The 141,260-nt window shown below is 36.4% G+C and overlaps 15 protein-coding genes, 2 long non-coding RNA genes and 1 other non-coding gene across 28 annotated transcripts in view; 5 read left to right on the plus strand and 13 right to left on the minus strand.

Annotated features, from left to right (window-relative positions):
• Positions 1–1,069, minus strand: part of LOC109046792 (lysophosphatidic acid receptor 6-like) — a 3,873-nt gene extending 2,804 nt beyond the window's left edge. Inside the window, exons 1-2 of the mRNA XM_042727482.1 lie at positions 912–1,069; positions 1–263 (exon numbers count right to left, since the gene is read on the minus strand). The exon at positions 1–263 is cut by the window's left edge and continues 2,804 nt beyond it. Coding sequence (XP_042583416.1) covers positions 1–221 — 221 coding nt within the window. The 5' untranslated portion in view covers positions 222–263; positions 912–1,069. The remainder of the gene's footprint in view (positions 264–911) is intronic.
• Positions 1,070–1,218: 149 nt separating this feature from the next.
• Positions 1,219–3,989, minus strand: tm4sf21b (transmembrane 4 L six family member 21b). The gene is made up of 5 exons (XM_042727484.1): positions 3,709–3,989; positions 2,855–2,920; positions 2,473–2,609; positions 2,036–2,222; positions 1,219–1,868 (listed from the first exon to the last, which is right to left on the minus strand). The coding sequence occupies exons 1-5, from the start codon at positions 3,898–3,900 to the stop codon at positions 1,860–1,862; spliced, it is 591 nt and encodes a 196-aa protein (XP_042583418.1). The 5' UTR covers positions 3,901–3,989; the 3' UTR covers positions 1,219–1,859.
• Positions 3,990–10,942: 6,953 nt separating this feature from the next.
• LOC109076134 lies at positions 10,943–21,790 on the minus strand. Its single transcript, XM_042727485.1, has 4 exons — positions 18,633–21,790; positions 12,685–12,740; positions 11,879–12,010; positions 10,943–11,357 (listed from the first exon to the last, which is right to left on the minus strand). Exon 1 carries the CDS (start codon positions 21,164–21,166, stop codon positions 18,989–18,991), a length of 2,178 nt encoding a protein of 725 aa, XP_042583419.1. The 5' UTR covers positions 21,167–21,790; the 3' UTR covers positions 10,943–11,357; positions 11,879–12,010; positions 12,685–12,740; positions 18,633–18,988.
• Positions 21,791–23,232: 1,442 nt separating this feature from the next.
• On the minus strand, positions 23,233–23,901 carry LOC122137823 (metallo-beta-lactamase domain-containing protein 1-like). Its single transcript, XM_042726822.1, has 3 exons — positions 23,887–23,901; positions 23,613–23,738; positions 23,233–23,576 (listed from the first exon to the last, which is right to left on the minus strand). The coding sequence occupies exons 1-3, from the start codon at positions 23,899–23,901 to the stop codon at positions 23,274–23,276; spliced, it is 444 nt and encodes a 147-aa protein (XP_042582756.1). The 3' UTR covers positions 23,233–23,273.
• Positions 23,902–23,924: 23 nt separating this feature from the next.
• mpdu1b (mannose-P-dolichol utilization defect 1b) lies at positions 23,925–28,862 on the plus strand. The gene is made up of 7 exons (XM_019075223.2): positions 23,925–24,081; positions 24,698–24,763; positions 24,855–24,987; positions 25,507–25,592; positions 25,689–25,807; positions 25,902–26,012; positions 27,465–28,862. Exons 1-7 carry the CDS (start codon positions 23,964–23,966, stop codon positions 27,585–27,587), a joined length of 756 nt encoding a protein of 251 aa, XP_018930768.1. The 5' UTR covers positions 23,925–23,963; the 3' UTR covers positions 27,588–28,862.
• Positions 28,863–29,164: 302 nt separating this feature from the next.
• Positions 29,165–37,065, minus strand: LOC109058007. The gene is made up of 3 exons (XR_006155168.1): positions 34,206–37,065; positions 33,867–33,894; positions 29,165–29,562 (listed from the first exon to the last, which is right to left on the minus strand). It is a non-coding gene; the product is annotated as an uncharacterized LOC109058007 (long non-coding RNA).
• A 44-nt stretch (positions 37,066–37,109) lies between these two features.
• sox19b (SRY-box transcription factor 19b) lies at positions 37,110–39,110 on the minus strand. The gene is made up of 2 exons (XM_019075221.2): positions 38,166–39,110; positions 37,110–37,533 (listed from the first exon to the last, which is right to left on the minus strand). Exons 1-2 carry the CDS (start codon positions 38,798–38,800, stop codon positions 37,287–37,289), a joined length of 882 nt encoding a protein of 293 aa, XP_018930766.2. The 5' UTR covers positions 38,801–39,110; the 3' UTR covers positions 37,110–37,286.
• Positions 39,111–42,617: 3,507 nt separating this feature from the next.
• Positions 42,618–49,522, minus strand: LOC109057979 (eukaryotic initiation factor 4A-I-like). Its single transcript, XM_042727487.1, has 11 exons — positions 49,414–49,522; positions 47,896–47,944; positions 47,334–47,466; positions 46,890–47,029; positions 46,344–46,514; positions 46,066–46,173; positions 45,561–45,704; positions 45,130–45,267; positions 44,958–45,047; positions 44,606–44,685; positions 42,618–44,522 (listed from the first exon to the last, which is right to left on the minus strand). The coding sequence occupies exons 1-11, from the start codon at positions 49,434–49,436 to the stop codon at positions 44,378–44,380; spliced, it is 1,221 nt and encodes a 406-aa protein (XP_042583421.1). The 5' UTR covers positions 49,437–49,522; the 3' UTR covers positions 42,618–44,377.
• On the minus strand, positions 45,335–45,470 carry LOC122138112. The gene has a single exon (XR_006155324.1). It is a non-coding gene; the product is annotated as a small nucleolar RNA SNORD10 (small nucleolar RNA).
• Positions 49,523–50,359: 837 nt separating the features above from the next.
• On the minus strand, positions 50,360–59,927 carry senp3b (SUMO specific peptidase 3b). Its single transcript, XM_042727486.1, has 11 exons — positions 59,728–59,927; positions 58,368–59,108; positions 54,414–54,566; positions 53,993–54,104; positions 53,740–53,887; positions 53,602–53,649; positions 53,259–53,336; positions 52,427–52,564; positions 51,213–51,296; positions 51,043–51,093; positions 50,360–50,818 (listed from the first exon to the last, which is right to left on the minus strand). Exons 2-11 carry the CDS (start codon positions 59,068–59,070, stop codon positions 50,708–50,710), a joined length of 1,626 nt encoding a protein of 541 aa, XP_042583420.1. The 5' UTR covers positions 59,071–59,108; positions 59,728–59,927; the 3' UTR covers positions 50,360–50,707.
• Positions 59,928–63,407: 3,480 nt separating this feature from the next.
• Positions 63,408–72,823, plus strand: LOC109057981 (activated CDC42 kinase 1-like). Its single transcript, XM_042727489.1, has 13 exons — positions 63,408–63,715; positions 66,224–66,406; positions 66,565–66,635; positions 66,717–66,905; positions 67,158–67,310; positions 68,142–68,419; positions 68,576–68,702; positions 68,798–68,944; positions 69,470–69,564; positions 70,178–70,387; positions 70,479–70,543; positions 70,947–71,344; positions 72,746–72,823. The coding sequence occupies exons 2-13, from the start codon at positions 66,247–66,249 to the stop codon at positions 72,806–72,808; spliced, it is 1,956 nt and encodes a 651-aa protein (XP_042583423.1). The 5' UTR covers positions 63,408–63,715; positions 66,224–66,246; the 3' UTR covers positions 72,809–72,823.
• LOC109066977 lies at positions 71,342–72,422 on the plus strand. The gene is made up of 3 exons (XR_006155169.1): positions 71,342–71,407; positions 71,661–71,756; positions 71,855–72,422. It is a non-coding gene; the product is annotated as an uncharacterized LOC109066977 (long non-coding RNA).
• Positions 72,824–75,575: 2,752 nt separating the features above from the next.
• LOC109086571 (phospholipid scramblase 2-like) lies at positions 75,576–84,316 on the minus strand. Of its 4 annotated transcripts, none has more exons than XM_042727491.1 (16): positions 83,931–84,316; positions 83,747–83,790; positions 82,594–82,773; positions 80,764–80,886; positions 80,611–80,619; positions 80,387–80,548; positions 79,650–79,829; positions 79,260–79,382; positions 78,963–79,136; positions 78,630–78,740; positions 78,301–78,365; positions 78,173–78,215; positions 77,803–78,002; positions 76,777–76,935; positions 76,510–76,671; positions 75,576–76,267 (listed from the first exon to the last, which is right to left on the minus strand). In XM_042727491.1, the coding sequence occupies exons 2-16, from the start codon at positions 83,757–83,759 to the stop codon at positions 76,208–76,210; spliced, it is 1,764 nt and encodes a 587-aa protein (XP_042583425.1). In that variant the 5' UTR covers positions 83,760–83,790; positions 83,931–84,316; the 3' UTR covers positions 75,576–76,207. The 4 variants fall into 4 exon arrangements, with proteins under 4 accessions (XP_042583425.1, XP_042583424.1, XP_042583427.1 ...); XM_042727490.1 differs by having other exon boundaries at positions 83,958–84,314; XM_042727493.1 differs by lacking the exons at positions 79,260–79,382; positions 79,650–79,829 and having other exon boundaries at positions 78,963–79,133; positions 83,958–84,314.
• A 1,627-nt stretch (positions 84,317–85,943) lies between these two features.
• plscr3b (phospholipid scramblase 3b) lies at positions 85,944–96,023 on the minus strand. 5 transcript variants are annotated; one of them, XM_042727497.1, is made up of 9 exons: positions 96,005–96,023; positions 93,268–93,376; positions 89,652–89,861; positions 89,349–89,413; positions 88,943–88,985; positions 88,518–88,738; positions 87,473–87,634; positions 87,149–87,313; positions 85,944–86,401 (listed from the first exon to the last, which is right to left on the minus strand). In XM_042727497.1, exons 2-9 carry the CDS (start codon positions 93,278–93,280, stop codon positions 86,342–86,344), a joined length of 939 nt encoding a protein of 312 aa, XP_042583431.1. In that variant the 5' UTR covers positions 93,281–93,376; positions 96,005–96,023; the 3' UTR covers positions 85,944–86,341. The 5 variants fall into 5 exon arrangements, with proteins under 5 accessions (XP_042583431.1, XP_042583428.1, XP_042583429.1 ...); XM_042727494.1 differs by lacking the exon at positions 96,005–96,023 and adding an exon at positions 93,490–93,646; XM_042727495.1 differs by lacking the exon at positions 96,005–96,023 and adding an exon at positions 93,495–93,637.
• Positions 96,024–102,262: 6,239 nt separating this feature from the next.
• Positions 102,263–109,379, minus strand: LOC109066979 (PHD finger protein 23B). Its single transcript, XM_042727500.1, has 5 exons — positions 108,877–109,379; positions 107,684–107,715; positions 107,507–107,599; positions 104,696–105,299; positions 102,263–103,905 (listed from the first exon to the last, which is right to left on the minus strand). The coding sequence occupies exons 1-5, from the start codon at positions 108,902–108,904 to the stop codon at positions 103,712–103,714; spliced, it is 951 nt and encodes a 316-aa protein (XP_042583434.1). The 5' UTR covers positions 108,905–109,379; the 3' UTR covers positions 102,263–103,711.
• Positions 109,380–110,871: 1,492 nt separating this feature from the next.
• LOC109066971 (heat shock factor-binding protein 1-like) lies at positions 110,872–112,506 on the plus strand. 2 transcript variants are annotated; one of them, XM_019083985.2, is made up of 4 exons: positions 110,872–111,056; positions 111,600–111,666; positions 111,855–112,005; positions 112,240–112,506. In XM_019083985.2, exons 1-3 carry the CDS (start codon positions 111,012–111,014, stop codon positions 111,974–111,976), a joined length of 234 nt encoding a protein of 77 aa, XP_018939530.1. In that variant the 5' UTR covers positions 110,872–111,011; the 3' UTR covers positions 111,977–112,005; positions 112,240–112,506. The 2 variants fall into 2 exon arrangements, with proteins under 2 accessions (XP_018939530.1, XP_018939529.1); XM_019083984.2 differs by having other exon boundaries at positions 110,875–111,056; positions 111,855–111,999.
• Positions 112,507–113,125: 619 nt separating this feature from the next.
• On the minus strand, positions 113,126–116,320 carry LOC109066972 (serine/threonine-protein kinase pim-2-like). Its single transcript, XM_042726873.1, has 10 exons — positions 115,978–116,320; positions 115,540–115,716; positions 115,233–115,349; positions 114,954–115,091; positions 114,757–114,851; positions 114,587–114,637; positions 114,089–114,464; positions 113,820–113,996; positions 113,607–113,695; positions 113,126–113,485 (listed from the first exon to the last, which is right to left on the minus strand). The coding sequence occupies exons 1-10, from the start codon at positions 116,279–116,281 to the stop codon at positions 113,474–113,476; spliced, it is 1,536 nt and encodes a 511-aa protein (XP_042582807.1). The 5' UTR covers positions 116,282–116,320; the 3' UTR covers positions 113,126–113,473.
• An 8,042-nt stretch (positions 116,321–124,362) lies between these two features.
• LOC109113481 (tumor protein p53-inducible protein 11-like) overlaps positions 124,363–141,260 on the plus strand; it is a 37,756-nt gene continuing 20,858 nt past the window's right edge. The window contains exons 1-2 of one of the 3 annotated variants that reach the window (XM_042727501.1): positions 124,363–124,486; positions 131,673–131,784. The gene's annotated coding sequence lies outside the window, so the exon portion shown is untranslated. Of the gene's footprint in view, positions 124,487–124,542; positions 124,695–131,672; positions 131,785–141,260 lie in introns of those variants that run through there. The other 2 variants (XM_042727502.1, XM_042727504.1) reach the window with 2 other exon arrangements.

Raw genomic sequence — 141,260 nt, forward strand, 5'->3', positions numbered from 1 at the left:
GGAAGTGTACAAACCAGAAGAAGATCAGCAAAGGCCAGGTGAGTCATGTACATGGTGGTGTGTGAACGGGATTTAGAGTTACGGAAAAAAACCACGAGTGCAGTCAGGTTAAGGGTTAGGCCAAATATGAAGACCACTGAATACACACCAACAAAAAGCGGGTTTTGTTCTAGATTTGTACAATTCATAGTCTGACATGTCATATTCACAGAATGTGACATTGCTGTTCTTAGGATTTATCTTCTTGACTAACCTTCAGTGGCCTGTAATGACAAAGAAACAAATGGTTGTGTAATGATTGTTAATGCAACAATATCATGCCTAACAATCTTTGCACCAAGAAGATATCTTGGTTATTGTTTTTTTTTTTTTTGCAGATGTTCGACAGAGTATTTTAAGAATGTGGTAGCTTGTGTACGGGGGAAATATGAAGGTGTCTGAGAATAAACCTTTCCTCCTACTCAGAGTATTTAGAAACCATTGTACTGTTAAAATGAGTATTTTTAAAGGTCAAGTGACATGAAAAGTATCATAAAGGGTACAATGTTCATCTCAGATCTTACCATCCTGGCACCCACACATTTGTGAGCTAAATAAAGGTGAAAAAAAACTTCTGTAGCCTATATTCTGAGGTAGTTTTTACTTCGTTGGCTTCATCATATAAATGATGCTTTTACTGTAGAACGGAAAATGAGATCACAATGCTGTCTAATTCAGTAGCACTCTTGCTTGGTTTATTTAAATGTATTTATAGCCTGTACATGCTGCTTGCACACTAAATGAAAACAATATCTTTATACTAACATGTATTACTATTATATACAGAAGTTTTTAAAAATCAGGACTGTCCAAAAACAAACCATATTAAATGTATTGATAAGCCATATGGTGGATGTTGTAATTGTACTCACCGCTTTTGTTTTGTAGAAGAGAGTTTCTTCGGCTGGTACTGATGCCAATGAACCAAAACGACACTTGTGTTGCAGTCTCATCTCTCCTCAACTTCACCTCAGGAAATGGGTTTGTGGTGAGAGCAGAAACAGTCCGCTGCATGTCATTTCTGGCCTCGTTTTAGGTCCCCTTTTATGCTGCTTAAAACACTAATGAATGAACATAAACATACATGCAGAACAAGTCCAAAAAACACATTGAACTCCTCAGTAATAAGTCAAAGAGATTATCACAAAAATGTAATAAAGAAGCCAAGACCAGTTAAAATAGTTTTATGAGTTTTATTTCAGCCACTACAACCATCTACAACAGCTAAATCCTTTTTTAAGAGTAAAATGCTTTACATATCTGGATACATTTAGATCACAGTCAAAAAAAGTTCTGCCTGACATAAAATTGGTTGAATGTGCTATTACTCTAGATACACATGCACAGATGTAATTAAGCAACAAAAGTAAACTTGAAACCTGTTGAAGATAATGTTTAAAGAACATAATTTTATTATATTTTGCAATGATAACATGAATACATTCATATTAACATAACATTAACATAACATCTGGATATTGCTAGATATTTCACAACATAATATAAGAAAAAAATGAAACTAACATAATTACATTTATACAAAAAATTGACCAATTTTATTCATTATTTTATTTATTTTTTATTTTGGGGGGGAAATTACCAGGAAGGTTGTCCTGACACATTTTTTCTGTTATTCAATCTGTAAATAATGTTTTAATAGACAACATATAGCCAGTGAAATACGTTTAAAGTACGGTCCTTTCTTGTTTATTACTGTACACTCCTACATTTGCTAAAGGTCACCAATCAGTAATGAAGACTGATAAACGTCTGGTAATAAATCTTGATCCTGTATTATCCGGTCTGTTGTCATTTTGAAGTTACGCCATCTAAAGGAACAAAGCATAATTTGGACCCACTATCAGAAAATTGTAAAAGACACTGTGCTGAAACCATAAATCAGTATTACTAGATATTGCAAAATTATTAGTAATAAATGCAGTAAATAATTGATTTGACCTTTGGAAATCGACATTTTTGTATGTAGAGTACATACCTCTTTGTGACTGCATGTACCACAGATGCAGCCAAAGAGGCCGTTAAGCACCTGGAATATACAGAGCAGCAGTTCTAAACAAGCAGCCACCAGCAGAGCAGAAAACAGGCCAATATTAAACTCCACAATATTTTCTGGTTCTTTGCAAATGTCCCAAAGGTCAGAGTCTCCCAAATAGCTTGTAGTGCTGCAAAATAGTAAATCAAAATAATAAATAACAAGAACAACAACAAAAAAAGTGTCACATTAAAAAAACATTAGCGTTCCACAAACACTGTTAATAGGACCACAGAGAGAGAGGGGGAGCCTCTATTTCTCTCTATATGTCATTTGCAATAAATGTTCTTTTCGGGCTGGAAAGGATGTTTTCAGTTCTGAAAAGAACCTCTTGACTCTCTTAGGCCCTTTGAAATGGGATGGACTATTAATTTTCATACCTGTTTAGGAATGGTCTGCTCCATGTACCGTCTTCAACACTGCAAACTGGTCCACGAATCAGTCCAACCACAGCTATAGTGCCACTGTACAGGGCACCAACCACACCAACTGCAGCGAAGATAATGGACAGGAACATCTAATGGACAAAGACAATACAACCGGAATAGGTTTATTAAAGGGTCACTAAATGGAAATTGTAGAAGAGCATATTTGTTCATGTTTGGAATGACGTGAGGGTGAGTAAATGATGATAGAATGTTTCTATCCCTTTAAAATGATGAATATTCCTTTTTTAAGTGAAGTGGTCACATCTGCTGTAATGCTTAGGCAGTATTTAAAGTAGAGTGTAGATCTCAAAAAAAAAAAACTAGAAGAACTCACCCCACAGCGGTTTGCACAACAGCCTTGTCTCCCAGTGCTATGAATGTGGATCGCAGGGATCAACACCTAAAAGGGAAAAACAGCTACACTGTAAAAAAAATTCTGTAAAATTTATGGTAAGAAAAAAAAGGCAGCTATGGTTGCCGTAACTCTACCGTAAAATATAGATTTTTTAAAATATCAGTTAATGAAATTATGGTTTTAACTTAAGTTTACAGTTAAATACCGTAATTTCATTAACTGACATAATGTTAATATACCAACCTTTGAAGTATGTTTTATACATTTGTAAAACACTGATAACCACCAAATGCAGGTGGTGATGAGAAAGTTACGTGATGAACCAAAGCCCATCACCAGCAGCTTTTAAATAATTAATTATATAGAAGGTGTACAGCACTAAACACCATCATGGTGAGACACATTAAACTGAAATATGCAATAAACATTCATTTAATAACATTTTATGTAGCATACAATCCTAATAAACATAAGAGATAAGAAAAAACTAAGAAGAAACAGTTATTTCAAAGAAAAAGCATCAAATTCAAACAAAATTTGAAATGCAACGCAGAGAATTCTGGGAATGTCAGTTTACGGTTTTTCCCTGTAAATTGTACAGAAACTTACCATTAATCATTTAACAGGTTTGTACTGTAGCATTTTCACAGTTTTTTACCGATAAAATCACGATAATTTTTTAAAGTGTATGTCAACAGAAGCTATATCAGATGTAGCCTACAATGAATGCTCTCTTTTTAGGATATTTAGGATATATCCAGTAAATAGTGCCAATAAACTGGTCTGACAACAGAAATGTCAAAGGAAAACTTCCATGAGGAAAATTTCCTCACCATGATGCCTCCTCCAACAACGCCTCCCATGTATTTGACCTCATCCGTAAGACGGTAGAGTCCCTCTGTTTCCTCCTTGGAATAAATGGTTTGAAAATCAGGGAAGAACAGAAAAATGTTGCAGATGATGGACAGCAGTGCCAGTGGATAAAGGCTGATGCCAATAAACTGGGAGCACTTTCCTGTGCACATGATGTAAATATTTTGTTAAATTAAAACTGAGAAATATTAAGCAGATTTTAAGCATGTAAGCCTTTCTTCTTGGATGCTAAAATGAGGAGAGGATGGATTATAAATACTGTATTTGACTAGACTAACACACCTATACTGATGTCACATTTTTATGATTTATTGGTTGCCATAAAAATTATGACTGTGCTTTGTATAACGAATGTCACTCTGTCAAAACATTATTTATTTATTTACTGAATGAAGAAACATACTGAATGGATGTTAGAAAAACAGTATTTTGAAGAAAGGAGAAATTGTTCTTATAAAGCTTCCATTATTGCTAACCAATCATACATATCCCTCACCAGGTGCAGTGGTTGCAATATAATCTGTTAATTGAAGTCATATGATAATTATTATATCCTGGCATCTAACTTTGAAGCTACATATCAGTCAGTGTTATCGGTTGTTAGAGGTGTACTCTGAACCTTTCATTGCACTTAAATTCAGATCCCACATGTACGGTGGCCAAGAAGTGCAAAATAGATTACAACTCTGAAAACAAAATAACAAATTACAAATGCAAATGCAAATCTAAAAAACAAAATAACAATTCAGAAAACACAATAACAAGTCAGAAAACAAAATTACAAATTCGAAAACAAAATAACAAGTCAGAAAACACAATAAATCAGACAAACCGGAAGAGGTAGGTATAGTTTGAGACAGCACCATTGGTTTGGGATTACTCACCGCTGACAGGACAAGACATCTGTCAATCAATATATACAGAAAGAACCAGTTTAAGAACACCAGAGTTGTGGTAGAAAGTTCGGAGATGGTCTTAAAGTAGCTCAGTTTAAATGTATTGTATGAATTGGGATTACTATGGAATAAAACATACGGAGTGTCTATTTACACTTTGTGCAAATAACCTGGCTAATTGGTAGTAACTCCACTCTCCAACATGTCAACACTTTAATAGCTGTTGAAATTAATCAGTCTCAGAGGCACAGATGGTTAAGTGTGTGCCCTTGCCTTTTTGACCCGATTGACCCGGGTTCGATCCCACCTTTTGCCGAACTTTTTTTTCTACCTTTTAAAATCTCGTATCACATCGTAAAGGCATTTATTTTCAATAAAAATTAAGGAAATAATCAAAAAGGTGAAAATAAAGTATAGGGTAGGGTTAGGGTAGGTGTAGGGAGGGCTGTATTGTACCAATAAGGTGGCATCCATTTAATAATTTGAATTAAAATGATACTAAATTATATTAAAATTATAATTTACACTCAATACGTTATTATTGCATACTGTTTTATAATGTATTACAATACAGAAGCTACGAAACATGTTACCTGTTTCTGATGCAGAAAAGCTAGTTCATGCATTCATGACCTCTTGACTGGACTATTGTAATGCACTGCTAAGTGGTTTTTCTGCATCTTCAATAAACAAACTACAGGTAGCCTAGTCCAAAATGCAGAGGCTAGAGTCCTTACCAGGTCAAGAAAATATGATCATATTACCCCAATTCTACAGTCTCTGCACTGGCTACCTATTAAGTTCCGTATCAGTTACAAATTATTCTTACTTACTTATAAGGCCCTTAATGGCTTAGCTCCTGCGTACCTAACTAGTCTTCTACCATGCTACAATCCATCATGCTCCCTAAGGTCACAAAACGCTGGACTTTTGGTAGTTCCTAGGATAGCAAAGTCCACTAAAGTAGGTAGTTTTTCACATTTGGCTCCCAAACTCTGGAATAGCCTTCCTGATAATGTTCAGGGTTCAGACACACTCTCTCTGTTTAAATCTAGATTAAAAACACACCTCTTTCGCCAAGCATTCAAATAATGCATCTCATATTTTGTGACTGCAGTTGTATCTAATCAAATGCACATTATTATTATTTAGCTTGGGTTAAACTAATTAATTTTACTTGGTTGGAACAGCAGCTACGCTAATTATGTCTCTATTTGTTTCTCTGTGTTTTGCCACTGGATTTACAGTGGTAACTAGGATTTACACAAGCTCCAGTCTGGATCCAGAACACCTGAGAGGAGATGATGCCAACCCCTCAGAGGACCTCAGATGATGCTAACCCTAAAACAGCATACAGAACTACCAAATATTGCTACAAGTGTGATTGCATCATATAATAATTGCTGTTAATAGTGTTCATCGTCTAGTTGACTACATCTTGTATTAATTTTTCCGAAAATTTCTGCCATATGCACATATGTCACTTTCACTTGTCACTTTCATAAGCTGACAGTCAACAGACAGATAAGCTACTACTAAATATTGTAGAAACTTAATTTTCTGTAAAGTTGCTTTGCAATGATTTGTATCGTAAAAAGTGCTATACAAATAAACATGAATTGAATTGAATTGAACTATTTGCAACAAGTAGTATACATCGCAGAAAATCCTGCTATTTTAACATAGTGTAAATAGGTATTTGCACTTAGTGTAAATAGCATATTGCTAAAAATACTGCTATTTTCACTTAGTGTAAATAGAATTCATTGCTAATACGAGATTTAAAATGGGGGGAAAAAATGTTCGGAAAAAGGTGGGATCACACCTGGGTCACACACTTAAACATCTGCTCCACTGATCACATGATACATAGGAGAATTACTGCCAATAAGGAAGGTTATTTGCACAAAGTGTAAATAGACACTCTGTATGTTTTATTCCATAGTAAGCGCAATTCATACAATACATTTAAACTGAGCTACTTTAAGACCATCTCCAAACTTTCTACAACGACTCTGCTGTTCTTAAACTGGTTCTTTCTGTATATGTTGATTGACAGATGTCTCGTCCAGTCAGCGTTGAGTAATCCCAAACCAATGGCGCTGTCTCAAACTATACATACCTCTTTCGGTTTGTCTGATTTGTTGTTGTGTTTTGTGACTTGTTTTGTTTTCGGATTTTTCGTTGTGTTTTCTGACTTGTTATAATTTTGCATATTTTATTCCATGTAATTACAGCATATGTCAAACTTATTAGGTAATGGATTAAGGTAAAGATATTTTGGGCCGTATGATTTTTCAGAAATGTGGACGTAATCGCACATATACCTAAAAGCCTAAACAGAAACTCAAAAGTTTATGAAACTTGGTGAAGACCATAGGTGGCTCTATAACAGTTAAAAAAGCCTCAAAAACACAATATTTCCATGGAAAATGACCTGAAATTGTAGAACATCATATATTCACATACACACTAGATCTTCATATCATATGATAGATCTCCTCATTCTGAACCACTTTACCTCTGGGACCAATGCTATCAATCAAACTGTTCATTAAATAGTTGAGATTATTATTTTTTTAAACTACTTGAACTAGTGAACTAGTCATGGTTTTTAAACTCAAATGTTTATTCTCTAGACTCTCTAGGTCAATAATTATCAAGAAAATGTTGAACATTTGCATTTGGACAACTATAAACCGGTCCTTTTATAATATGTACTTTACATTACCTAAAGGCCTAAAATCCTAAAAGAAATATATAGTAATATTTATTAAGAAGAGTCTGAAAAGTAAAATAAGGTTCACATTGGTTTACCAATACACTCAGTTACCTCATCAGCATAAGCTGGTAATAATGAAACTGTGCTGGAAAGTGCTGAGACTTCACTGAACGCATATTCTTTGGTTAACCACTGTGAACTTGAACCTGAACTCAACAAAAAGCATGATGTTGTACAAAATGTAACATGTTGTACAACAGTATATCAGCGAGTCACTGCATTCTATAACATTTAAAAGCAATTTATCATCCATTATTTTTGAAAGCACTCAAGTACAGAAAATGTACTGTGCTTAAATACCTGAATTAACTACCTGAATAAGTATTAATTTCTTAAGCTGATGCTGCAGGGCCTAAATAAGGATTTGGCTGAGGATGAGAACAAAAACATATGCAAACATGGTAAAATGCTGTAATTCATATTTATATTGACACAAAATAATCACAAAGCATTTATTTTGACAGGCTACAGCAAACAGCTTTAGTATGAAACAATGATTTAACAATTTTTATACAAAGGCTTAATTTTGTATGGACTCTAAATAAAAAAATTAAGATGGCACACATAAAATGTCCTTCCATATATTTATCAAAGTCCCATCCTTAACCTTTACTACTGAGTTACAACATCTGACGTCAATCATATCTTCCATAGCCTTTTGTAACATGAACTAAAAACAAGATAAAAATAACTCGAGAAAGTGTGTCACTGTCTTGAGCAATCAATACCGGTAAACTGAAAAACTAAGTTTGAAGTATAAAGTCACGGTAAACATTGATACATTATCTAATTTTACACCTACAGTAGGTGTAAAGTGGTTTGAGTCAGCACAAGGTCCTATTTTTAAACCCCCTGCGTCACAATGGTGATATAAATTATTGTGTTCTTTGTGGTCAAGGTTTTATAATTGCTCTGTAACTCCAGGATTACTCCATGACTACTTGTACATGGCACGAATAATGCGGTTGTTTCTAATAATCAGAGTAAGGACTTAATCGCTAATATGTTTACATGTCAAGAGCAAAGCTCTTTACTCCCGTTTACATGCAATTTCCATTATTCTTATTCTGAGTCTAATTTTAAATAATAAAATAAAAAAAAATGGATAGAATAGAAAAAGAATAGAGCAAGCTATAGTGTTAGAGGCCTTTTTTGCTTTTGTTAATTGTATAATGTTATTTTAATTTTATATAAAATTAATATACAAATGCGTCAACAGTGCACATTTGTAAACATTTTGTATACTGTTAATTTTGTTAATTGTATAATCTTCCATCTTTATTTGACCCTCTAACTATAACACTCTATTCTAATTCTATTCTTAAAAATTTGTCCCTTTTAGACTTGCACTCTATTCATTTGCTGCTTGTTTTCTTTAAAAAAAACTAACTAGCTTTCTAATCTTTTTGTATTCTATGTTTTCTTTTCATTTATTATACAAGTATATTATACAAAAGCAAAAAAGACCTCTAACACTATAGCTTGCTCTATTCTTTACTCTAATCTGTTTTCTTTTTATTTATGATATTATTTAAAAAGCCCTTCCTATGTGAACTGCGTTAAGCTAAGTGAGACTTGTTATAGCAATAGTATATCATGCTCTTTTGTTGATTTTGATTGCTTCCATTGTCCTCATTTGTAAGTCGCTTTGGATAAAAGCGTCTGCTAAGTGACTAAATGTAAATGTATAATATAAAATAAAATAAAACAAATAGAATACAAAAAGATTAGAAAAGCTAGTGTTTTTTAAAGAAATCAAGCAGTTAGTAAATGATCAATGAATATGAATGTAAACTTATTGATTTGTTTATTATGTGAGTTTTTAACATCCCAGGTTAACCATGGAAAACCAAATTGCATTGCATTAAACATAACATTACATAACAAAGCATCAATTAAACTACAAAGCTGTCACAGAAGCATGTATAATTTTTACAAATTAAATTTACTATGTCGTTAAAAGTCGTTTCTGCGACAACTCCAGCTATCCGACGCACGCGTGCACTGCAAGCTGAGAATCACAGCACACTCAAACAGTCTTTTGTGAAAGCACAATGAGCTCGTGCTGCTGGTTCAGGGTGTTTTTTGGGTAATTTTTTGGAAATTTAGTTTGTTAATCGGCAAAGCAGACTGTGGTACACCACTACCAACATGTGATGGGTGACTAGCAAAGCACAATGTTCCTTCCTGTTTTCCCAGCACGATACACTGTAAAAATTTGACCATAAATTCACAGTATATTACTGGCTACAAGTTACATTACTTTCACAGTAAGTTACTGTATCATTTTTACAGTAAATAATTGTGAAATAACAGCTGTATACTGTGACTCATTGGCGTAGCAAGAGACAAATCTGCTTCTTATGATGAGAGACAAATCTGCTTCATATGATGATAATGGTAGATATACAGTAGCTACATTATTTCATTTACTCCCTTAATATTGCTCTTGTGGCCCATAGGCTAGTGGAATTTAAAAAATAATAAAAAAATAAATAAAAAATAAAGAGAAAAGAAACATATTTCGTGTTAAACTTTTTTTTTCTTTTTAAAGGTGCTTGAAATAAAGCTTTTTTTATGATTGCAGTGTTAATAATTTTAATTATAAGCCTATAATTCATTGTATAGTAAACCTGTTTTTAAAAAGACATTTTCAATAAGGAGTATGATAGCCTAGTCTTTATTATCCTCACAGCACGTCAGTTATGCTGTGATGCACTATGAAATTATTGCGGGGCAAATTAATTGTAGTATTAATTTAATAATAAAAGTAACTTAATAATATGTATAGCCCTAATAATCAGAAGAATGTAACAGGCCTACATGTGATTTGGCAGTATTCTGCTGTAGAATTACAGTGTAAACTGAAATAGTAATGCAAATCAGTAACCAGTAATATGCTTTTAATTTACTTTTTACTTTTTAATTTGATCGGCGAGACACTGCAGGTAATTAGGGTAAAAAAATTAACTAATAGTTATCACCTTACTTACCAAGTTGATTGATTACACTGATAATTGCAAACATTTTTTGTATTACAAGTTTTCAAAAATTGTATGTTTAAATATGCAAATGAGGCATTACTTAATGAAATATGCGCTAATTTGCATAAATTTCTAGTACAAAAATAATAAAAAACAAGATATTTTCACAATTTTGGGGGGAATAAAATGTTGTATATAATTAAGAAAATTATATATGAACAAATCCCTCTGTAAAAACCTTCAGAATATAGACAGGAATAAATATGTAAAGTTTGGTGTGTGTAAGTGCTACTGAAGTGGAGATTTATGGCTCAGTGTTGGAGAAAAAACTCATTTTGAGAAATGGCCTTTAAAAATATGTATTGTAATTAAAATCTATTGACACAAATAGATAAAGTGCAATAAAAGAAACACTTAACAGTGTCTTTTGGATGTTTTCTTTCCATAAGTCTGAAAAAACACTTTATGAAAAGCCAAAAAGCCCAAAATCTAAAAATTGACAGGTGCTTGAAAAAACTGTGTTTTTGCCTGCAGTGTCTCCCCTTAACCCATCAATAACCTATAACACTGGAAATATATGTTCAATTCAAATAAACACAAAACAATCAACTGTTACACCATTTTTTTTTTTTTTTTTTTTTGCAGTTTAATAAATCCTGTATAAACTTTCCAGCAAAGAGGTTCAGATGATCATGCTTCTCTCCACTGAACCAGGACACACTATAGAACATATTCAGGGATCATCTTACTACATGACTACATCTAGCTTACTTAACACAAAGCCAAAGTTTGGTTTGTGAATTCTGGTGTTGGAACATTGCTTACACACTAGATTGACATCCATTCAAAGTCAGTGAGTTTCCTGATCAGTGTACAGACTTGCAGAGGCTGATATGTCCTCTCTGCCTCTCTGAGTTTGTGCCTTTCTCTGGATTGATGCCCAGTACCTATAAACAAAAAGGCAGAGAGGAAAGCTGTTAGTTTCTTTCAAGTGGGATGAAAAAGGTATCAGTTCCCAGTGACCTTCAGTGGGTCACTGCTGTTGCAGTACAGACCAAAAAGGTGACAGAACAAGGTGATATCAAACCTAACCATTTAAATAACAGCAGCTTAAAAAAACATTTCCATCATAAACACACCATGAAGAACAGTCCTGCAACAAAATAGAGGTGTGTGATTAATCCAGGAAGAGCATTTGCACACAACAGTGTTATTCATTTTACATGTACTGTTTGAAGAGGAAGGAGGATCAGGATCCTTTTAAAAACTGCTTTCTCTCTGGTCCCCAGCAAAGACACAAAAGTTGAGTCTGAAACACACCACTTGTAAAAGAGGTAAAGGCAGGGTCGTCATTGCTTGGCTGCTGTGGTCCTGCGCGGCTTGCAAAATCACAACACATCCAAACATTCCTTGTTTAACCCACCAAATAAAAAACAAGCCCTCAAGTACAATGTTATGTAGAAATTACCTTTGATGAATTCCAGAGTGCAAGAATCATCTTCAACATACTTCAAATTGAAATGGCAAAAATGGCAGCCAGTGATGAAATCAGCTTGTCCTTCCAATGTCAGCATCCATGCCCTCAACTTCATTGTGTCACCTGAAACAAAAACAGATATACTGTTACCTACTGCTCAGAAAAGATGTTTATTTAAGAAATTAGAGTGAAAAGAGTAGTGTGGGGGCGTACTCTAACTACTGAGTTTTAGATGACTACTTTTAAAATAAAATAATTGTAATCCACCTTATTTTTTAACGCAGACGTCAGCCGTTTTCTGTGAATGTGCAAGACAGCTGCTAAGATGTATAATTCACAATGTTACATAACTAATCACTTAACAGTTTTTATATTACAAATCTGTCATTCTCATAATAGACCATTCATTTTCTGTTTTAAAACCAAGACAGTTGCAAATATAGACCTTTTTTTAAACATTTTTCTCAAAGCCAAATGATTCACTTCTGAAGTGATAGAAGTTCTGAATCGTTTATGTTGACTACAGGTAGTGGGGCAACCTTTTTGTTTACGTTTAGATCCTTTAAATGAAATGAATTCATGATTAGTATCATAGTCAGAAAAATTCTCACTCTACAGTGTGTTTTTCCACAAACCATGACCCGGTTACTTAAGATAATCCACAGACTTTATTGTGAGCAGTTTCATGTAGAAACTATCTGTAGAAGGAAAACAGTTCCTTCATGAAACTGCTCACAACAAATCTGTGGACGACTTCACACTTGAAAATACAATAAAAATGAGAAGGACAACATTACCTTGAACAGTCAAGCAAGGGGTGCAATTGGTAGCTTCACAGTCTCAGTGGCTGTAGCTGTAGCACAAGGATGCAAAAATAATATATCAATACAACAGGAGTACAATAAGACTCTGTTAATAATTTGTACCTATGGTAGCACAGAGTCCCATAAATACAATATATTTATACATAATAAATTAGATAAAATAAAAAACCTTGCTTCATGTACTGCCTTGGGCAAACTGAGACTTGTCATAGCATTTGAATTTTATAGCTCTTTTGTTGGTTTTGGTTGCTTTTATTTTCATCATTTGCAAGTCGCTTTGCATAAAAGCAAATGACTAAATGTATATGTATTTAATAATTAATGATCTACTTAAAATTTCCACCATACCAAAACAAGTGGATAGCGTTATTTCAAAGGACATTTAAACCATCTCTGACTTTTTTATATCATGTTTTATTGTAGGCCTATACTGTTATTGTACATAACTATATGTTCCCTAAAAAAACGTGTTCTTTAGCCCCGGAATGAATACGCGGAAGTGAACGCATATTGTATACAATATTCTAATGCTCCAAATATAATTGTTTGGGCTCTACTTTAACACTGGGTTTTGCTATAGGCCTAAACCATAAATATTTGACTGAATCTTGTCTATTAATATATGTTTGCATGAACTTTAACTTTGACTTAACCTTCTACTTCTCAAACCTCATACTTTCTTTGGTATCGTGCTGGGAAAACAGTGAGGAACATTGTGCTTTGCGAGTTACTCATCGCTTGTTGGTAGTGGCGTACCACAGTCTGCTTTGCTGATTGCGAAACGTGATTGGTAAACAGTTTACCAGAATATACCCTGACCCTGCTGCTTCTGCACCGCAAACGGATCTTAACTTTAATTTCGTTCACTCTTTGCTAATATACTGGACTCAATTGCCAGACACTATATAGAGATTTGACAATCAGTTAAAGGGATACTCCACCCCAAAATGAAAATTTTGTCATTAATCGCTTACTCCCATGTCGTTATTTTGGATGAAAACCTGGAGGCTTGAGACTGTCCCATAGACTGCCAAGTGAATAGCAGTTTCAAGGTCCATAAAAGGTACGAATGGCATCATCAGAATACTCCATCTGCCATCAGATCTGCAATCTGGGTTATATGAAGCGATGGGAATACTTTTTGTAAGTGAAGAAAATGAAAATAACGACTTTATTCAATAATTCCTTTGTCATCGGTCTCCTCTGTGTCTCTCCATATCACCTTATGCTGTGTATGCTCTTCCGTGTCATCCATGCCACAAGGATGCGCTGTTTCTACATGTATTTAGCTTTAATTGGAAATAAAACACAGAAGAGCATACACAGCAGTTTATAGCCTGGTTCAAAAAGTGATTTTTGTCTATATAGCTAATTTTGCCCTTCATGACAACTGTGATGAGGGTGAATTTTTTTATAACTAATCCTTTTAAATTATATTAAGCCTTTTAACCTTGAATATTTAAGTTTATGGTGAATTGAGTGACAGGTAGATTGCCGCTGCTGACACTTCCATCGAGCTAGGTGGGCGTGGCTTCAGCAACCAGCTCCTGCCTCTTTGTCCATTTTCGATTATCCGGGAGTGACGTGCGGTGTAGTGCTGCCAAACCTTAAAATGACAGTTATCAAAAGAGCCCATGGACATGTTATTGCTGACAGGATAGCACATTCGGTAAGGGAAACGCATATCATGATATTATCTATTAGAAACGTTATCAACATTATCAGAAACAGTATAGCATTTAACACTAATACTCAGATCTGTAGAACAAGTAGGTTACAGAATGAAATGAAATACGCAAACACTAGCCATGAACAGGCCCAGTTTCAGAATCAAATCACTGAGGGTGTTTCTTAAATTAGTGAGGGTGCGCTAACTGTATATATATATATATATATATATATATACACACAAACCCGATTCCCAAAAAGTTGGGACACTGTACAAATTGTGAATAAAAACAGAATGCAATGATGTGGAAGTTTCAAATTTCAATATTTTATTCAGAATACAACATAACATTTGATGACATATCAAATGTTTAAACTGAGAAAATGTATCATTTTAAGGGAAAAAATAAGTTTATTGTAAATTTCATGGCATAAACACATCTCAAAAAAGTTGGGACAAGGCCATGTTTACCATTGTGTGGCATCCCCTCTTCTTTTTATAACAATCTGCAAACGTCTGGGGACTGAGGAGACAAGTTGCTCAAGTTTAGGAATAGGAATGTTGTCCCATTCTTGTCTAATACAGGCTTCTAGTTGCTCAACTGTCTTAGGTCTTCTTTGTCGCATCTTCCTCTTTATGATGGCAACGGCGAATGGTAAAAAAAAATCATGGTTTCCACTAAAATATTAAGCAGCATTCGTTTTTCAATGTTGTGATTTCTAAGGGCCCGAATAGTTCCAGATTCTCTGAATCTTTGGATGATATTATGCACTGTAGATGATGATAACTTCAAACTCTTTGCAGTTTTTCTCTGAGAAACTCCTTTCTGATATTGCTCCACTATTTTTCACCGCAGCATTGGGGGAATTGATGATCCTCTGCCCAGCTTGACTTCTGAGAGACACTGCCACTCTGAGAGGCTCTTTTTATACCTAATCATGTTGCCAATTGACTAATAAGTTGCAAATTGGTGCTCCAGCTGTTCCTTATATGTACATTTAACTTTTCCGGCCTCTTATTGCTACCTGTCCCAACTTTTTTGGAATGTGTAGCTCTCATGAAATCCAAAATGAGCCAATATTTGGCATGACATTTCATAATGTCTCACTTTGAACATTTGATATGTTATCTATATTGTATTGTGAATAAAATATAAGTTTATGAGATTTGTAAATTATTCCATTCCTTTTTTTTGGACAGTGTCCCAACTTTTTTGGAATCAGGTTTATATATATATATATATATATATATATATATATATATATATATATATATATATATATTATATATATATATGTAAGTGGCGTCAGTTGCTATGGTGCAAAGAGCGCTTCGTTCATAATCATTAACGTTAAAAAAGCTGTCACTCATCTTAGTTCATAGCGATCTCACAAAGATACGTTATTATCATTAAAGTTCTCTACACTGCACAACGAATCTCTGATTCCCTTTGAGTTAAATCTTTGTGTTTTAATTAGACTTGTTTGGTTTGGATATATTTTCAGAATTGAATTTGACAGAAATTGCATCAACACTTTGTATAATAATGAGAGAGGGGTGTAGCCATCTTTTCAGAAGTGAAGGGGACAGATATATATATATATATATATATATATATATATATATATATATATATATATAAATTACAATATAACATCTGTAATCTATATAACCTACTAGTCAACAGTTTTTGAACAGTAAGATTTTTAATGTTTTATAAAGTCCCTTCTGCTTATCAAGCCTGCATTTATTTGATCCAAAGTACAGTAATGATAAAGATATTTATAATGTTACAAAAGATTTATATTTCAGATAAATGCTGTTCTTTCTATTCATCAAAGAAACCTGAAAAATATCTACTAAGCTAACATAATAATAATTATAATAAGTATATAAAAAGTTTTTGTAGCAAAAAAAAAAAAAAGAATATCAGAATTATTTCTAATGGATCGTGTGACTGGAGTAATGATGCTAAAAATATAGTTTTTAAATCACAATAAATTGCATTTTAAAATATATTCACATAGAAAACGGTTATTTTAAATAGCCTAGTAAAAATATTTCACAATTTTAGTGTTTTGCTGTACTTTGGATCAAATAAATGCTGGCTTGGTGAACAGAAGAGACTTCTTTAAAAACATTAACAATTTTACTGTTCAAAAACTTTTGGTAGTGTATGGGCAACTTTAATTTTTCTCTAATTTCTAGCTTTCAACTGACTTAGAAATCTATAACTGTTGGACAATAACAAATAATAATGATTTGTTTATATACTACAAACCTTTTATCACATAATAAGGCAGAATAGTTTCTGTACTGTATAGATGCTATGTACATTAGCATTGCATTGTTCATATACTTTATTTATTACCTGCTGGAGATGATTTGAAAAACACAAATAAGCCATATATTGTCGAAATCGTATGTTCAATGTTTCCATGTTTCCAAAAGTTTCAGTTTTTCTGTGAAAACTGTTTTTATACAGCGATAGCTTTTGTCCATATTAGGAATTTCCTCGTATGACTTTCTGCACGAGAGCGCCCTCTGGCTTCGAGTATGAATAAAACACACACCACATGAGTGTTTAGCGCTCCGTGATGTTCATCTCGCCATAACCATAACGCACTGGATAGTTTGCCATATCTGCAATATAATGCCATTGATACAGCTTTAACTGAGGGTGCTTTTGATTTCGTTTGAACCGGGCCTGGCCATGAAGAAGTCTATGCTATATTATTCAGTAGTCGTTACATTTTCACAGAGTCATGCTAAAAACATCCATAAGAGCACTAGACAAAGTTATCATAGAGCAATTATTAGTAATGAAAACTATAACAGTAAAATGGACTGTTGCATGAATAATAAACAACTGATTAAATGAGCCACCCCTATTCTATAGTAAATATTAACAATGCAATAAATAGGCTATGGTATAATTTTACAGTGTTCATCCTTTCAAAACAGAAAACATCTTTCACAAACATCTACATCTCTGTCTTACCTCACTAATTTTTAAACCCTGGCTACAGCCATGATAGTAAGATTATGAATTGCAACAGAATGAGCATCCTCTGATGATTGGTCTCATATGTGCTAAGTAAACCAAACAGTTATCTCTTATTTCATGCAAAATTAATAAAGTCATTGACACAGACTTCTATGACTTTGAGCCATCCAGTAAAACGCAAATCTGCAAAGCAAGCCACATCACAGAACAAGGAAAGTTTGTAAATGAACTGCATTGCCATTAATTTTAGCCATTTGAGACAGAAAACATAATACTAAAGTAATGAATGTATGTATGTGTGTACAGTAAATAATTCAAATATGTGGTCAAAAATGTTCTATTAATTTAGTCTTGGGGGGCTGTTGGGGGTGGTACTACCTCCCTGAAATGAGTTTTTGCAGGGTGTGATGTCTGAAAATTACATCCAAAATTTTCTGAAGACAGTCGGTTTCTTTCAGAAATACAGTGATATAAAAACACCCGCACCGGTTTTCGATTTTAATATGTGCAGTGCTCATGTTTTTTTAACGAAGTCAAAGCCTTTTGGAAAATCTATTTGTGGCGGTCAGTTTTGATATTATGGCGGTTGCCACAAATAAATCAGTGTACGGGAAACACTGACTGAATTAAGACATTACTGAAGTGCAGAATAGACATGTAAACACCTTAATCATATTATTACTGTCGTGTAGGATTTTTCTCCGCATTTTGCGACAGGATACGCACACGGCAGTGCTCAACCGTTTGACGGCAAATAAAAGAGCTTCAACACCTGCCGTCGTCTATATGCACGTATAAATAAATAACTGCACTTGAATCTTTCATAAAATTAAATGAAGCATCAAAAACTGTATATGGCATCATAACAAAGACGAACTATATGTTTACATATAGTTATAGTCACATAATTAGGTATAAAGATTGTAAAGGATGAAGATAAATTTATCCCCTGTTATTGATAGGACGAAGAAAAAGTTAAATCAGTTTTTAAAAAAAAAAAAAAAAATCTCTGTATAGGTGAAGAGATGTTTTAATGACGTCATCGCTTTGGGAACACCTTCGGTGTGACGAATGTCTGAAGCCCTTATACCATCATGCCAATTCAATGGCTGAATAGCACTTAGCACCGCCCCAGCGCGGACGTAGGTGAGCTATATCAGTGAGCAGCGCACTATTTTATCAGATTTCCACTTGTTTACGAAGGAAGTGCTATTTGGGAACACTATACCATAACGCCTGATGTACCTTAGATAGCTGGAAGACCAAGGAAAGCGGATAAGACCCGGGAGCCAGGAGCCGACCTCACGTCGAAACTGTAGAACTTGATGAAGGTGATAGGGGAGGACCATCCTGCCACAGCACAAACATCTTCCAATGAGGACCCTTTGAAGAAGCCACTGCTCTTGTAGAATGAGCACGCACACCCCTAGAGGCAAAGTCCAGCCACGCGCCTCATAGGCCAGTGAGATAGCATCCAGTGTGACATGTGCTGTTTGGTGACTGCAGAACCTCTGCTCTTACCACCAAAACATACAAACAACTGGTCAGAGTCTGACTGACCGTCAGACCCACGCCACTGAGCTGTGCGGTTGACATAGATCCTAAGAGCCCTTACTAGACAGACTCAGCCTATCCGACCCTGCATTAGCAGGGGAGAAGGCCTCTAAGACCAACTGCTGGAAATGAAACGGATTCGAAGTGACATTCGGAACATAATCAGGCCTAGGTCGCAAAAAGACTTTAACCAGCCCTGGGGCAAAGTCCATACATGAAGGACTGATGGAGAGAGCCTGCAGATCAGCTACTCTCTTAAGGGAGGATAAAGCCACCAAAAGAACCATCTTGAGGGTCAAAAGTTTCTCTGACACAGACTCCAATGGTTTAAAAGAATGGCCTTTCAGGTCTTCCAAAACAATCGATAAGTCCCAAGAAGGAACTCGTGCTGGGAGGTTGAAAGGCCTAAGCCATCTTGAACCCTGCATAAAACAGGAGACTAAGGGGTGACGACCTACTGAAACACCTCCTACGAGAGCATGCTCCGCAGATATGGCCGCTACATACACCTTAAGAGTGGCGGGGGTAACTCCCTCAGAAAAACGACTTTGAAGAAATTCCAGCACTGAACCTATGGGACAATAGAATGGATCTAGAGAGCGTTGTCTACACCAAGAGGCAAAAAGTTTCCACTTGAAAGCATATAAGCATCTCGTGGAGGGAGCCCTAGAATTTATAATAGTGTTGGTGATCTCGGCCGAGAGACCTGAACACATTAGCGTACTCTGTTCGGGGGCCACACCCATAACCTCCATAATTCCGGTCGAGGATGCCAAATCATGCCCTGAGCCTGTGTGAATAGATCGTGTCTCTGAACGCTCCACTCTGTCTGATCGTACTCTGAACAGAATTACTGGGAGCAACCGGACAGGGGGAAAAGCATAAAGATTGGTCCTGGGCCATTCATGGGCCAGAGTATCTAGATCTAGAGGCGATGAGGGAGACAGGGAAAACCAGAGCGGGCAGTGCGTAGTCATGCTTGAAGCAAACAAGTCCACTTCCGCTCGGCCGAACTTTTGCCATATGAGATCCACCACCTGGGGGTGCAATCTCCATTCTCCCTCCTCCAGACTCTGTCTCGACAGCAAGTCTTTTCCTGAGTTCAGGCGACCTGACCACCCCCAACCCATAAGGGACGCGTCCGTAGTGATCGTCTTGCAAAGACACAACGTCCCCAGTTGGACTCCTTTTTGAAGGAACTGGGGTCTCACCCACGGGCTTAGAGCACGAAAGCCCTTGCGTGTCACTGTAATTCTGCAAAGCGGATGACAACACGGTGAAAGGTTTTGGCTCTTTGCCCACCACTGAAACGGTCGCATGTGGAGCAGGCCCAACTGAACTACAGGGGACACTGCTGCCATCAGACCCAACAGTCTGAGACATAAGCCTACGTGCACTAGATGCCCTGCCTTGAACTGACTTAGACAAGCCTGTATTGACTGTACACGTGCGGGAGACAGACGTGCCTGCATCATGCACAAATCCAAGTCCACCCCCAAAAAGGTTGTTTGCTGACACGGCAGCAGGACACTCTTTTGTAGGTTCGTCAGTAACCCAAGGCTCCTCAGATGATCGAGTAATAAATCTCGATGTGACAGTGCCTGATCCTGAGATTGAGCTAATATTAGCCAGTCATCCAGGTAGTTCAAAGTCACAAGGGGATCCAGAACTGCATCCATACATTTTGTAAACATTCGAGGAGCCAAAGCTAGTCCGAATGGAAGGGCACAAAATTGGTAAGCCTTGCCCTCGAAAGCAAACCTGAGGAACTTCCTGTGTCTCTTGACGATCTGAATGTGAAAGTATGCATCCTTTAGAACGATGGTTACAAACCAATCCTCAGATTGGATCTGAGTCAGAATGGACTTCACTGTTAGCATCTTGAACTTGCTCACTCTGAGCGCAAGATTTAGACAACGCAAGTCCAAAATCGGACATAAACCACCATCTTTTTTTGGGCACAACAACACAATCTGAGTGGGGGGTACCTCTTCTACAGCCCCTTTCTCTAGGAGTGACACAATCTCTTGACTTAAAATCGAGGCCTCCCCAGGACATACCGTCGTAGGAAGAACCTTGCTGAAAGGAGGTGGCCCTTTCCAAAATTGGATGGTGTAACCATGTCGAACGGTACGTAGTACCCACTGTGAGATGTCGGGCAAGCGTCTCCATGTGGCCCAATATTCCGCTAGGGGCTTTAGTCGTTCTACTTTTGACGTATTCATCTGATTTTCCTACATAGGGCCCCGAAGCACCTGAGTGGCGGGGAGTTCCATAACAGGAAGACGTCCAGATGTCCTGTCGGGGCGGCCCACCACCCCAAGAGTGGGGGCTTTGAAGGCCGTCATAAACGGGCCAAGCTCGCATGACCCTTGGTCTTTTCCTTGAACTCTGAAGACTGGAACACGCAGAGTATCTGAGGGAGTGCTCGTCGTAAGGACTCGACCTGAAACTGCCCGAGGCTCAGTATGTGGTGGGACCGTTAAGATCTGAGTCGGGAGGCCACAACAAGAGAGGCGAATACGCTTGTGCGGTTCGTCCCCACTCTCCAAAGGAGGGCCTGGCCTCTGAAGACGAGCAAAGGAATCAGGAACTGCTATTGGGAGCCTGAGAATGAGAGGCCTTAGCCGACTAACTCAGGGCTAGCCTTTTGCGTTGTCGTGGGCAAGCAGGTGGGCAAGACCTAGGGCCCCAGTCCTTGTGAGGGGATAATCTAGGCGATGGCTCATGGTGCTGAACCTCGTGAGGAACATAAGAGGAAAAGCCAGCAAACAACACGGAGACAACACAGCTATGGAGAGACGACTGCGCGGCTGGTTTTGTCCCTGGCCATAATCTATTACATTGTTTGTATACACCACAATATGCAAACAATACAATTCTATAATGAAGCGCGGATGCGGCTTGAAAACAATGTTCTAATGCACTGCAAGCGGCGAGCGGGCATCGCTCGTAACTTCAAGAGGAGGCGTGCATTAATCCACGAGCTGCCATGCTAAAGTGCAAACTGTCAACAAACACTTCCTCATCCCATAATGCACAGTGCAGCTGACTACGGCAGCTGGTTTAGTCCAAAAATGATCAGTACTTTTTGCAGTTGGGTCTGTTCGAGGTCGGATCATGTTCTCACCACAAACGAACCACTCCAGAGTTCGTTTGAAAGCGTACCGAGACCACGTCTTCAAGCAGGTCTCGGTACGCTTGTTTGGTCTGCCTTTGGTGCGCACCAGAGTGCGATTGCTGCTTTCACACCTGCCCAAACGAACCGCACCAAAGGGGGAAACGAACTCTGGTACGATTCAACCGAACTAAATGAGGCAGGTGTGAAAGCACCCTTAATGTATAAACATAATTTCTCACCTAACAGATATTTTATATGGAATAATAAGCATATTTTATATAAATCTAAAACACTGTATTTTGAAAATTGGTTCTCTAATGGTATCGTTTTAGTGAGCCAACTTTTCAACCAAGAAGGTCTTTTGTTAACTTATTCTGATTTTTTGTCTTAATTTAAAATCCCAATCACTCCTAAAGAATATGCTGTAGTTATGGATGCTGTCCCCTCTGGGTTAAAAATGCTTTGTAAAAATAAATTTCCCCAGTCTTCTCTGCAGTCCTTGGATCCTGTTGACACTGCTGTTGGTCGAGTTTGTTTTTCTCCATCTGTTAAACACAATAATTGACAGGTTTGGGCTCTTTTTCAAAGGGATGTTGTCTCTAGACCTCCTGTTGTAACTTTCTGGAATAGCTGTGTTGATGGTTTGATATGGCATAAAATCTGGAAATTACCTCATAAATATTTAATAAAAAAAAAAAAAAGTAAAATAAATTTATTTCAAAATCATTTATAAATATTACCCCAGTAACTATTTCCTTGTAAACAGATTTAACTGTGATATTGATACACTATGTACATTTTGTGGCCTACATATAGAAACATTTTTTCATTTATTTTGGAGTTGTCCTTACTCAGACAATTTTTGGGCAAATTTCTGCTCATTTGTAAGAAAATTTTATCATGCCCAGCTTTCAGCTTTGTTTTGAAAATGTTTTATTTGTTTTTTTCACTTATGACATTCCATAAGGAATACTATTTGATTAATTTATTACTTTTGCTGGCAAAGTTTAGTATTCATAAATAAAAGTACGGCAATTCTATAAAATTGTTTTTTTTTTTTTTGGAGATATATATAATATATTTTAAATATGTTATAAAAGAGAGATGTTTTGTGTGTTTTTGTGTGTGTAAATTTTTATATATTTTTGTGTTTTTTTTTTTTTGTCTCATTTTGATTTTGTATTTCTTTTTCTTTGTGTTCACCCCCACAGCTATTTTATTGAATCACATTTGAGTGATTCAATAAAATAAATAAAAATAAGGTAAATAATTAGATTACTGATGTCCATGTAAACACTCTGAATAATGGGCCCATGTCCAGGGATGTCCACATCAGCAATCTGCAGCGCCATCTGTCTGTTGGTCTCCTGTATTTTTGGATTCTCGTTCAGCTCCTTCCATGAATCTTCATCATGGCAACGTTCAAACAAGTCTCCAGCAACAAGGACTGTCCCCTCCGATGTTCCCTTCACCAGGGCTGCGTTGAGCCCCGACAAAACCGTGCAAAACGTTTTTTAAACGGAAACGGTGGTGCATTGACCACCCTGTTCTGTTGACGCAAGAGTTGCAACTATTTGAGCTTGAAATGCGACGAGAAAGTCTCGGTCCCACGGGCCCCCGGTGTCTACTAGGATAGTTTGTGGTCCGGTGACTAAAGAAATAGTACATCTGAACTTCTACTTTGACGGAACGTCCCTGAGGATAGACTAGTTTTTAACGAAGTGACACTTCATAGACATACTAGTAATCATAATACAACAATAATAATACTACATTATAACTAAGTAATATTTTGGCCCACCACTCTCTTTAATCATAAGTTACTAGAAGAGTTTCCATAAATAAAGGGGAAGAGTTAAAGTAGCGTACGACATCACGTGACTTGAATTGACGTTTGCATCATGGCGGAAGCAGTTGTAGAAACATCATTCATGGATCCTTTCAAAGATATTCTGGTTAATTATTTAATGCCAGAAAAATGTTACGACGAGTTCTTTTTACAGTTCAATCTTCTGCACGGTAGGTTCACATTTTATCCGTTTAGTAGTAACGTATAAATAGATAGATAAATGGACGTTATTATACAAGCTTATTTGCTTGTATAAGTTACTTAAATCGATTCAATGACAAAGTGGATTTTTCTCTTGTGCAAAACCTGTCATTTTGGCAGCTTTGGTAGTAACTGCATTATTCGCTTTGTGTCGACCTTAGGGGAGATATTATTTATTTCAAATTAGTCTTAAGTTATGATCATCTATCATACAAAATATGAAACATAGCTATTGAGCGGTCCTCTGAGCTGTAAATGTGTTTTATTATGTTATGTCTGTATTAAACCTCGTCAGCTTCACTGCCTCGCGCTTGTTAGAGGAGGCGGAACCATATACATGTCAGTTTCTTACTGGATAGCTTTTAGTATGTCCTCGGTAATTATCGGGGGTTTCCGTAAAAGCTTTTAAAACCTCCGATTCTTTTGGTTTTAATTAATGCATGTCAAGCGTAATAATAATAATGTCTGTTTTAAATGTTTGCTGTGTAACTTGCATTAAAAATATGTGCCTAAACTTTCACATGCAACCACTTACAAGTCACATCGAAGACTGACTCCCGAGTTCCTCTTTGTGATTCTGTTTAGTGGACTGTCTGAAGATTGTAATCAGCAAAGGCCTGGGCATTGGGATCATTCTTGGTTCTGTGTTAGGTATGAAAAGACTCCCTCTTCATCTTTACAACACACACAAACCCAAACTATTTTCTTCTAATACTGATATTTTGTTTATGTTTCTTCATAGTAAAACTACCTCAGATTCTGAAGCTGATTGGTGCCAGAAGTGCTGAGGGACTGAGTTTTAACTCTGTGCTACTGGAGCTCTTTGCTATCACAGGCACCATGGCCTACAGTATTGCCAACAGCTTTCCTTTCAGGTAAATCAATGGTGACACTTTTACATAATTGTGCTTTCATAAGTCTGGTACACATTTGTCTATACAAACACCATGCATTTATAAATATCAAACATCAAAGGGGAAACTGGTTACTAAACACATAAGTATATGTGACCCTGGACCACAAAACCAGTCTTAAGTCGCATGGTTATATTAGTAGCAATAGCCAACAATACATTGTATGGGTCAAAATTATTGATTTTTCTTTTATGCCAAAAATCATTAGGATATATTAAGTAAAGATTATGTTCCATGAAGATATTTAGTAAATTTCCTACTGTAAATATATCAAAACCTTATTTTTGATTAGGAATATGCATTAAGAACTTCATTTGGACAACTTTAAAGGTGATTTTCTCAATATTTAGATTTTTTTGCACCCTCAAAGTTGTATCTCTGCCTAATAATGTCCTATCCTATATAAAAAAAAGACCCTTATGACTGGTTTTGTGGTCCATGGTTACATATAACATGTTTTACTGTGATTATTTTTGACAGTTCCTGGGGTGAGGCACTTTTCCTCATGATTCAAACTGTGACCATTGGTTTCCTCATACAGCACTATGGAGGAAACACCATCAAAGGTATGTTTTAAAACAAACAAACAAAAACTGCTGCTTTCATTCATTTTAAATGTAAAAGTTTGATGTACCTTTTGACTGTGCTGTGATTATATGCAGGTTTGGGGTTTCTGGCAGTCTACTTTGGCCTGTTGGCAGTCATATTATCTCCTGTGACACCAATGTCTGTCGTTACTACCATGCAAGCCTCTAATATGCCAGCCATTATCTTTGGACGAGTAAGCTGGAGATAAAACACCAATGCTGTTCAACAACTGACCCAGCAGAAATATATATTTCATGTAATGTGTCCAATTTTCTCTGTGTCTTCAGTTAATTCAGGCTGGTACCAACTACAGAAATGGCCACACTGGACAACTGTCAGCTATTTCAGTGTTTCTGCTGTTTGCAGGCTCCTTAGCACGCATATTCACTACAGTGCAGGTAAAACCACTATAATGAGATATCATGCAATTAGGGCTGTCAAATGATTAATCACGATTAATCACATCCAAAATAAAAGTTTTGTTTACATAATATATGTATGTGTACAGGGTATATTTATTATGTATATATAAATACATACACATAAATTATATATTTAGAAAATATTTACATGTATATACATTTATATATTTATATTCTTATATTTTATATTATATATAAATATATTTAATATATAAACATAACATATTTTTATATATACATGCATGTGTTTGTATTTATATATACATAATAAATATACACAGTATACACATATTATGTAAACAAAACTTTTATTTTGGATGTGATTAATCGTGATTAATCATTTGACAGCCCTACATGCAATATTTTGGAGGACAGAAGTCTCTTATGCTCACTAAGACTCCATTTGCTTAAAAAAAAAAAACTTCAATATTGTGAAATATTATTATAAATTAAAATGTAAAGTTGTTTTCTTTTTTAGTAGCCATTACTTAAGTCTTTAGTGTCCCATGGTCCTTCACAAATCATTCTAATATGCTGATTTGATGCTCTAGTAACATTTCTTAATATTACCAAATTAGAAAACCGTTGTTCTGTCTTATATTTTTGTGGAAACCCGGTTAGATTTTTTAGAAGATTCTTTGATTAATAGAAATTTCAACAACAGCATTTACAGTGGGGAAAATATTTATTTGATCCCCTGCTTACAAAGAAATGAAGGGTCTGTTATTGTTATGATAGGTTTATTTTAATGGATAGAGACAGAATACAAACCAAAAAATCCAGAAAAAACACATTATATAAAGATTAGAAATTGATTTGCATTTCAGTGAGTGAAATAAGTATGTGATCCCCAAGCAAAACATGACTTGGTACTTGGTACAGAATCCCTTTTTTGGCAAGCACAGAGGTAAGAAGTTTTTTGTAGTGGGTCACCAGGTTTGCACACATCTCAGGAGGGATTTTGATCCACTCCTCTTTACAGATCCTCTCTAAATCCTTAAGGTTTCTTGGCTCTCATTTGGCAAATCGAAGTTTCAGCTCCCTTCACAGATTTTCTATAGGATTAAGGTCTGGAGACTGGCTCGGCCACTCCATGACCTGTGATCTTTTGGTTGGTATTCTGTCTCTATATGTTAAAATAAACCTACCAAAAAATTACAGACCCTTCATTTTTTTTCTAAGTGGAAAAACTATAAATATTGTCCCCACTGTATTTGAGATTTTTTGGAACAATATAAAAATCTTCTCTAACTAATTTGATTAATTTAATGTTTCCTTGCTGAATGAAATAATTTAAAAAAAATACTTAATATCTGATATTTAATGTTAGTGAAAACTATTTATGGTCCTCTTTGGATTTCGTGTTAATTTCAAAACGGTGACATAGTTCCATTAATAAATGCCCATTTTAATGTGTGCTCTGTACAGGAAACGGGAGATTCCCTCATGGCTGTCACCTACATCATCTCTTCTTTCTGTAATGGTGTGATCGCAGCTCAAGTCCTCTACTACTGGAATAGCAGCCCTGCCCTCAGGAAGAAGACTGAGTAGATCCTAACAACAGGCAAATTCAGAGACCACTCAGGTTGACAAAGTGCACCGGACAGCCGATTGGGGAATAAGATGTATTCTAATCAAAATGACGGTTCTTGTGAAATTAAGCTCTGTCCCTTGGTCACTTGTTAAAAGCATTTATTGTTAATATATCACATATACATAACATATAAAGGCAGGTACAAAACATTGTATAATGCACACATTGACGTATTCCAGGTGCCCGGAAGTGACTAAAAGCCAGTATGGTGAGGGGTCCTTCTATAATTATAATTTTTCCCCCTTATTATGGTAATGGGCTTTTTCATTCATTGGACCATTTTTTTTTTTAGCTCAGGGAAGGGAGTAGTGTCAATAGTATTCTGGAATTAATCCATATTAAAACCTTGTGTATTATTACTGACATACTGTCGTGCTGTTCACTTTACCCTGGCTCACTGAATATTCCCTAAAATCCATGTAGCCATTTTGAATTCAACAACAAATCTGTGAAAAAAAAGTCTGTCAAGATTTTTGTAAATATTAATTTCAGAATTGTAAAAATGACCAAAATACTTTAAAAGTGCACATATGAAAATGTTATCACATGCTGAAGGCAGCCCTAGTAGAACATGTTATCCCCACAAGGGATCATTCGTTTTTTGTTCTGCGTAGACAAATCCAACCATATGGACACTATTTTACAAAGTCTTCCAGAACCTAGAAATGCTAATGTTGCTAGAAAACACATTCTGTTGTATTTGGCAAAATGTTTTATCTTTAGGTAATGTATAGAGTCTAGTGAATCAATTACTGTCGTCTTTCTTAAATTGCAATGGTCATGCAATAGTACATGTAGCCACGCTGTTGAGTGTCATCGCAACTAATGGGAACTTGGCAAAATAAGAGAAATTCATGTCAAAGCACTTTTTTTTGTAGATGGTAGTATATTCACCCATCAAAAGTAAGTTTCAAGCTGTCTGCAGGTAAAAGGAAAATTTCATTTGAATGATGGAAATTGCATATTTGCACACATTACATTTGAGAATTGATTTTCCTTTTTTGCTTGTGAACATCTGTTGTTCATTGTTAGTTTATTTCATGAATGAAATATTACAAATGGCTGTGATTTAAAAAATTTTTTTTTTTTAATCTAAAGTTGCAGTGTACTTTTGACCATTGAGTAAAACATTTCCATCAGATGATTTGTAGTGTTTGTTGTGTGAAAGGCTTTAAAAAAAGACACAAACAGTTGCAGAAAATAAATTTAATAAATAAACTGTTTTATTCTTATTTGAAGTTGTGTTTTTGCATTTATCCATAATGGACAGTTCAAATTGATGAATTGTGATACATACTTGTACCACCAGAGAGCGGCAAAGAATCGATAAAAATAACGTTTGCTATCAGTTTTCTCCACTGGAATCCTTTACCCTACTAGCTATTTCATTAATAACTTGTGTCAGTCTTTAAAGTCTCCATCTGTCATCCCTTTTTAAAGAGAAGTAAAGTATGTCAAGTAGAAAGCTTGGGAAGATACTGGCAGTATTGGTTCTGTTTCAGAAACTATTCAGTTGCTATTTTACAAATCCAACTCAAGAAGTCTGAAATCAGGTAGCCTGAAATCCTAATAAAAAGAATGATTTAACTGACTACAAAGAGTTGGATGACTTCTTTCTTTTTTGCAAAAGCAAAAATGTGGTTAAATGTTGACGAATAAAGCCCGTCAAGCCAGATGTGACTTTAATTCTCCCAGGGCTGCTGATATTTAATTGTGCTGTTTTAAAAAGCACTGAATATCTGGATCAGTGCTCTGTTTTTTTGTATATAGTATAGTATCTGTCATTTTCAATGCTACTTAAAACACACAATCCCTCACTGCAGTTACTTGTACTACGTACCTCATGTTTCTTATGTGCTTAATTCTCTCTGCTCCATTGTAACTGTAGCAATGAGTCTCCTGTGGGTCTAGCAGAGTTGGTTGTTCTGTCTTCTAGATGTACAGAGGGAAGAAAATCAACAATGTCAGAGCAGGCAAACATAAATAGAATTTACAAAGTACTGCTAGAACAATGGTGCACTCAGACAGATCGGCTGAATGCAAATGGCAGAAAGATAAGCTAGGCATCTAATGAGAGTGTTTATCTAAATATCAAAAGCAGTTAAAACGGGAACAGCCAATAATTTCTCAAATATAAGCTCAAATTATAGAGTTCTATTTAAGACCACATTGTTTATGCAAAAATGGTTTATAAAATGACTTAGAATAAATATTACATCTAATTTAGTGTAAATACTGGCAATCTATTTACAAGCATACATTTAATTTCAAATGACATCTTTGATTAACTAACAGTAATGTAACTGATAATAGGTTTTTTGAGCCTTTATTTTACTGAGACTAAAATTAAACTAAGAATTGATGTGTGATGTAAAATGTGTATGAGAAAAATCAAAAAAACAATGAAACAATACAGTTATAAATCATAAAAAAAGAAAGAAATTATAGCCATTCATTCCCCAAAAGGCTTATCCTTTATAAATAGGTAGTGGAATCCACATAATTAATTATCACAAAAACAAATTCTAAATAACAACAGAGAGAGTTCAGTGTCATAAAGTTGGCTAGAAGAAGAAATATATTCTGTTTCTGTTAATTGTTCAATTTTTTAAGAGATTTCGAGATTTCATATATGTGAACCATAAAGTGAAGCATAATAGATTAGGTTCCTCTGTAAGTTCCTCTAAAGACATATTTTCTGCATGATTTCTTTGGTTGTGTTCATAATGTAGGCTTGCTCATGTTTCAGTAAATGCTTAAAATTTTGCCTGCACATTCTACTTAAACTTACAGAGTCAATTCAGTAACAGCATTCTGTTTGCTTTCATGTAGGAAGTGTTATTCCCGTAGACACTGCAAAAAGCAGAAGGTGTCTGATCTGATGGCTCTCTTCTCAACTCCACCCCCAACTGCAACAGGCTATTCTTGCCTAGCAGGGCTAGGCACAGTTCATGTCAACACACCTACTGTCAATGCTCATCAGATCCCTTTTCATCAAATAGAATGTTTAGACAGTGAATTAATTTTGTTTTTAAAAATTACAGTTAAAGATAGCAAGAGATGCCAATGAATAGCATTTAAGTGTAAATACCCTTATTTACCCAACCATTTAAAAGTTTGGGGTCAGAACATTTTTTATATTTTTTTTATGTTTTTTTTTTTTTAATTCGGCAAGGATGCATTAAAGTGATCAAAAGTGACATTTTATGGAACTTATAATATGACAAAACTAATTGAATTTGTATTGTGTAAATTTGAATTATTGGCAAGTGTCATTTAACAAAACTGTAATATTATGTGGCATTTAACAGTTCTAAATTAGATTTTTTTTAACTTGAATATTAAACATTTGAAATTTAACACAACTTAATATTTATATGGCAGAGTTTTATAAACATGTATTTTCAAACAGCCATTTTTTTTTCTTAGACTGCAAAAATCTAAATTTGTAAAAATACAGCTTCAAGTTTTCAAGATGAAGAGGAAATTCGGAAAATCTAATTCAATATTCTAAAATTCAATATGCAGAAATTAAGATTTTACAGAAAGTAGGTCAGAGGTAATCCACAGGGAAGAGTAGATGTTCTCCAAAAAGTCAAATGAAGCATTTTAGCCAGTTAGTAGTTTTCTAGCGTGAGCGTACGGTTCAAGATCTTCCTGATCATGAATCGCCCAGAGGTAGCCTCTTAAAAAATTTATGGTTTTATGGCAGCTCAACCAATTTCCATGTTGATAATAATAAGAAATGTTTTTGAGTATCAAATCAGCACATTTGAAAGATTTCTAAATTATCATGTCAAAAAAATTCAGCTTTGCCATGACAGGAATAAAAGACATTTTTAAATATATTAAAATAGAAAACAGTTATTTTTAATTGTAATAATATTTCACAATATTACCTTTTTGTAAATTAATAAATGCAGCAAGCATAATAAATGCAGTGAACATAAATACTTATTACAAAATCATTAAAAAATCATACTTTTATATAGTAGCGTATATAACTATATATATATATATATATATATATATATATAGTAGCATATATAACTGTCAGTAATATTCAGTGGAGTAAAGAAAGAGGGTTAGTTAGTTAGAGAGTGGTCAGTCTTTTTTTTTTTTCTTGACAGTTAAATGAATGTATCATTAAAATGTTGTGTAAATGTTGGATTACGCAGCTTTTTTTTCTCTCAGGTCTGTTGGGAAGCCCTCAAAGTTTGGCCCCTGGTCTTGTCTCACCTCACCTGAGGAGGAGACTGTTTCCCGTATCTATATCTTTTAATCAGCGTTACACACCACCACCTCCCCACCTGTGTGGGGTGCTTGACAAATGCCCCATCCAGCCTATAACGGCAGATTTCATGTGTCAGACCGGTTTGTCAGAGACTCTAAACATAAACATCTTTAGCTGTCAGCTTTTTATCAAAGTATAGACAATATAACATCATAGGTATGCCTACTAACATTGTATGTTAACTTTGCATGCACAATCACAGGTGATGGATTTATCTTTTTGGAAATAGTAATCCTGAGTATCTTGTTTCACTCTGCCTCTGTTTCACCCCACCTTGCTCTCCCTCGATTTGCTGCAAGACCAGTCTTGCCCGGGGTGTGGTGCACTCATTAGTGTTACCTGTCAATCACTCTTTCATTGCTGCGCAAATGCTTCCTCTATTAACCACATTAACCTGGCAGAAATGTACACGTGCTCCATCAACGCCTGTGACGGCTGCTCAGAACGGTGGGCTTTGACCTGGGGTCTCAACATTTTTTATTTTTATCAAATGCATTGATTTTTTTCCCCTTATACTGTTAAAAAAGTCCTGTAGTTTGTACAGAAAAAAACTGCCTGCAGATTTAACGGCATAAAATTTTAAATTTTTGTAAATTTTAAACTGGTAAATCCAACAGCTCTTTTCTGCTGAATTATCAAGGCCATGCTACTAATAAAACCAGTTTTGCACTATATACTGATAACCACTATAATAACAAAGTAGACTAAAACTAAAATGCAATAAACATTAACTGAACAATAGGATGTAACATAAAACCCTAATATACATAACTGATAACAAAACTATTGAGAAACACAATTATTTAAAACCCCAACAAATATGTTGAATTCTGGGATGTATAATTTTTTTCCCTTTAAATAATAAGATTGCTTTGGTACAGTTAACAGAACAGACCCATTACTGTTTTCCCGTATATAATAAGGGAACTTACTGTTAACCATTTTACTGCAGCATTTAGTCTTTTAAAGTTTCAATCACTTTACAGTGTTGTGTAAAACTGGCCCTATTAAAAGTTTGGGTTTGCTGAGACTAAGTTGAAGTAATAACTCATTATATTTAACTTCCTCTTCAGCTTTTTAAAATTCATTATGAAAAAAAAAAAAAAAAAAAAAAAAAAAAACCCTAATTAATAGGGGTATTTTAGTTGCCTTGTCCAAAAAAACTAATTTTGCTGTGGACACTGCCAACTATGAGCTAAGCAGACAGGTAGACTACTGCTTTGGCCTTATGCCAGTCTTTTGATGTATATGTTTTGTTGACAAGATGAAATCCATTTGTTTCATTTCCTTCTGAATGAATAAAGTGAAAGACTTATGAGGTATCTACACACCTACACCAACTTAGCATAGCATCCAAATCTTGATTTTAAAAGCTCAAGATACAGGATGTTGATAGATTTGGCAGAAACGTGCCGAGCCTATGCTGTGCAGATTTGTTGCTTTACCTTGTTGTGTTCTCTTGTCTTTTACTTTTTACAGGCTACTGTTTGTCTGTGCACACAACACAACATATGTTGTGTAAAGTGTACACAAACAGATTTTTCTGTTTAAACAGCTTTCATATTATTAGCCTATAAAATCACATTTGACGTGTGGCAGACACAACATTGACTGTTATCGCATGAGTCTGGCCACCCTCCTGTTATTGCGTGACAGGCAGTGCTCGTCTTAGCTGACTCACACGCATCCGTGTATCCAGCCCTGGTGGCATTTCAACCAACCGTAGCGGCTCGGTTAAAAAAAAGGAAGAAAAATTTACGCCCACTCAGTCACCTGTGCATACACAACGTCTGAGGTAAGACTGACAAGTCATCGTACAAGCGAGTGATGAAACATGTTCTGATATAGGCCTGTGGACTGATTGAAAATTAAATGTAAGCATAGAGCCTGCTTGAAGAAAATAGCTCACTCAAAAATGAAAATGATGACATTATCTACTCACCCTCATGTCAACCAAGCTGGTGTTTTTTCTGTGTAACAGAAATGAAAACAAAAACTGAAGAATAACACTGCTTAAGACATTTTAAGACAATCATAATGGCCATAAACCAAACACACAGACAACAAAACAGCATGAGTGTGAGAAAAATAGTGTTTTTTAACATTTAAACTGGCACTGGACAAAAATGAAACTGATATGAAACACACAGGCCTAGGCTATATACATTGCATTTCCTTTGCATAATTGAAATGAAATAAAATCTAATAACATTTTTACAGGAAATTTGTCAGGTCATACCCATAATCCCCAGGTTCTTCATATAATCAGTTTTTATTTCACCTGTTGGGGAGTGAAGGCTGTGCGTGTGTGCGTGCAGGAGGGGAGCGGCTTCCTCGGAATGCATGTAAATATTACGCACCCCCTAGTTTCCACAGCAACCATTAATCTCGTTTCCGGGTTTATGACGAAATAGCTGTCAACTGATTTAAAACTTTTTTTAAATGATAATGGTAATAATAAAAACGCGACTTAGCAAGTCAATCAGCTTAAAGCATACCACAGATATCGTGCTCATTCAGTCAGTTCCTTGACATCGAATTTTGGCTTTAGGCTTGCAAACTGGCAACCCAACAATTTACCATGGTAACAGTTTGTTGAAGCCTGAGTGCTCGTTGCTAAGTGATTCTGTGTTTCTCAGCAGAGCATCCAGCACCCCCACCCATCTAGACACCCACAGTCGCCCTCTTAACCCCCCAAACAACAAGCCGTCTGACGATACGCCAAACAACGTGGGCTTAATTTTCTTCCTTTAATTTTTTTTTTTATTATAATGGATAATGATTTACTTCATCTAACTTGGGAACACGCCTGAACTGTTATCAGGGTAAGTTAAATGTAAAGTACACGCTCTTCCCCTCCCTTCGTCCTCCGATTAGCCGCAGCGAGATCTTACATTTTCATGAGAATGACATTAGGGGTTGAGGGGGTTAAACCCGAGGAGAAAACGGGGAGAAACGACGGCAACGCTAATTTTCCGCACAGCGGGAAGCGAGAAAAGAGAACAAAGTGGTCCAAGGGAGCCTCTCCGGATTCAGTGGCTTACTACGTACACCTGCGAGCTCAAAAGCAACGGACAATGTGCCTCCGAAACGGCCAATTACGACCGAGACAACAACCAGTTTTCAATCTGGAGAGAGAGGGTTATTCTGAGGTGGACGGTGAAAGCGGATGATTTCGCACTTAAATCGTTGCTTTCTATCCGTTTTCTTTACATTTAACCCTCTCCACAAACATATAATTAAAAGTTTTTCTATGTAAAAGTAAAGGTAGTCTCAGTATTTTTTCCTCATTAGACTAAAAAGTCTTATTAGTCTAAACAAATGTTTAATAAAATGTTCAACAAAAGCATAAAAGAAACTCTTCAATCATATACAGACATGAAATTAGTAATAAACTTGTGAGGTAGGCAACAATAAGGATTTTTGATAATGCATTTTACATTTAAGTTGCAAATGAAATAATAGTTGTAATACCAATGGTCTTATTTTACATGAAGCAGGTCACCTCTCGGAGGACACCACGTTGACATCACAAATACTAAATTTAGTCATTTTAATCTTGGTAGTTATCATTGGAAAATTTCATTCACATTATATAGACCGGGGCTGACTGCAAACAGTATTCCTTTGTCCACCAATTGAACTGGTAACAAAACTATTGTCGCATGGTGAAGGTCCAAAAAGACTGCCTGCCACAATGGGTACATAGTTCCAGTATCATGCAGCTTTGAAATTACAAAAACACTTCAATTCATAAAGATTTCAAAATAATACAAACTTGAGACTAGATGTTGTATTGTCATTTATTCTGTAAAAATGGCCCTTATAAGAACCAGAAGAAAAAAAAAGAAATATACACTGTACAAAAGATATTTACAACCAAAAATTAAAACCATTTATAAAAAAAAAAAAAAAAAAAAAAAAAAAAAAAATAAAAATTAAAAAGCAAGTTGCAAACTCACTTCAATGGCAATGTAAACTTTTTTTCATTGTGCTTAAATCACCATTTAATTAACCAAAACATTAGTAACTAACTGACCGAGCTTTGTGGCAATGAATCAGAATGACTTACATATTTGACAATGCATACACACAGGTTATGAGTTCAAAACAAATCTCAAGACCTTGACATAACTTTGCATTTTGTTGATAAAGGACCAGGTCACTCTGGGGGAAAAAACAAAACAAACAAAAACAAACAGTGCCCAAAAAGAAAACCTCAGTTAAGTCCACTGAACTCACTGATCAACCATACTGTAATGGCAAAAGCAGACTTAATGCTGTGGTAGAATGAGAAAGACCAGGTGATGTCTATAACCTCCTAGTCTAACGAAGTGCATTGACTTATAGCGAAGATCAGTGCATTCGAGTTTGACCCATAAGAGGGAAATGCTGGAATGCTAGATGACACAAACATTTAGCAATCTGTAAATATGCCTAAAATTGACCATTTACAGGAGTGCAATTTCCTTGTAAGGACTACAACAACAACAAAAAAATAAAGTTAGTTCACAAACATACATGCACACTGGTATAGTGTGTAGGAATTTACAGCTATTATTTAAAGTAGGAAAGCAAAGCAGATAGTGACCAAATTACTTTTTCTCCTCCATTACAATTTGGGTAACAGTTTCAAGGACTTCTAATTAGATAAGGCAATGTTACAGCTGATCTATACTGTCATTTCTTACTATTCAGTTGAAGAAAGCCCTGAGATTGTCCAAAACACTTTACTATATCAATATCCAGATTTAAAGAGACACTTAGGTCAACTTCACCCATCACACAGTCATTCTGTGTGCTGAGCTAGTTTGGGCATACAAATTAAAATGTACTAAATTTACACTCCTCAAGGCCACATGGCATGTTCATCACTGGTCATGGCAGTCGCTATTGGCTGACCTGTTTTTTGGAGTTCCCAATATGCCGTCCAGTTTTGTACACCAATTAGATTTTGGATCATGATTGCCTACTGCTGCATGAACAATGCATGTTCTAAACATTGCACAGAGCACAAAATAACACTTTAAAAAAAATATCCATTTAGGAACAAAGAGGATGGCTGTGCTAGAATATGGAATGGAGAAATGAGCCGACTTAACCTTAACGAGAAGTTACACCTGGTCAAAATGTGATAGTTGTGAAGAATATTGGGAAACACTGGAAGCCACTTAAATTTAAATCAACTAGAGGCTGAAACGGCTAAATTTTCTATACAGGTTCAACACACAACTTCAGATCATTCAAATCAAGGGAGGTAGTAAACAATCAGAAGTGTTCAATAATCCATAAAGTCTATGTGTGGCACTACGGTCACAATAAGGGTCCAACTAATAGGAGCTCAGGGAGCATTCCCTAAACTTCAGATATGAGTGAGGGGAACGGTTCCACCAAGATAGTGCTGCTGGACTCCAGGGTAGGCCCTCTGGTTTGAGGTATCGCTGGTATCACCACCTGGAATGTACATGCTAATCATGTCCCTCATGTCCCCTTGGAAAGCCCCACGGTGGTGGTTTGGTACTCCAGTAGGCGAATGGGATAGGGGTTCTGGTTTAACCATAGACATCACTGGACTGGGCTGCTGAGGGCTCCCACTATATGACATTTGGCTGTGGACGAAAAAGGGCAAAATCATCAGGAGATCAAACAGACACCAGTAGCAAGGAGAATCTGTATCTTTCCACACATAAAACGCCTCTGCATTTGTTCCCAATATTGCTGACAAGCAAATAACAGGTCTATACAGGTTAAGCCAGCTTAGATGTTGTGACTTGGAGACAAAATATATAGGCAAATAGAAAATATATTTAAGGATGTGATTAAAGTTCGTATACAGGCAAATCATGAATAGACTAAATGTGCGTTTATAGCGATATAAAATCTATAGACAAGTGCTGAATAGGTGTGCGGTTTTGAGGATCAAATTAAGTGGCAAGTTAATTCAGAACAAAAACCTTAATTTTGAAAAAAAAATGCAAAGTTTCTTAAACTAAATAGAAGTACTTTTACAGACTAGAATTTCTATTTAATATTGTTTGATATAAACTTTTAATGAGAACCATGTAAAATTGTTTACAGTTTTTTTTTCCTCTCTCTTTTTTTCCCCAGCTCATTATCAAAGTTACGCATAATAAAATCCCAACCGGTTAACACGAATTTCTGTGCGCGTTTGCCCCACACAACTCCACAGTTTGTCAAGCCACACTAAACTTGAGAATAACTAAATGAAACGAAAACAAACCTGTAAGAGCTGGCCCCGTTCATGTATGTCTGTGCCGGCGGGTACTGGAGCGCTGACAGTTCGTATCGGTGCAGTTGCTGCGGGTATCCGAGTGCTTCACCCTGCATTCCCATATAAGCACCGGTGTGACCCCAGCCATAGCCGTCCATTCTCGGGCTCCCGCCTTGTCCCTGTGCCACGGCTGATGCCAACAGGTTACCGGGTGCGATAGGGTGTTTGACGAGAGGGTGTTTGTCGTTGTTGATGAGGGCTTTGGTCTTACGCCGAGGTTTGTATTTGTAGTCGGGGTATTCCTTCATGTGTACGGCCCGCAGCCGTTTGGCCTCATCGATGAACGGCCGCTTCTCGGTGTCCGTTAAAAGTTTCCATTCCGCACCGAGGCGTTTGCTTATCTCCGAGTTGTGCATTTTGGGGTTCTCCTGTGCCATCTTCCTCCGCTGACCCCGGGACCACACCATAAACGCATTCATGGGACGCTTCACTTTGTCCATGGGGTCCCCGCCGGGTGGACAAGAGGTTTTTGATCCGTGGTGCGCGTTTCCGACCCCGCTGACCGGAGGAGACATGCCTGGACTGTTGTGGTGGGGATGAGGTTGACCCGCGGTCTTCAGTTCATGCTCCATCATGCTGTACATCACGCCACTACACACTTTGAGTTTCAATCGCTCAGTGCGTAAAGCAGCCAATTAAAAGTGTCCAAGCGAATCTAATCAGGTCAAACAAATCCGGCGCAGGTGAAGTCTCTTTACAGCCGGGGTAGTCGGGCCAAATCAAACACAGCAGTAAAAAAAGAACTGCACGATGAATCAAAACATTTAGAACAAGATTTTCAGACAAAATAAAGTAAAAAAAAAGGGCGCGAAAGGTGTTTCAATCACAGCTGTTTGTCTGTCTGAACTCTGTTCAACTCTATCCACAAGCCACTTGTTGAGCCGCAATAGTTTGCAGTCCACGTTGAACCAATTGTATAATTCTATTCCACGTCTGACCAATCAGCGCTCAACGCAAGCCTTTGCTCATTTGCATAACAATTGTAGGGGTGTGGTATTTTACGCAGCAGATCATTTGTTGCAAGAGGTAAGCGGCACTCAAAGAGAGAAATCGGGGCTTATTTTGTTGTTTAAAGATACTAATTATCTCTTACTAGTAAGTATTACATATTTCAGAAAATGGGACATTTTATTACACGTTAAAATGAACTTTTAAAAGATGTTGTGTTATTTTGGACCAGCTTTCTTTGAGTAACTTTCTATGACTTAATTAGTTTCACTTTACACCTTTACACTTTCTGTGTCTTCTATTGTTAGTTCTTAACCCTGTCACCCTGGGGTCATGGGAAAAAGACTGACCTGAGAATTTTTTGGTGAAAACTAGCAGTGCAAAACAACATACTACTTAAACTATCATTAATAATACACTATTATAAAATAAAACAATAGTGTATTCTTGTCTTATTAGTTATTACATACAGTGTAAATTTGAGTGTTTTTAGTAATTTTGTTTAAATCTTGTGTGAGCTTTGTAAGTTTTCTGGGTAAATTTATGTTCCCTTTTTTTTGGTACACACATATAATTAGATAGGTTACTTGTTTTCAAGTCTTCATACAGCAATGTGCAATTACTGCTTTTTAATGACAATTTATGACAAATGACTTTCTATAGGTTTTCAGTGTTTGTAATTGCTTGAGAAAATGTGTGGGTGCAAACCTTTACGTTGTTTCTTTCTCTTTTTTGTAGACACAGGTGTGTGCTTGTGAGTTTGCAGGTGCTTTGTGAACCATGTGAGCGGCCTCTGTTCATGACTGACATTTACGCCTTTATGCCAATCAAACCACAAATTGTGGGGCTTCATTCTTATATAGACATATCCAAAAAAAAACATCTTGGACAAACAGAAAACCTCTTATGGAGGTTCTGCCATCCTTTCTTTGTCCCACTTGGTTTGTGACAGCTCACAGTTTCTCAGAAATGTTAAGTGTGGCCCTTACTCACAAACACAGGTCGTTCAAAGCCTTCATGTTTGCATGCACACGTGCTTCACATGCCTCTCCATGACCATTGTATTGCTTTTTAAAACCAGTGTTTTCATGGGTTTGAATATGTATGTCCAAAACAAGTTACAACACAGTTGTTTTTCCTAAGCGCACACAAAAGATAACCACCCATTCAGCTGGGCTCTAAGCTGCTCAAACACTGCTACCTGAATCAACCTGTAAGGGAGAATCAACATGAGTTCTCTGACTGAACTGAAGAAATACTGCGTCTAGACTGTTTTTGCTTATTTGTTCTTCTGTTGTGTTTGTGTGTGCAGTTCTTCCCTGAATTGTACATTCTAAAACGAAATAATCGTTCGTCTTCTAATGTACAAGCAACTTCTTTTAATAACTATAATTCTCATAGTGTTTGGATGCAGTGTTTAAAATACAAATTTAGTTTTATTTAATTAAAGTTAAGATATATTCAATCAATTATATGTCGTTTACATCAATTTTAACTTTAGCGTCATTATTTTGTAATAATTTCTGAAATAGAAATTATACATTCGATTTTAAACAATTAAATTGTATAATCTGTTATATTTAATAAATTCTATGTTAATTCTATAAATTATAACACCATTTTTGTTTAAGAATTTCTGAAATATAAATGATAAATTCCACAAAAAGCTGATGAACAGAATATTCCAAGAACGTTTATTTCATTAGAATAAGAAAGTAGTTTCATTCAGTCTTAATTAAATATTTGAACACTTTCTTGATTTGACAGTAACTGTACTGAGAAGTTTTGATTCTTTTTCTTTCTGTAAATAGTAAATTTAATCATCATCCCTTGCAACAAGAAGATTTGGATGGTTAATTTTTTTTTGCAAATAATAAAAGTCACAAAAATTTACAGAGGTATAGTTTTTGTTGTTGTTTTAACAATGTTTGGAAGCAAGCATGTATTAGTATGTATATAGTGTATTAATACCTTTTTAGAGTTGTTTTAATCTGTGAACAATGAAATTCTAAACGCTATGTAATTATTTGAGGCAAATATGACATTTTGATTTGAATTAGGAAACCCAATAGAGTAAAAGAACAAAAAATTAAGTGGCCTTAAAATGAAGAGACTGAGTTCACAATAAATTACAATGGCCTGAAGAAAGGAGGACGGATGAGGAAAAGCTTGAGGAGAAGGGAGAATGGCAAAGATAAAGAAGAAAAGAGAGACTGAGAGGGGAAGAGGGCAACTTGGAGAGAGTGCAGTTTGTCTCTGAGTCCTCTCTGACAGGCCGAGTGAATGGGGCCTCTATTCTCTCCCTTCTTATGTAAATGGAGGCTTCAGTCTCCTAGCCATCCGTCACTGCACAGAAAGACCCTGGCAGGCCCTTTACGAGCCTCCTGCTCGCATAATCCCTGAGCCCACAATCATGCGCCCAGCAGGGGTAGAGGGGGGAAGTGGTGGGTGGGGGTTACCATGCAGACAGTGAAAGTGTTCGGCAGGCCACCTACACTGAGCACACATAATCAAAACATTTCTCATAAGGTGTATAGCCCTCAGGCTCTGAGAGGTTGTTATGCCTCCGACGGAGGGCTGTGATTGGAGAAAGAATGTCAGAAAAGAAGACTGTGGGTATAAAAGGGCAGGAAAGAGAGGGGATTGGTACAAAGAATTGAATGAAGGGGACGTGGGACAGGGGTACACGATGTGGGAATTAACATAGTGTTTGTGTGATAGACAGGTGAATGAGGGCCCACGCATTATGTCGGGGGATGTTGGTGGAGCGATCTCGCTGAAGTGATCAAAAGTTGCAGCCGTGGAATTGTAATGACAGGCCTTCTCAGAGTTTGGATAACTATTGGCTCGCATATGTGTGAATAGTACATTTCCTAATACATCCTCATGTGCTGGAATGACAGGTCCAGTCTGATTGGTATGCGTCCTGGGTTTGGGGCACAGCTGAAAGCTGCTTTCTCTCCTGTGGATAAGATGGTGTACAGATCTGCCCTCCTGTGGACGCGCTCAGAACTGGCCATCTCTCGGCTCTTGGTTTGAGAAGTGCTTCTCTCAGGAGCTCTTCAAAGTAAACTGTGCATCTGATTTAGCATAATGATATAATGACTTAGCATTTACTTATTTAACAAAGTTCAAATACATCTGTTATTAAAACACAGCATCATAACACAAGGTGGTCATTCTGCCACTTACTGTGATCAGTTGGCACTTATTTCCAAGTGTCGTCCATGTATCCAAAAAAATCTTTTTATCTTTGAAACTACACAGAAAAGACAAATTAATTATGGCATAGTTTATTATTAAGTACTTGCATATGTTTGAATGTATTTACATAATCTTATTTTCAAATATATTTATACAAATTTCCTAGCCATCACCAAAAATCTTTTATTGTTCAAACGTGGCTGGCTGTGGAACAAGCAAGATCCAAATAGTAAATAAAATGTAATTGGATTGAACGATAAATATATGAACCTGTTTATTGTGTATTTGAAACATTCAGTTTATTAGTACTATGACAAATCATATGGTTTTGTTCATGACTGACAAACATGCATCACAAGTTTACGTTAGAACTATTTAAAGGCATAGCTGACCCCAATATGAAGGTTTTCTGAACATTTTATTCAACCTCAGTTTCTTCAACACATTTCACTTCACAAGACATTGGTTGTGGATTATTTGATGTTTTTAAATCAGCTGCTTTGACTCATTCTGAGGCTACTATTCACTGCAGAGGATCCACAGGTGAGCAAATGATGTCATTTTAATTTCCCATCATCCTTAACATTGAGAAGATTTGTTCAGCTGTAACTGAACATTTATCATGCCTACCATATAACCCACATCACATCAAACACCATTTGAATGATGAAAGTCGTGAGTGAGTGAAATGTTGCCGGGGGGTGGGGGGGGAGTAGAGCAAAAGATATTTAATATTCTGTGAAATAAAAAAAAACAAAGTTCAACCATGACGGGAACCACAAACACATGCTTGGAGATCTCATACTCGTATTGCAAGATGAAACCACTCTTGCAGTAAATTAAACCCAATGAACGAGTAAGAGTCAGCTTAGCATGTTAAAAATGGGAAATACCTTTATTTCAGACCATTAAAATAAATACTATACAGAGTCCAATGTAGAAAAGACTTAATACATGGCTTCTGTCTCAAAAAAGGTTAATAATTATCACATTTGTAATAAATTTGTTTAAAAAAATAGCACTGACCAATGTAAACCCCACATCCAAACCCACCCAACAAAACAGGCATTTTTTTTTAACAATATGAAGACAATGATCTCTATATACTCTACTACTGCAGTTTGGTCCTTTACATATTTAGACCCATCCAACACAGTTTGGTGAGGTAGGTTGTAGGAGCAACACTCCTCGATAGGACTTTGATGCAGAGAAAATCTGAGGCAATACAATGGTGGGTTGTTAACCAGCCATACCAATCATGCCAAATTCATTTTTAATGCCTTGAGCCACCCATCCCGCCAGAGTAAAGCCTATTTACAAAAATCAAAAGGCTACAACCACGCATACAGGACAACACAAGAGATGTAACCGAACAATCGGACCAGGAGAAAATGACCACCTTTTGCAACTTTACAATCTGGTTTGTGCTCACAATCCAGCCTCCTCTTTTTTTTTTTTCCCCTCAAGCAGAACTTACAGCACTAAGATGCTTCTGTAAGAGGAAGATAGCAGTGAAGATTTGGAATAAGAGTCCAAGTCCCCCATATTAAATGAATGAGTAATTCTGTATTTTACATCCTTTGCCCTGTGTTAACCCCCCCCCCCCCCCCCCCCCAAAAAAAAATTCAATGTAAAGTCGCATCTCAAAAATGGTTAAACCAACACGATCAAGAAAAGCAGGGCATGTCTTCAATCCATATGCCAGTCAGTGCATTAACATTTACACCTAACATGCAAATAAGCCCTGCAATGCCTCCTCGATCAGTAGATGGCACCACTCAAAAAGGGCAAGATTAAATGAGCCTTAGGAATAATGAGTATTCATTCTGAATAATTGAGTGATGTGGCAGACATACTGGATTTATGAAAAAGCACACCCTCAGAATAAACAGTACTTGATTTGTGAGGGAGTTGCGCGAAAAGGGATGTGGGTTGAAATAAGACTAAAGAGGAAAGGGAGGAGATATAGAGAGAGGAAGAAAAAAACAAACAAAAAAAGGGCTGTGGTCTTAGATAAGATCAGCAACGTTCATGGGCATTTCCTCCACGGTTGTATTGTAGAAGGTCTCGATGTCTCGGAGTGTACGCTTGTCATCTTCAGTGACCATGTTGATAGCAACGCCCTTTCTGCCAAAACGGCCACCACGTCCAATTCTATACAAATAAAGCACCGTTATTACACAACAGCCAGAATTGCACAAATCAGTCAAAAAGCACAGAAAGAGCTCTTGATTTACCGGTGGATGTAGTTTTCCCTGTTGGTTGGAAGGTCATAGTTGATAACCAGGGAAACCTGCTGAACATCAATGCCTCTTGCCTGAAAGTATTTAAGACACTTCAGTCCACTTACAGATTCAAGAACAAAAGCAGTCAACTAACAATCTAAAGATATTTAAAAGCACAGATTTTGCATGTGAATGTCAACTGCTTTATAGTCGTGTTAAGGGACTTGGCGGCCCAGGCACTGTGGAGAGCAGTTAGAATAGTCTCCCAAAGACCTTGATACCCATCACAGCACAGAATGCTGGTGGAAGAGGGATCCTTGGTGTGACATCTCAGAACTGTGGGTGAAGGTAAAAGGTAGCTTACCAGCAGGTCAGTAGTGATGAGGACTCGGCTGGAGCCAGAGCGGAACTCTTTCATGATGACATCCCTCTCCTTCTGCTCCATGTCACCATGCTACGAAAACAAACAGTGCATAGTTCATAAAACGTACACATGTATAATTACCAGAAAGTCACATCATGTGACTGTCACTCACCAGTGCAGAAACGGTAAAGTCTCTTGCATGCATTTTCTCAGTCAACCAGTCCACCTTTCGTCGGGTGTTGATGAAAATTACAGCCTGTGTGATGGTCAGGGTTTCGTAAAGATCACACAATGTGTCCAACTTCCACTCCTGAAAAACAGAGAGATCTTAGCCAAAAAAAAAAAAAGACACCTCAGCTCTGCCATTACGTGGTGCTGTTTTCAGACTAAAGTTAAGATCATGTTCCCAGAGTCCTACAGGCTCAAATGCACAGCTAAGCAAAACGCTTATCAGACACAGAGCACGGCAGGATGTCTGGGATCAGTTGACACGCATGGGGATCATCACAAAACAGCATTACCATTTCAGTAAAAAATGACTGCAACTTTGGACAACAACAAATTGGACTGCTTTGAGATACAAATATTCATTTCTCAACTCACCTCTTTTTCAACATTGATGTAGAACTGCCGGATACCCTCAAGGGTCAGCTCTTCCTTTTTAACTAGGATACGAATAGGATCTCTCATGAATTTTGTGGTCACCTCCAGCACCTCCTGAGGCATGGTGGCAGACAAAAGAATCACCTGGGAAAAGAAAAACCATGCATAAGTTATAGCTTACAAAATGAGTCAACACAAACCACAACTTGAAAATGACTATAACAGGAAAAAGGTAAGTTTACAGTCATGATCATCTTAGCTGACTGGAGTAGTTTTGACCAAGACAAACATCTTGAACGCACAGCAAATAAAACTATTTAGGATATAAAATGTAAGCTGCTTAATAGTCATGAAGAGGGACCCATGAGCCCAATCAAAGTGGAGAGCAGTTACATTACTCTACCAAAGATTATGATTCCCATCACAGCACACAAAGCTGGTAGGAGAGGGACTTTGGTGTGGGCTCCAAGAAAATCAAACCAAAAAAATAATCAAATTAGTTTACCTGAGTATCTGTGCCCAACTTCTGAAAGATCTCATAGATCTGGTCCTTGAAACCACGGCTTAACATTTCATCTGCCTCATCCAGCGCAAACATCTTTATATATTTTGGCTGAAAAAATTTATATATTTGGGAGCTGACATCAAAGTCATTTCCAAGCCATTAGCATAAAGAAGGTTATTAAACTTATAATTTAACAACAAGAGTACAGGTAGTTAAGAATTCTAGTACAAGTCTCAAATAAGACAGTCCACTGAAACAAGCGATTGTCATCCGCACTTACAAAGATATCTGCGGTTGAGCATGTCAAACACACGGCCAGGGGTTCCAACCACTATGTGGGGCACATCAGCCTGGAGCTTCTGAACATCATTACGGACATTGGTGCCACCAATGCAGGCATGGCAGCTTGCCCCCATGTAGTCTCCAAGAGCCAGTACAACCTTCTGAATCTGAGGAAGACAAAAACATTAGCAATAGCTAAAAGATCAACGCCATTTAACTTTAACTGGATCTGAAAAACCACCTGTGCTCAAGTCACTGCAAAATGACGCAAAATATCTTAAGAGATCTGACAAGTATCTGTGCCCATACCATGAAACAGTCTTTTCTCACTATGTTGAGCTGACTGGGATGAATATGGCCTTTATGTTCTCTGCCCCTAACAGATATAAGACTCTGTGTCATTGACAGACACAGCCTTGCCCAGTGATAGGGGACATGCTTAAGCTCTTGCCACACTTTGTCTTCTGTCTCTAAAACCTCCAACAAAAAGGCAGAACTAGTACAGAGTACTATAACAAACCTGAATGAGTAACGGTTCTCACCTGTTGGGCAAGCTCTCTGGTAGGAGCCAGCACCATAGCTTGTGTAGCCTTCATCTCCACATCAATATGCTGCAGGATGGAGATAGCAAAGGTGGCTGTCTTTCCTGTGCCAGACTGAGCCTGTGCGATGACATCATACCCTACAGAAAAAATAAAAATAAAAAAAAGCTGAATATTAACAAATGCCCATTCAATCACTTGGAGTTTCACAATTACATGCTACAGTACCAAGGCAGCTTGTGCCCATACCATGAAACAGTCTATGCCTCACTGAACTGAGTTGACTGGGATGAATATAGGCTTTATTTCATTTGCCCTTACTAGATATAGGTCAGTGTCACCGACAGACACCGCCTTGCCCAATTAATAAGGGTGTGAATTAACTGATCTTATATTACAGAATAGATGACTAAAACGCAGACAGACCAATTAAGTTTTACATACCCTTGATACAAGGGAGAATTGCCCTCTGCTGAATGGCGGAGGGTTTCTCAAAACCATAAGCATAGATTCCTCTGAGAAGAGCCTCTCGCAGGTTCATATCATCAAAACTATCAACAATCTCCTTCCAGTTGCTCTGTAAAAAAAAAAAAAAAAAAAAAAAAAACACACAAACTTATCAATATTATTTAAAGGGGGGGGATCTCCAAACATAGCAAGTGGACAAACATCTGTGCCCATATCAACAGTCTTTTCTCACTGTCTTGAGCTGACTGGGATGTATATGGCCCTGATTTGCTCTGCCACTAACAGATAAGACTTTGAGCCATTAACAGACACAGCCTTGCCCAATGATAGGGACATGCTTATAAAACTGAAGGGTTTGCCACACTTTTTTTTTTTTTTTTGAAAAAGTCTGCTATACTTAAGGAAAAGGAAAACTTTTCAAGTTACAACAAACCTGAATCAATTCTTACCGGTTTATAATAAAACTAAAGAATAAAAAAAAAAAAATCAAACTTGCTTATTTAAACTATAGGTGAAATGGCTTTTAAGAGTCACCAACCTCAATGACACCATCTGGCTCCATCCCCTCAGGGCCATTGTCTCTGGGTCTGAAATGAGAGGTTGTAATTAGTACAGTTTACTTAAAATTCATTCCACATTAAGTTGTGAGCAAAATAAAAAGACACCACCAAGGGGCACATTTTCACAAACGTAAGACTAAAAGTAGATTGAGTGGATTCTAAACCAGTATCGAGTTACCCAGTCCCTTGGAGTGTAGGGGGATTACCTACAGCCAGACAACCGATACATGTTTTAATCTATTGTTAAGATGTCTAAAACAACTTCTTTAAACGATAAATTTCAGGCAAAAACTAAACCTTAACTTACTCAAACACACGACTTTGTCTATGGAACACAAAAGGGGAATGACAGCCTCAGTCACCGTTCACTTTCATTGTAACGTTACCATTTCCCATAAAATGAAAGTAAACGGTGACCGAGGCGATCATTCTGTCCAACGTTTTCTTTTGGGTTGCAAGGGGGGTAAATTCACATCGTTTTCGATGACGATTTCAATTTTAATCATTCGCGATACTCATAAAATAGCGTTAGTTATTTAAGACACTGGTATCGTAACCTCGTAAAACGACCGAGAGGCAGCCATTTTCGCTCAGCGCCATTACCAACGTGGCTCCACTAAATCACATTCACGCGTCGGTAACAAATCAATCATTTAAAAGGAGGTTATTATAAAATGCGATATAAAATAAGATTGTGCGTCAACTCAATATTATACCAATAACGTTACATGACGACATTTGTTTCTAGAGCAAGGTTATACTAGTAATATTTTCACCAACGGCACGGATTCTCTTTTTCTTAAAAAAAAAAAATTTGTCTATCATTTCATGTTATATAGAAATTTTTAGTTTTAAAAGAGGCCTATCTGACGTTAGGCCTTGGGCCTACACTGCCAGACCACCCTTTTGTCTCGCCCAAGAAAGGCCATGTGCCCTACATAGTTTCTCATTTTTAGGCCTACATCTTCAAACAAAACACAGATTTAATATTACATAACACCAGACACTGAGTGTTCTCACGTAAAGCACATTACAATAAATATTAAAAATGCAGGTAATCGGTTTAAAGTGGGGAGAAGGGAGCGACCATGTGCCGCATGGACGCGCCGGTCACACGAGGAACTGAACGAGCGCGTGAGACACGTTGCGTCACAAGAACCGGCATTCTAACGGAACATCGAACAGACGTTACAAAACCATTTTAAAAGACCTTTCCACAAACTTCACGGATATAACAAAAACAAACCGACTTGTACTTAACACTAACGTTACCTGGTGAACACACGCTTTTCTAAACCATTTTAACGAGGCGGGAACAGACAGAGAACGAACGTGCCAAACCGGCTGATAATGCTAGCTTTTGAATCGCTGATGAAAGACAAATATCCAATATTCTCAAACAAATCATGTGAAATCAGTGATACTAACTGATTATTTAAAGTAAACGGGCTCTATTACCACAAATACGGAAAAAATCTTCGACCACGCTATCTTACCTATCTTCATGTTCAGACGACATTATTACAAAGGACTGTACACTGGCGGAAACACGCAACTACTTAAACCGTGACGACCGCCAGAGCTCATTGATTGGACATCGTCCCGATCAGTCAATTTATACACCCGCCCACCGTGACTTCCCATTGGTCCAGAAGCGATTGATACCGCCCTGGTTCATAAGTGCCTGTTTGAAGACGTCACGAAAATCCTAGCCGGAAGTTCAACCAGTTTTGCACTTTCTTTAAGAAATTTGACGTTTGGTTTTCAAGAATATACCTTTTAAAAATGACCAGTGTTCTAATTAGTAAAATAGCTAAATTCATAATTAATTTACAAAGTGTAAATATCTTTTTTTCAGCCCTGAAATTTGAGGTGAAAATATTTTCATATTTTAAAAAATGTGACTAAAGCAACAAGATAGGAGAACCAATTTGATAAAGGAATTTTAATCGACCATAAAGGTACTTTCATAATGTTCGTGTGTCTATATATATTTTTTTATATCATTTTGTGTTTCAGTTTGCCCTCTCAGTTTTTTTGTTTGCTTTTGAACTGTTGCTAACAGTATTTAAATAAAAAAAAATGTAAAAAAAAATATTACTATGTCAAACACTAATGTGTTCACGTCCAGAAAATACAGAGATGACCCTTCCCTCATTACACGAGACCTGTTTTCCTGTACATTAATGTTGCAAGGGAATCATTTATGATTCACAGCTGGTGTTACTAGTGGGTTATTTAATAGTCCATATAAATATGCTTTGAGGAAAAAACAGCTTACTGGTATTATTTCCAGTTTGAATAAGGGTGAACACAGCATAACTGGAGAATACGTCACTGACATGTTGATTCCGTAACCTTTCATGGCCTTTTCATGTCCTCATTAATTGCAACGTGACTAACAAAATAATAATTTAAGTGTTCTGATGAGTACACAGATCATTATTTTCTTAAGACGATTTATTAAGAACAAAACTGCAGACATGATTTGTCGCTTGCATTAGAGCACAGTTACTCTCATGCCAAGATTTCAGATCAGGAGTTTTGCAACATCTTTATACACAGAAAAAAAAGCAAAAACAGAGTGTTCCATTCTATCATTCTATCAGGCTGTCAATCCCCTCAGATCTCTCAGTCAAGATGTTGGGCTCCAGTACAAAAACAAACAAAAAGTTATTCAAAATGAAAACAAACGTGAGCGAGGATGAAATATCCTCGGTGTGAAGTCTCTCAGGCTTTTCGGACAAATGGATCTTTTTCTCCTCTGGCTGTGCAGTCTTTAGACAAATATCACAGTGACAGCTTGCAATGACACAGTTCTTTGTACATAAGTCTCCTCAGCTTGGGCATGTCCTGTTGAGTGAAGCTGAAGGGCTGACCCAGTGCGAGACACTTGCAATACTAAAATGGAGGTGGAGGGGAAAAAAAAGAGAGAGAAATAAGAGGCAAATCTTGTGTGTGTAACTGATCTCAAACAACATATGTTCTGACACATTTCTTGTGGTTTTTAATAGAGCTTAATGGATTCTCCTCAGGATAAACAGCTATAAATGTACTGTGTTAGCTCATCTGAATCTTATCAACCACTCATAAAACTTCAGAATGAAGATGGTGTATATAAATACCTGCAGGACAAATGCACCACAGTCACTGTCATTATTCTGTCTGCCAACGTTCTGTAACAAAAAAAAGAGAGGCTCTATCAATTGTCATTTAAACAACTGAACAGCATTAGACATTACAAAAAGGTCAAGTAGCAATTTATGGTATCAGTCACTGCAATGACTGGCCTCACCATTTTAAAAAAGCCTTTCCACCCTGTGAGAAAATCTCTCTTCTCTTTTATCATGGCTTCTGCCTGCAGGTATTTAAAAATATGCTGTGGAGAGAAAAAATGTCACTTAGCTGAGATAAATTGCAAACATAAAAACAAAGGTTAAGAATGTATTACTTATTATATACCTGTTTCTGATGCAGAAAAGCTAGTTCATGCATTCATGACCTCTAGACTGGACTATTGTAATGCGATGCTAGGTGGTTGTCTGCATCTTCAATAAACAAGCTACAGGTAGTCCAAAATGCAGCGGCTAGAGTCCTTACCAGGTCAAGAAAATATGATCATATTACCCCAATTCTACAGTCTCTGCACTGGCTACCTATTAAGTTCCGTATCAGTTACAAATTATTATTACTTACTTATAAGGCCCATAATGGCTTAGCTCCTGCGTACCTAACTAGTCTTCTACCATGCTACAATCCATCATGCTCCCTAAGGTCACAAAACGCAAGACTTTTGGGAGTTCCTAGGATAGCAAAGTCCACTAAAGTAGGTAGTTTTTCACATTTGGCTCCTAAACTCTGGAATAGCCTTCCTGATAATGTTCAGGGTTCAGACACTCTCTCTCTGTTTAAATCTAGATTAAAAACACACCTCTTTGGCCAAGCATTCAAATAATGCATCTCATAATTTTGGACCACAGTTATATCTGATCAAATGCACATTATTATTCTTTAGCTTGGGTTAAACTAATTAATTTTACTTGGCTGGAACAGCAGCTACGCTAATTATGTCTCTATTTGTTACTCTGTTTTGCCACGGGATCCAGAACACCTGAGAAGAGATGATGCCAACTCCTCAGAGGACCTCAGATGATGCTAACCCTAAAACAGCATACAGAACTACCACATTTTGCTATAAGTTTGATTGCAAAATTGCTGTTAATAGTGTTAATCATCTGTTTATTTACATCTTTAATAGATTTTTCCTAACTTTTCTGCCGTATGCACATAAACAGAGTCATCACTGATAAGCTACTACTAAATATTGTAGAAACTTAATTTTCTGTAAAGTTGCTTTGCAATGATTTGTATTGTAAAAAGCGCTATACAAATAAATAAATTTGAAACTTGTACTGTTTTAGACAATACACACAATTTCAAAGAAATTTCACTGTAGGTGGACAAGCTTTTGACTGTACAGAAAACCCTATATTTTTGTAGGGCTTTTACCTTGGGGCAGCGGCGATTAAGGGTTCGCTGAGAATCGAAGTACGTGATGGAGCGCTGTTTAATATCAACCGAGATCAGAGACCAGTGCACTTCTAAATGAATGGGAATCAACAACAGATCCTTCTGGAAGATGTCCACCTAAAACATGTTTGTACTTGAATAAATAAAAGCATATCAAGAAAAAAGTACTGCTGATTTGCTTTAAGGATTATCACTAAGAACGGACCCAAATTATGCACATAATAAGAGGATACACTTCAAAAGTATGGGGTCAGTAATTAATCAAAAGTAAAAGAAAGATATTTATAATACACTGCAAATAAATGCTTTTCTTATGAATTTCTATTCATCAAAGTATCCTCAATCCTCAAAAAAACAATTTCCACAAAAATATTAAGCAGCTTTGCCATCAAGTCACGTTTTAAATAGTGCTGTCAGACGATTAATCGCGATTGATCGCATCCAAAATAAAAGTTTTTGTTTACATAATATGTGTGTGTGTATGTTGTATATTTATTATTTAAAGACACACATGCAGTATATATTTTGAAAATATTTACATGTATATATTTGTACTCATACAAATTATATCATATAGAAATATATTTAATATATAAACGTAACATTTTTCTTAAATATATACATGCATGTGTGTGCATTTATATATAATATATAAATATACACTGTACACACACATACATTATGTAAACAAAAACTTATTTTGGATGCGATTAATCGCTTGAAAGCCCTAGTTTTAAAATATATTAAAATGATGCCTCTTAAACAGTAGCACCCATCAAATAAAATATTAAGAGGTTTACAGTTTTCTTACATTCTTTGTCCATCGTTTCACTCCATCATAGCCTTTGGTTCTCAACTTGTCGTAAAAGAAACTGTTAAAAAAGTGCACCTGGGAATGGAAATGAAATTAGACAAAGCACTAAACACAACTAAATAAAAAAAATAACTTTCCCTGGCAATCAACAACAACAACGATAAAACTGTACTACTACTACTTAAAAATGTTCACTTCTTATATACTTTGATTACTGAACAGTGTAGGATACATTTGTATTTCACAACCTTTGTTACTAAGGTTTAACTAGGATCAGATGAACTAATATGAAAATAGGAGAATTACATAAGAGAAATGAGAAAAAACTAAAAATAATCACCTTTTCAGGCACTGAATCCATCACAAGGTCTCCATACATGTTCATGATCTTAAGAAATCAGATGAAAGAACAATGTGTGCATTAAGCAGGACAGAGAAAAGCAGAATTGTGAAAAATATATTATAACTCAAAACTCACCTGGTCATTGAGCCAATTCTGTCCATAGAGGGTGCTAAGATCATCCATTGTCAGAACATGACGCTTGTAATTCACCCGAAAGCCTTTCACCATTGCAGTCCCTGGTGATCTCTGGTAGGACTGAATTAAATGTTGCACCATGACTTTCCTGTGGACACATGGTAAAGAAAAAACAAACAAAACTTTAGTAATTTCCAAAGATGTATGCACAAAGACATATATATTTGTATTTGAGGTTGTGCATGTGTGAGACCTGTGGGGCTGAGAGAAGTCCTCACTGAAGATGCCCTTCAGTTCCTCAACAATATCATCTGAATGTACGGGAATTAGACTTCCATACTTTTGAAGGTACTCATCAAGAAGACCTGAGAAATAAATATATGCATGCATGAGGTACAACCAACACAGAGTTTAGAACATGTTATGCATTTAAACACCAAATTATGTGAGAAAATTCATTTGTCTACTTAAACAGGCAGTCTGAATGATTTGGAAATGAAATAAAGCTCTAAAAAATCTTTTTTTATGTCAACAGCTTAAGTATAACATCCACTTTAGACTGCAATCTTGCTGAGATCTAAAGATCTATAATATCACTGGACATACTTCAATATCATAACCTAAGAGATAAGATAGGATATGTTTCTGCAGCTTTTAGAGAAAAAGAGTTCTACCTTGGACATAAGACCTGTGTTCCTCTGAAAGGGTTATCTCCATCCTCTGAGTGGTGGGCTTCAGGGGCATAGAAAGATATTTTCGACCCCCACTGACTGTTGAACTTGACTGAGAATCCCCATGATAACCATTGAAACCAGAGAAATTGTTTTCTGTGGAGAGAGAACAAACATATAATATAATGCAGTTTTGACTGCAATACTATTATACACACACACACACACACACAAACACACACAGTAGTCAACATTTGAAGTAGATCAAAACAGTTCATCAAAGTTGTCTTAAGACAAGAACGCATTTTGGTCTTAGGACAACTTTGATGAAAGGGTTTGATCCACTTCAAATGTTGACTAGTGTATATATATGCAGTGCCTTGCGAAAGTATTCATACCCCTTCATTTTTTTTTCCACATTTTGTTATGTCGCTGCCTTATGTTAAACTGCTTTAAATTACTTTTTCTCCACATCAGTCAACACTCCATACACCATAATGGTAAAGCAAAAACCTTTTTTTTTTTTTTTTTACATCTCTGCAAATTTATTAAAAATAAAAACTTAAATTATTCCATTGCATAAGTACTCATGCCCTTGTCTGGGACAGCTGAAATTTAGCTCAGGAGCATTCATATTGCTTGTAAATGTTACTACACTTCAAGTGAAGATAACCTGTGGCAAATTCAATTGAATGGGTATGATTTGGAAAGGTACACACATCTTAATAAAAGGTCTAAAATCTGATCACGCATTTCAGAGCAAAAACCAAGCCCTGATGTCAAAAGAACTGCCTGTAGAGCTCAGAAACAGGTTTGTATCAAGCCACACATCTGGGGAAGATATCAGAAAAATGTTTTGCTTCATTGAAGGGACATAGAAGCATGTAGTCCCTTCCTAGAGCTGGTCTCCTGGCCAAACTGAGCAACTGATGGAGAAGGGCTTTGGTTTGAGTGGTGAATCGCTGCAACACTCCACCGATCTGTGCTTTATGGCTGTGTGGCCAAACTCAATCCTCTCTTCAGTGAAGACACATGAAAACACACTTAGAATTTGCAAAACAGCACCTAAAAGACCCTAAGACTGTGAGAAACAATATTATCTGGTCTGATGAACCTCAATTCCAACCATCATGTTTGAAGGAAACCAGATCTGCTCATCGCCTGTGGAGTACCATCCCCAAAAGTAAAGTGTGCTGTTAGCAGCCTCATGCTGTGGGGCTGTTTTTCAGCGGCAGGGACTGAGGAACTCAGAGAAGGGCTGCACAATTAATCAAAATTAAAAGGCAATAAATCACGATAAGGCAGAAGTTGCGATTGTCGTGCATATCTTTCAGTGAAGCACAGTTCTGTGATCAGCAGTAAATATCCATCCAAAGGCCAGAGCGCCCTAAAAATCCAAATATGTCCTGAAGAAGAAATCCAGGAAATCGCTGCAGCTGAATAAACAGAAGATTTAACTGCTTTTAGTGATTTAACGTGACTAATAAACACACGACTGTGGCAATATATGGTTTATCTGAGTTCTTATTATTATAATTTACATCACAATAAAGTATATCTATAATTAAATGCTAATCGACATGGGAATTATCACTACTATGAATACAATGAAATACTGTGTGTCTTAAAGGGTTAGTTCACCCAAATATTAAAATTATGTCATTAATGACTCACCCTCATGTCGTTCCAAACCCGTAAGACCTCCATTCATCTTCGGAACACAGTTTAAGATATTTTAGATTTAGCCCGAGAGCTTTCTGACCCTCCATTGAAAATGTATGTACGGTATACTGTCCACGTCCAGAAAGGTAATAAAAACATTATCAAAGTAGTCCATGTGACATCAGAGGGTCCGTTAGAATTTGTTGAAGCATTGAAAATACATTTTGGTCCAAAAATAACAAAAATTACAACTTTATTCAGGATTGTCTTCTCTTCCGGGTCTGTTGTGAACGCGACTGCTGTGACTGTTGACGTACGACGCTGCGTCACTGCAGTGTTGTGAACGCGCTCACAACAGACCCGGAAGAGAAGAAAATGCAAAATGTATTTTCGATGCTTCAAAAAATTCTAACGGACCCTCTGATGTCACATGGACTTCTTTGAAGATGTTTTTATTACCTTTCTGTGGACAGTATACCGTACATTTTCAATGGAGGGACAGAAAGCTCTCGGACTAAATCTAAAATATCTTAAACTGTGTTCCGAAGATGAACGGAGGTCTTACGAGTTTGGAACGACATGAGGGTGAGTCATTAATGACATAATTTTAATATTTGGGTGAACTAACCCTTTAATTATTCTGTTTAAGAAGCCACATCATCTCACAGAAGAATTTATTTCAAACACTCGACTGACGTAATGAAGTGAGTTTGGAGTAAAAACATGTTATTGAATGTGGCATTTTCACGTGCTCTCAGATGGAGCAGCATTTACTACACAGAGCCGTAGTTCACTGAGAAGATACACAAACAGCTGTCATTATCGCAAACGATTTCGGCGACTTCATAATCCTACGATTATATCGTCTGCGATTATGGACACGATTTTGCATAGCTTGTCAGTGAACCACGGCTCTGTAAATGCTGCTCCATCTGAAAGCAGGTGATGGAGATTTACTACTAATCACAGAACCAGCTTTACTGACAAAATGCTAATGACAATCGTGATTAATCACGTTCGATTAATTGTGCAGCCCTACATCTAAAGCCCTATTCGCACGGAATCGGTCACGTCTGTAATTTGTAAAGTAAAAATTCCCCCGCAAAAGACCTACCATATTTCACTGAACACCGAGGTCCTGTGATAATATTAGTCCCGTGCGGATTGACATCTCTGTGATTTGGCCTGGATTTGGCGGGTCGTATATAATTTTTCGAGGTTTTTGTTTCCTGTGCGCCTTTTTATCCATCTTTCGCAAAGAATGGAGCTGCGTTGGAGTGTTTAATAGTATTTTGGGTGCTGTCATATCGCTTCACCATACAATTTGCATAAAGAGAAAGCTGAAAAGGTTTTGAGGTTAATGTGTTACAAATAAATCAAGCATAAAGCTTGAGATATTATTTTAACCCGGTGAAATGTAAATGAAGCGCAAGAACATATATACATATATTTATTTTATTTTATATTTTTTAATCTATCTGAACCATAGAACGGGACTCTCAAAGCCTTTAACATCTGGTTATCCGGGAGATAAGTCAGTAAATTTGAGTAAAATCACAGGCTTCGCTTATCCCGTGCGAATGCACCACACGAAATTCAGATGTGGGAGGGTAATTTCAAAAATATACAAGGTCCCTAGATAATACTAATCCCGTGCGAATAGGGCTTAAGTAGAAGAAAAGCACAATGCATCAAAATATTGAGATAGCCTTAATGAAAACCTAGACCAGAGCATTCAAAACCTCAGACTGAGCAGAAGGTTTACCTTCCAACAGGACAATGACCCTAAATACACAGCAAGAGTTGCTTATAGACAACTCTGTGAATGTCCTTGAGTGGCCCAGCCAGAGCCTGAGCTTGAACCCAATCAAATATTTCTGGAGGAAACTGAAAATGTGCATCGGCCCCCATCCAGCTTGAGAGGTGAAGAGATGAGGAGAAGAATGGCAGATAATAGCCAAATGATGATGAGAAAAGCTTGTCGCATCAAACAAAAAAGACTTGTAAAGAGACTGTAAAGGTGCTTCAGCTAAATATTTAGTTAAAGGTAAGAATACTTATGCAATGTACTTATTTCAGTTTTTTTATTTTTTATAAATATACGAAGTTGTGACAATTCTGTTTCTTTCTTTGTCAATATGGTGTATGGAGTGTAGATTGATGCGGGGAAAAAAGTAATTTAAAGCAGTTTAACATAAGGCAGCAACATATAACATGGAAAAAATGAAGGGGTTTGAATACTTTCGCAAGGCTCTGTGTATGTGTATATATATACGTTTTGTTATGTTGTCTCACCTGTTTCTGTTCCACTTTTCTCCAAACCTGTTTGTGATGAGCCCATGCTGTCACATCCCTGCTCATTCCGTCTCTTGCTGGCATAAAGGCTATACTGGCGCCACCTCCTTGCCCGTCGATACCCTAAGGTGCTGACCCACTGGGCCCGTTGTCTCCACGCTTTCCAATTCTGCACAAGCCGGTTGCGTAATCTAGCACTAGACCGTAGTCTTCGCCATCGCTTCAGCCTTTGCTGTCTAAGTCCATGAAGCCGAATCTGGAAGGGATTCTCAGGAAAGTCTCTGGCTTGGAATTTGGCCTCCCCTTCATGTGAGGACACCTGCTGCCGATAATTATTAGCGAACATGGCCTGCGGTTGTGATTCAAATGGCATTTGCCAGTCTTCCACTTCATCTTTTTCCTCCCATGGATCACATTCAGAATCGATCTCTTCCTCATCTTGTTCCTCTTCTTCCATATCTTCTTCATTCTCATCAAATCCAGCTTCTTCATCAAGAAACTCTACTGGTTCTATGTACTCTCCAGTCCAGACTTGCTCCTTGTGACCTAGTTTGAGGTGAATGGGGCTGGTGGCATTGGGAGGGGAGTTTGGATCCATTAGCCCTCCTCCCATGCCCCCAACACTGCTGGCTTCCTGGCTCACAGTCAAGGAGAGTTCCCCTTGCCAGCGGTTCTGGGCCAGGCTTCCACCGCTGTCTCTCATAGTCCACTGGCAACCTGCTACCTGCGCCAGCTCGCCGCCTGCAAGAGTGAGAATTAGGGTCATTTCAGTGCCCTGAATTTTGTTTCAGGTGCAGGCGGATAATTAGCATAATACAGATGTGTTACTTATACAAGACCAGGTATCACTCAGTCATATAGTGATTGGTAAAGTGAAGCAGATGTTAGCTACCTCATATCAATTTTGACATTTTAAATAGATACAATAGCATAATTTAAATACTGCTCTAAATTTACTCTAAAAGCATCAAATACATAGGGGCAGAACAGTTCACACGGAAAGCTGGTATTAGCGTTATTTGCCAGTATGCATCTCAAAGTAATTTAATTAATAGTAATTTAATAACCAAACATGACTCATGAAATTTGCAGATATATTCATGGACAATAGTAAACCGTTGCTATAAACGACTAAATGAACGGTGTACATGTCTCATACAGCTTCATATCCACGAAGCCTTTCAAAAGCCATTTCACATCTAAAAAACAATACACGCTCGTGTGTTTTGCAATAACGGTTGACGTTATAATTCACGGTTGGTTCGGTATTTTTCGTTTTCTAGCATGTGCAAATTTGCTAATTAGCTGACGAGCTAACAGCAGCCTACAGTCTCGTCAATTGCGCTCACACATCACTCACCTTTTACGTGCAGTTTTACACCAGTGCAAGATAATAGCACACACGGCAGCCTCGCCTTTATTTTCCACGAATTTGCAAATAAACCAAATTGTGCATTACGAGGATTTTCACCTCAATCAATGAATACAGTCGCGCTCTTTGCACGAAAGCATAAACAGAAACGCTGCGCGCAACTGATGACATCATTGGCCTCGTGTAATAATGGCGTTACCGACAAAATAAAGTATTAAAATTAAACCAAACGAAGATACTTGCAACATATTAATATACTAATATTGGATCAAATCGTGTGATGAAGCAAAAGAAGAATGAGCTGTAAATGTAAAAGGGGGGTTAAGCTGCTAATGAACTGCTGGAATAAAAAAAAATTAAGAAACGTATAAAAACTAATTTCGTTTTTTTCTAAATAAAGTATCTAGTATTTTCTTAAATATCTAGTCGATTAAAATGTGATTTTCATTAGCTGAATGGCTGTCTTATTTCAAATGGTATTATCCATTTCGTTTGTCAGTATCTGTTGTCTGACTAGATATGGTTAATTACAGGCTGCATATTTCCAGACCTGAGTCACAATATGATGGGAAGGAAGAACTTTGCACTAGAAAAATATTGCACTAGTTTGGTCTAAATGATGAGGCATTTCAATTGCAGCACGCAGTTGACTCAACATATTCACATTTAATGGGATTTCTCAGAACTCAGCAGTAAAACATCTCATATTATATATACACTAATATGGTTCACTATTGTATACAAAGATTTCCAATTATTTGTGTATTTGGTTTATTTTCAGATAAAATTACTGCTCACAGACAACACATATTTTGTTGATGGTATGTACAGGTGCTGGTCCTATAATTAGAATATCATTAAAAAGTTGATTTATTTGACTAATTCCATTCAAAAGGTGAAAATTGTATATTATATTCATTCATTACACACAGACTGCTATATTTCAAGTGTTTATTTCTTTTAATTTTGATGATTATAACTGACAACTAAAGGAAAATCCCAAATTCAGTATCTCAGAAAATTTGAATATTACTTAAGACCAATACAAAGAAAGGATTTTTAGAAATCTTGGCCAACTGAACATGAAAAGAATGATCATGTACAGCACTCAATACTTAGTTGGGGCTCCTTTTGCATGAATGTGGCACTGCTCAGGTGTTATGAGAGCCCAGGTTGCTCTGATAGTGGCCTTTAGCTCTTCTGCATTCTTGGGTCTGGTATATCGCATCTTCCTCTTCACAATACCCAAATAGATTTTTTTATGGGGGTTAAGGTCAGGCGAGTTTGCTGGCCAATTAAGAACAGGGATACCATGGTCCTTAAACCAGGTACTGGAAGCTTTGGCACTGTGTCCAGGTGCCAAGTCCTGTTTGAAAATGAAATCTGCATCTCCATAAAGTTGGTCAGCAGCAGCAAGCATGAAGTGCTCTAAAACTTCCTGGTATACGGCTGCGTTGACCTTGGACCTCAGAAAACACAGTGGACCAACACCAGGAGATGACATGGCACCCCAAACCATCACTGACTGTGGAAACTTTACACTGGACCTCAAGCAACGTAGATTGTGTGCCTCTCCTCTCCTCCTTCAGACTCTGGGACCCTGATATCCAAAGGAAATGCAAAATTTACTTTCATCAGAGAACATAACTTTGGACCACTCAGCAGCAGTCCAGTCCTTTTTGAAGTGAGATGCTTCTGACGCGGTCTGTTGTTCAAGAGTGGCTTGACACAAGGAGTGCGACAGCTGAAACCCATGTCTTGCATACGTCTGTGCGTAGTGGTTCTTGAAGCACTAACTCCAGCTGCAGTCCACTCTTTGTGAATCTCCCCCACATTTTTGAATGGGTTTTGTTTCACAATCCTCTCCAGGGTGTGGTTATCCCTATTGCTTGTACACTTCTTTCTACCACATCTTTTCCTTCCCTTGGTCTCTCTATTAATGTGCTTGGACACAGAGCTCTGTGAACAGCCAGCCTCTTTTATGTCTTGCCCTCCTTGTGCAAGGTGTCAGTGGTCGTCTTTTGGACAACTGTCAAATCAGCAGTCTTCCCCATGATTGTGTAGCCAATAGAACTAGACTGTGAGACCGTTTAAAGGCCTTTGCAGGTGTTTTGAGTTAATTAACTGATTAGAGTGTGGCATCAGGTGTCTTCAATGTTGAACCTTTTCACAATATTCTAATTTTCTGAGATAATGAATTTGGCATTTTCCTTAGTTTTCAGTCATAATCATCAAATTTAAAAGAAATAAACATTTGAAATATATCAGTCTGTGTGTAATGAATGAATATAATTTACAAGTTTCACTTTTTGAATGAAATTAGTCAAATAAATCAACTTTTTGATGATATTCTAATTATATGACCAGTACCTGTATAGTGCTTAATAAGCAAGTTCCCATGCAATGCATCTTGTTTAATTTCCATATGGTTAAAATCACCCAAACATTATTATTATTATTTTTTTAATTCAGTGAGGTTTTTTTTAAAAAAAAATGCAAATAGCCAACGGGATACTGTTACCAAAACCTCTTAGATATTTAGTTCATCAAATGAATCCCTTATGTACTTAGTAGCATGCGTTTTATATGTTCACCATTAAAAGATTATAAGATAATTAATGTTTTTTGCAATCCAGTAGGTCAAATTTGCACATTTTGTAGATCACAAAAATATAACAATAAAAGTGAATCATCACTACTCTAGTAAGCATGGCCAACCCATGGTATTACCAACTGTTATTGATGGTAATGTATACTATCGTAAATAGAGAACCAGGAAGTGAGTTGTTATTAAAAGTACTTTTTACCTAAAGGGTAATTTTTCTAGGTTGACTAAGAGTAATCTAATGCATGATTCCACATGAGCATTTGCATATGTGTGCGTGTGTGTGCCTTTGTGAGAAGAAGAAAGTCTGTAAATATCCAGTCAAACTGGAATGACAGGATCAGAAAGGCTTGACTGAAAGGGGCCCGAGGGGAAAGTAGTCTCTGTTTTCAAGTACTTCTAATGATGCAGGGCTTTATGTCATTCGTGAGGTTTCTTCATACTGAGTGTACTAATACAATATTTACAAGCTTCCTTTGACGCCCATTTATTGTCAGTTGTCATCAAATAATTGTTGACGTCCTTTATATTATTTCCGATTTTTTGAAACCAAGAAATAAAGGCCTTGTTTCCTGTAAACACAAGGCTACTTTTGGATTTTACCTTTAACCTATATCACTCCGTGCACCACATTTAAAATGTAATTATTTATTTTGTAAAATGTAAAAAAAAAAAATAAAAATAAAAAAGGAGAAGGAAATCCATGCATGATATTGTCCTCTTAGATAATTTAATTAAAATTTCAGTTGCAGATACAAGTAGACACAGTTTGGTTTATTCATCATAATATTTTTTTGGAGTATTCATTATAAAGAGAAGGCATTAATATTTTATGTTTATGTTTACTTAATGTTTATGATGGGGAATACAAATAATAACGTGGTTTTCAAGTAGGCTATAGCCTATAGGGATGTAAAAGCTTTTTGAAAAGAAAAAGTATAGCTTTTTTGAATCCAGACCGGTAAACAATAGGTAAACAATCAAATCTATATGTCTGTCAAAACTGGAGAGGAAAAACAACAGTATGATGTAATAAACGGTGAAGGGGAAATGTTGATGGTAAGGGCGGAGGACGCGAGGAGGCGGAGCGAGGGAGAACTCAGACTGAACGCTTTGGAATCGCAGAGCGGCGTCAGACTCAGTCTATAAAACACCTGCCTTCACTGTAAACTACTCATGAACTACAGATTAACAATAGACGGATTATTTAAACCGCCTTCTATATTCTAGCACGGCGGATTATAACACACTGTTTCGGTGACACTCACTCAAAATGAACGGTTTCTAATGGACATCTTACACCTGGAGTGCAGTTGACTTACTAACTGAAGAAAGTGATTCGACTGCGGAAAAAACCTCGAGCGTTCATTTGTAAGTATAAGCTTTTGGTTACTGCAATTAGCATCCTTATTCTGCAAAGGGAAGTGAATTATATCTTGAAATAAGCAATATTAATCCAAAGAGTATAAGAGTCTAAACAAAACGGTGGGTCAAATGTAACGATTTAGAATGGAATTGTTTTTTTTTAAAGCGTCATTTCCGCTTTGGTGTTATGCTTGAAACACTCACCTGGGCCCAGGTATCTAAATTGTCCTTATCTGCTGTCATGGCTGATATATAGCACAAGGTGAAACCAATAGTATATACATGTTTGCTTTCAGAAACTTAAAGACTTTCCTTTGTGTCAGTGTATATAATAATTACTCTATATTCCAGTAGATATTGGTTTATATATATTAGACTAGATTTTTACTTTTTTTCCCTCACTGTAGTATCTGTGAGTATCTGTGGGTAGTTTCAGTGTAAGACTGTTTTTCATATATTTGTTGTATTGGCTATTTTACATGACGCTGAAATGCAATTTTGTAAAAATTTCCACTTCTAATTAAAAAAAAAAATACAATTATTAATGAGGTAGGCCTTCCATACTGTTATTTGCTGCTATGAAAAAAAAAAGAATGATAGTCAAAGAATTTTACATGTTTTGTCCTAACACTCATTCTGAAAATTGAGTGGCTGCAGGCAGCCTTTACACTAACAAATCTCTCAAAAACTGTCATATAATAAATAATACTGTGCCGTTAATTAGGAAATTGTAGTAATGACCTGCATATTGTTTGTGACTAACCACCCAGTCATATATCAACTGCATATGTTTAACACATTTCTAACATGAAGGATTAAAGTCACGCCTTTTGACAAAACATGACAAACAAACAGAAGCTGTCATTTGTTTCTATACACTGGGTGTACACTCCTTTATAACTCTTTGTAAAAGGCTACTCTTTTCTGCTTTTAAAATTTTCTAAAGGTTTGAAACGTATTTGATTACAATAATGCTGTAGAAACTGTGTGATCTATCAGTTCACACCCGGTTTCAGAGTAGACTGTATCAAATGAAGCACGGCTCTATCAAACGAGCCGGCTCGAGGAAAACCTGCCTGAAAGTTGCAACCTGTTAGGGTTACACTTTATTTTAAGGTGTCCTTGTTACAGTGTAAATATACATTTAAGTACTGAGTAATATTAATTAACTACATGTACATGTAACAAGGATACGTTAAAATAAAGTGTTACCCCTGTTAGAACTAAAAATAACCTGCTCTGTAATCTTCTGAAGATATTCTTGACTAAAATAAAACATTTGTACCGTTTAACAACTGAGTGGAGTAATCCTGTAGTTATTACAAATGTAAGATCTGGTTTAGAACACACATTGTCTACTAAACTTTAGAGCCTTGAGTTTCACACAGAGTCTACATTTTCTCTTGCCATTTGGGGTGTGGACTTTGGGTGTGTATAGTCTTGGAGAATCTTATTTTGATACTCTCAGGTTACCTGCTCAGACAAGCCCCCATAGTTTTAGAGCAGTCTCTTCTGACTGAGGCATACTGGCTGATTATTCACTAAAAGGTCATGTGTCTGAGTTGGTCTTTATGTTTTCATGGTTCTGTAAACACAAGAGTGCAGAGAGTTTCTAGTTGTCTCTTTGCACACTGGGAGGTTCACGGACATGTGAAGGCAATGACACAGTGCTTGGCAGGCAAAAAAACGATTCTGTTCTGAACATAACTTACCAAACCTTGTTTTGCATGCTTGTGTATGCAGTATGGAACTGTTAAAAGGGGATTTCCTTGCCAATGCAAACAAGCTAGAATAGTTTAGAGAGATATTCAGTGGTCATTCATAGGATAATTGCTTTATGAGTTTAATCATGCTGAGCAGGTAAATCATTCTCTTTTACATACACATGCCTGAAGTGGTTGGCCACATACCTCTCTCCTCACTGGCATCCACTAAAAAAAGTGGTTTGTTTGGTTTGTAAACTCCCCAGCTTCCTTGATTTTTAGACGTTTTGTTAGCCCGTATATTCGTCTCTGCATTTTTACTTGTATTAAAAATAACATGAAACACAAAACTTTATTTATTTTTTATGTAGTTGGTAATATGTGCAGTTGACCTACAGTTAAAAATGATCTCTAACAGCTAAACCAGCAATTTTTAAAATGAAAATGAATTATGTGTACCATCCCTGTACATCTAAACTGAATAAAGTAAAAAAGGAAGTATTATGAGTACCGTGCACTTTAAGAGGGTTTCTCAACACAGCTCAGGTCTCTTGTTTGTTTCATTTCTCATTGGCTTCCAGCAAAAAATCCAACAGCCATACATAGCAACCCAGTAAGGCCTCGAATTGTAAGGAACAACCATTTTGTGTCTATTCAGAAAAGATACAGTACTCTAGGGGTACAGAGCTTGTTTCTATGGAATCAAAATAAAAAAAGTTACCATATGGGAAAAATAAAGAATGTCTCAGATTGTTTAGGTTTATTGCACTTTCTTTTCTGATCTCAATTCATTGCTCTGTTTGTCTCTCAGAGTTGCTGTGGGACAGTGTAATAATGATGGATCATGACACTCAGTGGCTGTACCAGCTCCTTGCTAGTGTGCAGCTAGAGAGATTCTACATAAGGATGCGAGATGGACTCAATGTGACACGTATTGAGCACCTGAACTATGTTAAAGAAGCAGATCTGGAACAGATTGGCATTAGTAGACCAGGTATGTCTTGTAAAATTTGTTATTTGAATATTGTTATTTTGTTAGATTTTCTTTGTGAACTTAAAGCCCTAGTGAATATAATTATTTAGTGCCTTTAATATGGTTTGTGTATAAGTACATCTTTGTATTTATTGCTGTTTTTGGTGGTTTGTCAACAGGACAGCGACGATTATGGGTAGCTGTCAGAAATTACAAAACCAACATGCCGTCACGGTCATGGATGGTTAAGGTATTTTACGTCTTTACATACCCCCTCTTTTTATTCATTCACTTTTCCTACCTGTGATCATCACTGTCTATTTTCTACTAGGCCTTCAGTGGTCGCAGCTCAGAAGGAAGTGACCAGTTTAATGGTGTTGGGTCAGGCCAGGGGCCAGAACCAGGGCGCGCACTCCCCTGTCTTGTCCAGGACAGCGAACTGATCTTTGGGGACAGGCTAGGATCAGGTTCCTTTGGGGTAGTTAGAAAAGCAGAATGGCAAACACCGACTGGACGAGTGGTGAGCGCTTTACACCAAATATGAGTATGTGTTTAGGAGTATAGGAATAAATGAAGAGTTTATTTGCAAAAACTCATTTTTTTACCATTTTCAAAAAACATTCTTTTTATTGTGTTTTATTTTGTTAGTTAGCTGTAATTGGAATGCACAATGAAAAAACAGGATTTTTGAAAAAGGTTAAAAACTGATTCATCTGGCTTTGCAAATTAACTCTTCAAATACTACATTAACAGTCTTGTTTCCCTATTTTAATTGCCTGTAGCAGTGAAAACCTTGAGGGGTGGCGGATCCAGATACGGAGATGTGGTGACCGAATTCCTCCAGGAAGCTTCGACCATGCAGTCTCTGGACCACCCCAACATTATACATCTGTATGGTGTTGTCCTTACTCATCCTCTTAAAATGGTAATTTTAACTTTTTTTTGTAAGATCATATTCTGTACTAATTATTGATTCTAGGTATTATGTATATAAATATAAATGAATTATTCCCTTTTCATATTTGTTTTATTGCTCATTAAAGGAGTATCAGTCTTGCTGATATTCAGACCAAAAACATGATTGTGAGTGTGATATAACTGCATTTATATCCCAGTTCAATAAATGAGAAGTTAATATTTAGTAACATGGATTTTAGACACAATATTGCCCTTTTACTTACTTGTGTAATCTTGTGGACCACCAACAAAAATACTTTCAAAGTAGAATTAGCTGCTGCGTGTTCCATAATGAATCAGTGTATTTGAGCGAATCTGTTGAATGAATTATTCCATTACTGCCTCATAAAGACTTAATTCCTGAATAAATCATGTTTTTGAACAAATCGAATTATTAAATGATTCACTAATTCAGTTATAAAGAAAATAATTTTCGCCACTTGTGCAACAAGTGTGACTTGCAGAAAGTTCAAAACAAAAACAAAAACATTTTATATTGGTCTGAAGTATAAGACCTTGGTGCATTCAATGCATCGCCAATAATTGGAAGTTTGGAAATGAATTAATTTTGTTCAGTATGTAATGTACTAAATAGCAAAAAAAAAAAAAAAAAAAATCACAATATTACTGTTTTGCTGTATTTTTAATCAAATAAATGCAACTTTGGGAAGCATAAGAGTTAAAAACATGAAAAAAATCTTACTGACCCCAAACGTTTGACCAGTAGTGTTATTGGTAATGTTATTGGATTGCTGGTGATGTGAAGACAGATGACATAATTCAACTTTCTTTTTATCAGGTAACGGAGCTGGCTCCCCTTGGCTCTTTATACGATGCTCTGCGTCAACGACAGGGAGAATATCCTCTTTCACGGCTCTGGCTCTTCAGCACACAGATTGCTGCAGGTATGGAGTACCTAGAGTCCAGACGCTTCATCCACAGAGACCTCGCTGCCCGGAATGTGCTCTTGGCTTCTAAAGAGCTAGTGAAGATTGGAGACTTTGGACTGATGAGAGGCTTAGGTCCGGACAGGGACCACTATATCATGACGGCACACAAACGCATCCCCTTTGCATGGTGAGTAGGATTTGAAGAAAGAGAAAGAGCTATTTCTGAATTCTGAAAACAATTCCAGAAATCCAGAAATTTCGAGAAAGAATTAGAAAGAGTTTAATGAAGAAAGGTTAATAATAATTTTGATAGTAATTCCAGCCTTTTTCTTACTTTCCATAGGTGTGCTCCTGAGAGTTTACGTGTGGGTACTTTCTCTCACGCTTCAGATGTCTGGATGTTTGGTGTCACACTGTGGGAAATGTTCACTTACTGTGAGGAGCCCTGGCTGGGGCTGTCTGGCAGACAGGTACATATGTCGGTTTGTTGCTGTGTTCTGTTTATTAACTACAGCTGTTATAAGCACTATTTCCTTTGATGACTAAGTGACATGTGTTTTTATAGATCTTATATCGTGTCGAGCGGGAAGGTGAGAGGCTGGATAGGCCTTCAGACTGTCCGCAGGAGTTATATTCTGTGATGCGTAAATGTTGGGCCTGCAGTCCTGCTGACCGACCGACCTTCTCTCAGCTCACTACCATGGTAGCAGAGGTCAGTTTTAAAGCTCTGCCTCTCATTAATTTCATTAATATTCATTATAATAACATTTAAAAGTTTGGTGTCAGTAAGACTTTTTTTTTTCAACAAAAAATGTTTCTTGAGCACCAAATCAGCATATTAGAACGATTTCTGAATGATCATGTTACGCTGAAGACTGGAGTAGTGGCTGCTGAAATTTTAGCTTTGCCATTACAGGAATACATTACGTTTTATATGATATTAAAATACAAAAAAGTTATTTTATATTGCAATAATAATTAACAAAATTGCTGTTTTACTGTATTTTTGATCAAATAAAGGCATAAGACACTTATTTCAAAAGCATTAAAAAATAGTATAGTATACCTCTTGTCTTATTGATATTACAAAAAAGCTTTTCTAAAACCAGGAGCATTTTCCCTGGTCTTAGCACAGTGTGTTAATTGTGCACATGTACTATAATTAATAAATGATACACACAGAATCTATTTTTTTTTTCTCACACTCCTCTCTCTTTATTTTTAATGTATTTTTCAGGCTCAGCCTATGGAGGTTCGAGCAGTGAAAGACTTCACAGAGCTCAGAAAACTCTCTCTACAGGCGAATGATCTAGTGACTGTAATAGATCATGGGTAAGACAGGGGTTTGAGGGCAATCAAGATAAAGGAATATAAAAAAAATTTTGTTTTTTCTTTCTGCCTTTATTTTCATTTAATTTTTGATTAATTTTAACTTATTTTCTATATTGTCAGTTTCCTTACCTTATACCCTTGGCATTGTTAAAAGTTGTTATCAGTCATGCCAATAAATCTTTGCTGACTCTCCCTCTGATAAAGGTTGTGGGTAATTATTAACCTGCCTTCCCCCCTTTGACTTAGTAGCATTCAATTCATAACTCAACCTACCTCAAGCTCATGCTTAGAAAAAAACAAAATTAAAGAACAGATTCAGATTGACTAGGTACCAATTGCTTTGTCCAGTTTTACGTAAACTTTACTGACATTTTATAGAATTCAAATAGCAGACTGAATATAGATTTAACAATAGACTGAATTTTAGAGCACAAATTTAGAGCACACAGACCAAAAGTTGTGAAAAATGGAATGGTGATGTAGATTATCCGTCTACATTTTTGTAAAGTAAAAAGTAGAGATGCTAAATAAGGCTTTGTGGTGATCCTCAGAAATGAAACAAAATGACTGGCCTTTGATTTCTGTATTTTTATGCTCTTGTGTTTTATTGTAGGCTGGAAATGTGTGAGTGGAAGGGCCAAAACCAGAGAACTCTAAGTGTTGGCTGGTTTCCCCCTGCATTGGCTGCCCCGGCTCTCACAGCAGCAGTTCCTGCGCCTGGTCAGGCTCTGATCTCTTCCCCTGTTAGAGGCAGTCTGCAGCACACTGGCCATGGAGACACGGACCAAGCACGCAGCCGGGGCAACCCAGAACGATTAGACGAGTGAGTGACCTTTTAAATTAAGTTTTAAACTATAAGCTTTGAATTCACTAAAAAGTTGTCACTCTAATTAGACTGTGTGTGTACTTTTCAGCTCCAGACGTTGGAGGATTCCATTAGCAAGAGAGAAGGAAATCTCCAATCTGAAGAAAATGGCAGGTAAGAACTTAAAATATACTGTAAGAAACTTCACACGCTATCATTTGAGTATTATTCAAGGCCTGAATATACTATTTTATTGTCTTGTACACATACACTAATATTCAAAAGTTAGAGTACAGCAGGATTTCTTTAAAAACATTTTTTAATTCAATAAGGGATGCATTTTTTGATCAAAAGTGACTGTGAAGACTTTTACATTGTTACAGAAGATTTGTTTCAAATGAACTTTCTGTTCATCAAAGAATCCTGAATCCTAATAAAAATCACGATTTTCACAAACAGTTGAAATAGCCGTTTTCAACATGATGATGATAATAAATGTTTATTGAGCACTGAATTAGCATGTTAGAATGACGTGATAATGTATCCAGTCACGTTCTATCTTACTCTCAATCTTCAGGCATCTCAAGGAGTCTGGAGTCTGTCCTTGGTGATTCACAGGACAAAGGTCGAGGTCCTGGTGGGAATGCAGCTCAGAGAGCCGACCCACGCAGACTCATGCAGTGCAATTTAATGCAAGATCCACGCAGGTTTAGTGATGCTGTTGTCATCCCACCTGCACGGCCCCCACCCCCCAACTTCAAATGCATCAGCCCACCAAACACTGGCTTCAAATGCGTCAAAACCCAGGTGATGATCCAGGATCGGAGACCAGTAAACTCAGCGGGCTGGGCCCCTCAAACTCATTCACAGCTACAGATCCAGTTCCAACCACAGCAGCAGTGTTTAGGGAGTAACAACCTTGCCCGGATGGCACATCTGGCCAAGTCAAGCCCTCAGTTAGATGATGGCCCTGAGAAAGAGTACAGATCAAGTTAAAGGTATAGAACACAAGTTGACAAGGAAGCGATCATAGCGCAGGTATGCAGATCTCCTCAGATCCAACAACTTTGCTTTGTCTTGTAAAAGTGTTTACAGTACTTCTAACAGTAGAATAGGCTGACACACACACACACACACACAAACACATTTCACAAAACAAAAAAACTGTTCATTTAAATTGCAATAATATTTCACTATTATTGTTTTTACTGTATTTTCGATTACATTTTTTCAATAATACAGTTCCTCTTTAATGCTGTCGCTGATATGTTAAATGCTGATTGGTCATCAGGTTCAGGAGGCAGTACATGGAGTGACCATTGAGCAGGTTCAGAAAGCTCTGTATCGCAATGACTGGAATCCCGTATGGGCGCAACAGCAGCTTAAGGTATAGAGAATTAACCCTTGTTTATTCAGTGTAAGTCATTTCAATTAATTAATCGCATTACTTGTACTTATTATTTTGTGTTTCCTTTACATCATCAGACAGACCAGCTGTATTACATGACTCAGTGCTCTCGTGAGGAATGTCACAAAATCCTTGCCCGCTACAACTGGGACCTCCAGCTGGCAGGACGTTACATCATCCGACAAGACAGAGATAGAGACAGAGACAGAACTGCACTGGATAGAAGAGGAGAAAGAATTTAAAGCAAGACAATGTTAACTCGTAAGATGGTTCATAATTATTGAGGATTTCATGTTTTTGTGATATCGATGAATTGTCAAGAGGTCAAAATATTTTCTCACTCTGAAGTTTCCATCTACCTCCAATGTGAAACTATCTATAGTGACTCTGTATTATGTGCTTAATACATTCGTGATATCAGTTATTTGTTTGGAAAGACAGCATAATCATTCTTATTAAATGCAGAATGACATTCCAGTTGCCATTGTGACTATTGTTAGTTTGCAGTTTTTGTATATAAATTAGGTTTGTTAAAATTGTAAATGTGTTAAATTCAGTAAAACTGTAAATTTATATGATGAATTTGTAAACACAAAGTGTTATTAATATTTGTATCTGTTTAATAAAGTAAATCATGCATTTTTATTTGTTTGTTTTCTGATTTTTATACATTATTAGAATTTACAAATAATTTGTAAAAATAACATGCTGAATATTTACCATAAAGATGTCTCAGTTTCTCCAGGTTGACTCCAGGTAGCAATGTTAATGGGTATATTTATTGCAAAGATAAAGTGAGACACTTAAAATGCTTACATATGAATTGAGATGAAAACATCTTCAGAAACTTAAAAAAAAAAAAAAAAAGAAAAAAAAGACCTTTAAAGCTAACCCTGTGCAAATAAATATTCTGTGAATTTACATCAACTCTAATGGGACATGCAAGTGAAAAGAAGTGAAAAGTACCCAAAGAGAAGGAGAGAGAAACTAGGTTGTTTTGCTGTACCCAAAACAACCACAGTGTGTCATAGTTACATATATATGTTTGACAGATCTCAGTCTTTCAATGAGTTATAAATGTAGACACTTACATTCTGCTATCAGTATGTCTGCTGTATAGTGGGACTATTATTTAAGGAAACATCGTTGTCTTCAAAACACAACCAGACCGAGGCATTTGAGCAGACAATATTGGATTCCAGGTGCTTGTAGGCCTCAATGCAGGCCTAATCGACCTGACACTATTGTTTCTTAAAAACGAAAACATTATTAAATAAATATGGTAAGGCTATTCCACACTTTCAAAAAAAGGTAAAAAAAAAAAAAAAAAACTGACAGTACCCTTTTAAAGGTACACATTTATACCTTATTTAGCCCCAACGGGTGCATTTTAGTACCTTAAAGGTACATATTAGTATCTAAATTATACAGTTACCTTTTGAAAAGGTACAACTACAAGGTGACAACAAGGTGGTACAAGGTGACAACTTGTGTACTTTTTTTTTTCTGAGAGTGCAGCATGTTATTCCAAATATGCCATTGTCATACAAATGCCATTTCTTTTAGCCAGACCGGAAGGAAAGCCGTTTTTCAGCAGTTGCGTGTGCAGCAGTCATTCTTCTCTCATGTCAATGTAGAGGCATCCTAAGCCAGATGGCCTATCACCTCCTGAGGCATGGGATATGAAAGATGGTTTTGAACTGGAAGACAATTTTTAATATATACATAGGCCTTTAATTTAGTATTTTGTCTTCAATGAAAAGTAGTCTGTCCCTGTAGCATTTTCTGGAACTATTTTATCAATAAGGATATGGACGTGCATTTATGTGTTTAGTCTGCTGAAGTACTATTTATTTTGTCCCTTAGATTAAAATATTTCATTTTTTTATACTATTTATTTCACAGTATAGGAACAACAGCATAAAAGGGAATGTATGTGTATTTATTCTTTAAAGTTAAGTCTACAATACACATCAGTGAGGATTCGATCTCTGCTTTATCAACACATCTCTCCTCACGGGTACCTTCCCCACTGCATTCAAGCAGGCTCAGGTAACACCACTGCTCAAAAAAACTACATTAAACACTTCTCTTATAGACAGCTACAGACCTGTCTCTCTCCTTCCATTCATAGTGAAAACCCTTGAACGAGTTGTTTTCAAACAGGTATCATTGTTTCTTTCACAGAACAACAAACTGAACGCTAACTAGTCAGGTTTCAGGAGTGGCCATTCAACTGAGACTGCATTACTGTCAGTCACAAAAGCCCTGCGGATTGCAAGAGCTGATTCCAAATCATCAGTTCTTATTCGGCTGGATCTATCTGCTGCTTCTGACACTATGAATCATCAGATCCTCCTGTCTGCCCTCTCATCACTGGGCATCACAGGGATTTCACTTCATTGGTTTGAATCTCACTGGTAGGTCTTTCAGGGTGGCCTGGGGAGGGGAGGTATCCAAAGCACATCAACTGGGCACTGGGGTTCCTCAGGGATCAGTTCTTGGACCCCTCCTCTTCTCCATGTACACTATATCACTGGGTCACATCATGCAGGCACATGACATCTCCTACCATTGCTATGCTGATGACACAGCTCTATCTCTCATTTCAACCAGATGATCCAACAGTAGCTGCACTTATGTCAGGCTACCTGGTGGACATCTCGGCATGGATGAAAGAATATCACCTATAGCTCAACCTGGCAAAGACTGTGCTTCTTGTCTTCCCTGCCACTCCTTCAGCATGATTTCGCCATCCAGCTAGGTTCTTCTACAATTACCCCATCAACTTCGGTCAGAAATCTTGGTGTAATCATTAATGACCAGCTGACCTTCAAAGACCACATTGCAAAGACTGCTCGATCTTGCATGTTTGCATTACACAAAATCAGAAAGATCAGGCCCTTTCTAACGGAGCATGCTGCACAACTTCTTTTCCAGGCCCTTGTCATTTCTAGGCTGGACTACTGCCATGCTCTTCTGACTGGACTTCCATCAAGCGCAATCGAATTCGGAATGCTGAATCCCTGACAATTTTCAAGCGACAGCTGAAAAATCATATCTTTCGACGTTACTTGACTTCATCCTAAATAAAAAAAATAAAAAAAAACTTTGTCTTTGTCTTTATTTATTCCTTTCCTTTCTAGCTTGTACTTATTTGAACAATGCCTGAAACTTGGTATAATGAGCACTTCCTGTGTCTGTTTGCCTCTTTAAGAAGAATCGCTTGATGTATTCCCCAATTGTAAGTCGATTTGGATAAAAGTGTCTGCAAAATGACTAAATGTAAATGTAACATCACCTATTTGCAGACTGCATTTAACCTTTAAGACTGCAAAATCTGTTAAAGGGGTTGTAATGTAAGTAAACAGGTTGGACAAGTACAAGTATATCTTGTTGACTTCTTATGTCACGTAGCCCTTGATGTCTAACATGATTCTACTGGGTCCTGATTGCATGGTTAAATCCGCATTTAACCTTTCATTTTGGAGGGCATTAAAGGCTCATCTTTTTTTTCTGTTTTTTAAAGAGTACCTATAGCTTAATTTAAAAAAAAGAGATACTGTTTAATAACTTAAGTTTCTTTATGATTGTTCATAGCAAGTTGTGGTAAAAGACATTAGTTCCTTGGTGATTTTGTTGTGAAGGTCCAATTTGTAACAGTAAATATTGAACAGGTCTAATATTGTTACAATGTGTACATAAGTTTTAAAATAAGCCTACATTTCAACACATTTTAGTTTCTTGTTGGGCAGAAGTAATCCTTTGAATGTGAAACCTGAAAAATGCACAAGTAACAACAAATCAAAAGAATGTTTAATTGATAATATTTATATATATTTATACAGTAGCAGTATATGATTGTCAGTTTTGTCTAGAGCTAAATACGATTACGAGAGCTAAAAAATAGTGACAACAGAAACTGACATTTTGAAGTGTCACAGCTGAATGGCAGTACATTTGGTTAATTTGTGCTGTACAAATAAAACTACAAGGTTCTGGAAAACACATTGTTCAATATTTTCCTAACAGTGCATGTGTGCTGAAAGCACTAAAATTCACTAAAAAGGAATGTAGAACTGAAAAATATTCCATTCATGGAACAGATGAGGCCCCATGAGTCCATTTAAGTGTGTAGGTTTCTCCATGTTTTGGCATTAGTTTTATTTCTATGGCATTAGTATGTACACTGTCATTCAGACCATACCACACTCTCACTCAAACCGCCTCTATACGAGGAGAAAAAAGCAGTTCTCTGAAAAGCAAACTCCCTCAAATGGAAAGCAGACTCCTCAAAACATCTGCATATGCAAAAATTAGATTTGCTCCAGGTCCTTATTTATCCTTACAGACTCCATACTTGCCTCTCAGAGACTGGGTATTATAAATTTAGACATCCTTAAGAAAAAGAAAAAGAAAAGGAGAGCATTTCATGGTAACCTTAATAATTTTAGAAGTAAATGTGCACCTTTGTCAAAGCACATGATGTCCTGTCAGAAGAAAAGGAAATAGAAATAGAGATCAGTCCAAACAAGAATCATACTATAATGCTATATTTTAATACAACTGTATACTGTTGATATTTTCTTAACTGATGTAATTCCAAAATATATAGTGCCTAGTCTAAATAATTTTCAAAACAGCTAAAAATATCAGTTCTGAATGAACTTTCCTAGCATACAGTATTTACAGCTACACTTTGAATCGCTGAAATCATTGGCTTAATACTCACAATAAGGAGACAAGCACCCAAAAGTACAGCCTTCATTTTAACATCCAAGTCCAGAGGGAACTGGATACAAAAGTTGCTGGCATCAGTGATGCAGCTCTTTAATAAACCACTCTGTTGTTTTGTGATTCGACCAACAGACTGTTCACCAATAATGCCTTTAACCTAAAGACAGACCTTCTTAGTGGTGCAAAAGACGTGTAATCCTAACATCAAATGCTAAACACCTTAAAACACCTTTAAACTCATCTTGCCTGAAATAAACGTTACCTCAAAGTCTACATCATCACAGCGAATGAATGGAAAGAGGGGTCCCTGGATCTTCAGTAGTTCCTCATAATTGGGGCCCAGGATGGTGAATTTTGGTAAAAAGGACCACTCCTGTTTCACATAGCCTATGATTACTCCAGGGGGAGCCTGTACTTCAATCTGAGGGTGGAAAATACACATCAATTAATAAACAAGTCAAGAAAGTTTGTCAAAAAATGCGCAATAAGCAGACAACCTAATTTAAAGAATTACTGAATGCCCTAAATAGAAATTTATAGCAGTTTCCAAATTTCTTAATAGGAATGCTACATCCTCTCCAATTTAAGTGTGCATTTAAAAAAAGAGTAACTGCAAAAAGTTCTATAGTATGGAATATTAGTAGTGAATCGAATAACACAAATAGTGATAGACACGTGCCTATGGAGCATTTAAACACACAGCTAAAAATAGAGAATTTTCCATCTCATGCTAAATCAGTTTAACCCCCGTACCACTGTCCCATAAAAAGAATAAGCTCAAATCCCTGCACAGCTGCTTGCAAGCATGTTCTTCAAAACTCAACAACTAAATCATATCATATTCTAGCTAGATTAGTTTGAAATTACCCCTTCAGACTGCTATTCTCAACCTTTGTCTTATTCTAGCTAGATTAGGGTCTACAAAGGTTTCTTTTTTTTTTTTAAAGAGTCATCCAAAAAGATTCATGAAACAGCTTCAAACTTGCTTGTGAGCAGCTCAGTCCCTCACTAAACCATCAGTCATTTTTTTAATATATAGGAGATATCTAGATTAGATTATCTAGATTATGAAGCCCTTCAGGTTGCACATTCTTCAACCTTTGTGCTAAACTATGCAAATATTTAATAAGCAATTACGTAAAATTTCAATTAGCAATCATTCTAGGTCAAAGATTGACTATTTTTTGGTCTGAAGCCCAGCATGTTGGAACTCCTTTCAACATTTGTGTTAAAATGTTTTACTTAGCTGCTATATTAGCCTTGATAAGACTGATAAAGTCAGTTCTACCTCTTGCAGGAAACAGCGCATTGGTCTGTGCAACTGAATGACCTCTTGGTCCATGCTGTCCTTAATATGCATTTTAAAACCGTGTGCTGGACCAAAGAGATTGCGTATTAAGCAGTCACTCTCTTCTTTGACATGGTAGATCTCTTGCCCGATGCTGTTCTTGATCTCATACTGGTTGTTAGTCTCATAGCCAGATAATACTGTTGACAAATATGATCAAAATTTGCCAGATTAAGATATCTCTTAGGTTTATACTCAGTAAAAGTATGCAATCTTTTAGAGTGTCAACAGAAATGCTTTCAAGCATTGGCAGTGCTCTAACATACTTAATAAAAAACAAACAAGAAAGGACTAAGAGCAGAAGACTCACTCTGTATACACTCTATTTTTTGGTGAATAAGTATCTGGTTGATCTGAAATGCACAAAAAATAACAGGTATAACCAGACATCACACTTCCAGAAAGAAGTATTGATAGAACGAGACAGATAGGGCCCACCTGAGTGAGGTACTCGAGACCGGGTGGTACTCCAAAAAGTAGAAATGGTGGAGGAACTGCAGGTGCTAGAGACGTTTGTGAGGAGGATGGAGATACACCATCATTAGCCTTGCATTGTCTACAGCATTGATGTTCATTAAGTACATCCACACTAGTCCACAAAGTACACAGGGAACTATTAAATTAATAGTCTGTTTTGAGTAGTACAAGTTGAGCTGTTTAGATTATTCATAACTGATTTAATTTTATGTTGTTAAGCCTAATTTGCTTCCAACTTTAAAAGAAGTAACATTTGCATATCTAGATTCTATAGAACACACTATGTTTACCTGCATATGGCAGAACTTGGTGGAGTGCTGGGTTGCTTGGATCAGACTGAACTGGATGTGGTTGATTCTCTGACTGAAGTTCTATGACTTCTGACTGAGGCATGGGATAACCTATAGTTTAAGACAATAATCAACATTTTTTATTTTATTGATTTGCATCTCTGTATTGATGTTCTCCGTGTTCCTAGATCATTGATTAAACTGACAAAAAAAGAGACAACAAAGTACATTTGAAAATGTTAACTTTTATTGTACATGAGAAAAAGGCCATTGTTTTAGTTGAACATTTGAACATCTAAATAAATAATTCACATACACATTTATTGTTTTTACCTGTATATGACTGAACCTGGTGAGGTGCTGGATTACCTGGACCAGGTGGATTCATGACTGTCTGAACTGGAAGTGGTTGATTCTGTGGCTCTAGCCCCGTGGCTAGAGGAACCGGTCCAGGTCCCGCTGACTGAGCTATGGCATATGGAGGGTAATTTTGGGCCGGGTAACCTACTTTAAAACAATAATCAATAAAGTGTGAATCTAGTTAGTTTCCTTATGATATTTCAATAATAATGTTTTTTAGAACAGTTAAACATCTAAATAGTACAAACTTCTCAAACATTCTATGTTTACCTGTATATGACTGAACCTGGTGTGGTGCTGGATTACTTGAACCAGGCTGATTCATGACTGTCTGAACTGGAAGTGCTTGATTCTCTGGCTGAAGCCCAGCAGGTGGAGGAGCCAGATCAGGACCTTAAAGAGAGTGAAAACCTTAAACTTTCTAGTTGGTATAGTATCAAATATTCATCTGTTTAAAACACTATTTGAATTATTTGTGTATGTAATCTGGATTACTAAATGACAGCAAAGTAAATTTAGTACAGCCTAACTGTTGCTAAATTTAATTTCCTTCCGACTTTAGAAAATTAGAAACATTCAGATATACATACAGTACACGTCTGTAGACTTTAGATATACATATGCATGTATTTGACTTCAGAAACACTCAGATATACATACACATGTATTTGTGTTCTTCATGATCCTCGAAAACATCTTCATAAATCGGTTCAGACTGATTCAAAGGTGGCTGAACTGGAGGCAACTGATCATCTGTTTGAAGTCCTGGGGCTGGAGTGGCCGGTGCGGGACCTTCTGACTGAGGCATGGGATTTGGAAAGTCATTTTGGGCTGGACAACCTAGTTTAAGACATAATTTAATAAAGAGAGAGACTGGATCAGGATCAGACTGATTCAATGCCAGCTGAACTGGAGGTGGTTGATTCTCTGACTGAAGTTCTGTGGCTGGAGGAGCTGGCGCAGGACTTTCTGGAGAGGCATGAGATTTGTAAGGTTGTTTTGAACGGGATGACCTATAGTTTAAGAAATTATCAACATTTTTGATTTTACTGATTTGCGTCCTTATTTGTATTGATGTGCTCCCATGTTCCTAGATCATTGATTGAAATGACAAAAAAAGAGACAACAAAGTACATTTGAAAATGTTAACTTTTATTGTATATGAGGAACCTGCTCAGGTACTCCATAACCTCCCACAGGATAGGCAGATATGTGCTGTCCTGGCTGAGGCATTTGGACTGGATAGCCAAGTTTAAGACAATAATCAACAATGTGTGAAAACCATGAAATTTGTAGTTTTAATAATCTAGTTAATTTGACCAGTAATGACATTTTTATATAATTTCAATATCCAAATACTTCAAATTTCTCAAATATTTTTATTTAATTAATAATACCTGTATATGACTGAACCTGGTGAGGTGCTGGATTACTTGAACCAGGCTGATTCATGACTGTCTGAACCGGAAGTGCTTGATTCTCTGGCTCTAGCCCCGCGGCTGGAGGAACCGGTCCAGGTCCCGCTGTCTGAGGTATGGTATATGGAAGGTACCGCTGGAATGTGTAGGAACGGGTAGTTTTAGAGCTGTATTTGGTTTGTTGTATTGAAGGTACCGCTGGACTGGATAGCCTAGTATTGATGAGATTTATACTGTATTATATTTGAAAATATGAACTTTCATTGTCTATTTTGAAAATCCTTTTACTTAAACATTTGAACATCTATTGTAAATGTTATGTATCACACAGATATATACATTTATTGTATGTTTACCTTTATACGGCTGAATCACGTAAGGCACTGCATTCATCGGAACAGACGGATCCATGACTGTCTGAACCGGAAGTGCTTGATTCTCTGGCTGAAGCCCAGCAGGTGGAGGAGCCGGATCAGGACCTTAAAGAGAGTGAAAACCTTAAACTTTCTAGTTAGTATAGTATCAAATATTCATCTGTTTAAAACACTGTTTTAATTATGTGTGATGTAATCCAGAAGTGCAGAACAACCTCCTGGACAGCAACCAATCTGGCTTCAAAAGTGGCCACTCAACTGAGACTGCCCTGCTCTCGGTTACTGAAGCGCTGCGACTGGCAAGAGCAGCTTCAAAATCCTTAGTACTCATTTTGCTGGACCTGTCTGCTGCTTTTGACACCGTTAATCACCAGATTCTCCTATCCACCCTCAGAAAGATGGGCATCTCTGGAACTGCACTCCAGTGGCTTAACTCCTACCTCTCTGATAGATCCTTCATGGTGTCTTGGAGGGTTGAAGTTTCTAAGTCACAACAACTTGCTACTGGGGTTCCTCAAGGCTCAGTACTTGGACCACTTCTCTTCTCCATCTACATGACGTCATTAGGATCTGTCATTCAGAAGCATGGCTTTTCCTATCACTTTTACGCTGATGACACTCAACTCTACTTCTCATTCCAACCAGATGACCCAACGGTAGTTGCTCGCATTTTAGCCTGTCTGAGTGACATTTCTAGCTGGATGAATGACCATCAGCTTCAGTTTAACTATACCTTTAACCTTACTAAGACTGAACTGCTGGTGGTTCCAGCTAACCCATCGTTTCATCACAACTTCTCTGCTGGGTTCGTCAACCATAACTCCTTCCAGGACAGCCAGAAACCTAGGAGTTGTGATGGATCATCAGTTAAGCTTCACAGACCATATTGCTACAACGACCCGGTCCTGCAGATTTGCCTTATACAACATTAGGAAGATTAGACCATTCCTGTCAGAGCAAGCCACCCAACTTCTTGTCCAAGCTCTTGTTCTCTCCAGACTGGAATATTGCAATGCTCTCCTGGTGGGCCTTCCTGCATGTACTATCAAGCCTCTAGATCTGATCCAGAATGCAGCAGCGAGGGTTGTCTTCAATGAGCCAAAAACAGCTCATGTTACTCCTCTCCTCATCAGGTTACACTGGCTACCAGTAGCCGTTTGCATTAAATTCAAGGTACTGATGCTTGCCTACAAGACGACCACTGGCACAGTGCCAACATACCCAAGCTCATTAGTTCAATCTTATGCGCCCTCCAGAAGTTTGCACTCCGCAAGTGAACAACGCCTTGTGTTGCCATCCCAAAGAGGTTCAAAATCACTCTCACAGACTTTTTCCTGGACTGCGCCCAGCTGGTGGAATGACCTCCCGATCTCAATTCGAACAGCTGAACATGTAAAGACTCATCTTTTTCGCCTGCACTTAACCAACTAATACTAGTGCTTACCTTTCTTTTTCTTGTCTATCATATTCATTTAAAAAAAAAAAAAAAAAAAAAACCCTGGCTACGTGTTCTGTACTAGACTAACTGAGACTTGTCATAGCACTTGTATACCGTTGTTGTTCTCTTGTTGATCTGATTGTTTCTACTGTTCTCATTTGTAAGTCGCTTTGGATAAAAGCGTCTGCTAAATGATTAAATGTAAATGTAAATGTAAATGTAATCTGGATTACATGTTGTCATGTTGCTAAATTTAGTTTCCTTCCGACTTTAGAAAATTAGAAACACTCAAAAATACATACAGTACACATTTATATAGAGTTTAGATATACATATACATGTATTAGACTTCAGAAATACTCAGATATACATACACATGTATGTGAGTTCTTCATGATCCCCGAGATCAACTTCATAAATCGGTTCAGACTGATTCAAAGGTGGCTGATCTGGAGGCGACTGATCATCTGTCTGAAGTCCTGGGGCTGGAGTGGCCGGTGCAGGACCTTCTGACTGAGGCATGGGATTTGGAAGGTCATTTTGGGCTGGATAACCTAGTTTAAGACAAAATTTAATAAAGAGAGAGACTGGATCAGGATCAGACTGATTCAAGGCCAGCTGAACTGGAGGTGGTTGAGTCTCTGACTGAAGTTCTGTGGTTGGAGGAGCTGGCGCAGGACCTTCTGTTTGAGGCATGAGATTTTGATGTTGGTTTTCATATGGTTTTGGTGAACAGTCTAGTTTCAGACAATATTCGATAAAACTGTGTCACTCTGGTATTGATTTTCCTGTGGTCTGAATCCTTGAATGACCAGACATCCATCTTAACATATCTACACAATTGTAGATTGTACTGTGTAGAATGTGAAAGAGCAGCCAAACTGGGTGGTAAGATTTTCAGTAGATAACCACTTAAATACGGTCTGTTCATCAAACAAAGCTGTCATATGGCCTACTTTTAGAATCAATGCCTTTTCTTATCAACATGGAACTTGTTGGTTAAAAGATGACATATACCTATTCAGTGACGCATTTATATAGCAAAGAAAACAAGAAAAGAAGAAAGCTTAAGACAGACAGGCGACAGAAAAAGAAAACATACTCATAACATGTTGGTAACATTCTACAGAATGTGGTCAAACATGTCATTACGCATTCCATTCCTCCACATCTTGATCAAAATTTTTTTTCATTGACAAAATGATCTTGGGCATTCAAACAAAGCAAATCGGTATACAAGATAGATCACCTAATAGTACATTTACATGTATGCATTTGGCAGATGCTTTTATCCAAAGCGACTTACAGTGCATTCAGGCTATACATTTTTTTTACCATGCGTGTTCCCTGGGAATCAAACCCACAACCTTTTGCGTTGCTAATGCAATGCTCTACTACTGAGCCACAGGAACACAATATACATGCATAGTAGGGTATGTATCACCTAGAAAAAAACTGACTTAATAAGGATAAATAAAGATCATTTAAATGATTACTGTTATGTTTAAACTTATAAAACTTCAGTACCTGGTTCTGACATGTTGAAGACCTTTGTTGGAGCAGTACAGCCACTATGATGACGGAGGAAAAATACATGATGAATAAATGAAGTTTATTGAAGTTGCACACAAAAATGTGTGTCCAAATGAAGTCAGACACAGGAGTAGCATTATCCAGCAACTACAAAGACCAAAGGAAAATGATCGCTTACCTATCTAAACTCTGAATGAAGTCTTACCTCTTGTGATGCTCCACAAATGAAATGCTCTGTAAAGAACTTCCTTGGTGTAGAATGATTTTTTTGGATTAAGGATATTTTGAGATTTTCTTGTTTAACACATGCAGAGGTCAGATACCTGTGTTTGTGCCGTTATCCCTAACCTGCATTTGCAGTTTCTGTTTTGATAGTATCTCCTCCCCTTTTCTCATGTATTTAAATTAACTACCTGACAAAGGAGCACCACTTTTTATTTTTTTAAAGCTCCTATTGCCTCACACTATCTAGCAGATAAAATGTGACCCATGAGATTGAAACAAAATACCTACAAAGCACCACAAAATGTATCTCTGTCTGTCATTGCTGGCTTTCACTATTTTTGTCATTTATTATGTAAGGTTATATAAAGAGTTGCTGTAAGATCTTGATCTAATCTTATTTTGGTCAAATTGGATACCCCAAAAAAATGGCTTAATGATTTTTCTAACTGCTCCTTTATTTGTGATAAATCTGTAAAATATGAACCCGGAAAAGCAGTTGTAATGTTGGTAAACAGGTTGTACAGAAACTAGTGCATCTTGTTGGCATCACTCTGTTTTCTATTGTTGAATTTAATAGCAGAATTTAATGTGAATCATGTTAAAATAAACACAAAACATAGTTATAAAAAGGGGGTGTTGAACTGTCTATTGTGAACACTAATCGTTGTGCACGTGCATTAAGACAAACCATAAGGTGTGATTTTGTTTATGATTTTGCATAAAAAGTGTGACAGAGACTATTGTTCTTTAGGTTAGCCATTGTAAAATTACAAATGATGGTTATTTTAGCTTAAGTCTACATCTGAAGTCTTTTATTTGGCTTTATGTTAGGGGTTTTGCAACAACGTGCACAGTATGTTTTTAAATCTTTTCCTAGATGCAGTAATATAATCACACAAACCACCAACATAACTATATTATAAATTTATTATGTATAATGTTATAATACTATTGTATATTATAGAAATAAATACAAACACATATACAAGAAGACACATATATATTGAGTATACATGGGGAGACCAGAGAGCATTCTAACACTATACAAGTTGAAGAAATTAGTATTTAGCTACTGGGATGTTAAACTTGATTAACAAAATGAAAGTGTACAAAATTTAAATTGATGTCCATGTGTTCTATTATTGTTACACCCTCTTAGTGATAGGGAACAACTTTATAACTACATATTTTAACTTTATAACTATATTTTCCAGCGCATAAATGCAGTAAAATTGTATCAAAGTCTGAAATACACAGTGACCAAAACACAGACGTTAAACAAAATTTTTTTTCAACAATCCTCGGTCTGTATATTTTAATAATGTTATACATTCAGTATACTCTCTTACTGATACAAGGCAAGTCTCTATATAACCAACCAAAAAAAAAAGTTTTCATGTGGTATATAATGACAGACTATTTGACATATATATATATATATATATATATATATTTTTTTTTTTTTTTTTTTTTTTTTTTATGAGGACAGTAATTTTAATATTAAAGTCTATTAATAGGACTATGTTTTCTGAATTCGCATGTGTGTTTCATGCTACTCAAGGATTTAATTGGCAAATAATTAATATTTAACATCCCAAGAATTAAGATGAACTCATTGAGAAGCTGGCTTTAATAAGCTGACAAGCGCCCTCTGTAGGGCACTCATTCTTCAGACACACATCAAAAAAAGCTATTAGAAAAAAAAAACTGGCATTATACCCATATTAAGTCACTGGTCTATACATACAGAAAACCATGCAACTACTTGCTTGCTTTTTCCTCTTTTCAGCTGTTGCCAGAGTCATTAACTTGCATGTAACCCTCATCATCATGCATTACTTGGCTGTAGGAACATCTGCATGTTTTAACTAAAATGCCTTGCATTTAGCAAAATAAAACTGAATTTCCTTTATAAAAACTGGAAAAAATATACTTTATGCATGAAATAAGTCTAGAAATACATGTGTAGGGTTGCAGGTTACATTTTATTTCCAATAAAAAAAGAAAAATTTAAAGTAACAAAAAGATATAACTGTTAGTTGATATACTATTGTAATAGTAATTTATAATTATAGGCTATGATTGTTTAAAAGGCACCATTAAACAGTTACTCATGATACCTCGCCTGTCACTGTAAATATTGCTGGCCACGTGAACACTAAAAAAATGACCTTGAACGTGTCTGTTGGTTTCACTGCAGTGCCAGCTGTCTATAGCTTTGGTTACCTAAGAAAATGCAGGAAATAAAAGAAGTCCAGACTCAGACGTCATCTAAAAAATGTGAGAATTTCATCAGTTTAAAAAAGACTTGAAAGATGATGAGTTAGTTGAAACTGTCACTTAAAAAGTAACTTTCCAGGAGCTCTAAGAGAATACAGTATTGCGCTGGTTTGTGTCTCCCACTTTTTCAAAGAACATGAAATCCTATGAAAAGAAAAAGAAAACAAAGATCAAAGAGTCAGAACAGAATCTAGTAGGGAAGAACCTTGTGTGTGTGTGACCTTGGACCACAAAACCAGTCATAACGGTCGTCAATTTTCTAAAATTGGTATTTAAACATCATCTGAAAGCTGAATTAATAATATAGGATAGGACAATATTTTGCCGAAATACAACTATTTGAAAATCTGGAATCCGAGGGTGCAAAAAATCTAAATATTGAGAAAATTGCCTTTAAAGTTCCAAATGAAGTCCTTAGGATTGCATATTGCAGGGGTTAAATATTTAAAGTTTTTTTTGTTTGTTTGTTTTTTTTAAAGTAGGATTCTTTCTTTTCACAGCCAAACGCTGCATGCCGGAGAACTTTAAGCCCTGATATTACTAATCAAAAGATAATCACTTCATGGAATATGATCTTTATAAATATACTAATGATTTTTGGCATAAAAGAAAAATCGATCATTTTGATCCTTAAAATATATGGTTAGCTATTGCTACAAATATACCAATGCTACTTATGACTGCTTTTGTGGTCCAGGGTCACAATATATCAATATTGTAGCTCAGTAGTAGAAAGCTAGCTTCACATTCATATCCAGGAGAGAATTTATTAATTTATGGATTGTGGTTGCATAATGCTTAGAGATCTGTGGTACTGCATTGCTCTCCAAGGCATTATGAAGCATTCAGACTATTGCAGATCATTAAATATGTCATTAGCTTAATACTCACAATAAGGAAGCAAGCGCCCATGAGTACAGCCTTCATCTTAACATCCATGTCCATAGGGAACTGGATGCCAAAGTTGTCAGTGTCAGTAAAGACTTCCTTCAACAGGCCGCTCCACTGCTTACTGATTCGACCGATAGGCTTCCCAGTACCGTCTTTGCCTTTGAGCTAAAGAGAGAAATACACATTTATGGTTAGAAACACAAACTTGCCAATTTCAAAATGATTTTGATTGGTTTCACTATAAAGTTTTGTATAGTGAAATTTGTATATTGACAAGGCAACATGTCAACAACAATCACTTTCAATCCAATTCTAAAAAGTTACCTCAAAGTTCACATCACCACAGCAGTTACATGCCAAGCAGGGCCCCTCGAGCTTCATCACAGTCTCCTTGTTTGGCCCCTGGATGGAGAATTTTGGATAACAGGGATGCCAGTCCTGCTTCACGTACCCTACAGTCGTTCCCGGGGGCGCCTGTACCTCCATCTGAAGGTGAAATATTGCCATTCATAGTCATAACAAATTAGAAATGTACAGCAATGCCCCAAATGATTTCTAAGCTAGCAGCTATGGGTCCATACATACACTAATGTTCAAAAGGAATAAATTTCTGTTTAATGGAATAACTTAAAATATAATTTATTCTTGTGATGGCAAAGCTGAATTTCCAGCAGCCATTACTCCAGTTTTCAATGGCACACAATCCTTCAGAAATCATTCCAATATATGATTTGGTGCTCAAGAAACATTTCTTCTTATTATTAATGTTGTGTAAACAGTTGTGCTGCTTAATGTTTTTTGAATGTTTTTTTTTATGCATAGAAAGTTTAAAAGAACAGCATTTATGGTAACACTTTACTTAAAGCCTTTATCTATATTGCATTAAAAAAGTAGTTTTAATGCATTAATTATGAATTGTAATTCACCTTATCATGCATTGTACAATCTCATCAATAATTGTAACCACAGTTAATACATTATAACACTTATCAATTCATTGTTACACTATGCATCTTAAATTCAGTTATAATTATTCATGACAAGATATGATGTATTACAATGCACATTATTAATAATTATAATACATTATACATAAAGGCTTTTAGTTAAGTGTTACCACATTTATTTAAAATAGAAATCTTTTGTTACATTATAAATGTTTTTACTGTTCTTTTTACTGTTCTTTATAACTCATAAGTCACACACATGTTCATGTCAGTAGTAGGTCACACAGCATTTCCTACAAATGAGTCACTAGCTGAATCTCAACAACACAACAACAGGTCCCATAGCATGATTTCAGTTTTTTGAGACTTAATGTAAGTAACACAATTAAATGCAGAGCTTTGATATGACTTGTCTGTTTTACCTCTTGCAGGCAGCAGGGGCACCAACAGGAGACACAACGGTAAGGTCGGATGAGTCGTATGACCTCTCGATCGGCGTTGTCTTTGATCTTCATGTCAAAGCTGCGCAGGGCACCACAGCAGTTGCGTGTGCAGCAGTCATTTTTTTCTTTGGCAGAGTAGATCTTTTGACCGAGGCTATTCTTGATCTCATACTGGTTGTTGGTCTCAAAGCCAATGATTGCTATTGAAGACCAAAATGTATATAGCGAAGTTGAAACATTTGAGCTATCTTTGAGTCTTTGAGTCACAAGTTTAAACAAAGTAGCAAAAAAGTAATAGTGAATAATTGTCTCAGGCTTAAAATAAAGATAACACATAAAACGAATCAGACAAGCACACAAATTATAGCGTAAACAGCTTCAGCATAACACAGAAGACGACTTACCCTCTAACAACTCCACTTTCTGATGAATAAGGATCTGATCGATCTGAAATACAAAGAGTATACTACTCACAAGACTTATAAACACACTTATAATTAAAGTAAATGTCAGAGAGAACTGGTGCGTTCAACTCTTCCTGGGAAGTTCATATTTACTAGTTGAGTTACAATCATCATATTTTGTAAATGCAACTTAACTAGTTTTATTGCGAAGTAAAAAAAAAAAAAAATTACAGAAAAATTTACTGTCAACGACCATTACATCCAGCACGTCTCACAGACTCATCCCCAAATCTGAAACTCCCAAGTTTCCTCTCTCATAACCACGACTTTGCAGTAGAATTCATGTGCATTCAACTTGTAAATACAAACTTTCCGACTATCTGAAGTACCAGAAGACATGACCAACCTGAGCGAGGTACTCCAGACCAGGTGGTACTCCAGCAGGAATCGAAACTGGTGCAGGTACAGGTGCTAGAGAAGGTTGCAAGGAAAATCATTAGGCACATTGTTATTAACCTGCATTATCTAACAATACATGTGTTGCATTGTTTTTATTGTATTAATGCTCCTTTGAATGAATCTTTTATTAATTTCATGCATATTTGGTCTGTTTGGTCACTTTTCTCAAGACCTATTGCTCAATATCTATTGCTTACCATTTACCTACCAGCATTTTTTTTTAATTAAGTGTAAATTTAGACATGTATACCTCCATATGGTTGGCCCTGGTGAGATGCTGGACTAACTGGACCAGGCTGATACATGATTGGCTGATCTGGAACTGGCTGGTATCCTACTTGGAACCCTGCTGATGGGGCCCCCTGTCCAGGTTCTACATAACCTCCCATAGGATAGGGGGGCATGGAGTGTCCACCTGGCTGGGACATGGGATAAGGAGGCTGGTGTGGTGATGGGTAGCCTGGTATAAAATAATTTAATATGCAAAGAGAAAAAAATATAATCTTAGTTTACTCTGATGAGACATATAAGGCAATGCTGTAAAAATAAATCTGAATTCATAACATACTGGATCCAGACTTGGCATTTTGTCTAGTTATTTAAATTACACAGTTGGTACATGCAAGTCTGCTACATTTTGTGACAAGATTATTGAGTTATTATTTGGTTTGTGTGTATGTTTGGATGCTTTGTTTGTTTGGCTCTTTCTTGAAGTCAGAAACTCCACATTTAGTTGTCTTTGAGCCACTCTTTTTTTGATTTCCCCCACCTGTTTTTTATTACTTAGTATAAGCCAACCTCTTTGAGTCTTAAATCATACACAGATGCCCTGACATGCTGCAGAAAGTCCTGATGACTCGGAATGCATTGTTCGATTCAAGCTGTCAATGAAAATCCCACCATCACGCCTCATCATTGGGATATGACTGGGAGTAAGCATGTATAATGAAATGACTGGAACAACTGACTGATTTATTCTCATTTATTCATAAAATACAGACACCTAGAAGTGGGATGGATCTATTTTAGACCACAGCCATTATCTACAGTATAATAACATCATGAACAATATATGTGCAATTGTTTTTCACATCAGCTCTTTACACTGCAACAACCAGATATATGAAAATAAAGCATTAACTGGGTGTCAGCAATTACGCCAAATATGTAATTTCTGGATAGCTGGATAATAAACAATTTATTTTATTATATTACAATGTATTATTAATCCATCAGATTAATCCATGTCACTTTTTCAGATATTTTTTTTAAAGGTCAAGAGTTCAAGTTCTCAATTTCTGGGTTAGCAATAGTGGTTGCAAGTATTGCATCCTCAAACTATATAATATTATTATTTAAAAACAAGTAATTATTTATTGTTATACACCCGCATTCAGCTTTGCCATAACAGGAATAAATGACATTTTAGAACAAAAGAGGGAAAAAAAAGTTTATTTAAATTCTGACAGTTTTTCCACTATGTTGCTGTTTTAATTCATTTTTGCTCAAATAAATGCAGCCTTGGTGAGCATAAGAGACTTTTTTTAAAAAAACAATCCCAGACTTTTTAAACAGTATTGTTACTCGGGAGTGAAGACACCAGGTGTAGCTTAGTAAACATGTTTAATCTTCCCACTGAACCAATCCAAAACTGCCATTTTCATATGAAAAGGCCCTTCATATGGGCTATTCAAATCTTTCACCAGCTATTTTGAAAAAATAAAAAAATATGGGCATGAGTTTGAATGGAATGAAACTCTCTCATCACAAAGGATCCTCATCCAGGCATTATCCAGGCATAACCCTTACCATTAGTAAGACATACAGTTATTGTGCTGGCCCAGATCGGCTGTCCTCTACATAATGGGGCTGTTGACACAAATCTTCTTCTACTGTCATATAAAGCTTCTTTACATTTTCAGCATTAAGGGTGTAGTCCATTAAATGTTGTACCTCTACAATCATACAGGCATGATCAGACATTATTATATATCCCACCTAAACGATGAGACAGAAAATGCAAATTAGTGCAAAGAAAAAAAAAGTTGTCTATTGAAAACTGACAGACACGAGGTGCAAGAACAACAGTGCCTTTCTTTGCCAGCAGAGAAGACCCTGCCGTGCATCAACATGCCTGAGGTCCTCGAAACACACTTGCAGACATTTTACTTTTGGGGGTGGTGTCTAAGTAAAACAAAAATTTAATATGTAGTTAAAATTTCCCCAACTACTCCTGACCGCTCACACAGGGGAATCACTGAATTAAGAGCATTCATGGCACATTACTTGCTGTTGGAGTTATGAAGCTTACTGATGAAAGGAAAGGGCGTTGTTTGGTGACAAATTTTGGCTACAGTGTTCATTGTAAAACATTATATATGTACGTTGTTTTTCACCCCTTGTGTTTAAAAGGTAAAGTAAAAAAAAAAAAAAAAAAAAATCCTGGTGGTTTCATGTTGAATCTAGGCTCTCAATCGTTGCTAATTTGATTCTCAAGACCTGCCACATGGAATTGCATCCCCCTTCCATTATGTTATCTTCCCATTCATGGTCATGTGTCCGTGGCTCAAAGCATTAGGTTAAGTGCTGGAGAAAAAAAACGCAGTCATTTATCATTCAGACTTACTCAATGAAAATTTAGTCATGATGCTTGCAGACATCCGCTATTGCCCTCAAATTAAAATGGTTCACAAACATATTCTACCAACAGTAAATGTTTAGAGTAGTAAATAATAAGAAAATCTGCATAACTTGTGACGAATAAAATGCAAGTTCCTAAAAAGGATTTTGAAACAAATCACATGGAAAACTTTCTGGCAGAAATGTATGTATTTTGAAAGCAAACCAGTTTCTAGATAATGCTGCATAATTGTTGACCTTTCCTCATTAAAACCTTTGACATTTACGTCTTGTGATTGTATTTTTTTAACACTCCCATCTTGTCATTCCAGTTTTCCAGTGCAAAACACTGTTTGAGTGACAAACAAAAGACAAAGGACAAAGGATGAGACAAGCCCTTTTGCAATTTTTTTTTCTTGAGTAATGCATTAGATAAATGACTTACACATGAACAAGACTGAAAAACATATCTGTAATTTCGGTATCAAAGTAATTAATCCTGATAGTCCCCTCAACATAAATGGTGTCAGTCTGCTTGGTGAATACTAGCCTGAATTCCCCAGCTTGTTATGAAAACAGTTGCTCCAAAGATGATGGTGGTATTAGTCCTAATGGCATTAAGGAATCACTTGACTGCCAGTTCAGCAGCAAAATGCAGTCCAGTGTGGATTGGACTAGGAATATTTTATAGTAAGAAAGTCTAAAGTAATAATTATTATCACAATTATCTGCTCTAAAGTACACACACACACAGATTTACTCTTAGAGCTATGACTTGATTTTCAGATATCATTTTGTATGATCAGACATGTGTGGTGTACATAAAGAAAAATAACAGGGAAAGCTGAAGCCACAGACGTTTATATAGAACAATAATTCTCAGCTCTTAAAACTGCCCAGCCTGTGAAAACCTATAAATCTGGAACACAGCCACTTTGTGGGCTTCACTTCCTGTGTTCCCTTCCCCCTGACCCCTAGATAAAATTAAAGTTTCCACCACAACACATACACCTTCACTTCAGCAAGCATGAAACTGCATACGTCACACTTGAATGGAAAAATGTAAATACTGTGTAGATAGTTTTCAGCACAGTGACTGTAAACTTCATCACTTAGTACGAAATGTAGGCATCTATTGCAGAACTCACTAGCTGATAAAAACATGATATGCATTGCAATTCCTAAACTTAAAATCCACAAACATGCACTATTGCATTTCAAGGAAAAGAAAAACAGATGATCATTACCTGGGCCAGACATGTTGAAGACAGATGTGAGATTTTCAGAGCCAACGTCTGCCTATCAGCACCACAATCACTATGTGGGCGAAGACAATGCTGGGAGGTTGTGTTTGCGCTGGAAACAAGCAAAACAGGTCCAAAAAGACCTTAAGTTCAGCTTCAAATGAAAAGACCCATGTTTAAATGTTCAGGCAGAATTTTAAAGGAAATGTAAAGAATTACGCAAACCCAACCGTATATTAAAGGAAGACTGTCGGCAGGATACGCGCCAGTCGTTTAATTCTCGTTTAGAAGACTGCTCAGGTTTTTTACTCGAGAAACATACTGAAGCAATAACACCATGACGTCACGTGAAGTGGGGTGTGGCGACAGATTGTGCTTATCGTGTACTACTAGTATTTCTTTACAAATAAACAACAGCAAACACGCAAAAAAAAAAAACATTTGAAAAATGAAGCTGATAAAAAGCTTTATCTATCTACACGATTAATGAACAAAGATTCTGATTATACTAGCTAAATTAATTACGATGGTCACTTTCTCCGCAGTTTATCTATTATTCTATTATAAAAACAATCCAGCATACAAAAATACTGCAGAACGGTATTAAAACATACTCTATATATCTGAGACTTCTAAAAGGGGGAAGAAATCTCAGCTAACAAAAAAAAGCGTGTAGGGTCCTGGTGGGGTCCCTTTGACGTCGAGCGGACTTTCGCGAAGACGTCCTCCGGACATTCACGGGGACGTTCACAGGACGTGCGGCGGCCATTCGGGACGTTTAGGGGACTTTCGCTTTAAATCCTCTGAATGTCATTTTATTTTACTTTAGGCTAATCAAAGACAACAGACACGTTGTATGAAGCAAAATACGTTTATTTTAATTGAACAATTGTAAAGTTGCGGTGCTCTTGCTCTCTCTGGGTGTGTGTGTGTGTGTATGTGTGTGTGTGCGCGCGCGCGTCTCTGGTTGTCAGTTGGTAAGTCCGGTGGCAATTCTTCCCATTGCTTAAAACAACAAAATGAACACATTCAGTAGTGTTATGATTTTATATGTCTAGGACTATCATTTATCCATTGAAAAAAGATTTGTAAAGACTGTTGACCGTTTGGATTTAGACCAAGCATCGGCCTTTTTGCCGCATATAGGCGTCTCAGTGAGTATTTAACTTCTATTTTCTTTTTCCAGAATTGAAAATTATTAATTTAACATAAACTTCATTTTACAATGTATTCAAATCTATTAAACTATAGTAAAAAACAATAATAATATCAATCTGAAAAACTAAATTTCTTTCTCTTTTTTTTTTTGTATTTTACATTCTATTATTATCACAGTTAAAAAGGGGGGGGGGGGGGGGGTTTGTTTGATACCCTTTAAAATCCAATATGGGTTTATATTTTAGTTTAATTTTGTCAACTCTCTTTGTCTGAGGTGCAAGGTGTCAGGTCCAGTGTTGGGAAGTTTAATTTAGAAAAGTAATAGTAAAAGTGAAAGTCGTGACATTTGCCAAGCAGGCCTATGGTAACCCATACTCAGAATTGGTGCTCTGCATTTAACCCATTCAAAAGTGCACACACACAGCAGTGAGAAGTGAACACACACCCAGAGCAGTGGGCAGCTATATCTAGCACCCGGGGAGCAGCTAGGGGTTCAGTGCCTTGCTCAAGGGCACTTCAGCCATGGGTACTGAGGGTGGAAGAGAGCACTGTTCATTAGCCCCCCCCCAACTCCTGCCAGCACCGAGACTCGAACCTGCAACCTTTGGGTTACAAGGCCAACTCTCTAACCATTAGGCCACAACTGCCTCAAAATCAGACTTTAGCAGATCTTTTTGAGGTTAAATACAGATTTTAAATCATAAGACTGTTTTTGAAATCAAATCTTTGCATGGCTATGACAGGAAACACTGGCATCTATCAATGCCTTGAAAAAAAAGTAAATCTTAAAAAAAAAAAAAAAAAAAAAAAAAAAAAAAAATCATATAGGCCTACATAAACCAAAATAGGAAATAAAACAGTTATCGAATAAGCATGTGTCATATTCTGTGTCTTCAACTCCTGAAACATTGGTGTCTCATATTTTAAATTGCCTATGTATATGTGTGAAAATATTCAGATGTAACTCCATTTGTAATCATTAACACTTTCATAAGTAACTGTAATGTAATTACACATTTTACACTGTAACACAGATTACAGTTACATTTGTTTTGTAATTAAATTACGTAAACTGGCTCGGACGAATGCCCTCCGAACGTCCGTCAGCGAACGCTACAAAGCGGACGTACTGCGGACATAAACTGACGTTCGGAACGTCCGGGGGACGTCCCCTGTTTGTAGGGAATCCACCATGAAAAATCTCACTTAAAGGTGGTGTATGTTTATGTAGGATTGGCACCGAGTGGGTAGGTACTAGGTATTGCAGTCCAAATTCAAAATAGAGAGGTTTTTTCCCCAAACTCCTCCTCAGACTTGACTCACACTCAGGTTGCCAGATTGACTAAAAAACAGGAACGAGCGCACTCGACGATGAATTAAATGAAATAGCATACACTGTGATTTCCGCCAACTGGCAACCCGGTGTGCCGAAATAACAAAAATATTTGAAAACATTTTCAAAGGAGAATAACTGACTGTAGCATTGTTTTTCAGATAAACAAGTATGTGAACTTATCATGTTTCTTAAATATCTGCAAACAAATGTTATTTTTATGCTTTAGTAGGCTAGTCAAAAACTTACATACAGCACCTTTAAGTTACATCTCCGCTCTTGAGAGGCAGATTTGATACTCATCAAACATAAGTGAGGCAACAAACTCTCCACAGCACTTCTTGTTGCAGTGATTGTTTGGATGTATAGAAACAAGAAAGTTTTCAATTTCCTTCAATTTCGCTTTAGACTTTTGCTAAAAGAGACACAACAGTGTTTAGAGACAGAAAGTGTTTAAACTACGCCCAGACATGAAGCCTCCGCTTTCTCTATGACACTTGTAGATTAGAAACCTGAGAAAGCCACAATACATCTAGTAAGCCAGTGGTTTAGTGTATCCCATCATGCATCATGTTGTGGAAATAAATCGCGAGACATTTTGCCAAGATCGCGAGAAGTCATGGAAACCTTTCCAATGTAAGTTAAATATTAATAATAATTAGATATTACATATAATTTTGTAGTAAAATAAAGTGCTGCACGTTTTATTGCTGCATAGATTAGTATATTTATTCTGTACAACATTTGGAACTGCTTTTTATCACTTAATTAGAAGCACCACAAATAAAAATTGTCATGTTATAGGGACTACTGAACATACATTTAGAAGTTGATTTTAAAATATTTTAAAATTAAAATTAAAATCAAGCTATGTAAACACTTGCATTTTTACAATACTATAAGTGTGTTCCATTAGGTAATGAAAAGTTTGACACACACTTGTGGTCTTCATCCTCACTTGAACACTTGGGCCAAATACAGGAAATACGTCATAGAAGTAGTCAAGTGAAAAGACCGCAAGTGTGGGTATTTGGACAAGGCTGTAGACTCGCTCCCTCGGTCAAAATCAGGTCTCGGTCTGTCTATATAAACTTCCCTCGTCCACTTCACGAAGTGGAACGCACTTCATGGCAGCAGAGATTCCCCCGAGGGGAAGTGTGTAGGGAAGTTTGCGAGTGCTTGTCTAAAACTGGAGTGGAACGCAGCCCAGGAGCAGGGTTGGAGACCCCTGTCTTGGAATCTTCACTAATGAGCTGATGAGTTGAATCAGGTGTGTTTGAATAGGGAGACATCTATGGGGAAGTCGTGGCCTAGTGGTTAGAGAGTTTGACTCCTAACCCTAAGGTTGTGGGTTCGAGTCTTGGGCAAAGCTGCAAAACTGCTGTGTGTGTGCACTTTGGATGGGTTAAATGCAGAGTAGGAATTCTGAGTATAGGTCACCATATGTATGTATGTCACGTCACTTCACTAAAATGTGCAGTGTTGGGGGTTCTCCAGGACCAGGATTGGGAACCACTGTATTAAGCAACAAGATTAGCATTTAAATAAAAAGAGCGAGGATGTTACTAAGCTTTTTTGCAATGTGCAGTAACCAACAACGTAATGGGAAGTTTGGGAATTTATTTATTTATTTATTGGTAATATTTTTCTTATTAGCCTAAGCCAGGGGTGGCTAACTCTGGTCCAGGAGAGCCTCAGCCCTGCAGAGTTCAGCTTCAACCCTAATTAAAACTCACCTGCCTGTAGCTTTCTAGTAACCCTTGATTAGCTTGTTCATGTGTGTTTGATTAGGGTTGAAGCAAAACTCTGCAGGACTGACGTTCACCACGCCTGGCCTAAGCCATAGCAGAGATCTCAAACTCATATTATACTGAGTTTGACACCTTTGTCATATACTACGGTGCTTTACTTTATCACTTAAACTTCCTGACAGGCCTACTCATGAAAACCACAAACACCTAAAAGATTATAAATAGCTATTTGCAACACCTCCTATATGCACTGAAATGTAAAAGGCTCGGTTTTGAGTGAATTGAAAATGTTGTTGCGTTTGGCTTTTCATTAGTGTTGATGGAAAAATATAATGATTCACTAAACACACAACACATATATGTCCTCAAAGTCATGGCTTACTGGTCAAAACATGGTTACTAAATCCTTTGATCTTCTTGGCAAGAAGCAGAGGTGTAAAAGTACTCAAAAATTTTACTCAAGTGAAAGTAAAAGTATCTGGCCAAAAACATACTTGAGTAAAAGTAAAAACATTTAGTACTTAAGTATTAAAAAAGTATAAGTACTTTTTTCTGACAGACAGGTTTGCATGTTGAAAAGAGAATGAAATAACTAGATCAAACGTTTGTTATAGCACCACCTTGTGGCCAATTTGTAAAACGACTACCTTTACATACTAAAGCTGCTCTTTACAACTGAAATTACTGCAAACTTTTAATGATTTTAGTAGGTGACATTTGACTATTTATAATAAAAAGCATGCAGAATTTCAACTTTCCTGATAACAAAAGAATGAGGAATGTTCACCAGGGGCATCACAACTGATATATTTATGAAGAACAGTTTTCCCTAGCGTACAAATGTAGATAAATTTGTTCTTTTCTTGCGACTAAAAGCATGCAGAATTTCAACATTCCTGATAACAAAAGAATGAGGAATGTTCACCAGGGGTTCATTGTCTTGTAGCCTACCTGTAAAACTGATGAATCAAAATTATTTTCCTAACTTTTTCAGGACGTTTTCTAAATGTTAAATGCAACATTTTGTATGGATTGGACAAAAAGCAATTTTGAAAATGTGCACTTTTCAGAACACCCTAAGGTGGAAATGTTCCATGATGGAAATGGATATGAACGTTTGATTTGAAAGGCTGCTTAAGGAAAACTGCATTTTACAGAGCTTTACAATGTAGTTTCTAACTGTAATGTCCTGTAACGTCTGTGGTTTAGATGTAATAGTAATTATAATGTGGTGCATTTTGAATTGCCACTTAACTAGTAATACAGTAACTAGTTGACTTCCTGTTATAGGCTATGGACTCAATAATGAAAGAAAAGAATTGGCATACATTTATGACTTGCTCAACATTCATAAGACAAAACCGAGTGCAGTCTGAAAACCAGACAAATTTATTTAGCATTTAATGAATCGCAAATGTAGTGAGCAGCATTGTAGAACCTCTGATCCACAGATTTCAAGACACCGGATGAAATCAGAGTGCAATTTGCACTGCGTATTACTCAATATCTTATTGAATCACCATATTAAGCACTAAAAAGGAAACACCCGTTATATTATCGGAAACATTTTGGAAAAATGCTGCATCTGTATCTACGAGAATTGTTGTACAAAAGGGCTTATATTTGTGCTGGCAATGCACTCTTTAGAATTTCATTGTTCTAAATTTGGAACACAGGAAGATTCTGGGTACTTATAGGGCAGAAATGAGAAGGCGGGATTGTCAGAAATGATCACACACACAGATATACATACACTCATTTTAGACTAATTAGAGTAATCAGCTTCAACGATTTGTTCTCAGTCTCTGTTGACAGACATCTGGGCGGATTGCAGCCGCCTTGTTTAGTAAAGGTATAGTTTATTTTCACCATGGGTTGTCTGTCAACAGCTAGTCTATGTCTGGTGGCCTCAGTTGCCAGAAATAGCAATAATTAGGATAGGGAGGGAAAAGAGGAAAAGAGAAAACGTGTTAGACTGCTGGTAGGCCATCTGCAGAGCTTACTTATGTATGTGTGTGTGTTTCCTCTGATAATACTACGAAAATCCCTAATGAGAAAGAGACAGAGAGGCCGTTTTGGTGTACGTGGATGGGAATCCAATGTTTTGAAACAATGAAATTGGGCGAGACGAGATTATCTGATACCTGAACAGGCCACACACAGAGTCTCCAAAGGACAGAACATTCAGAGAGTGTATCAAATATCAACTAGTTACAATGCTTGTATCAAATGTCTCATAAAATAACAAATAAAATCACAAGAGATACACAATATTTGGGAACCATAACATTTATTAGCCAGTATTAGAAATGTTATTATTTTATACATATTGGTTGATGTTATATGCTCATTTGTCCTATATTTAGATTTCTGTCATTCAATACTTAAACTTATTCTTAAACACACTAATAATTTAATAACACTTAAATGTAATCACTGGGAAATTTCAAAATGAAAATATAAATTTTTCATACTGTGTATTATAATTTTGGGAAGCCTAAATTCACTTGTAGCATATTTTTTAGTGTTTTAATTTTAATTTCCTCATGACAATATAGTGTAGAATTTTTAGATCAGTCATTAATTTGTCATTTTATTTTCATCAGTTTTTGATCATAAAATGCAAATAATATTGATTATTAGTACTGGACAGAATTTTAAAACCAGTGAATCCCTAGAAATCACACTATCAAATATATTCCCATTATGTTTTTGTTAATATATTGAATATATTATTGTTTTTTTTGATATGACAATATATATATATATATATATATATATATATAATATATATATATATATATATATTGTTGACTTAGGAAATTATATATATATAACTATATATGACAATAAATATATTGTATATATATATATTTTAAATAGTTTGAATATAAACATATTAGAATAATTCAGACTTGTCTTTATAAATACTGATTTTTCATTCTCTTGTAAGATTCTCAATGTAGAAATTGTCAACCTGTTAACCCAAGTTTGAACTAGAACATTATAACAGTAACCAAAATGATGCGTTAATCATGTTCTAATCTTTTTGGAGGGTGGGTGAAGTCATGCCAGACACACACACTCCCTTTATCCATAATCTCTCAGTCATCCTATATAAACCCACCCCAGCTTCAGGTCTACAAATACCCAAAACCCACATGCAAGCCCTTGACAACGAGGACAGCAAGGGAAGAAGGAGAAAAGGCAGGACTGTCAAACAACTCCTGAAGAAACTTCTAAAGGACAGACTAATTCACCAAGAAGGTAATCATTAAAAACACAATATACTTTAATTCAATTCTGAATTTTGTTCTAGTAACTGTACTGACTTTGCTCTAGTTTTTACCATTCCTAATTGGTTTATTGTGTTTGCAGTTATCATTTTAACTTTATACATGCAAATACTTTAAACAAACAAAAAAAAAAACTTTCATGATTTTTCTAAATATCATGGGTCACATTGTGCCCTCAGATGATGTGCTCCAGGTGTTTGCTACTTATTCTGGTTGTCTACTTCTTGATGGACCAGCTTTGTGCTTTCCTGATACCAGACAGACTACGAGTGAAAAGAGTAAATCTCTCATCCATCATATACAGAGTTAATTATCTTTTTGAGAGAATATGCATTTATATACAGTTTTTAATATAGCATTGCAATAAAAAAAAAAAAAAAAAAACACTTTAATATGTCACATATATTAAAACGCATGCGATTCCCTGCAGAGCAATTTCCGGTCGGATCAGGAGATGTCAGCGCACATCTATGAGCTCTCTGATCTGGCAGACTTGTTCCCAGGAAATGAAGGAGAAATGACTCGGGACTGGGACCCCAATCCAGCCAAGACTCCTGATTTCTTTTCCCCTGTGGAACACATCAATGTGCAACCAGCAAACAGCAACCACCGCAAAAACAAGGATAAGAGGCGAGTAGGAATATTTACTGTTAATTTTATGTTATTGTATTAAAAAAATACTATATTTATTTGAATACAAGTTATTAAATAAAAATTAATTAATATAATTTTTTTTGTTTTCATTGCTATACTTAACCACATAGAATTATTTTGAATATCTTACAATTTGTAAAGATGTTTACCATTTTCTTTAATATGGAATTCTTAGTTCTCTGTAGAAGCACTGTTTTCATGCCCAAGTTCACACACAATTCCAACATTTTTTTTTTTTTTTTTACCGTAAATAGGAGGAGGATCACTGTTCCTCTGGACCCCATTGGCAGCTCCCACTTGTCTTCCAGGAGCAGAAAGGTATTTGCATAAAGAGAAAACCACAGTGCTTTGACTACATATATTTGAATTAAACAGAGTGCATATCCTATCACTGCTAAAATCATTTTCCCCCTCAGGAGGAACCTGAAGAGTTTAAGGAACACAGTGCAAAGTGATCAAACTGACGGATGACATATACCATTTAAAAAAAAGGGTTTCTTATCTGGTTTAGTTTTGATCCTTTTTTGCTTTTGTGGTTTCTTCTTCTTTTGGAAATCTGTATTATTGAACTTTTGGTTACTAATAAGTCATTGCATCTCAGGTTTATAAACTGTGATTTATTTATTTGTATTTATGTTTTTCCAATATTAGCTTACCAGCTCCATCTAGTGGGGTGCAAACTGACAGACACTGTACTGGTGTTGCCGCAAAATAAAATGTACATGGATAAACTATCAGTTCTTGTCTCTAAAGTTCCTTCAACTTATTTTAAATCACAAAAACATGATGCACGAGAAACACGGGAGTGAGATTAGGAAAATTAGACGTTTTAAGCCCAATAAAGAAAAGTTTTATTTCTCCAGGTAGTTAAAGAAAACAATATTGGATGCAAAAAAAATATATATATTTATATACCATCTGCTTTGCTTTTCTCTTCACTTTCACATATGTACACTTTTCAAAATCTGTGATATTTACAGAGTGAAACATGAAGCAAGAGAGGTCTGGCTTTTGGGTATTTCCAGTCTCCCTTGCTACACAAATAAACCAGAAAGGGGAAAAAAAAATCTAAACAATGGTCTCCAAACTAATTCAAAAGAAAGAGCTCGTAGCATAAATGAGTAATCTTTACCAGTTCTCAGAGTTTGAAACCCCCAAACATGTCTTGAAAACAATAATTACAACCATTCTACTCAAGGAAAGCTTCAGCAAAGCTCCTACATCTAGCCTTCACATCTTATTAAACTCAAATCTTCCGAAAATTTAACACATTGAGAAAAAAAGGAACACTATGTTGTGCATATAATTAAAGACCAAACAGTTCTGATAGATTCTTTGACAAAGTACATGGGTTAACATACTGTACATTACCAGTAGAATTAGAAGAAATTCATGTTTGATATCAATAATAGCAACTGAAAGGATTCCCTGCTTAAATGACTCGTATAGCTCTTTATATTTGAACATCTAATACACATTAGCTGACTGGTCAAGTCCATTTGGGTGTGATTTCTGACATAAATTTTCAATGAAGAGGCTGTAATTCGAATGGTCTTATGATCACCTACAGGAAATGGCATTCAGACTAACACATTACTTCTATTAGTCTTCAAACAAAAGCCTCTCTCAATGAAAAAGATCAGTTCACTAAGAAATAACATTTTTAGTAACAACGGTGTCAACACAATCTCTCACAGCAGCTCTTTGGCAAAATCAGTACAATATTTTTCAGTATTTTGAATGTATTTTTATATTATATATATATATATATATATATATATATATATATATATATATATATATATATATATATATATATATATATATATATATATATATATATTTTAACTTTGAAATAGACTCTTGTAGTACCAAAGTTACCAATATAGTATACATCTGGGAAAATGTAGTGTGGCTGTGTTCTCTAACTTTTCCAACAAAGAAAAAAAAGTGTCACTTACTAAATATGCAAGCTGCTTATTTTAAACAAATGACAATTTGATGTGACCAAGGATAGCTTACATATCTCTGGAACAGTTACAAATGAGCCAAGATCAATTACCAACTCGGGAGGTAAGAGATCAGTTCAAACATTATTTCTCAGTGAACTCTGTAATGGAGACTACTGAGTGTAAAACATGTAAGGAGTAACTAGAAAGAGAGGAAAAAATGTATTTTGAAACCGAAAATGGTTTTGGATACAAAAACTGGAGAACTGGGAACACTCAGAGCTTTGAGGGAATGATCACTCTCATCTAAGTGTCTTTTTTATGACTTGACCGTCGAGAGTCTCTGCATTTGTGGCAGTTAAATATGTCAGGGACGTTAGACTTCTTAATTTTGGCGCAAGAGAGGTGCACCCACACGCTGCACTGACTACATTCAATCATGGGCCGTCCTGCAAACGGTTTACCACAGTAACAGGTGATCAAATCCCACGAATCATCCCCTGCAAGGAAAAGATGCAACAAATTATAAAAAAAGTTATATTAAATTGTAAAGCCATTAATGAAATTTAAAAATAAAATTAAAGTTTAAATAAAAAATAAATGAATGATAATAATCTCCTGTAAGGAAAAGATGCAACAAATTATATAAAGAAAGGAGTATTTAAATTGCACAGTCATTAATAAAATGATTTAGTGACTAATTAATAAAATAATTATATATATATATATATATATATATATAAATAAATGTACACTTTTTTTTATTAATTAGTAGGCACTTTATTATTAAGGGTTAACAAATCTTTAGAAGCTTTTTTTTATTTTTCTCTTTTGGAAATCATGATACATTTTTAGAATTCTTTGAGTTAGTAAGTTTTTTTTTTTTTTTAAAAAACACCATTTATTTGAAATAAAATATTTTGTAACATTATAAATGTTTTTTACTGACACTTCTAATTTAATATATCCTTGCTGAACAAAAGTATTATTATTTATTTTTTTAATCTTATTTATTCCAAACTTTTAAATTGGGTGTATAATGGCTTCCAAGCAGCAAAAACTGTTTTCAACGTTGATAAAAATAAGAAATGTTTCTTGAGCACCAAAATCAGCATATTAAAATAATTTCTGAAGGAGCATGTGACACTAAAGACTGGAGTAATTGCTGCTCAAAATACATAGATTTTACCACATTGATATAAAATTCAGTAAAAAAATTAAAATATTAAAATTAATATTTATGAGCATCTCCAAACCATCTAAATTTTCCTCAGACTCTAATAAACTCACCTGACTCCACCATTATGTCTTCATCCGCTATCCAAGTCTCTCCCTCACTGGAACTCATATCTGCCTCTCTGGTGGCTTCCTCCTTTTCTTCTTTTACCTGGGCCTGTAGTCTGCGCTCAGTCACTGCTCCCTGGTCCAAACGCTCCTCTCCATGCCCGAGACCGTTCTCTGAGTCTGTCTCGCTTTGGGCCGAGCTCTTAAGCTTCTTAAGGGCTTTGGACTGTTTGGGGTTTTTACTGCGCTTGATCCTTGCACGCTTCTCGCCACCGCTGCTGCTGCTGTCACCAGCGCCTGAACCAAGAGAAAGACGCTTCAGCTTCTTGTCCTTTTTGCGCTCAGCTTTGCTGGCGACCTGGCCCTCATAGAAAGGGTCTTTTAAACACATTTTGTCCATCAGGGCGCTGTCAGACGACAGCCGCCGCATGCTCTTGCTGCTCTTATTGGCACGAGCCTTGCGAACGAATGTGTGGATGGTGTGCAAGTCTGACGTGCCGTGACTCCAGTTGGGAGCCATGTTAGAACTCGCTCCACCTAAAACACTGCCTTCACCTGAAGCACCAGAGCTGTTTGGAGAACTGGAGGATGCTGGCGACCATGGCCTTTCCTGTGGACAGAGACACAACCAGAATGACTCAAATGATATTTGGTCATAAAACAGCTTACATCTACAAAAACAGGTTGAAAAAAGACCCGTGCAGGGCTAAAGACATTCTGTGGAGAAGACTGAGCGCACTGAAATCACAGCCTAAATCATGGGCATCTGAGGCCCAACATCCTGCAGATTTAAGCGCCAACTTGTCCCAAAATACCTGCCTGGAAGTTTCTAGTAATGCTGAAGAGCTTGATTACCTTGGGTCAGGTGTGTTTAATTGTGATTGGAGCTTAATTCTGCCGGTCAGTGGCCTTCAAGGAGCAGGACTGGCCAGACCTGGAGTAAACTATGTAAACCTGTGGTTCTCAATGCCAATCCTGTAATTCCCCAAACACTGCATGTTTTGGATATCTCCCTAAACTGACAAACCTGATTTAACTCATTGGCACCAACAGCTAATTCTCAGAACGATCGATTATTGGGACACATAATTAATGTAAAAAAAAAAAAAAAAAAAAAAAAAGTCCACAGAACAACCTACTTTCTATTTTAAACTGTATGAACTAATTATATGCTAAGACGACAAAAGCAAGTTGAAATATACACATCTAAAATTGGTATGATGTATATTTAATGAGGGAATTGACATGATATACATTATAGGTGGACATTAAGACATTTTTAATCTTTCTCCACTTCTCGTATATCATTTGTATGATAAAAATTGCGTGATAAGGCACAGCTTTAGTAAATGTTATTAATTTTAAAATGAAAAACATTCTCATGATTAAAGCTTAAATATATTAATGCATGTTATTATTATTATTATTATTATTATTATTACAGACCTGCCAACCTTGGAAAAATTTTTTTGAGTAGGCATGGGGGTCAGCGTGGGGGGGGGGGGGGTGGGTGTTTACAGTTTACTGTTTTTTTACTGTTTACCTTAACTGTTTATATTTTTGCTATTTAGTGGTTTTTATGCCATTAAAAAAAAAGAGAAAAACTACAGCACACTTTAATTAAAACTTCAGTACACTTCTGTATAGGGCTGGGCGATATGAGCAAAAATTCATATCTCTGGTATTTTTGGCTGATCTGCGGTATACGGTAGCCTATATATCTCGGTATTTTGTATTTGGATTAAACAAATAAAGTGAATGTAAGCATGTAGGCATATAGCTATTATGTGCACAAAACGGGTTAAAATCACTGTATTACCTGTAAACATTGCAATCTAAAAACAACAACAACAAAAATTTAAAGCAGAAGACTTAATTGAGTAAAAAGGCTATTTTGATTACCCCCATTACACTTTACAGTTGCTATCATCATACAATACACTTACTTTATAGTTTTAAAATGCTACGTCATATTTAATGTCCAACTACAAATATTTCAGCAAAATGTATATTTTAGTCAAGAGTTATTGCGCTCCCTATTTCATGTAGCTCTGTCTGATTGGCGTGCATGCGCGCTGCGGCGCTCGTTCTAATTGAAGTCTGTGTGAGATTAGCGGGAGATCGCTAAAGCAGAAGCTTATGCACTTCTGACAGCAAAATTAGTAAATATTTCCATTGGTTTTAACATTTACAGATGCAGAATATACCTGTGAAATGCAAGTTATTGCATGAAGAAAAACAGCACATCTCCAAACACATTAAACAGCGCGTCTCTGTCACCCTCAAACACAGCCTTTCTGTCAGAGCATCTGACGTGGCGCGCGCGAACCCCTTTGTACGGAAACCATAAACTATAGGCTTCTAGGAGAGAAATAAACTCAGGAATTATTTAAATGCAAAACAAACAAAAGACGCTATGATTGGTTTAACTCTTCATCTTTTTCTGTTGCTTGTTTTGAATACTGCCGGCGCGTGGACAGAGGCGTAACTAGATTTTTGCGTAGTTTAGGGTGACAAATCGTACCAGCGTACTTTGAGGTCAAAAATGCGTAGCCGCTACGCAAAATGCGTACAGGTTGGCAGGTCTGTTATTATTATATTTCAACAGCCCAATTAAACAGTTCCCAGCCAGATTTTTAACTTGGTTATTATCTACAAAATCCAGTATGTGTCAAATTCTGCTCATTAGCGCATTAGTAAATGTTTGGAATGGGTGTCAAAAAGGTGCAGCACTAAGTCTTCTCTGTGAACAAGATTTTTAAAAGGGCTTTAATGCATGAAACCACACCTAAATGTGAAACAATGCTCCATTCTTACCTCCTTTGGAGAAGGGATGTAACCAGCATATGCAAGAACAAAACTGCAAAACTTGTTGAAGTCCTCCACTGTCCTCTTTCTTCTCTCTGATGGCTGGACATGAAAATCATTTATTAGCAATTTGGACAAGCACTGCCATCTGTTGGATGAAAATCTTATTTTCCTTCTTTGACTTACCAGAGTCTCTGCTTTGCACTTCAGTAATGAATCTATGTAGCAAAAAGAAAGGAGAGAGAACAACATTAATTCGTTTCCTAAATGACAGATCTAACCAAGAAAACTTAGCATTCGGAATAGATTGGTGCAGTTTTCATTTTTACAAACCTGGTGAAAGTGCGTTTTCGACGGTGAGCTAGCGCGCTAACTGAGCTACTCCTCGCGACACCCTGTTGATTGAGGCGTAAAATTCAAGTGCGCAAGGCACCATTTTACACCCAAACATCCACACGATTCGAGAGACTTCAATCGTGAAGAAAACTAAACTAATGTAGCGACAAACACTATAAACTAAAGCGGTGAAAAGGCGAGAGGACGAAGCAGCTTGTGGCTTAAACCTTGCTCTCGACGTCGAAACACGCCAAGACAACTTTTCTGGTTTGGAAACTGCTTTAAAAACATACACTGTTGATCTTAATATAGTTACAACGACCAAATCTATAAGTGTTGAGAGGGAACATACACCAACGGCAATACATTTAACGTTACCCCGGCATAACAAAGAGTTACAGTCAGGCAGCGAAATGCTTCAACGCTAAGCAGCGACCAGTCTTAAAAAGACAACATTTTTGCCTTAAATGACGTTAAAATATCAGACAAACAGCATAACTGTGTACTAATAAAAAACTATTCAACTGGTACCTGGTTAAAGGGGTTAATAGCGGTAACTAGTTTGAAACCGAGCTTGTTTTATTTAGCGAAGTCAAAATGCGCAACGCTGCGTAACTGCGGTTTTGTAAACCTGCCCATTAAATCATTTGAACGGAAAGCAGTGGTTGGATATCAGGCATGTTTTAAATCATTTATGAGTTACTGCTTAACAAATGGCCACAATCAACTCGAGTAATTTCACTCCATTGCACAAGATAGCAACTCGGCTAATCCCTGTACGAAGCAGCTCGTCGGCGCAGAAAAATGCCCCCTGCTTCATAAACACAATCAAACAGTACAAAGTGGCTGGCACGGAATCAGGTTTTCTTGTGAAATCAGTCTGCTGAACTAAAGGGTATGCAAAGTTACTGCAGTATTAAAGCTGCTAACAGGCTAACTGACTTTGCTAAAACTGAACGATGATGATGATGATGATGGGTGTTGCCTATCACAACATGGTCAAAGTTTGAATATTTGAAATTCAAGTTTTATGTTTTCCTTACCTTGGTGCTCGGACATTATTTCAAGCATTGTCGCCTGATAACCTCGATCCTCTTCAGTTGTGTGACGCCGTGCAGCGTCAATCTTCGCCCGGCTTGGGCGCAGCGAGCCCCGGCTGACTAGCTGTAGTCCAGTTAGTTAGCTGGGCATGGGAAGGATTCAAACGACGGCTTTACTTCGTTTTACAAAATGGTCCAATAAAATATCGTTGGATCTTAAATCCCTGGAAAGATTGATTAACTTAGTTTTGGCCAGCAGCAGCGTTGCAAAAATGATCCAGCTGGCTATTCAACTACCTAACGGGCTACCAAGTAAAAAAGAACCAGTGATAAAACCAGGGATCCAGCATGTTTTTACGACGAATTTTAGTAACATAAACACTGCGTTCGCGTTATTATGCCTTTTCGACGAAAGTTCCCCAAAAAATACGTCTGCGTGTTGCCTCCAGCGCGCCTCACGAGAGCGACGACGTCAACTGACTCCAGAAACCCCTTGCGGTCATATTGCTGTTGCGATGTAAGATTTTCTCTCCAAGGGTTTATGGGACATGTAGTTCAACATATGAGAGTTTCTGGCAGACGGCACGGAATCCAATGACGAATAAACAACAATACCCATAATTCATTGCGCTAAGCTGTGTTCATGGGAAATTGAGTTTATCTGTTCCAAATCCTATGGCTTGTATTTGATGTGTTTGCATAGTTCACTGGTTTAAATAAATAACGGTACATTTATTAACTTAAATATTTCTATGCAGATCGTTTGACATTTCAATCAACATGTAAGATCAGTAGTTTAACAGACTGCTTTCCTGGTCATTTCGGTTGCCAGTGACGTGTTTTAACATCAATCCCAAGCCTGTGGAAAGCCCAAGCAGCTGTATTTCACGAAATAAACATTTACCTGCGAAAGGGGGCGCTTGGCGGCTCAGGGAGATTTGGCTCACTGACGACACTGGTAAATAAAATAATGAAAATCTAGAAAATATTTAGTATAGTACGGATTAGGTGTCCGTGGGCCTGAAAGCGTAATAAAATATAGCCCATTGAAGTAAAATATACAGAAACTTTTTAAAATTTAGCAATGTCAAAAGACTATAAAAGATCTTAAAAATCTTAAATAGCATAAAAAAGTAGGGCTGTAAAATGATTAATCACGATTAATCACATCCAAATTAAAAGTTTTGTTTACATAATATATGTATGTGTACAGGGTATATTTATTATGTATATATAAATACACACACATAAATTATATATTTAGAAAATATTTACATGTATATACATTTATATATTTATATTCTTATATTTTATATTATATATAAATATATTAAATATATAAACATAACATATTCTTCTAAAATATATATATGCATGTGTGTGTATTTATATATACATAATAAATATACACAGTATACACACATATATTATGTAAACAAAACTTTTATTTTGGATGTGATTTATCGTGATTAATCATTTGACAGCCCTAAAAAAAAGACTAAAATGCTATAATTTATTGAGGAAGGAGAAATAGTGACGCTTCTAATAATCATAAACACATTTTCTTCTAAATTTTTTGAAAAGCCAAGGAAACTTTAAAGTCTTGGTTAATTTAATAATCATTTTAATGTATTTTAGTTAAATATCAAAAATCTAATTTATTCTAGTAATCCAATATAAAATATTATCAAAATGCAACTCTTTTACCTATATTGTCATCCCAAATCACTATTTATGCACCGATTTTTGAGATATATGTGTCATTTAAAACCTCCCCTCTTTTATCACTTAATATTTCATTAATGTCATATAATTCTTTTTAATCTATATATTACCTAAAATGGTTATATTTGTATTTTTTTTAATTAATTAAATATACCGAATACAGTTGTAAATGTCAGCTAGACGTGGGCCTCGCCTTTCTGAGCCACCGAGCGCCCCCTTTAGGACATAAAAATTATCCCCTCCATAAGAGCAAAAGCCGATCTGCTGATTTGAGTTCACTGAGCAAACCTCTTAACAACGAAATCAGCGACTGCTTCGGGGGCAGTTTCCACCTTGAATACATCACACAGTACTGTACAGCCTCGACAGGGCTCTTGATCACGCGAAGGCACGTAGGGGGTTTTGAAGAAAATATGTCTGAGAAGGACCCTAAAACATCTCAGGACCTGACTGTTGTGGTGAGTATTTGATTTTTACCGAGATACAACACTGGGTCGTGCACTTACAGTCGCCTAGTATTCAGTCACGCTCGCTTCAATAGCCAAAGTGAATTACTGTATAATGAGAAGTGCTGTTAAGTGCGGTAAGACATCATTCATTAATAGCTCTGTCGTGAAGTTCTATTGAAAGATCACTCTCGTGCGTTCCATGTGTTTCAAATGCATTCTTTCATTATCAATCTATAGTTAAATTGCATTAAAATGTAGATGGAATTTTTTTTCCAGAAGGGTTATACAACGAGGATTTCTTTATTTCACTGTTAGCTATCTTGAGTGATTATACGATGCTGAGAGGTTTCCCGTGTTACTATGGTTTCGCTTCCACGCGTGGGCGGGGAGCATGCCCTTAAACTGCTGTTTTTACTCCTGTGTGGGAGGCCCACGAAGAACCCACACGATTCTAGACGGATTTCATTTAGGCTTGTTGGACGCAGTGTTCATTCACAATATTTCAGAGTTTTAAATCTGATTGTTTGTTTAATATTTTCCTTCTTCGTTTAGGTACAGACCTTGCTGCAGCAGATGCAGGATAAGTTCCAGACCATGTCAGACCAGATTATTGGGCGAAATATCCTTCCACATATGCACGTTTCTATCAGTGTAATCAATTTAGTACCTAACTGAGTGGAATGCACTAGCTATGTTTTTGTGCACACAGTCGAAACCTTAATTTATTAGAAGAAAATTCATGCTTCCTAAATGCTTCCCTATGTGATGATAGCTTGCTCAAAATGAGTTTTCTCTTAATTCTAATACTTGATGAGATGAGTACGCGAATCGATGACTTGGAGAAGAACATCTCCGATCTCATGACTCAGGCAGGTGTGGAGGAGTTAGAGGAGGAGACAAAAGTCACCGAGACCTCTGGAACAGCTTGAAGGCAATGACCAACAGCATCCTAGTAAGCGTAGGTGGTGCTATTGCCACTTTGAAGATGCCATTGTTACAAAGTTGTTACTATTTAGAGAGCACTTATATTCTATAAACTGCAGTAGAATACTATATGTATTTGAAATTACATTTGGATTGATCTGCTTGTGACACAGTCAGGTTCAAGCTGCTTGTAGATTTCATTTTGTTTTGTGGTATTCCTGCAATGTCTTTGTGTTTTGTTTAATCTTTAGTATCTTTTCTCTTTCAGACTGCCAAGGAACACAGTGAGGACCTTCTACTGCAGTATCAGAATTTTTCAATGAAATGTGAATTAATCCTTTTTTAAGTAATTCATTAAAAATGGTGCTTGCCTATGCGTATTACATAATATATTACATGCTGTAAGGTTAACACTATATTACTGGACAGAAGATAAACAAATTAAAACTTGTTTTTGTATTTATTCATTGCAATCACAGGGGAAATCATGTGATTCCTGCATGTTTTGCTGATTATTAAAAACTCCATGAAATGACTTTAAAGTCACTGTTTTCTTTCCTGTGTGTTTCCTTCATTGGAAAGTATATGTAGTCAGATGGTGTAGTTATAACATCTACCAGCAGGGGTTAACTGGGTCATGTTAATCATGCATAACCTTGACCCACTGGATGCACCACAAGAATGTGCACAGTTCTAAAGACTTCATTAACAACTAATGCCGAGGGAACCATATCAGCCAAACTGCTTGAAGATATGTGGTATTAGAGGAAGGGACATTTTAAAGCCTCATTTACGCTTTTCTGTTTTAATTGGTGACAGCAGATGATCAGACCAAGTTAGAAAACAAATCAGTGATCCGCCATCATGACTTTTATGGTATTTGAAAGTGTTTATATATGTATGTATTTACTCACATATTTTATATTATTCCACACCAGACTCAAGTAAGTTGTACTGAAAGTGGTTGAAGTGGCATTCATATCATAATGTCATAATGTGTGTTGTTATATTAATAACACAATGTATGTGTTGTCAACTGATATAGCCTACACAGCTTTGGCTAAATGTGCTTTATAAATCTTATCATTTTCAGAACAATTCAACTCAAGCATCCAAAATTCTGCCAAGCTAACATGGGATGTGTTTTTGAGTGAAGTGAGCATAATTTATGTCATTTTGACATTTCTGAATATTTCTGTACACTCTACACTGAATGTTTGTGTCATGATGAGCGTAGTGGTGAATGAATTGTTGACATTTATTTATTATTATTATTTTTTTTTTAGTGTTTTCACAGCTTTCCATAGAGAGATCTCTGGTAATATAACACAGTGGATAAATATCTTCATAAAAATACAAATATCTAACACAAATTATAAATATAAATAATGCCACTTTAAGCTGCCAGGCGCTACCAGGACACAAGACTCCAAGGCCTAAGTGAAGACAGAAAACAACAGAGAGGCCATGACAGGGAGTCGTTTTTTGTTGCTCTCCATGTCTTACTCCACGACCTGAAACAAAAACATAAATCAGTTTTATTAATCTTAATACATGACATTTAGAGCTAATTTGACTGATTATATAATAATTAATAATAAAAAAATTTCAAATATTAGATTCTAATCTTAGTACCGGAAACCAGTCATGGAGCTGCATCTCCTCCAGAACAAGTCTCTGCTGGGGATCTGGCTGCAGACAATCGCAAATCATCTGGCAGCATTCTGTTCAAAAAGATGAGAGAGATTATTAACATATGTTACACTTTGTTATAATTAGATTTCAAATTGTATACTTTCATAAGTATAATTCATATTGTCCATCTTTGTTCTTTTATGAAGATCTCACCTTGTGACAGGTCGGGTTTGGACCACTCATTCTTGCTGATCATTTGCAGGTCTTTGTCGTCTGGATAATACCCGCACACCATCACGAACAGCAGGATCCCTAATGACCAAACTGTCGCTGTCTTTGCATAGTACCTGCCGTCAACATCGAACTCCGGTGGACAGAACATTTTTGTACCTAGAAGGAAGAGATTTTAATATTTACCCCATTTCTACAGCATGTACAGCAGGATGTGTTTCAGTGACCTGCTAGCAAATCATAAAACTTACCATTGAAGGTCACGTAGGCAGAGTCCTTCATGAGCTTGCCACAACCGAAGTCGATCAACTTAACCTCCAACGTGTCCGGGTTCACAAGGAGGTTTTCTGATTTTATGTCTCTATGGAAGATGCCACGCTCGCAGCAAATGTTAGCGGCATGAATGACCTGCCACATTAAATGTCGTGCTATCCCCTCTTCGAGCCTTTGTTGGAGCTTCACAAAACTAAACAGGTTCATGCTAGGCATGGGCCGCTCCAAGACCATGACATAGTAATCCGGGTCGTCCTGCCAGTCCAGCAGTTTGATTATGTGTGGAACACTGGGGCCCATATTAGCCATGAGTGTCAGGCCAATCTCCATGGGGAGGCGTCTGGGATGGCCAGGCTAAAAGAAAGAACATATGATGCTCAGATGAAGGTTGTTTCTCAGATTAACATGAATATAAGATGTTATAAATGGAAAACAGTGACTGAGAAGCAATAATATAGAAAGCACAGGCTACTCACAACTCTGATATATGGCATATCTGGAGTCTTTTCTGCAATTTTCACAGCCACCTGTTCAATCAAACAAGGAATTGACAATTATCAGGTGCACAGAGATCATTCCAGTCATGAATACCGAACAAGTATGGAAAGTTTTCTAAGTAAAAAAAGAGTAAGCAAAAAAATGAAACCTTGAGGCCGTCCTTGCAGCGAGTCCCGGCATGCACATAGCCGTAGCCTCCTCTTCCCAGCTTGGGCCCAAATTCGTATTGCCAGAATATGTGGCCTATTTAAAAGATAAACAAATTCAGTTAGCATGAAATAAATTTTTACGCATTCTATAATTTATACTAACATTTTCTAATTCTCATATATTTATTATTCGTACTGTTGTCTGGCTCCTCCGCTTCATCATCTTCAGTGGAACTATCTAGAGTTTGGAAGTCCTCAGCAGCGGGGAGGACTTCAGAGCCACGAGCTTCTCCAAGATCATTAATCTCCTCAGTCTCCTGCAGAGAAGTCTGATCTAAAGAGGGAAATAATATGAATCAAATAAGATAAATAACATGAATGAAATATTGCATTCTCAAATTAGAGTGGCATTTTGAAAAACGGGGAATGTGAGAATCTGCGTGTATTATGTTTAGGATTATGGCAGTAAACTTACCCTTGTCCAGCTCTTCCGATCTGTCATCTTTAGGGGAACTAACTGGAGTGTTGACATCCTGAGGTTGGAGGATGTCTTGCTCCAGTTGTTCCTTAGCTCTGATGAGGACTTCAGACACTGGATGGAATAAAATATTGCATACTCAAATTACAGTAGTTTTTCATTTAAGGGCACTTTTGGAAAACATTTCCAAACAATGTAAATAAATTTGTTTCTGAATTAAGATTTTTACTGACAAGTTTGGCAATGAGGCCTAATAAATCCATTCACTGGGAAAGTGAGAACTGGATTATGGCAGTAAATTTACCCTTGTCCAGCTCTTCCACTTTGTCCTCTTCAGTCAAACTAGCTGGAGTGTTGACATCCTGTTGTTGGGGGACGTCCTGCTCCAGCAGTGCCTCCATAGCAGGGAGGACTTCAGAGACTGGAGGTTCTTGGTGATCATGGATCTCTACAATAGGGACGTGCTGTAGAGAAGTCTGACCTACAGGGGTAATATAAATAACTTAAGTTAAAAAAAATGCTGACTAAAAATTATTTAGACAATGTAAAGCTATCTTTACAACTAACGTTATTATATTATCATTGAGGTAGTATAATACCTTTTAGTGTGTGTGCCAGGGTTTTTTTTTTATTATTATTATTTTTTTTATAAAAAGGGCAGTTGTACACGAGAACAACAAAAGTTTCCCTAATTAAAGAATCTCCCTTTAATTAAAACTTCTATCATCGTATGTGATTTTACCATCATTAAGTCTCCGATACGATCCCGCCTCATTCTGGCACACTTCCTCAGCCTTAGCCAGGTTGTATTTTCCAGCACTTCGGCGGAAAAAGTGAAGAAGGCGATATCTCCAAAACCTTTTGTTGTTTTTCTCTTGTCTCCCTGTCTCTTTTCTCCCTATCTCATCAGCACCACCAGGCGTCTCATCAGGAGGATGAGGATGGTTTTCCGCCCTGATGGGGGAGTATTTGAGCAGCACACAGGGTTGGGGTTCGTGTGCATGCTCCACTTTAAACGCTTTCTTTAGTCTTGAAAACAATCCCATGATAACAGTTTTCTTTTTCACTCTAAAAACATACTACTCCGAAACTTCAACCAACAAAATGAGCTAAGTTCTAAGCCTTAAATACTACCATAGGCGACACGTTCTAATTGTTCCGTGACGTCACAGAAGGCACATACAGATGTGTACAGCTGGAATGATAGAAGTGCGCGCCCTGTTCCTTTTGAATATTAACATTAAGTGCACGCGCACAGATAGACCCAAAGTGTTGCTCAAGCACCTGAACTTTTGGCTAGATAACTGAACTTTTTTGCAAGTGTTACAGTGGAATGGTCAAAAAAGCCTCGATATGTTAATTTGTGTGTGTGCTCATAACATAATAGGCTTATATTAAAGTTTTTGTTCTATTCTGCCGATGGAAATAGTTCCAAACAAAGCATGTTTCCTTCTTGAACGATTCCGCGTTTTTGAACGAATTGAGTGATTCAGTCATTTAATAACAATTTTATAACATTCGTAACATTAAATAACCATTCTATGATTCACTTACTTGGCGTCACCTACTGGTGGTTTTAGTTTAGTATCATTTCTTTGCTCTAGCATTTCTCTATTTAAAATGATATATTTAGAATTAATTAATTTGTTGGTATGAAGGCCCTATAGTGTAAATTAGTGTAAGTAATTAAAATATTTTCAACATTATGGAACTTTTTTTTATAATTAATTAAGAGAGTGGTGACCTTTTTGCAATTGAGCACCCCCCAACTGTCTGTGCATGGCTGTGATTAAATGGGAGTTTTGTACTTGTTTAACTTGCTTACAGTACTGTAACTGTACATGACAAGAAGACCAGTCAGAGACCAGTTATACTGTTGTAAGAACAGCAAAACATCCTTATGACCAGATCTTTCTTGACGAGAATACATCTGGATGATTTCAGAAGTCTTTGAATCAGAAACATTCATCCGGTCAGTTGCTTTGTATTACTGTTACAGGAAAACTCTTGCTATATTATAAGTTAATTCAACATGTGACATTTCTTAATTTCTTCATTATGACAGGTGCTGAATTGACAAGCCACAGCAACACATCCCGCCCTATTGTTTTGTTTTATTTATTTATTTTTTTAATTGTATTTTTTATATACTCCTCTTGGCATATAATTTATCTTTGGCATTTTCTGATGTAAAATCTAATCAGTTAAGTACAATAATCAACCTTGCTCCTCTTCCCTGAAATGTAATTAGGTTTTGGGCATTTAAAGGAATTAAGGCAAGAAGAACTGTGATAGAGTGTTTTATGAAGCACAGTAATTTGGAAAAAGCTTAGAAAGCCTTGACCTCTGGTGAGTGGGTCAGACATTGTTTTATTCATTAAACTACAGGCCAAGAGAAGCTTTTTGAAACTGCACGTATCCAGAGTGTTTGGTATTTCATATCTGAATTTAATATCTACATATAGTGTACTCAAAGCAGCATTGAATGAAGGTTTTTATGGTCAGCAGGTATTTGCTTATCGACGCACATTCGCTTCTGAAAATGTGTTTAAGATATTGCCAAACTCATCAGAGCAAGGTTGCTTCAAAAGAATTGTAAGAACTAACAAAACACCTGCATCTTCTTGGAAATATCAAACAAATTTTCTTAGGTACTTGTTGTTACTGCCGTTTTTACAGGAAATGAAATGACAGAGTTGAATGCCTGGTTGACTGTATTGTTGAACTTTCAGCAGGAGGGTGTACTATTAAAGCATGGGGAAAATGACTTCGGATGTACTCAACCTGAAAAAACTGCGCTCAGTTATGGCTGGGACTTGCTGCTTTTGTTAATCATGCATGTCACAACTGAGCAGCAATGAATGAAATTTAGATGTAATGTAACCCAATTTTGACATTTTCATTTATTTAGTGCTTAAAAAATTCCCAAATTATTTTTAATACTGTGCTGCTTCTTCCTTTCAGATTGTAGCCTTATTTGTGATTTATTATACAGATTAAATATTTCCTGAAATAAAGCATAAGAAATATAAAGCACAGTAAAATGCTTTGTGTCTGCTGTTCGAGATACTGCCTGCATGTGTGAAAGTGCTTAGAGACATATTGAGCCAATTTCTTGATATTACAGCAATTAATGTAATTTATTTGGGGAAACCAATTAATTTTGTGAATGCTACACTTGTGTGAGGTACAGCTTTCTGTGTTTCTATTTTACCAATATCATTTTTATTATACCTACTTCATTTAATCATGTTTGGATCCTATTTCAAAGACGTGGCACTGGTGCTTTCAAATCTAAAGCAGGAATTTAATAAACTGAAGAATGTCAGAGAGCTGAGCCAAAACTCAGCTGGCCCCAATACAGAAGGAAAAACTCTGGAATCACCTTTAACTGAATTACCAATATATAGAAAAACTCATGGAATATTCAAAGATATAGCTGACATCACAAAGGAGTATATCAATTTTATGTTTAACAAGTGGTAATATCTTTTCTAAAACCAGGTAAACCATGCAAATATTAATTAAATTTTCCAGCAAATAATACAATTGTACCAAAGAGACTTTGGTACAATCTAAATCCTCAGTGCCTTTGTTCCATAAGATTACGAAGTCAAAGCCAAGAGTCAGAAGTCACAGCCTCTACAGGTCCTGGGATGCATTGTATGCACTTTTCACTGCTAATAAAAGATTCACTGCAAGCATTTCCATCACTGGGTTATAGAACATCCTGTAAAGGAAACCAATCACCTAGAATGTTCCTTAGCATTTGATGCTATTAAAACTCTAATTCTCTTTTGTTTTTTCAGCTTTTTGTGTGTGTGTGTGGTACTTGGCCAGTACAGACAACATCATATAATTGCACTGACTGTTATTATGAACCAAGGTCAGTTTTAATGAAATCTACATATTACAAAAACATGGTATAAATAATGAGATTAAAGGCCTGAGAGAGAAGATAAGTGTCATCCAGAGTCAAAATCAGCGTTTAAACTGTTCATTTGAGCAACTTAACAAATCATAATAAATGTGTCATTGATATTTCCATGACAACAAAATGCTATTTTACACAAAATCATGAAAAATAAGAAGATAAATACACAAAAACAATATTAACAGTTTTAATGATAACATTATTCTTCATTCAAACAACATATGGTGCTAAACATTTGCAGACATGATTGAATTGGTTTGTTCTGATGTTTGAAATATGCATCATTAAATAAACAGTCATTATTTTCTAGTCTGTTTAGTGGGGCAGAAATGATACATTTCCCTATTAATCTAATAAGACGTTGAGAACTTTAGGTATGGGTACCACAGAAATCCTAAATTTCACATAGAAATTTTAAATGTTAATTTATATTATCCACCGTTGTCCAACACATGCCCTGGTCCTATTTAAAAGTTCTGAAAACTTGCAATGAATTCAGCATCTTTTCAGTTAAATTCAGTTTTTGGTTTGTAAATTTAGTTTATATGAATTATTTCATAATGCTAATTAGCTAGCTATAGATGTCCAATTGTTTTATGACATAATTTAAGGAGACTTTTTATTGTAAGCTTTTTTATCATATTTATGGCTATACTGTCAGTTCAATACAAGTACATAATACAGTTATGGCTGAGATTACATGAAAAATTCACACCCAAGGCAGGTCTTCATAAATAAGAATAATTATCAATACTGTCCACCTGGTGGAGCTATTTTGTTAGTGAACCCTTAGATTACAATCCTATTCAAAATCATACAATAATCATAGACATTTCGCTTTGAAATCTTGTTCAAGATGCGTCATTATTGTTAGGACTGACCAATTAGTTGTCAAGAAATGTTCACATAAAAGCCAAAATGGCAAGATTGTGTCAGATGCTTTTGGGAAGTAGTCCTAAAAATATATTTTTCTTTTAGAAAGAAAATGAGCTAGGTAAATCCTTCTAATGTCTTGTGTCTTGCAGATAGTGACATCTGAGACAAACGATACTCATTGTCAAGGTGTTAATATGTTTATATGCATCTCTGTGGTACTACATTTGCGTTTGTGCAACAACAGGGCAGGGGTAATAGGCCTATTTGTTTTTTCAAGTGTTGGAAATTAGATTCCCTTCTTTGCTGCAAGCTCAAAGTCTCAACACACTGGAAGGAGGTAATTTTATATCTCAGCTGGGGGTACACTTTCCCTCTGGACTGTAACATGAAGTGGACCATTTTCTCTCACACTCTTTCTGAGCAAGATTTTGTCCTTCCTTGTGTACATTTATCACAACAACCCATAAGACAAAACTCTTAAGCCTTTCACAGTTTTTATGCAGTATTCCTTAGATTTGAAGGGAATCTCTTTATTATTATTATTATTATTTTACATTTGCCATTTAATATCTATCTGCTTGAGTGTTGCTGTGATGGTTTAAATGTTGCTGTGGAAAAGAGCACCATGCATTATGACCACACACTGGGTTAAATAAGATCTTTTCATTCAAATACCTGAAAGGGGACATTGATAATGCTTTTGTGGGGTACATTAGGTACAACGAGCAAAGCTAAGAGATGACTTCTTTGGCTTGATCATGTGTTTAATATGTGTTGGTCATACATTGTAAAATACTATTATTTCTGATACCAAAATCAACAGCACAAAATTAGCTAGTGATCTATTTATAGGCTGTTCTGAGAACTTCATTAGAGATGGAACATATGACTAGCAGGAAATGTAGTGTTTTGATGAGGTTTATAATGACAGTAAATGAAAAAAAATTACATTAAATTCTGCATTTATGGGTTTGTTGTTATTAAGTTGTGGCTTCAAATGATGGTAGTTTCAGACCCTCTGCCATCCCATCTCCTCACAACTGCACAGCAAGAGTTTCTGTTGCCATGGTGATGCCTTTGGTTTTTTTTATGACCACTGCACTTAAATACATTAAACTGAACCCATTAAATTGTCCACAAGTACAGGAAAGTCACAATATATATGCACTTTTGATCAATACTTTTAATACTGCTCGATCTATAAATTCTAAAAATGTGAAAATGTTAATGCAATAAGGTGGGTTATACTGTAGCCTTTATAAAACTGCTGGATTTACACTCACTCTGTTTTGCTTGGATTGCAATAATCCTGTTTCACAGTGTCATGTTGCAGTTATAATTTTTCACAAAATTTTCCCTCAAACGTCTCAAGAGCAGGAGTTTTATTATTAAAAATATTTTTTTATTAATTTTTTTTTTCTTTTCCCTCAGGTGTATGATTTACATTAGACTAGGTTGAAAAGATCAGTTTAAGGTACACATTTTTAATCTACATGAATTTAAAAAATGAATGATGGATATCTTAACATATTCTTATCATGTTTTTTTTTTTTATATAAATTTTCCAGCACTGAAAAACTAAAAACAAATATTTTCTTAATTATTATTTTTATTTCTTTTTTATTTAAAAAAAAAATGTATATGAAATAGAGGAACCAAACCAAAGCTCAGAGCCTGATAAATATCCTGTCTAAAGTCTCATTATTCACATCTGTATGAGTCATGACTCCATTTAAAAATATTTGTTTGTTCTTTCTGGCCATTTCTTGCTCTCTTTACATCTTATCTATTCATGCTTTGCACTTTAACTAACTGCTGTTACCGGTATAAACTGAGGTTTTCTTTCCTCTTCTGTGGCAGGATGTTTCTTTTCTGCTGTTCACTTTCACATCTTAAGTCATCATCATGATCCATTAAAAGTGTCATGGGAAGCATAGAATAACAGGGGAGCGGCTCAGTATTTTCCTCTTTGGAAATCCATTCTATTACATGACTAGAATTTAACTGAGGTCATATGCAATGCAAACAGTCATATTACTTTTCATAGTATTTTATATTTTCTATAATAGATTAACCATTAACCCGGTTCAGGCATATCATATCACTCATCATTCGGGAGTTATCATTAAAATAATTCCTGTTTTTGTTTCGTTATTAATTAGCTGTTGTGGTCTTGTGAACAAGAAATACAGTGTTTTACTGTTTAGAGCAAGGTCATAGTGAAGTTTACTTTGGAGGTAAGAGTTAAACCCGATTTAGATGGAGGAACAAGCATTCAGCATTATGATAAGGACTTGCACTGGGCTGCTGGACATACAAATATATTACATATATGACAAGAATTGACTGAGGATGCAAATAATCCATATCTCTAGTTCAACACCATGGGAGAGATTTTTGCCGTATCTTTTTATTGACCTTTCTGTGAAATCAAAGTGTGTATTTCGCTTTCCTATCTGCATACAGAATTAATGCATATATGAATGAGTTTAAAAGACTCTATGTTGAGGCTTTTGTCCGGTTTTTGGCTTATAATGTAACCAATATATCCTGTCATCAGCTATATCAGGTCATCCAGCCTATCTGGGCCTAGACATTTCTCCATCCTTTTTTTTCTCTTTTGTGGAATGAGAGCTTTTTGGAAAAATCCCCAAAATTTACACACCCTTCCAATCCAAGATGTAGATGAGTTGTTTCTTCATGGGTGCCGTCAGAATGAGAGTCCAAACACCAGATAAAAGCATGACTATAATCCAGTAATTCACACAGCTCAAAACAGTTCTAAACAAATATGTATGTTTGTTGTGAGAGGACAACAGAGGGTGGACTTTTTTTTTTTTTTCCTGAAGGAAGCGTTATTTTGAATTATGAATAAACTTGTATTTTAGTCGGAAACAATTGTTTGTAGATTGTAGATCTTCATTTGTGGGTATTCCAACAGTTCCTTTAAATTGTGCAGTCTATATGTTCTGGACCTGCCTTGCACTACATCTTCACTTCAGAAACTAATTTTGTACTGTTTTGAAACTGAAATTGTACTATATATAAAAAGTGTAATCACAAACAACCATACCAGTTAAAGCATATACCCAGTCTGCATCTATATTAACTTTGAATTAATTAAATCATAAATAAAAATGTCTTTAACCTGAGGGATTTTTTTTCTCCTTTTTTATTACTTAATAAATGAATTTGTAAATATAAATAAATGTCTGTCTTAAGGTTGAATGCTACACAGGGCAGAAAATAGATTCGCCAATGAGAAATTTCCAAGTGATCAGTCTGCAAATTAATTTAGCTCACTACAGTCTGCATTCATGAATGGCTTCTGCTGAGGCACTCAGGCAAAAAAATCTTAGATTTGATTTCATGAGAGAGATTAAAGCACCTTTCATCATATTACATGAATTGATTAAGTGATTCAGTTTATACCTTCACAATAAAATAGATGCTCACAACAAATAACAGATACCCAACAGTGGCTTCTGATTTATTCTGAAGACAGCATGTTCACCAGTTCATCTTAAATTGTCTGCCTTCTTTTCTTTAATAATGAAGACCATTCTGTGAGGTCAAATGGGCTATGTCTCATTAACTCAGACATTTTGAATCCAGTGTCCAATAACACAAGTTAAAATTCCAATATCATCATATTTTTGTAATAGCTTTTGGGTAAAACAGAGTGTGAGTTAACATGAATCATGTATACTGGCAGAGAACCTTGGACCAGAAACGCATGCTCTAAAATCCAGCAGGGATAGTACAAACAAAATGTAAAATTCTGTCAATATTTACTCACCCCAGGTCTGTTTGGAATATGATAAAATAATTCATTTTTGAGTGAACTACACCTCTGTTATTATTTCCTTTTTTAATTAATTTTAAGACATAGACTACTATACAACATTTTAAAATTAGTTATTTTTCATAGAAGAAATATTGCTATAAATACTGTATGTTTTCTCTATTCAAACTACAGCAAATATAATTGCCCTACTTTTTGCTTATGCTTCCACCTGAAAAAAAGTGTGCAATGCAGTGACTAAACGTGTCTGTCTATGAATATCACACAGAAACACCTTTTTTTTTTTTTTTACTTTCATGAACATGGTGTCATCAATCTCAAAGGCATACTCTGACACATATTGACTGCTTTATTGGCAAAAACAGTCCATATGGCACCTTCAGCTTCATATGAGGAAGAAAACCCTTTCGAGACATGCATGCTGTCTGGGACACAAACCGGTAATTTTACAGTGAGGCCGACGAGAATGTTTAGTCAGCTACATTCCTTACGGTAGTTTCCCGCCGCAGCGCGCGCGAATTCTCTTCCTTACGGTAAGTGCGCGCGGCTTGTGTTGGTTTTGCGATTGTCACAACTGTAGCACGCGAGCGGCGCACTACATCAAGGTAGCAAACAACAGCCTGTCTGCGAGAAAAGGTAAAAATGGATAATGATTTCTCTTTCTTATGGAATGCTAGCTGCAATTCTTCATTTAAAGTCAAGCATTATTGTAGTTGGTTTTGTTCAAAGAGAGCAAAAGTGTTACTAGGACAATTTCTTTTTGAAGGAAGGGTGTCTAGCTATACAGTTAGTCACCTTCTCTCTGTTTGGTCCGATTAATAAAACCCTGGAAACAACGTCTACGGTAATTAAACACTTACCATTTACAGTATTATTCTGTTTTAGCTTTAGACTAAAGAGAATAACTGGCTGGCATTGAAAAGTTAGCGAATAAATCAACTGTCGTCCAAACTCGACGTGTTCTCTACCGTCTTTTGTCATTTGTTTTCTTTCTTTCTTTCTTTCTTTCTTTCTTTCTTTCTTTCTTTCTTTCTTTCTTTCTTTCTTTCTTTCTTTCTTTCTTTCTTTCTTTCTTTTTCTTTCTTTTTTTCCTTTCTTTCTTTCTTTCTTTCTTTCTTTCTTTCTTTCTTTTTCTTTTTTTTTTATAAAAAAGGTCTCCAACACCATTCTCTATTCTTCAAGTCTTCAAGTAGGCTACTGCATTAGGCGAACCGAGACTTGTCCGAGCACTTGCATGTTATTGCTCTTTTGTTTTGGCTCTTTTGTAAGTTGCTTTGGATAAAAGCATCTGTTAAATGACTAAATGTAGTGTTGCCGTTATTTTACAACTGCTTTCGCTATTCTTGTAATTGGCTGTTGATGTAGAGGTTTTTATTATGCAGTGGATGAAAATCGAAATCCAGTCTTGTGTACTGCTACACTTTCTTATGTTAACACAGAAACCAGCCTTATTTTTCAGAAGCACAGAATCGTGTCTAAAGCACTTAATGCATCAGTGGTGTTAGGGACAGGGTTTAAGAGGGTAAGCAAAACAACTGGCCACAAGATCTCATTTTGCTTGCTTTTAAAGTGGTTTAAACATGCGTAGTTATGATTATTTGGACTTTGTTTGATCCAAATTCTCTCTACACTGCACAGATACAATTTAACCTAATGACACTCATCTAGACATGTCTTGGTTTGTAAGTAAGTTTGATATAGTGACCCAAGTCACTTTTCAAGAAAAAAATAGTGTAAAACATCCACCCTGCATTAGGGCTGTGCATTGAAGAAAAATGCGATAATCGATATGCGATACGATATTGCTTAAAGTATGTAAAATCAATTTAAATTATATTTTAAAATATTTAAAAATGAAAATTATATAACCAATTTGTTTCACATTTTTCTCGGAAAAGAAAGATTCACTATAACTTCTGAAAGTGACCAGCAGTATTTTAGCAAAAAAAAAAAAAATAATAATAATAATGACACTAATTTTATATCATTGTAACTTTGCTTTCCATACACTTTAAGTACTTCTTCATATACCACAGCAAAAACTATAGTCTGAGAAAGCTGATTAAAGGCAAGTGAAATACACAATTTACAAGCATAGATAAAATAAACAGTAGTATTTAGGTACAGAAATGTAATACTTAAGTGTAAAATAACACTACATAGTGTTCACTGTATGAATTACATTTAGATAAATCTTTGTTATAGCTGTTTGATTAACATTAGTGACATTCAGCAGCACGTATTTATAGGCTGCTGTCCCTTTAAAACCAACTGCATATATATACTCCTGTATAATGATACACAACCGATTTCTTTCTCAGCTGTTTACATTCATTTAAAACATAACCAGCTGCGCTATTCAAACATGAGAAGAAGCGAAAGAGGAATCAACTCAGTGTTCACAATATGTAATTTTTCACCACTAGAGGGCGCATATTCAAACAAACAAAGAAACAAAGGCGTAGTTTGATGATGCCGTAACTGAGTGTGGAATCATGGGAGTTGTCGTCTTCATGCCCACAGCTGATGCAATCCGACAGAACTCGGGGAGAAATCATGTTCATGGATGAGCTGGATGATTTATTAACGTAGTATAGTATGAAGCAGGGTGAGGCTGAAAGCATGACACACGGCTCGAAAGCAGCGGACCTTCCGGTCGTGAGTATGTGGGGGGGGGGAAAGCAGTGCTGTTATATCATACTAGATACATTTGAAAGTTCTGTTATAATGCTACTCTGTGCGGTCATCACCGGTCTATTAAAACGCACAACATATTAAAGTGTCTTTGGTGTTTCCATGTTTTCTACAAAACAAAACGGAAATGGTGGGGTTATGACGTCATTGGCAGGCGCCACAATGACACTATGGACACGGTCTGTGTCACTAGATAAAATTGCTTATTTCTCTGGATTTAAACATTCCTTGAAAAATTTGGGATAATGTAAGTACTAGGCATGGGCCTATTACCGGTTTCAAGGTATACCGCGATTTGAAAATATCACGGTTTCAAAACCACTAATATTTTCCATTATACCGTTCTTGCGGTATGCGCTGTTTTCCATGTCTCCTCAAAGACTGAAAGAGTAGGAATCCCTCAGACTGAGTGCAGTGTAGAGAGTAACACTGAGCCCTCCTCCTCCTGTTGGTGCGAGCGAGTGGTCAGTCACGTGAGTGTAGGATGACCGAACTTAAGGCCCGGGTATACTTCACATTCAGCGTTCCTTTCCTTCTCGCGCACAGCCGTGTCCTCACAGCTTTCAAAAGTATACTCAACGCAGATGAGTGCAGACAGATAAGCTTGACACATGCGCAGTACCACGGGGTGCACGGATGTCCGCGAGCCCTCTTGATGACGAAAATAATGTAATGCTGACGGCCGTTTTTTACCTTATAACGCTCTGTTCTGGACTTGCACAAACTGAGTTGCAATGCAATAATTTTCCAAAATGTCATTTATGTGAAAATATGAAGTCCGTTAACACAGGCCAGAGACACTGAAGATGGATGCACAGAGAAAAATACTGTAGCAGGCAGATCACTCACTGTTCATGATGCACAAACTATTGGAAGAAAATAGTTCCAGAGGTGTTCCAGAGGCGCCTCCTGCTGTCAGAGAGTGAATATGTGTCTCATTCAGAGCTTCTGCTGTTTGTTTCGTTCAGGCATGTAGTATAATTTCACAAAGCTTGTCAGAACATTCTGTTTTTGGGTTATTATTAAATCAAAGTATGTGTATGATTATTATTATATAACTATATGATAAGAAGTGATATAAATAATATGTATATGAATTATATAACTAAAATTAACCAATTACAGATTTAGGTTAAATAAAGATGTCTTTATTTATTTCTTTTTAGGAAACAAATCAAAGAAAAAATAAAGTTATTCTACTGTTTCTAATATTCTGTATGTTGCTCGAAAACAAAATATATTGTGTCCAGCGGAAATTTTTTTATTTTTTTTTACCCAGTCATTTAAAAATAACACATTTCAGAGCTGTAACAACAATACCGTGATATTTTTGCTTAAGGTTATCATACCGTCAGAATCTCATACCGGCAAAATATATAACACTGTTCTAGTGGTTATTAGATATTTTAATAAAAAGAGCTTACATTATGTGCCTTTAAAGGATTAGTTCACTTCTGAATTAAAATTTCCTCACCCCCTCTCATCCAAGATGTTCATGTATTTCTTTCTTTAGACGAAAAGAAATTAAGGTTTTTGAGGAAAACATTCCATGGTTTTTCTCTATATAGTGGACTTCCATGGGGTTCACTGGATGGAAGGTCCAAATTGCAGCTTCAGTGCAGCTTCAAAGCGTTCTACACGATCCCAGATGAGGAATAAGGGTCTTATCTATTAAACAACTGGTCATTTTCTAAAAAAAAATACAATTTATATACTTTTTAACCTCAAACGCTCATCTTGTTTAGCTCTGCATGAACTCTGTGCATTCTGGTCCATGACAGTTAGGGTATATTGAAAAACTCCCATCTCATTTTCTCCTCCAACTTCAAAATCATTCTTGATTGCGGGTTAACGTTTTTTTTTTTTTTTTGTAAATGGCATTTGAACTTCTTCACTTTCAAACACTGGGTCAGTACTTCTGCAGCTACTGTTTCAAATGGAACTGCACAGAGTATGCATGCGCATTGCAGAGCTACACAAGACAAGCGTTTGTTGTTAAAAAGTATATGATTTTTATTCTTTTTTTTAGAAAATGTCAAGGATGCAAAGTCATTGAGAAGAACAAAGAACAAATTTTGCTATATATAGATGAAATATTGATAAACTATACCGTATATATGTTTCTGATAAAACAAACATTGATTGATAGTCATACCCTAGAACCCGAAGGCTTACTGTGTTGCAGTAAAGACTTAAATGGTGTAGAAATTTATGACGATATAGAAAAAAAAAACATGGAACAACATTCTATTGGTGATTGCAGCTGGCAGGCAGCAGCATTTATAAGTGCAAACAAAATTTTCCAATGAGCTACTGTCATCGTTGACAGACTACCTAATTCGAAGTGTAAATCTATTGTCATAAGGTAGCAGCAGCAGGTGTGTGTTCGACTTCAAGCAGATTGGTCGGTGTATGACGTCAAAATACCGCGAGAGTGGCTTACCCCTTATTTACCCCTAATTTACACTGCATGCGTCTGCAGTAGGCCTGCACGATAAATCGTTATAAAATCGCGATCTCGATTCACCCTGTTCACGATTTAATTTTTAAATGACTTCGATTTAAAAAAAAAAAAAAAAAAAATCAGCCTTTATTTTGAAAGGACCGCTCTCACCGGGCTTCACCCTCAGCCAACGACAAAGCGCCTTTTAGTCTCGTCTTTCACTCGTCGAGCGAGCGCGGTAGTTCGGAAATAAACAAAATGGATATTGATGAAAACCCAGGTCCTTTGTGACGAGAATCAGCCAACACACTCAGTCTCAAACTTGTTCCGAAAAAAGGCTCACATTCGGTGGTGTGGAAGTATTTTGGATTCAAGCAAGAAGACGAGGGTCAATTTGGTGTGATTTGCAACTTATGCTTTGCCCTTGTTGCAGCACCGCAAGGTAACACCACAAACCTTTACCAGCACCTCAAACGTCACCACAAAGTGCAATATGATGAAGCAGCCGTACAAGGCAAGAGATCCGAAAGTCGTCCAAAAATGCAGACATCTATTACGGACACCTTGCACAATGCGACGCCATACCCACATAACTCCAGTAGGAGTAAGGAAATAACAGAAGCCATTGCTTACCATCTAGCAAAATATATGGTTCCAATATACACGTAAACGTGACGGATTTCAAAAGATGATCCATACATTGGACAAACGCTACTCAAATACCATCCCGCAACTATTTTTCATACGTTGCACTGCCAGCTATGTACAAGAAAGTGCGGACTGTAGTCGAGGCAGAAGTGCAAGCGGATTATTTTTCAGCAACGACGGATTTATTTTTGGAACCGTACATGAGCCTTAAGGCCCGTTCAACCAAGGACGATAACTATAAAGATAACGATAAACTATAGTTCTAAAAATCGTTTTCAGTATTAAAGAACAGCAGCGTCCACACCACAACTATCGATAAAGACAAAGCAAAACAACGATATCGTTGGAATCACTTTCAAAACTGCACTGATGACGTAAAAAAATTGACAGCCAATCAGAATCCATCCTGTTGCACGCGCTCGAGAATTTAAGAGCGGCAGACGAGCGTGCGCTTAGAATAAACAGGAGATATCGTTCGCTGATGTGGTCTACGCTAATATCTTATCTTTATAGTTATCTTTATAGTTATCTTTTTTCTTGGTGTGAACGGGCCTTAATGTCCACTTCATAGCCGAATTTGATTTCGCCAGAAGAGCAAGTGCCTACAGACTTCTTTTTTCCCCGACGCTACAAATGAGATCTTGGCACATTGACTGAAGGATGCCCTATATCCGTATGGAAGAGGAGAAAATGGCATGTATAAAACAGACATTGGATTCTTAGGTCCAACATAGTCATACCCATCACCCTGGAAGGCTTACAATGTTTTGCATAGTCCAAATTGGTGAGTTTGGTGTGGTGTAGAACTGACCTCTGGGTGTTTGTGTGTGTATGTCTGTCTGACTGCCCCTGTGTGAAAAAAAAAACTATGGTGTGGTCTGACTAACTGTGTGTATTGGTGATTGCAGCTGGCTGGCAGCTGTGTGGGTGTTTTAACTGTGTTTGTGGTGTGTGGGTGTGTGTTGTTTCCACTGTGACTGTGTGTGTGTGTGTGACAGTTCTGTCTAATGCTGTGTGTAAATCTATGTCTGTGACTGTGTGTTGTGTAGCAGAGAGTGAGTGTGTGACTGTCTGTCGACTCAAAAGGTCCAGCAATTAAAAGTCAAGGTGCCGCTTTATTACAACATAAATTATTAGTTTTTGATACTGCAACTGCACTTCAATGGCCAATTACCTCCTTTTCTTTACTGAACCCTCAGAATGTTGAATGACGTTTCAATTAGCATTTAGAGCCGTTCAGGCCTGCAGCACTTCTATTTTTTGGTAACCTACGGCCAGTTTGAATGATTGCAAAAGGCAAGCGTTAAAGAGTGGTTTGTGTTTCTTTCGTTATTCATTGAAGCCTTGTGTTTACAGGCCAGTGGTGTGTTGCAATGTTCTATAGCCAAAACAAATATTTTTGGTACTTCCATTTGTTTTGTTTTGTCATGGTTCATGTGTGCAATAAACTTACTTTCATGAGGAAAAAAAAATCGTTGTAGAGAATCGTGTGTATCAATTCTAAGCTAAAAAATCGTGATTCATATTTTTCCCAGAATCGTGCAGGCCTAGTATTGAGCTTGTATATTTTTCGATGAGTCGACTGTAGTCATAGTATTGTGTTTACACCAGCGGTGGCACGTTTCAGAAGCGTCCCAGAAATGGCTCTCCGTGCCGCTTCGCTAAAGATTACTTCAAGTTGAACACACCTATTGGGTTGTTGTTGTTGATGTGCGCACTAGGGAACGTATATCCACCATACGTCATCGCATCGCTATTGATATCGCGATATGATACTTTTTTTAATCATGTAAAAATGTATACTGGTATTATCATGGACAGTATGATATGGCACACCCCTAGTAGAAATAGCTATTTCCTTTTCAATGCCTTTAACAGATTTACTGTAGCTTCTAAACGAAATGGACACCTAATGTGATGCTCTTCACCATATGGATATACATTACAGGAAACACTTTTAATTGGGTCGGACCCCTGTGCTCTGTCTGACTTCTTTAACCTGCTTCACATTAATTAATCATTTTCCCTGTTCCTCAGCTCTCTGTTGATGCATGGTGGAATGTGTATCTGAGATTTTACTAGAAGACGCTGGACCATATGTTCAGAGAGTGGGATTTTAAAAATCTGTCTCCATCCTAATTGACTAGAAGTAAGTAGTTTTTCTTTTTTGTATAATGCCATGTTTATAATCTGTAATATTATTAGATTGTTTTTTTTTTTCTCAGAAAATCACAGTTGTATACTTTTACCATTAATATTCTTCTTAATCTAAGAAAAATATGCAAAACACGGCTAAGGTGAAGCAAACAAAATATGCTATAAGGTGGTACTTCAAGCTTGAATTATTCTGATGGAAAATAATTTTTTTATTGAATGATCACACAGGTCAGGGGCTAGATTAATTGTTCTAACTGTTTTATTGGATTTATTTCATTATAATTAATTGAGTCACATGAGTCAATACAATCAGGACACTTAAGATGAATGAAATTCTTCCTAAAGCCTCTTTAGACGTTGTGTCTTTTGGTGTAGAAAAGCGATTTTGTGAGGCCTTGGACTGAATCACGGAGGAAGATGCATGCTATGCTTCATGAAGTGAAACATTAACAGTTCAGATTGAGGTAATGGCTCTGAGCTTAGTCAAATGGCCGGGTCATCAGTAACCCCGGGCCAGAAGGAAACGTTGTTCCCATTCAGTGGTTAATTTTATAGGTATAAGGTTAGGAGTGTGAGGGCTGTCTATGAAATTATTTTACAGCAGAGTGGGCACATTTTTGGTTTCACCTGTAGTATGTCAAGACTGGTGCTGGTGAACTAAATATATCTGTTTTTTTGGGGCGTATTAAACAATATGCATCCAAAGCTGCAAATAACAAGTGTCTGTTTGTCTTCCTGTTACTGCTAGAATTAGATTTTGAAAAAGTTTAAAGCCATTGATTTTAGTCTTATCATCTTCACCACCAAGCACCCCACCCATCCTTGCCATGGCATTTAGCAGACAAACACTCCCATCTTTCCACATAAAAGCCCTCATCTGTCTCAATCTATACAATTTTGTTTAGTCCTTGCACTTGACGTCATCATCATTACACTACATGACCTTTTTTAAAGGATCATTTGGCATAAAAACACAGAAAATAAGAAAAAAAGAGAAAAGCATCCAAGCTTGTCCAGATAATAAGCATCTTGTGTAGTGAACAAGTTTTAAGCATAATCATTGCATCATCTGTTTAAATTTGCTTGGTTATGACCAATATTGTAAAGTAATAGAGACACAGATGGTGGGTCGATTAAGGTTAATGATAAATGATGGTTTTATGTGATGCTTGGTTTCTAATGTTTTCATTTATTTGGCCAATGTTTACTCTGTTTTTTAAAGGATTTTCGAGTCTTCACAGAAGAATTTTATATGTTTTGAAGGTTAACTTCCTGTTTTGCAGATCATTTTGCCTTTGATGTGGCAGATGCCGTGTTTTCATTCAAAGAGCACAGTAAAGTACTTCTCACAGTATCGACTGATCGCCTGTCACATATTAGGAAGGACAATTATTTGATTTACTAAATTCCCCTTCTGATCAATAAAGTATTTATCTTTCTATATTTACCCTACACATAAGGGTTGTGCAGATAGACAATAGTATTGTGTATCGACGATAGAGATATCGACGATAGCAGATGTCTTTGTCGATAGTCAAGACGATATTAGGCTCATTCTCCTATTAATGTATTAAATAATAATAATAATAATAATAATTGTTATTATTTTTATTTGGCGGCCTATTATAATTCAGCTATCAAATTGCCTCACTATTTCACTTCAGCACTGTATTTCACACACACATGCGCGCAAATGAGGTTTAGAGCCTGTAGCCCAGTGAAGAAGTCTCCATCCACAAACAGACGTAGCCTACATAGTTTGTATGTATATGTTATTTATTTCATTGGTAACAAGTAATCTGAACGGCCTTTATATGTACACAATATTAAACAAGCCCTCACTAACTTAGTTCATTCTTGTTTCTGTGGCGGTGCGTCGGGCTCGTCATGGGGCGCACGGTCCGGAGCACTGTATGACTGATGCATCCATTCAATTGAACTTTACTCCAAATATATGAACTTACCTGTTTTAAATACTTTATATTTAACATGTTCGTTTTTGTCCAATATTTAGTGTTGAACTGTTGGTCTTTAAATGAAATCTACTATTGATTTTCACTGTTGACTGATTTTGCAGAACATTTAGACTGATAACTTCCGTGCGCAGATGTGGCAAATTTGTCACAGGATGCGTGATATGACAGTTGTGTCCGACTATATATAAACTAGCTGTTTCAAATACAGTATTTTTATATTTAACGTTAGTTTATCAGTATGTTTGAAAGTATATTTTTTCGATTATTGGTGATTCCATAGGCACTCTTTTGCGCACCTGTGCAGTTTAAAACACCAAATAGTTATGCTATGACAAGTACAGAGCATCTCTCTCTTGCTCCACCCATGCACGATAATATCGTGTATCGTCTATCTCATGGGCTGACGATATGAGGATTTGAAAAATGACCATATTGCCCAACACTACTACACATACTCTATTGTTTAAAATATGAAGATTCCTATGGCATGAGAGGCTTCATTCCACTTAATCATGTTAAATGAGATGCAAAGGGTCTTTTGTGAAGCAAAGTGCAGAATGGCTGTAGCCTTTAAATATAAAGCAAATTGATTTTTCCCCACACATGGCCATGGAAAGAACATCCTCAACCCTTTAACAGTCCGACATGGATGACTGCACAGCAGCAAAAAGGGCTTTTCATCCTCCAACCTAATTAGCTTTGGGGGTCTTTGTCCGGAACCTCTTTGGCAAGAGTTTTTAAATATTTAGCTGTACTGATTTATTTTTATAACCATAGACTGTCTACATTTTTTCAGAGTTGGCTAAATGCTCAGCATTTTTGTACAGCTGCAAGTGCAATGTTATGAAAATTGAAATATTATGTCTTTTCCCCAGAAGAATGTTAGTCAAGTAGGAATGACTGCAGATGTCATTCTGTATTTTACTAAACTTTATAACAATAAACACACTTGTAGGCTGAACTGTTTACTCAGAATCAATTTAAGATTATAAATGCATTATGATTATTTGCTTGATGGCTGTGTGCAAAATCTTTAGTTTATAGCAAATGCATTTACCTACTTTTGGCACTGAAGATTTTAACCCAGACATGTTGAAGGCAGCAGAATGATTTGCTTTCTAGTCACCACTAAATAATTGTTAAATAGGCTATAATTTGAAACTGGTTTGATGCTGTCAAAGTTTGATTGAGAGGCAGGCTTGTAATTTAATGGTTGAACAGTTTCTTTTGTTAACTTGGTGTTCATGTTCAGAGATTGCTTATTACAGCTAAAGTTGTCCAGCTAGTGTAAGCAAACGGCTTAGTTTATTATTGCTCTGAGCCATCGGGGAGGAAAAGTGTGGGAGACAAATTCACTCTGAGTGAATCAAATTATTGCTGTGATAACTGAAAAAAACAAACAAAACAAAACTGATAACTGAAAGTTCAGCGTTTTTACAAATATCATGAGATGTTATTCAGTGTTCTTAGATTTGAATTGCATGGGTCATTAATCTCATATCATAGCTGTTGTATTCCTAATATATTTTGTGTTGTTTCATGAATGTTGTTAGCTTGGCCCACAATTATATCTTCCGCCTTCTTGTCTAAGCAACTTTGTTGTTGAGATCTAATTTGGTCATTCTACTTTGTGCAGCTTGCTTAGGGTGCAGATACAGATTTTTTGCATTTGAAGTTTATTCAAATCTATATAAATATTACATTACAAGATTTTTCATGATGTTATATTAGTGTCATTGATATGCTATTCTAGTTTTTGTTACTATTTTGAATTAGATGATTTCATATCTTTTTTCATTTTAAGCCTTATGAATTCAGTTGTTTTTGTAATTTCAATTGTGTATATGTATATATATATATATATATATATTATATATATATATGTATATATATATGTGTGTGTATATATATATATATATATATATATATAATATAGATATATATATATATATACACAATGAATTGATATATATATATATATATATATAATCTATATATATATATATATATATATTTATTTATTTATATTTTTAATAATTTTCTGTTAACATCTTATTGTATATTTAGTAATTTTATTATTTCAGTGAATGAAAAAAACGTTTTATGGGTTTAGTTAATGATAATAGCCTTGATCAATACTCGACTCAGTGTAAAATGTAGCAAACAATTATTTTATAGAAATACTTAGGGATGTAATGATTCACTCAACTCACGATTCGATTCACAATTCTGATGATTTCACGATTCGATTTATGATTTTTTTTTTTACAAAATGAGATTTAAGACAATTATAAATTAAACGTGTCCTTTTATTATTGCTTGGACAAAATGCTGCATATTTCTTTGTGAAATTGAAATATAACACTATAATAATATACTAATATAGCACTTTCATATTATTGTTCTTTTGTTGGTTTGGATTGCTTCTATTTTCCTCATCTGTAAGTCGCTTTGGATAAAAGCGTCTGCTAAATAACTAAATTTAAATATAATGAAAATGTAAATAACAAAACTAAATAGAAATGTTAAAACAAGCAACACAAATAAAAGAAATCTCTTCATATAAACAAAATAAGGCTTTGTCTGTACTCTTTCCATTTAAACTTAGAGGCAACAATTGCATTTTAATCATGATCCAAACAAAGATGCTGCATACATGCAACATGAGCAGTTTTTAATCTAAATTAGATGGTATAATTTCGAAATTTGAAGCAAAAACAGAATGGTTTGATTTCAGTTTTGTGAAACTGTACATAAAAATAACTGCATGAAACAAAAACAGCAGACGAGCTGAATGAGATGCAGATTCACTCTCTGCCAGCAGGTGGCACTTAAAGAGTTTCTTTGGTGTCTGCTGTAAACAAAGCTTTCTATATGGACATTTTTAACAAATTCTGCATTTGTACTCATTTGAACAAACTACAATGTAGAACTTACCACATTATTTTTCTAGTGTAGTAGTATGAAATACAACCTTATGACAACTGTTTGAATTTTGTACTACAGTGTGTCTTCCTGTCGCCCTTTGTTTTTTTTTGTCTGGTGGAAAAATTGAAGTTTTTATTGTTTAGAGGCTGTCTATTTCTGCTGATGAATCACCTCATAGGTTGGAATATGAGCATTATGCCGGCTCCGTTTTACTTCACTGGGACTGTGCTGCTTGTTCACATTATTTCCACTGAGGTGACTGAGAGCAGCTCCTGGACTTAAACACAGCAGGCAGAGCTTTCCTTCACATGCCAGCTGCCAGAAAGCATGATTCACAGAAATTATTTGTTTCTGAAATTACAGCAAGTAGCACTGGATGTTTTAATAAACATTAGGTAATAAATTAAAAAATGGCAGTGCCAACTTAATTTTGAGCACTGATTGTGGGAACTGTTTGTGCTCCAGTAATACGGAATAATGAAAATGCTGTCAGCTTAAAACAGCCCATTTCAGTGTCTGCTACTTAACGACTTTAAACTTTATACTGGAGGTGTTTCTTGTAGACATCATGTAGCTGCTTTCAGAGGCAGTTCTGAAGATCCAGTGGAAGGCGTCATGCAGAACTCTTCAAATCAATATGACCGGCCTGACAGCTTAAAGCATCAGACTTAGAGGGGTTCTCAGATTCTCTCAAAAGGTGTTGGTCCTGCTTGCAGCTAATGACTCTTAGCTGAAGGCATTGCATTGTAATAATGCAGAAAAACTGCTTTCCCTGACAACTGAAATGGAACCTACTTAATATAGCACAGTGAAGCACTGGCTAACACATCGATTAGATATTCAACACAGCGTCACCTCCATCTCATTGTTTAGTTTCTGTGAGCAATGGATGCCTTGTTTTAAGGAACCTTTGCACTCCAAATTTGTGCTTGGGGTGAAATGTTTAATCTGTCAGATCCCAATTCATGTAATATCCATGACTGTAAATCCCACCCAGATCTGCACTGACCTTTCTTATCTGCTGAGTATGAGAGTGTGTTGTCATGCCGAAAGCTTGACTGATGTGTACATGAGATCAGGAAGTTCATCTCTGCTGTTCAGACTTTGAAATGTCTGTGTTGTGAAGGGTTCTCCACATTCAAAGCCTGTTTTTTTTTTTCCGCAAACCTCTTTTACCTCGCATAGATTCAATGTTTTCTTAAGCAGCAGGAAGCACTTAATGACTAGATTACTGCCAAACTGTTTGTTTAGGGTCAAGAGGGCTCTGTCACAAAAAGGTAACTGAGCAACAGGCCAAAAAGCTACATGTTTTGTCCTCTCTGGGTGCATGCATGTAAAATCTATTTTAATGAATCGAGTTATTGAGAAATTAGTTATTGTAGGTATTGAGGTTAATTATAGCCAAATGTACAGTGTAAATAAATACACTGTAAGTGAAATGCCTCTGGAGCTTTACTCTATATAATGTTAAATTATGTAACCGTACTGATTTTTAGTACTTTATAGCCTATATAATGTACTTAATGCTATTATGTCTATGAACACATTTGTTTACTCTTCCTTTAGGTTTGTTTTAAACCCATAAATCTCACGAGAGCCCTGTCGCAAAAATTTATCTTTTTTTTGTGTCATACAGAAGAAAGTAAAGAATGGAATACACTTACTTTTGTCCAGAGTTGTTCTCTAATTTGCAGTCTGGACAGGTCTGGAGAGTCAGTCTGCTGGTTTTGGGCAGTTGAAGATGACAGATTTCACACAAAATTTTGTAGTGTATGATGGGTACAGATTTTTTCAGACTATGAATCCATCCAGACAGAGGATATCAAACATGTTTGATATTTTGAGCTGATTTTAGAATGCATATTGTTTTCATTTGTCATGTGTCTTCTTGCAACAAATTGGATGTTTCTGTGAGGGTTTGTTTTCTTTGGAACAAGCCTGAAAATCTGGTCAGGCTCCAGACTGTGACTAAAATGGTCGCATTTGCGACCAAAAATAATAATTTGCAAGTGAACTTTTTGCTGAGGTTGCCACTAGCGACTGTGTATATTTATATGTTATGACTTAAAAATTTGCATGCAATGCCTTTTTTCCTGATTGTTTTGCAAACACATCTTTTATGTTCACATATTAAAGATGATGCAAATCAAAGTTTTAGTGGAAAAAAAGAGTTTCAAACAGTCCTCATCTCTGCCGAGCGCCAGCGCTGACGGCACACCTGGTAAATGCAGCTCAGTTGTGCAGCACGAGAGAGATCGAAAATGATGTTGAAAAGCAACTTGAACAAACTACAACAGGTAAAGCTGTCAGTCAGCTGTATGAATATTGCCAATATTGTTAACTAGGGCTGGGCGATATATCTAACGATATAATCATGCGCATCTAGTCAGTAAAGCCGGTTCCCTGATTAGCGCTAAATCGCCATCACCTGCTTTCAAATGGAGCGGCATTTAATAGACAGAGCCGTAGATCACTGACAAGCTACGCAATATCGCGTTGATTATCGAAGGCGATACATCTGCAATAATGAACGCGATATTGCGTAGCTTGTCAGTGATCTACGGCTCTGTCTATTAAATGCCGGTCCATTTGAAAGCAGGTGATGGCGATTTAGCGCTAATCAGGGAACCGGCTTTACTGACTAGATGCTCATGATTATATCGTTAGATATATCGCCCAGCCCTATTGTTAACAATTCTCATTTATAATCATTACCAATATGGCTTCTTCTTATTATGATCTTAGTTCTATATACTATTGTGTTAATGCGTGAACGTCACATTATTGGAAGCGCACTTGCCGTCCAGTAATCGCAAACAATATGGTAGCTTTGTTACTTTTTAATAAACAAAGTATCAGCTTTAAAATTATGGCAAATTCATATAAGGAATTTAAAAAATTAATATAGTTTTTTGGCTCTTTTTTGTGAGAGGGGCGATATCTTTTTTGGCTCAGTTCAACCGGCAAGTGAACGCATTATATCTTTCACTTTACTACTATAGTACATAATGAAGATGAATTAACCTTAAAAAGTAGCCTATTTTATAAAAGAGCCTACAGTACAACTTTCTGGAATGTCTCGTGTAAAAGCTTATTTAGTGTTTCAAACGTGTAAAGCTTGTAAACATTTCAACGTAATAATAAATTTACCTCAGAATAACCATTAGGTGTCTATAAGCTCATCAGTCAGCTAGAAAAATAACTATAAAGAGGAGCTATATTGCTTTATTTATGCGCTATTGCATATTAATATTTTTACTTAACCTTTTGTCTACATGATTTAACTCCTCCTATAAAACTGCATTTTACTAATGAAGAAAAACAGACTGAATGTGTGAAAGCCATGTGACAACATTTACAGGATGCATTGAGGAGGAGCCCAAACTACACTCAGTGGCCAAGTGATGCTTATGGTCCTCGATATTGGCACAGATTCTATGTAATGGACAATTATTTGTGACTGTATATTTCAAGTTGGAAAAGACATTTAGTTCCCACTTTAAGTGAACCTTAGTTCCCAGGTCATCTGCAAGATGGATTAAAATGCTGCTAAAGTCAAGAAAAGATGAGACATAAACACATGACAGTATGATTGAGATGTAAAAAAATAAAAATAAAATAAATAAAAAACGTTTATTCTGTGGCACCTAAAAAAATTATTTGGGTTATAAGTTTTTTTCTTATAGGATTTTTTTTGTCTGGATCCCTGCTGGTAGTGTGTATAATGTAATTTTTCTATGTGACCATTTACAGTCGACAAGTGTATGATGACTTATTATTCTAAAATTAGTTCAGATTTTTAAAGTCATGTAGACAATTGTTTCAGTAAATTATGACAGAATAATTTTTTTTAGGCAATCACTTCATTTTAAGGGATAGTTCACCCAAAAATAAAAATTCTGTCATTAATTACTCACCCTCATGCCATTCCAAACCTGTAAGCCCTTCATCTTCAGAACACAAATTAAGCTATTTCTGATGAAATCTGAGAGCCTTCTGACCCTGCACAGACAGCAATTCAACAATTCTTCTCTTCTGTGTCAGTCTACACCTACAACACATGCATATGATTATTCTGATGTAGAACCCGGATGCGCTGCATCTTGTTTACAAGCAGAGGAATGCACACGCACATATCATGGTACTGTTGTGAACGCTCGTCGAAATCTTACATAGAATAGAAGAAATTGTTGAATAAAATCATTATTTTTATTTTCTTTGTGCACAAAAAGTGTTCTAGTAGCTTCATAAAATTATGGTTGAACCACTGATGTCACATAGACTATTTTGATGATGTCCTTACATTTCTGGGCTTTGAATGTGTCAGTTGTTTTGCTGTCTATGCACGCTAAAAGCGCTCAGATTTAATAAAAAATATTTTAAATTGTGTTCTGAAGGTGAACGAAGATCTTACAGGTTTGGAATGTCATGAGAGTGAGTAATTAATGGAATTTTTATTTTTGGGTGAACTATCCCTTTAAATGTCTTTTAACATTTATGTACATTTTATGTTATTTACTGAATATTTACCCTTAAAGGAGAAGTAGACTGAATCATTTTCTGA

This window comes from Cyprinus carpio, chromosome B7, assembly GCF_018340385.1.
Source record: "Cyprinus carpio isolate SPL01 chromosome B7, ASM1834038v1, whole genome shotgun sequence".
Lineage (NCBI taxonomy): Eukaryota > Metazoa > Chordata > Actinopteri > Cypriniformes > Cyprinidae > Cyprinus > Cyprinus carpio.

Excerpts from the sequence above, each read along its gene's own strand:
- tm4sf21b (XM_042727484.1), bottom strand. The coding sequence starts at position 3,900 with ATGTGCACAGGAAAGTGCTCCCAGTTTATTGGCATCAGCCTTTATCCA. Across the intron at positions 2,921-3,708 it reads TTGTTGGAGGAGGCATCATG|GTGTTGATCCCTGCGATCCA; the intron begins GTGAGGAAATTT and ends TTTCCCTTTTAG. Across the intron at positions 2,610-2,854 it reads GTTGTGCAAACCGCTGTGGG|ATGTTCCTGTCCATTATCTT; the intron begins GTGAGTTCTTCT and ends TTTGTCCATTAG.
- LOC109076134 (XM_042727485.1), bottom strand. The coding sequence starts at position 21,166 with ATGAATACGTCAAAAGTAGAACGACTAAAGCCCCTAGCGGAATATTGG.
- LOC122137823 (XM_042726822.1), bottom strand. Across the intron at positions 23,577-23,612 it reads TTGCAACTCTTGCGTCAACA|AAAACGTTTTGCACGGTTTT; the intron begins GAACAGGGTGGT and ends GTTTCCGTTTAA.
- mpdu1b (XM_019075223.2), top strand. The coding sequence starts at position 23,964 with ATGGCGGAAGCAGTTGTAGAAACATCATTCATGGATCCTTTCAAAGAT. Across the intron at positions 24,988-25,506 it reads GCCAACAGCTTTCCTTTCAG|TTCCTGGGGTGAGGCACTTT; the intron begins GTAAATCAATGG and ends TATTTTTGACAG. Across the intron at positions 25,808-25,901 it reads CAGCCATTATCTTTGGACGA|TTAATTCAGGCTGGTACCAA; the intron begins GTAAGCTGGAGA and ends CTGTGTCTTCAG.
- sox19b (XM_019075221.2), bottom strand. The coding sequence starts at position 38,800 with ATGTACAGCATGATGGAGCATGAACTGAAGACCGCGGGTCAACCTCAT. Across the intron at positions 37,534-38,165 it reads AACGGGGCCAGCTCTTACAG|CCAAATGTCATATAGTGGGA; the intron begins GTTTGTTTTCGT and ends TTTCGTCCACAG.
- LOC109057979 (XM_042727487.1), bottom strand. The coding sequence starts at position 49,436 with ATGTCGTCTGAACATGAAGATAG. Across the intron at positions 47,945-49,413 it reads TCGTCTGAACATGAAGATAG|ACCCAGAGACAATGGCCCTG; the intron begins GTAAGATAGCGT and ends CTCTCATTTCAG. Across the intron at positions 45,048-45,129 it reads ACTTTACCGTTTCTGCACTG|CATGGTGACATGGAGCAGAA; the intron begins GTGAGTGACAGT and ends TTGTTTTCGTAG.
- senp3b (XM_042727486.1), bottom strand. The coding sequence starts at position 59,070 with ATGAGAGACAGCGGTGGAAGCCTGGCCCAGAACCGCTGGCAAGGGGAA. Across the intron at positions 53,888-53,992 it reads GACTTCTCTCAGCCCCACAG|GAAAGTCATGGTGCAACATT; the intron begins GTCTCACACATG and ends ATGTGTCCACAG. Across the intron at positions 53,337-53,601 it reads TGGATTCAGTGCCTGAAAAG|GTGCACTTTTTTAACAGTTT; the intron begins GTGATTATTTTT and ends TTCCATTCCCAG.
- LOC109057981 (XM_042727489.1), top strand. The coding sequence starts at position 66,247 with ATGATGGATCATGACACTCAGTGGCTGTACCAGCTCCTTGCTAGTGTG. Across the intron at positions 69,565-70,177 it reads GTGACTGTAATAGATCATGG|GCTGGAAATGTGTGAGTGGA; the intron begins GTAAGACAGGGG and ends GTTTTATTGTAG. Across the intron at positions 70,388-70,478 it reads AACCCAGAACGATTAGACGA|CTCCAGACGTTGGAGGATTC; the intron begins GTGAGTGACCTT and ends TGTACTTTTCAG.
- LOC109086571 (XM_042727491.1), bottom strand. Across the intron at positions 80,887-82,593 it reads TGAAGAACTCACATACATGT|GTCCTGATCCGGCTCCTCCA; the intron begins GTATGTATATCT and ends ACTCTCTTTAAG. Across the intron at positions 76,936-77,802 it reads TGCGCTGTTTCCTGCAAGAG|ATTGAAGTACAGGCTCCCCC; the intron begins GTAGAACTGACT and ends TTCCACCCTCAG.
- plscr3b (XM_042727497.1), bottom strand. Across the intron at positions 87,635-88,517 it reads GCCCCTGCTGCCTGCAAGAG|ATGGAGGTACAGGCGCCCCC; the intron begins GTAAAACAGACA and ends TTTCACCTTCAG. Across the intron at positions 86,402-87,148 it reads TGGGCGCTTGCTTCCTTATT|GATTTCATGTTCTTTGAAAA; the intron begins GTGAGTATTAAG and ends TTCTTTTCATAG.
- LOC109066979 (XM_042727500.1), bottom strand. The coding sequence starts at position 108,904 with ATGCTTGAAATAATGTCCGAGCACCAAG. Across the intron at positions 105,300-107,506 it reads ACATCCCTTCTCCAAAGGAG|GAAAGGCCATGGTCGCCAGC; the intron begins GTAAGAATGGAG and ends CTCTGTCCACAG. Across the intron at positions 103,906-104,695 it reads AGACATAATGGTGGAGTCAG|GGGATGATTCGTGGGATTTG; the intron begins GTGAGTTTATTA and ends TTTTCCTTGCAG.
- LOC109066971 (XM_019083985.2), top strand. The coding sequence starts at position 111,012 with ATGTCTGAGAAGGACCCTAAAACATCTCAGGACCTGACTGTTGTG. Across the intron at positions 111,057-111,599 it reads CTCAGGACCTGACTGTTGTG|GTACAGACCTTGCTGCAGCA; the intron begins GTGAGTATTTGA and ends TTCTTCGTTTAG. Across the intron at positions 111,667-111,854 it reads AGACCAGATTATTGGGCGAA|TTGATGAGATGAGTACGCGA; the intron begins ATATCCTTCCAC and ends TAATTCTAATAC.
- LOC109066972 (XM_042726873.1), bottom strand. The coding sequence starts at position 116,281 with ATGGGATTGTTTTCAAGACTAAAGAAAGCGTTTAAAGTGGAGCATGCA. Across the intron at positions 115,092-115,232 it reads ATCGGAAGAGCTGGACAAGG|ATCAGACTTCTCTGCAGGAG; the intron begins GTAAGTTTACTG and ends TTCCCTCTTTAG. Across the intron at positions 113,997-114,088 it reads TGCCTACGTGACCTTCAATG|GTACAAAAATGTTCTGTCCA; the intron begins GTAAGTTTTATG and ends TCTTCCTTCTAG.